This window comes from Centrocercus urophasianus, unplaced genomic scaffold (genome assembly GCF_019232065.1).
Source record: "Centrocercus urophasianus isolate 14NV4802_14NV808 unplaced genomic scaffold, USGS_Curo_1.0 seq_11, whole genome shotgun sequence".
NCBI lineage: Eukaryota > Metazoa > Chordata > Aves > Galliformes > Phasianidae > Centrocercus > Centrocercus urophasianus.
In genome coordinates this window covers 76,136,106-76,276,972 of record NW_024884253.1, presented here as the reverse complement: position 1 = coordinate 76,276,972, position 140,867 = coordinate 76,136,106, and the positions used below count along the sequence as shown (strand labels likewise).

The window sequence follows — 140,867 nt, the reverse complement described above, 5'->3', positions numbered from 1 at the left end:
TGCTTATGTTTTAAACATTTTGAACTGACCATTCCACACCTTCGCAGTGGCATAGATATGTGGAAGGTGTTCTTTTAAATCAATGTTGTAAAAGTCTGGGGAGGGGGGGAGGGTGGAGAAGAAAGCAGGGTAATCTTGAAACAAAAGAATACCAGGTTTGTTTGTTTGTTTGTTTTTGTAGAGAATATACATAATTTACATTTGCAAGGTTAGTTTTGTTCTCATCTTACTGCTTGGTCAATTTCATTTCTAAAAGTAGGGCAGAATTTGTTCCAGAAATGTAGTTTGTAGGTGGTTTTAAGACCAGAACAACCAAGTCTGCTGACTTGCCTTTATGTCATCCAGTTTCTCAGTTTTGAAGTCGGAGGCTTGTGTAAGATACTTTTTTTTTTTTTTTTTTTTTTTTTTTTTTTTTAAGGAAAGCTTTGCATGGTCCCAAATAATGAAACAGCTACTATGGCTACTGATGCTTTCCCAACCAAATATTGCCTTCATTGTGGATGTTTGTGTTTCTGTTTTTAACTTGCTTGCTTCACGCCATTCATTTCTGTTCTGCTGATTTGTGAGCTAGAAGTGTCATCTAGTACCTGCTGTGTAGTCAAGTCATCTCTGCATCTTCCTTTCAAGGGAGGAAAAAAAAAAAAAAAAAAAAAAAAAATTTTAAATTTTTTTTCGTTTTTTTTTACCTTTTCAAAATTTTTTTTTTTTTTTTTTTTTTTTTTTTTTGACAATTCACTTATTCACCTTACCTAGTGTGAATAACAAATGTATTGGATAAAGTAACCTGGCAGATTCTTGACTATGGATACGTGAATGTGGCCCAGAGGATTCATGCAGGGGTTCTGAAAAAAAACAAAAACCCTTTGCCCAAATTGCCATGTTACTCTGAGCAATGTTTTCTAGCACTGGTTTTCGGTGCTAATTCTTCATTTGTCTGAAGCACCTTTCTGTAGGTGTGTGACAGGGATCACTGGAAGCACTTTATTGAAGGGGACAAAGATCAGACTATTCAAATGTCTTCCAAAAGTTTCACTTCTGAGCTAATCAGTGTGGGTTTTTTTTTTTTGTGAGCATAATTTTTTGTACTCATGCAACGTGACGTGTGCTTAAGTGTTTTTAAAACTTGACCCCACAGCACTACCTCACTTCTTCCAGCTTGGATGATTGTATTTTCTTAATGGATAGGTGTTTTAAATCCGTTTCAGAGGACCAGAGAAAAAAACATTCAGTAATAAACCATTAAAACATAAAGGAAGGGATAATAACAATAGCAAGATAAAGGCGAGGAGCTGCTCCCTGCTGTATGCTGCTGTTCTTTGACTTTTTAGAAGTGATTGCAGCTCCTTATCGCTTCTATCTGTAAATTAAAAGCTGAAATGTCTCTGAACAGCTACAGACTTAGAAAGCAAGAAGCAACAACCCCTCTGCCCCCAAGTCTTGTATTTCAATTTCTTCTGTAGAATTGCCCCTCTGCTTCTAGCAATAAGTTGAAGTGGTGCATTGGTAGAAGGTTATGGGTAATCGTGTGCACTGTTACTTTCTTTTAACAGAGACCAGATTCAAGTGTTTGACAAATAGAAGGTGCACCTTTGTTTTTGTGTGGTTGCTTTGCTAATTTCATCATGCCTTTTATCACCAATGGAAGTGTCAGCTTGTACTTAAACATCACTTGTGTTCTTCCCATACATCGTTCCTTACATTTTTCCTATACACTTCATTCTTTCATCTGTAAGAAGACTGTTTCCTTTACATCAAAGCTGCAGTAATCTTTCTGAGTAAAAAGTGACTGTGAGCATGTTTGGCAATATGAGGAAATGCATAAAATACTTACAGTGAACGCAGTCCACGTAACAAAGAAATGAGGTGAAGTTTGACTTAAATTTTGGAAAAATAATAGCTGAGCTCAGGTGGATCAACAGAACTGTTGCCATATATGACTGGACCATTTTCCTTCCTTTTTGGAGATGTGAATATATCTCTGGCTTCTTGATGGAGGGAAGTTCCTTTTTGTTTGCTCCAGAGCCTGATCTGTTCTGACCTAGAGGTGCCGGTGCAAAATTCCTTGACTTGTTTTGGGTACAAGTAGATGTCTGAAGAACAAGACTGAGGTCCGTGTGGATCCAGCAGGTCCTGTGAAATATTGTTTTTTTTTTAATTTGTTTTAATATGCATAACGTACAGATGATTGAATAATAATACAAACAAAACAGATAATTTGATTAGGAGTATTAGTTGAAATTGCCTAAAATGTGCCATTCTTTGCAGAGCTGCAGTTCACTTTGTGATATTTCAGTTTCAGTAAGACACTAAAAGAACCTTCATTTCTAAGACTGTTGTAAACATTGCTGCTAATAAAATTTTCCAGAAGAGACTTCAGGCATGGTTGTTACTCACTAAAACAATTTGGAAAGATCAAAAGGCAAGTCCTGATCATCTGTCTTCCTACTTCAAAGACGATTCGATTATGCAGGCTGAGTATTTAAATGAAGTGATTCACTTGTGAAAAGTTTGTTTAGTGGAAGTTTATAAAGCCTGCTAGGTCTTAGGGAGCTGATCATCTACACAGTGTTTTATCTTTAGTGGAGATAGTATCACGATAAAAAGATGGTATTGTGATAAAAATTTCTGAGACTCATATGTCCCACCCTGCATTTTTCTCACCCTGCCCCTGACAGGTTTTCTGTTTGGCGTCCAGCATTTGAAACAGTTTTGCATGGTAAATAGTAAATCAGAAGGTGGTCCTGTTTTGTCTCGTTGATGCGTTGTCTAAGCTATAGTGAAAATGTTCAGTTGAAGATACCACTGCCCTCTGCAGACCTCAGTTTAACTCTTGGAATGGCCAAAATCTTACTGTGTGTAGACTCAGAAAAAGATGTTTCTGGTAATTATTCTGGTAATTATTACTGGTCATCAGTGTTTCTGGTAATTATTCTTCCCTGGTAAGCCTGGGTTAGTGTGCTGTCAGGCAGGTATTCTGGATTCTGTCTGTTTATGTGATTCTTTGTTGGGATATGCAGTGAATGACCTGGAAAGCAGCTATATAACAAACTGATGATGGCTGCGTAATGAACTTGTATTACTATGCTGAAAAAGAAAAAAGTCTGTAATCTCTATCTGTCATTCTCACATGTCAGTCTTTAAGCGTCATACAGAGCTGCCTGTTAGACCATCTACCACTAATCTCAAATGGATTTTGCTTAAAAAAAATTGGTTACCTCCTTATATTTTGAAGATATAATGTCTCCTTGATATATGAACACTAATTAAAATGGACTACCAGTCTAGGGGTGTGCTGGTCATCTCATGTTGCAGGGAAGATGGAGATTTTAGTTTAGTGAGGCTTTTAAAAAATATTTCACAGCTTTCTTCATTTGTATCCTGATGTATTCCCAGTTTGAATTACAGATGGTGTGTTTTGCAGCAAATTTTTCATCAACAGAATACAGCTGCCTAGCAGTGAAATGCTAGGTAGGACCATCCATCACAACAACTTGTTAGTTGTTAGCTGGATTCCTCCTTTAAAATACTTCTCTGTAAGATGAAGTAAGTGTAGATGAATTTGCACTTGTCTTATTTTCCTTACTTTATTTTCTTTGTGGTAGTCTACCACATTGCTGTTGGAGTGAGTTGCTCAGCCAGAGGAACTCTCTGAAGCTTGCAGAAAAAAAGACCTTAGTCTCTTTTGTCTGCATTTTCTGTTTGTAGGGACATTCTTGATCTGGAAGGTAATGAGCTAAGGGAAAGAAGCGTTGCTGCCTGGAGTGCATTGGCAGGTATCAGCATGCTGGAAGATCTGCCGGAAGTGCAGAGAGGCTGATCTTACAGCTGCAGCCAAGTGTACTGGCCAGAACAGGTAGGCTGAGCCTGGAAAGATTTCCCCTGTTGAGAAAAGAAAAAGAGCTGCTTGAAAACAAGGAAGAAAAGAGATTCGCTATCTTCTCCAGCTCACCTGGATATTTCATTCTCATGCCTGGTATTTCAGGTGCCCTCAAATTTCAGGTTTTTTCTGGGGTCCTAAAATGAAGTAGGTTATACACTCTAGCTGTTCTGATCTCCCACCCTTCAGAGAGAAAGTTCATCTCGGAGGCACTTTCCTTCACCTGTTTGCTGTCGATAACAGAGTCCCAAATAAATACACTCAAACTAAGTACGTTGTCCTTTGTCTAAATCATCTTTGCATTTCCTGAAAGGATTTTAAAATCTTTCAGGAATAGAGGTATAAATGATATACCCATGATTTCCATTACAGTCCTTTCTGAATGCCCCAAAAATGTATCTTTGTTGCTCTTCACAGTACCTGTGTTGAGAGAATAAAGAACTATTTATACGATTGCTAAGAAATGAAAATGAGGACATAATTGGCTTTTGGGCCCAGGCCTCAAAGGATCTGCAATTGAGCAATGATGCTTCATCCAGGGGTTAAGCATCTTTTCGAAAGCCTACATTACTCTTCATGTGCCTGAAAGCCTCTCTGAAGGAGAAAAAGAGAATATTACCATGCAGCCTCGATGATGTCACTCCTGCCTTTCCCAAGGGATGAGTCTTGGGGAAACAATGACCAAGAAAGTCTCTAAAGTTCGGGACCCTGCTATAAGAAGCCAGGGCTTCTTGTGTTGCTTCTCAGTGTGTTGCTTGTACTCTTTTAGGAAATAAGAAAATATTTTTTTCCCTTCTAGCAGATGTTTCAAAAGTAATCCATTAACAAGTGACAGACTCTTGACCTGACAAACTGTGGGCTTTTACCAGTGGCAGAAGCAGCTCCTGCGCTGGTGGTCCAGAAGTGATGCGACAGTGATGGGTGAGTGTTTGTCATTGGCGGTAGCTTCTTACTTTAAATGAAGATGGGCATGGTGGTCATAGGAACCCATGGGACCCTGCTGCAGCCAGCTGAGCCAACATTTCTAACAAAATTTACTTCCCCGCGGACTTCCTCCTGTCATTACTTCAACCATTTACTGTGTCAGAACAGTCCTGACATGCTGACCAGCCAAGAAATGTTTTTGCTGCCAACTAGAATTACAATTCAAATGTTGTGGCTCTGTTTCCAGGGGGATACTTGAACTGGCAAACAAAAAGCAACCATTTCCTAATCCAACAGTGCTTTAAAATGCTAGTGTTGTTCAATATCCCATTATAAATCAGTGGGTTTCTCTTGAAGAAAAAAAAAAAAATTCCATAAGAATTATTTGTAATGGCCATAGTAGACAAGTCATCCAAAATTACTGCTCTTCTTGCCTTCTTTTATTGGTTAATTAATATTATCAAACACACAAGAATCTGTTAGCTTTGTCAATACTTCTTTTCATAGGAAAAAAACCTAGTAAAAAACTGTTTTCATTTTTTGTGTTTAAGATTTTGAACGTTCAATACTATTGTGTCTTTCAAGAACCCAAGCCATGTGTTTTAAATATATTTTCCACTTGTCAGAATGTGTCAGGTTTTACAACCAACATAAGTCTATATACACTAAAAGACTAAAACAATCTATGTACTTTGTGTAGTTTTTTTGAATAAGCGCTTGACCAGAAATCAAAAATGATGGGAAACCAAGAAGTGCCAACTTTATAAGCCCTCGATCTTTTAAAAAACTCATGGTTTTACCCCACAATTCAGTTTTCAAGACTTCCCATTCCTTGTTTTGTTTTGTTTTATATGTTTGTTTATTTAACTCAGTCTGTATAGTATGCTCTTCTACTTCAAAGCTGCCTTTTGTCTAGGAGGTACATTAACAATTCCTTGCAGTGACCTTGACCTTGGAAGTGACACTTCAGCATTTATATTGGAAATAAAGTACTAACAGCAGGATCGAAAGCTTCTCTGCACCTACACAAATAAAATACTGAATCTTTCCAGTGTGGTTTTATGAGAGACTTTAGAGACTGTGAGATCTTTATGCGCACAGTGATATACTTTTTGCAATTAGATCGTTTGGCATTTATTTCAGCTGATAGCTTATAAATGGACATTTGTACATGTAAGCAAAAATGAAAAGGTAAGAAAAGACAGAACTGTTACCTAAAACAGTAGAAAAAAAAAATATTTCATCATTGGCTGCTGAGAAGCAGATTGGCTTGGACAGAAAAAAATGGTAACCACTTTGAAATATATGCCAAAAAGACCAGATTTCAATGTAACATAAATACAATTGGGCCCTCTGTTTAGGATAATGGTAGTTTAAAAAAATGCATGAGGAATTCAGTTTTATGCAAAGCTAGAGTATAAATTTAAAGGGTAAGATATAGCAATCAATACTTTTTATGAGAAATGGAAAAGAGGCAATGAAAGTTCAGTATCTTAAGTGATAGAAGTGGGAAATATTCTAGAAATTGTCTAATAGATTTCTGGAGTTTAGTTAGGAACATATTTGAGTATGTTTTTGGGGTTAAGATAAATATATCCTGTGCTTCATGAATAGTACGCATAAAGTTTTCACTCATTACAATGTGAAAGCTTTTTACCAAATAACAAAAATATTTTCTCTGTGTTCCTTGTTTAACAGGTATTAAAACGTTGTTTGTATTGTAATGGTATCCAGAGATCATTGCTACAGCTAGGGCTTTTCATGCCAGCTGCTGCATGAACACAAAATGACAGGCAGTCCCTGACCCAGAAAGAAATAGAAAGAAAGCAGTGACTTGCACAAAGTCATGGAGAAGGTCAAGGGTAGAAATGAGAACAAAACCTGAGTCTTCCAAGCACCAGCTGAGGTTCGTTCTCTCTCCATACTATGTAGCTCTTTATTTACAGCATTTAACTTTAGAGGTGGGAATTATTTTATTTCTACATTAATGCCAACATTTTAAATTTCTTGCACAGAGTAGAATGTGGTTTTCAATCACCTCTTTCAAACTGAAAGCTTGTGGAAGTAATTAGAAAAAGTTAGAAAACAGGTCAATGGAAAAGAAAATCCAAGCAGTTGGTGCATGTGTGCAGTCTCCCTCTGCAGCCAGTGTGTCGGCACTTCCCTGTCTTTGGTGTTCAGCTCCTGCTGGGCAGCTCTGGCTTGTGGCTCTGGGACCCACCTATCAGTCTTGGTGACAGGCTATGGGACAAGCAGCATGCGAGTAGAACGCAACCTATTTGAGGTTAGAGTGGCTCTAAGCATGTGCAATATATTTGCACGCTGGTCACAAGGGAAAATCAGTGTGCGAACAGCTGCATTCTCATTTCTGCATAGTACTTGATTGAGGAGTGCCGAAGCAATTTCCTTATTTCCTTGTTTCTGTGTTTTTTAGTGTCCCTGTGACATAGGCATACTGCGTGCTGGCTCCCAGAAGGGCCAGCAGCCATGCAACAAGCTCATCTTCGCCAGCAACAAGGTAGGGGGGAACACGTGAGGCTTTTAACCCAGCCTTTTACTGACAGACATCAGTGAGAAGCAGAACGTGGAAGCAGAACATCTTCCCTTGCAAATCATACGCTGAAACAGCATGTCTTGAGGGACGGTGAGGAGCAGTAACAGAGGTCCAGAAGGTAGGAGGCACATGGAAGAGGTAATTAACCTCCATGTAATTTAGTATATTATGTTACATCCACATAATTTAGTGATAGGTTACCTGGTAGTGTCCCATTTTGTTCCCTTGTTCATTTTGCCTAGCAAGAAGACAGTGACTGTGGCACACTTCACTGACACAGATTAGTGCACCAAAAGCAATGTATTAAATGTGTTCTGTGCAAACTGTTGAACATATGATCTATAATCACAGGTATTGTAAGCAATGTATTAGCCTATGATTGATCAGTATTTCAGTGTTATACAAATTTCAGGGAAGGTGAATTAGGGTAGGAGATTTTGTACGACCTGTCTGGTTGACTTGTCCATCATGCAGTGGAGTCTGGGGGGTAGAGGTGTGTGCTGGGGGGTCTCAGGCCAGCTGAGGGGAGCTCCAAAAGCTGTCCTCCAGCATCCTGACCTTATACCCCTATTACATGTGTTTTGCCATGTTAAGCAAGGAGAGGGCACACTGTTACAAGGTACACAGACTGAGATATAAGCAGGGCTATGAACTGACATGACTTTGCAGAAAAGCAGAGAAACTTCCAGTGGTTCCTTAAGTTTCCAAAAACATGAGGAATTTTTTATACATTGATCATCACACAGTTGTATGGTCTCTGTGCTTTTGAGTATTAGGCTGCACATGGTTAGGCTTAGATAAGGTGAGGGCAGTGACAGAGGCATAGCTACAGCCTTATCTGGCCTGCACTGCTAGGGATAGTTCTCATCATTGATCAGAGGATGGCTACCGTACCATGCCTCGTCCTGTTCTCTAGTCTTGCATGACCACTCTCCTTCTTCAGCAGGCAATGCTTGGGCCATACTCCAGAGGTGGCTTCCCACATGTGGGCCCATGTGCATGAACCATACAGGTGTATGAATCTACGTGTGTGTATGGAATGAAACAGATGAGTGTGTGAAGAGGTCTGGGACTGTGCAAGTGTAGGAGTGAAGGAGGTTCAGGGAGACAGCTGCGTGACTCCTTCTCCTTCTAGGCAGGTCTGTCATTTCTGGCTATAGGAATGGTCTGTTTATTCCATTTAACGATACTGACCTTTGTGTGGAATAGGTTGGCTTGTTGCAAAGCTAGGATTTGTGGCCTTTTGGGACTTCAGTTATTCAGAAGACTGTGGATATTTTTCACTGCATCAGACCCAAAGAGAGAGACTTCTGATGACCCGGTTGCCCTTATAACTCGTTTGCCCTTTAACTTTTGTCAGTCTAAGTGACTTTAAATTTAGTCATATGTTAGAGACTCTAAATTTGAAGAAAGTTCTGAGGATAAAAGACATTTTATGGCAAAAAGAAACTGAGCAGTTTTGAAAGTTTCTGCCTTTGTATTGCCTGTATTTAATGACAGTCTTGAAGAGATGCTAATTTTAAACTTCTAATGCAAGTTTTAGAAATAACTTCTCTTGAGAAGTTAAAAATATTAGTATTTTGGATCTATTGGAAGACACGTTGCCTCAAATTATATTTTCTTTCGCAAGAGAGAAGATTTTATATATATTACTTATTATAAGATGTTACTTAATCTGTTCCTGAAAGAGCAATGGGTTTCTTTGTTGCAGTGTAAGAAATTGTGCCCAAATCTTATTTGATTTTGTAACACTCAGTCTCGTTACACAATTTATTTTAACTAACTAGAGGGTTGGTACAGGAGATGATCTGAAGGATACTTACAGATAAATGCACTTGTTTTTTTTTGTCCCTAGGTTGTTCACTGGAATGGGTTGCCCAGAGAGGTGGTGGGTGCCCCATCCCTGGAGATATTCAGAGCAGGCTGGACAGGGCTCTGAACAACGTGGTGTAGCTGTAGGTGTCCCTTTTCACTGCAGGGCAGTTGGTCTAGATGGCCTTTAAGGTTCACTCCCAATTCAAATGATTCTATGAATGAAGTTGGCCTTTATGGATTCCTTTCAACTCAAATGTTTCTATGATTCTGTGACTTGTGGTGGCCCTGATTCTGCAGTGCTTATACCTGCAGGTAATTTTAAGCATGCAAATGGTTATGTTGAGTTGTGCACATCATCTGGATCTAGGCACTCAGGTTGTTTCAACTCGCACATCATCACTGGCATGAGCTCTGAAAGTTTCATTTGTACTTGCATATCTCCATTATCTGCAATGAGAATGTGACTAAAGCCATAATCTGGAGACACAGAGGCTGTGCAGGTGGCCCTGTAATTGAGTGAATAGTTCTGTAAATACACAAGCTCCAAATCCCGTTTGCTTCCCCTTGGTTCTATTGACTCTAAAAAAATAAATGAATAAAAAGAGAGAATTTAGTACTTTTATGGTAAGTTAAACAGTGCTCTTCCTGACTTCATGCAGGAAAGGGATTTGCTGAGTAAGAAAGTTCTAATTTCACATAGTTGTTTTTCACAGTAAAGCTACATGAAGTACCGAGCATGAGAACAATGAGAGCAATGAGAGCGTAGTCGCATTAATGAAAAATAGGTTGTGATAAATTATTCAAGTAGATGAAATTACTTTGGATTCAGATGAAGTTGAAACTTAAGGGCCAGATCCTTTTCTCATATAAAATGATTCAGTTTCATCATTTTCAGGAAAGGAGTGAGAATTTGTATTGTTCAGCTGAGAGAGTTGACTCCATAGTATTAACTATGATCGGCAGCATAAGCAGTCATTTAAAACTCTGTGGTACATATTTCATCTACTTTAGGTGACAGCCATAAGGTGAATCTTTTAAATTCTGACATGGCATAGCCTTTCTTTTGAGATCTGTGGTGTGATTTTAAAGCAGGTGAGATAAAAGCTGTGCGTCTCCAAAGGCACCTTTTCTCTGATATTACAGGAAACAATGTAAAAATATGCCCACTAAATAAATCATCAGGGACTTTCAGAATAGATCACATCCTTCTGTCTTAAAACTTGTATTACAGCTCAAGATGTTCACCTGAACTCAGCTTCTTTTGTTCCGCAGTTTTTCTGTACAAGGAGGCATATGTAAAGAAGGCAACTCTGGAGGAGACCCCCCATCGGATGCTCTGTGAAGGCAGAGAAAAAAGCTCCTCTTGACTTGTGGTGCAGCTCTTTGAGAAGTTGAACCTTCACTGATTCCTCTCTCATCTTCAAGGAGGAGAGGAAAGAGAAGGAATGACTGAGAGCTGTTCCTTTGCTGAAGGTAATTACCAGCAAACTGTAAATGTAGCTGGCTTTGCAGTAGCTTCTGCATTTAAATACCATGGCCAACATATTTCTGTGGAGGAAATGTACGAATCTGGCTCCTGCTTCTCTAGGATGAAAACTGAGTTACCTTTGTCTTTGGCTCAAGTGCAGGACAGCAGAGGGATGCATAGACTGCCGTAATGGGTTTTTAAGAACATTGCTGAAATGACATGGAACTATGAGAAGTTACATCTATAGAAAATGTGCCCCAAACTCCTGTCAAGTTTGTCTGCAGTACGGAACTCTAATTCCAAAACGTGTTCTACCAAGTAGCAGGTACTGAGGCCTACTGCTATAATGAATGGAGGGAGAAGGCAACCCCTCCAGAGGCTGGTTCATGGCTTAGGCAGGATGAGTCACCTAGTTGTGCTTCTCTCTTGTCTGAGAACCAAAGGGTGACAGCTCCTTTATCTTTGTGATTAGTCCTGTGCCCATTGTTAGTTAAGCTGAATCTGGACTTTAAAAGTGCGGCATATAGCTCTAATTAAGACACAAATGCTCAAATTGAGTCAGCCTGGCATAGCCATCTTAACACTGCATAGTCCTTGCTGTGGGGAAGATGCATCTTTATCCCCATATGATCCCCTCCACCATCCCCTTACGTTCAGATGTGAGGAGGAGTGACAGTTTGTCCTAAGTGAGAGTGTATTCAAATGTCAAGAAACTTTATTTTTAATGTGTTAAACTATATAAAATCCCCTGATAATATACCTCATAAATGGTATGAGACTAATTAGTAGAAAGTTAATGAGAGTGCATTCACAGAGGTTATGTCCCAGGGGCTCATCAGTGCTATGGAAAACATGGAAGAGGGGTAGAAGCTGCAGCCTGCATTGTTTCTCTAGCACTGGCCATTAATTAACTCAGGAAGGGCAAGTTTAGAATGACAAAATGAGGAGATAACTGTTAAGAGACTATGAACTTTGTCTCCCTTTTCAGCCCCTTCTGTCTCCCATTGATGTGCCTGGGCTGGCACATACTTTTTTACTGCTGCATCAGCCTGCCCTGGCATCAACAGCCATGCTATGGCTCCATCCAGCTTTCTCCACTTTATGTCTCCAGCATGCTGAGAAATTGAGTTCTGATGGTTTTTCCAGGAAAGATGAAGGTCAACTGGAACAATATAAAAGTCCTTTTGACATGGGTCCTCGAGGTTATGTGGGCCCCCAAGTCCTTTCTGCCGTAGGGTGTCAATTGCCCATCTGCAAAAGCAGCAAAGAGCACTTCTCTATTGATGGTGCAATATTAGGAATGTAAGTCTGTTTTAGGCTTCTGAGTGCTGGTGTACAAAGGTATCGAGTGCTGTGATGGGGACTGAAGGGAGAACATTGAATTACATTACTATGATAGCTGAAGTGGAAGCTATTGTACTGACTACCTGTGAAGGGATCCAAGTGGCAAATTTGTGTTCTGGGTTACTTAAACTTGAATAGGAGTGTTAGGCCTCATTCTTAAATCTGATTCACTAGGATCCTTCCCTTGACTTTAATAAGTGTCTATATTGTGCTAAAAGTTGAACCTTGAAATGAAACCTTGGCATTTGAGTAACAGAGATTTTAAAAGTATGAATTTACAGTTCATCAAAATATCAAGGAGATAGAGCTGATGAAACAACACCTATTCTGTGTACTAAATTATAATGTACTTAGTGAAAGACAGATTCCTCTTGAAAGAAAGGAGCTATTGAAAGCCACCCCCATGTTGAACAAGGGTCATCCATTTGCACAGCTTTTAACAGTGGCCACTTACATCTGAACAACTACAGGCTCTCTCGCAGCATGACAATTCGAAGTGTTTGGGGCAAATGCAACTGAAGGAACACAGAGTCAAATCAGAGTCAAATTAACGTTTGCTGCAAAAGAGGCATCTCTGTACTGATTGCAGGAGCTGGTTGGAAGAGAGTACAAAATGATCAGATGAGCCAAGGATTTGCGGTGACTGAAGTATAACTGATGAGAAGTCAAATAAGATAAAAAAAAAAAAAAAAAGAAAAAGAATAGCATTGATGTCAGCTGTCACAAAGGAAAAAAGATTATGAACAAGCAGATGTAATGAAACAATAGGGATGTTGCAAGTAACAGAATTTGAACTCCATGCCAATCTGAAGTTGATCAGACCATTGTGAAGAAAAGTCATGGATGGAGTGCCAAGGAGGAAGGTGTTCTTTTTTCCTCTCAAATTTTACAGATCTCCTTCCCTTTCTTATTTGTCTAGTGTTCCTAAATGTAGCCATTAATTGTATCTCAGCTACCTTTGTATTTATTTCACTAGCCATATTACCCTTTGATTTTTGCTTATGCTTAGCCCAAACTTTTCCTTCCTTTGCTTACGGCCATTAGTTCTTTTTCTGTTATCTTTACAGACTTGGTGTGATTTCCTGCCTTCATTTACATTGTTACCTTGAAGGTATTTACAGGCTATGTTCATTTTCCTCCTGAGGTTTCACTTTTCCACTGTGCTGCTCTCTTCAGTTTCTTCTCTTTTTTTTCTCCCATTGTTTCTCTAATTTGTTTCCTCCCCATCTTTTTTAATCACCACTACAGCTTAGAATCTTGACTAATTTTTTATGTGAACTTCTATCCTGTACATTTCAGGCTAATAGTAAGTAGCAGAACTTACCTTGAAAAGGTTTGAGGGGCATTTCCACAAAGTACAGCCTGATGTCAACACTTTGACATGCTGTCTTGTGCTTTTAGTGTCCATCAGAAGAAAATATCTTCTTTTGCTATGGCAACTGCTGCAGTGGTGAAAAAGATAAAATCTGTAGCCTTTTTTTTTTTTTTTTTAAATAGGACTTTATATTCTTATTGCTTTGATTCTTTACTGGCGTGTATCTACTTGCGATCAGCATGAGCTTGCATAGTCTGCAGAATTTACAGTCCCTGGCTGTGTCTGGTGTGTGCACTTAAACAAGCATGGAAAACCTGTGCTCTGCACTTAAAAATACAAGAGTGACATTCAGGTCACATTTTGTGCTTCAGATGCTTTTCCTTTCTGTTTTCCTATCAAGCGCTAGGCAAAGTTGCCAGCTGCATGTAAGCATGTAAAGGTTCTACCAAGATTCAAGTGACTTGGCTGGCTCAGCTTCTAATCCTTAAATTCTTGATTTGTAAGAGTTTATGCCTGAATTCCTTTGGCTACCTGCTACCTGGTTGAGTTAAACTTGCTGGGTGGAAGCTGCCCTTTTGTCCATGCAGCACTAGGAGTGGTGGGGCCCTGCTCTGCACCAGCCTGCAAACAGCCACAAAACGAGATTGAGGCAATACTAAGGAACCGTACAATGTGGATTGCATGCAAAAAAGGCCAAGCAAAACAGATATTTTGCAATCAGCTCATCTCATGAGGAAAGAGTGAATAACTGATAACCCACAACACCTATCTAGTTGATCCAAGGTGATGCAAACAGTCTGAAAAAATATCATAGAATCATAGACTGGCTTGGGCTGAAAGAGACCTCAAGGATCATTAATCCCCAACCCCCCTGCCACATGCAGGGCCACCAGTCTCCATATCTAATACTAGATCAGGCTGCCCAGGGCCTCATCCAACCTGGCCTTAAACATCTACAGGGACAGGCATTCGCAATCTCTCTGGGCCGTATCCCCCTACAAAGTAATAGGATGGAACTATAAAGAGTGTAAGAATGCAGTAGTGCAATCTCTGGCCACGTATTTGTTCCCCGGTTAAAAAGACCATCTGATAGAGGGATAGCCACACTCTGAAAATGTGCCTGTATAGCAATGCGGGGCCAGAGAGGAGGAAGCTCAAGTTGATCAGGGAAATAAATGTGTGTGGCAGCCCTGAAACTGAAGGCAGTGCAGCTCCCAAGCCCCCCCTGTTGCTGTCATCCGCAGGGTTTGGTTTCAGTGTTGTGAGAAACCCTAGGCAATCTTGCACAAAGCAAGTGAGAAAATGACAGCCCTGTGATGATGCAGCCAGTTTTCCGGATCAGCGTGATTGTAGGAGAGCGCTGTACTTAGTTATATCGATTTGTCTCTGAGAGCTCTTTCAGCCATATAAATCTCATCGAAAATCTTTAAAGATCTTGCCCCAGAAGGCCACTATGTTTTCTTTCTCAGTGAAAAGAAGCAGAGCCAGGAATTCATTTCTCAGAGTTTCAACTAGAATGGTCCATTTATGAGGCAGGTCTGAATGCATCTCTATTTTACATTTCGAAACGTTTAAAAACGGTGCTGTACTTCATGATCAACCTTTACTTCTGAGCAGTACCACAATGAGCTGCATCTATCTCCTCTCCCTTTCTTTCTTACTTCAAGGAACCTGAATAAAGAAAATCACCTTTCTTTTGCGTGTGGGAATTCGAAGGAGCATTGTGCTTTTTGTAGCTCAGCCATTGAATAGGCACTGTGTTATAGAGATACTGTTTGTGCCACTCTCGTTAAAAAGACTGGTAGTGTTTCCCCAGTTAAATTCTTCTTCTAGGGTAACTAAAATGGTTTTAAAAATAAGTGTTTGGAATCAAGCATCAAGTTTTTCAGTTCAGCCAGAGATAAGGAAATCCAAAATACAAATACATAGTAATTCTCCATACAACTGTCAACAAGTCTAACTCATAAACTGTCTTTATGCTTGGCAGACTCGTTTGTTCTAGCATATAGAAGTAAATAAGAGAAAACACAGGAAGCATAACCTTTTTTGAAAACAAAAATAGCCTTTTGAAAAAATAAATTATTGCATCAGGTTTATCTGTAGCACAGAAAGAACCTGCTTATGTAAACACCTCACGTGTGTGATTTTTAAACTGTTCAGGTACAGAACAGCTTGTATGCTCGGTCTTTAAATGTATCAGTAACACTAAATGTTTGGTAACCTTATTACTTTTCCCCATTTGATAGCCTGGTAAAATATTCCCTGCCTTATTCTGTGCTCTGCACAGATGCAGCCGTCTGTCCACATGTGGTAATAGAAGACTGGGGACTTTGTTTCCTTCCTTTTTTCTTCTAAACAAACTAACTCCAGGACCTTTTACTACCAATACATACTAAAGTGTTATTTATTCACCTAAACTATGCAGCTTGAGGCAAATTAAATGTAATTACAATGCAGCAAACAAAGTTAACTTCATAAAATCAGGACATGGCAAAGAACATCTGTTTAGACAGCCTTCCCCATACAGGTGCAGAACCACTGGCAACAGCAGGAGAGCATTGCAGTAATCCAGAATGCAATAGGAAATTAAGCAGGCCCTCATTTTGTCACTTATTCAGGGGAATTCCGGTACATTTGCACAGAGCCAATCTCAAAGAAGTGAGCACCGTCACAGTCCCTCCAAACGCAGCAAGTTTGTGGACAGGACATTAATTGTGTTAATGAACCCTGTCCTAGAGTATGCGCATATGTTGATGAGTTTACTCTCCAAAGGTTCTTTGCACAAGTATGCTTATACTGACTTCATTGTAAATGATGTGAAGCTGTTACACTAAATAGATGAGAAATCTAATACAGAAAAGGAGCAAGGCTATGAGGACTGTGGCTGACAATTCACAACACCACAGGTGGTAACTTCATCATGAGAGTGAGCTCTCATACCTGCAGCACATCAGCACTTACTCTGATATACCTGGTTCTAGTTATTTGCCCTGCACAACTTCATAACACTTTTCAGTGTGATATGAGTCATAAATGACTGGAAGAGACAATGGGAACAACAGATAACATTCTTTAGAAAGATTTTTCTGTTCTTCACAAGTGCAAATGTATTTTCTCAAACAACTCTATTTGAATCCTTGTTCTGGAGCTGAAGGAAAATAGGCACCAAAGTTGCCCAGACTTATGCATACTTTTCTTCTTATGCTTCAGGAATAGCCTTTAGCTTTGGTGAAGTGGCAAACTGAAATTAATTATAAAAGTAAAAATCAGACACCTTCTGAGCCCCCATTCTAGAAATAAATTCCATTTATTTTGGAACAGGCTTTGGGTTTCTGATTTTTCTTTGCTCAGTTCTTCTGTGCCTGAGCTATTAATGGTGCAGAGTTATAGGAGAAAAGTAAACACGTCCGCTGACAGTCCAACTTACATTTCTGTCAGGGACAGCATTTCTTCAACCTCCCTCAGCACTCCTTTATGTTTCCTGTATTTCTTTTTGGTGAGGCAAGCACAAGCTCTATTCTGTTTCTGTGGTTGGTGCTGTGGGGCTCAGGGCCTGGGAAGAGTACTAGTTGACCACTGTTTTCACCAGAGAAAAAGAGTTTCCAAAAGCTCCTTTCTGGACCATCCCTTTAGTGCTGTACTCAATGCCTGGTACCTGGTACATACATAGCACCAGTGGCAGAGTGAGATATGAGCAGTCTGATAACATTGACAGAGGTGTCAGTGAGACGCAGCTATGCCTCCGGCAGGGCTTCAAAACAAGAGGTGGAAAGGATGATGAGACTATGCCATCATTCACAAAACAGCTTGATATGTGTATGGCTAATATATAGTGCACATTGATAAATGTATGTAGGCTACACAGCAGATAGAAGAAAGGAGATGCCAAAGCAAGAGACAAATGAAATCAATCTACAGTTCAGCTTTGGTCCCGTTACTGTAGCTGTTGAGTATTGCAGGAGGAGCAGCCAGAGCCAGCTCAAAATGAGGACCATCTGCACTGGGGATGTGACCTGATGGCAGAGCAGGGCAACAGCTGACATACAGCGAGTGGTTCGGGTTTTTTTGGTTGGTTTTTTTTTTTTGGTATTGCAAGGTAACTGTGAGTAACAAAATGAAATCTTCTTACAATGGTTTATATATTATGGTCTTTCTGCCGGATATCTTTCTTCACACACAGTGCCTTCATTTCATAGCCCTCAGGAACAACATCTATAATGTGAATCCCTCTGCTGCAGTTCCTCCTGGCCATCACACAGTTAACACACATTGTCTTCCAGGCGTCCCATTTCACTCCTGCTAGAATCAATGATAAAATTCTGACTGTGCAAGCGATCGAGCCCATGGGCCAGATGGATATTTGGTATCAAAACATTTGAAAGGCTCTTACTGCAATAAAGAGTTATATGAAGTATTTGCTCTAAAGAAAAGTACCAATCTCTTTTCTCCAGGGCATCTGCAATCAATATTATATTACAGGTTGATTAAATACCAAGATATTAGAACGGTGAATCTCAAACTTTAGTTTTGACTTTCTTCTGTTACTCAAAAACAACTGTAAATGCTGTTTAGAGAAATGTTGACAATACCAGAGAACAACAGAATCAGAACATCACCATAGCTGCTACAGTAGAACATTTGAGCTTTGCTAGGGGAAACAGTTGTTATTGGTTCTGTGCCTGGCAAATGCTGCAGGTGGGTGGAATGTTAGAACTTTGTGGGCAAAATATTTTGCCCATTTACCCTCTGCTCTATGCATGTGGGTAGTGGAACAATTTCTGTGCAGAGCTTCTTAGTTTAGTATCCAGTGTGTGTATAAGAGGTGGGTGCCTCTGAAAAAGCTGGTGACAGCCATGGGGAGCCAAATAGAAAAGTAAAAATGCATTACAGTTCACAAATCTGAACTGAAAGGTTTGTCTAGTATTGGATTTTGTAGCTTTGATGCATTGGCACTGTGATAAATATGAATAAGCAAGAGACAGAAGGCCACATGAAGAGACATGGCTAATCCAGCCATCATATGGAGCAGTAACAGGTGGGTTTCCCCTCTTGCAACTTTTATTCTTTTTATTTCTTTAGGCTCTTTGTCTTTAATAACAGGTGTTAGGTTCGTGTACATCTTAACATGAGTGATGAAGGCTGGGACTGGAGTGAAGAGAAGGAGGCAGAAAGTACCTGGCTCTGTAGTTAAACTGTAAAGAAACTGGGCCATCAAAATGCCCAGCGGTGACAAAACAAAGATGCATCTGGCTCAGTGTTTTGTTTTGTACATGAGGGAGAAAATCAAATGCAGTGAGGGACAGAGTGAAGAGCACACCTTCTGTGAGCCACTAGTATGCAGACTTGCAGGAACGAATGCAGCACCAGAGATTAAGCTGGACAATTAGACCCCACTGTATCTTGCCACTCCACCAGCTTCCAAAGTGCCTCACTCTTTCCCTTGCCAGAGCTCTTTCATTCACTCCATTTTTCAGTGTCTCGTTAGCAAAGCTTATGTTTGTTCTTTGGGATGTTTTTGGTCGTATTATATTTTATTAAAGGAGGTTTGAGAGTTTGTTTGTTATAATAAGCTGGAGCTGTAATTGGGAAATGGGTTAAGCTTGCTTCCAATTAAGATAATTGACGTGAAAAACCCAGTTGTGTCCTGAGAGAGAGAAAGAAATAAGTTCCCCAGCTGAGTTATAGAATAGAACAGCTTTGTTTAACATCGTAGGTAGAAGCAGATGTTTAGAAAAACATGTAAAAGCAATCAGAAGGGGTTTTATTCATTTGTTTATTAATTAAGATGCATGCATGAGCAGCCAGCCAGCTAAGTTCTGAGTTAAGAAAAGCAAAGTTCTAGCAAGGGGTACAAAGAAAGCTACATTATGGAGATTCTTGCCTTTTTATGTTTGAGGAACCACCCCAAAAGTTTTGGGTTTTTTGTTTTTTGTTGAAGATTCAAGTCAGTGTGCCTCCTTGCATACAATCTTCCTGATTATGTTCTGATCATACTAAGTCTCTTCTCTTTTGCTTAAATGAAGTAAAATGCATCATAATGTCGTATTAGGCTGCACCTATCTCCATAGCTTATGAAAGCATGTATGGGATTGTGCACTCCATGGACTGACATAATTGAAATATATACTGAGGTCTTGGGCAGATCTTAAGTAGACAGTAACTGACTGAGAACTTCTGATGATGCTGAAGTTTGCTTTCTAATTTGTGGGGAATAAGGAAAGTAGAATAATCTTTTCTGACAACAGGGACAGAGCACCTTGAGGGTCAAACATAAGGAGGGCAGTGGCAGAGAACCTGTTGGTGGGTACATACTTGGTTTGGAAAAAAGACATTGTAGAGGGTTGGTGCTTGTTGACAGCCAGCTATGCTCAAATATGGAATGATGTAGTGCTGTTAAGAGGGAACATTTCAAAGGCTTTGGATAAAGATGTAATTTTATTAATTTTATTAATTTTCATTCTTTTATGTTTTTTTTTTCTTTTTCCTTTTTTTTTTAATTTTATTTTTTATATTTTTATAAGGTCTATACCTTATCGTATACAATGTCAAAAGTAACATCATGTCATATTTAAATTGGAAGGACAAACATTAAACTCACTTGGTTGCTCATATAAATGATCATTCCTGCAGCTCTGATGAGAAGATTAAAGACTTGTGAAACATATCACTATTTTCTTCGGTTTCCTTGTTTGAGCTATCTTTGAAATCCAGCAATTACTGGTAAAACTTTGGTTTTTAAAGACACTGTAGACATTAATGGCTCATCTAGTTAACTTGTCTCTGTGATAACTTCAATAGTATTAATGAAAGTTGAACTTTTGGAGTGTTAGTGATTTGTGTGTTGCTTGTTGTGGGGGGAGGTATTTTACAGAGATAAAACTGGTAGGTGACTGTCTGAGAATCAGATATGTTTTCTAGCTGAAATACTAGCCTCTAGCTGACTATTCGTTCTCATCGATGTGCTCTCTGAGAATTCAAAGAAGAAACCTGTCAAATTCTCCTTTCCAGTAGAGAAAGGTAGGAGGGCCCTTCTGTTCTGTTCCTGGCACTCAGAGCTCCATGTACACATGCACGGCCTGGACAGGTGTTCTCTTTGCTGGGTAAAAACAGGCTGGATGGACAGGCCCAGAGAGTGGTGGTGAATGGAGTTAAGCTCAGCTAGCAACTAGTTGCAAGTGGTGTTCCCCAGGGATCAATTCTTGGGATGGCCATCTTTGATGTCTTCACTGATGATTTAATGAGGTGATTGAATGAACCCTCAGTAAGTTTGGTAATGATTCCGAGTTGGAAGAAAGCGCTGATCTACCTGGGGCTAGGATGGACTTTCAGAGGGACCTGGATAGGCTGGATCAATGGGCTGAGGCCAATTCTATGAGCTTTAACAAGACCAAATACTGGGTCTTGCACTCTGGTCGCAACAACCCCATGAAATGCTACTGGCTTGGGGCGAAATGGCTGGAAAACTGCACAGAGGAAAAGGATCTGGGGGTGTGAATTGACAACCACCTGCGTGTGAGCCAGCAGGTGGCTAAGAAAGCCAGTCGCATCCTAGCTTGTATCAGAAATTGTGTAGCCAACAGGAGCAGGGAGGTGATATTCTCTTTGTACTCAGTTCTGGTGAGGCTGCAGCTGAAAGTACTGTGTTCACTTTGGGCCCCTGGATACTAGAAGGACATTGAGACCCTGGTATATGCCCAGAGAAAGGCAACGGAGCTGTCAAGGGTCTGGAGCTTATGTGTCTTATGAAGAGTGTCTGAGTGAATTAGGATTGTTTAGAGTGGAGGAGGCTCATGTGAGAGCTTATCACTCTCTACAACATTCTAAAGGGGGGGGGTGGTGAGGTGAAGGGTGTCAGCATCTTCTCCCACGTAACAGTGATAGGACTTAGAGGTAATGGCCTCAAGCTGCACCAGGGGAGATTCAAGTTGGATGTTAGGAAAAAAAGATTCTCCGAAGGAGTGGTAAGGCACTGGAACAGGCTGCCCAGGGAGGTGGTGAAGTCACCATCCCTGGAGGTATTAAGAGATGTGTAGATGTGGCACTGAGGGATGTGGTTTAGTGGGAATGGTAGGGATAGGTTGAAGGTTGGATTAGATGATCTTAGTGTTGTTTCTCAAATTAATTAATCAATGATTCCATGAACCAGAATTCCTTCTGTTGCTGCTAACGTCTTAGCTTAAAGGAACTCAAGCTTATGTTTTTTGAAATCCTGTAGGGCTGCTCTAAGCACAACAAGCAGCAGAACCAAGAAACAGAACATCTGAAGCCTCTCTGTGTTGGCTCCTGTGTGACCTTACCACAGGGTGTGAGGGAAGGAGGGGTGTCCTCCACCTGCAAGGCTTTCTCTCTGCGGTTTGGTGTTCAGACAGTGAAATAAAAAGAAGTGAATGCTTTTAGTTACTATGTAGACTTGCATATTTATAGCTTTATGAACTACTGTTGAATGTTCAAAAAAGATGTTTCAGGCTAATTGTATGTAAGTTTTCTTCCTGAAGTCCACCAAAGATTGCAGGTGAATGTTTAAGCTAATTACTTTAATTGGTTACAGGCATTTCTCAGTTCATTTACAAGCTACAGGTGGTTCTCACTGTTAAACTGGTTGTTCTTTTTGGCTAGTTTTAATACTTCTGGTGAAGTACTGCTTTGCTGTACTTCTCCCCTTCTTTTCTTTGTCCTTCTATTTAGAAAGAATTTTAAACATGATCAAATTTCCAGAGATGTAGGCAGATATTTCCTTTAGAAAATGTTAAATGAATAATTCTATCCGGAGGTTTTTCTACTTACGTAGAAAGACATTGCAAATGGCATTTGTCCTCTCCTTAAATGAACAAAGAGGTTTTTTTTGTTTTTCTTTTCTTGGACCTCATACAACGAAAGAAAAATAACAGTGCCATTCAAATTCTATGATCTTTACATTCTACAAGAAAGGTATTCTACATGGTTTATTCAGGTAAAGCTTCCTCTGGCTTCCAGGGAAGCCTGGGCTAGTTAAAATTTGGCTTGTGTTCATGGATTAATATCCTCCTGATAGTAAGCATCTCTAAATGATGTTTTCTGAAATTATATCGCTCTTTTGGGATGCCTCACTAACCATGGGCAGTGATCCTACTGCTTTTACAGCATGTTGCAAGCCAGACACTTACAAATTATGTTTGAAAGACTGAGCCAGTCTGTTGCTCTAATGCAATTGCAGAATCTTTCTGAAGGTATGGCATTATGATGGTTGTGTAGATACAAACCATAGATTGAGAGAATTAGGGAGAAAAAAAAAAAAAAAAAGCAAGTTAGAAAAAAAAAACAATTTATTAAGTAGCATCATATAAATAACTTGTTACAAAAATCAATTTGCAAAAAGGCAAATTCACTCTGTTTGTGAGAAATTGTTGTTCAAATTGGTTTCTCATTAAATCCTTAAACCCACTGCCCTCCTCCCCCCAAAAAGAAGCCAGTACAGTGAACAAGAAATATAAGGGAGAGAGTGCACACTTGCCATCTGACCATAACAAACTGCCCATTCACGCTGCAGAAGAGGTGATGGTTCCAGCATGGATCCCTCTGTATTACAGGGAAGCTTCTAGGTGTAAATCTCTTGGGTGCCAAAAATATTATTGCCCGCAAATGTTTCTCCTTGATGACCAGGTCCATCTGATGTGAAGCTTCCCCTACAAGAGGGGATACATTGCGAGAGGCCGTGTAGCTGGGGCATACCAGCAAGTAAATCTTCCCAAGGTCGTGGCACTGGTTTCAATATATTCTCGGATGTATTTTTAATTAAAAAAAATCAATACCGAAAAGCATTTATTTTAAGGGTTTAAAAATCACAAATCGCAATAAGAGTTTGCCAGATTGATTTAGCTCAGTAACACAGTTAAGATGCACATAGCATTTATTATAAGGCCTTTTTTCTTTTTCTTTTTTTTTTTTTTAAGTTTAATTTTCAAAGCAATGAAAGTAATCACAGAATTGAAACAGTACAGTGATTCTGAAGAGTTTTTATATGTCAAAATCCAGAACAATTTCATGTTTGCACTGTTGTTTCTTTGTTCTGTTCACCTGAATGCTTAATAATACTATACATTTGTTTCTTTAATAAACACTAAGGTAATAGATTGTAGAAAACTAAAAGCTTATAGAAAGTGTCTCCAGGTATATTTACATAAATAGTGCAGTCTCATAGGAAAGGTCAAAAGCCCATGGGAGTGGAAAGGATTAATCTATGTGTGAGACTTACGCCTTCTTGGTCAAATTAACTTTGTGAAAGGAGAAATGTGAAGTTTGCAGCTCCTTTTTTTTTTTTTTTTCCTCTTCCTTTTTAAAGAGAGAAGACATGCAGAAAAAAATAAGAGCAACTTCTATAAAAGCTCCTTTGAAATCTAGCAACTTTATGTATAATGTGACAGCTTTGTGGCTTTTAAGTGCCGTGGGCCTGCCTTGCATGTGAGTGATTGCCTCCCCCCTATTCCCACCCTGTGCAATTCATTTTCCGTTCTTCTGCCTCGGCTCTCTGACTCTTGAACTCCTTGTAACCCCAGAAAAGGCTTTTGGATACCTCCTGCTGAATTTATGAACTGTTCAGGGAAGTGTTTCATATATGATGAGGGCAGGTCTGGGCTGAAAAGTATAATATTGCAAAATGATGGGCAGGATCAAGATTGTCTCAGCTGTGCCTAAATAAAACTGCTGAGAGGAAAGACTGGCATTAAAGTGTGGAGTTTCTGCTGTGTTTTTCCCCTCCCGGAGCAATGCGCAAGGCTGTAGGCATTAAACATACTTTTGTTCTTCATCTCTCTTAAATAGAGAAACAACCTCTAAGGAAACAAGTCTGATGAAAAAAAAAAATCACGGAATTACTGAATGGTTGAGGTTGGCAGAGACCTCTGGGTACATATGGTCCAACCCTCCAGCAGAGCCACACAGAGCTGGGTGCTCAGGACCATGTCCAGCTGGCTTTTGAAGATCTCCAAGGAGGAGATTCTACGTAATCTCTGGGCAACTTGTGCCAGTGCTCTGCTGTCTGCACAGTGCTCAGTTCTTCAGTTGTATCTCTGACGTTTATTGTGGGAGGTTGCATTTTCACAGGTCTGGAGGGTTGGAAAAATACCCTGCCTTTCACAACTTACAAAACAGTTCATACTCATCAGAAATAGGATAACGATTGTGAATTTGTCAGCTCTTATTTGACAGAGGAGCTCAGACTGCAGTGTTAATTAAAACACAAATGGGCAGGGGATGGCAACACCCAGTTGGGATAGTGATTCTGTAAAACAGTTCAGTATTACTTATAGCCAAATGAAATGTGGAGAGGTTTAAAACAGATGGTGGCAGGAAGAGCTGATAGTGTCCACAGAAGTCACCTGCTCGGAATCACTGTCCATAACCCACTGAAAAGAGTGTGGAAGACCATCAAGTTAGATCTGGTGCAGAAATTTAGAATGTTTTAGTAATCATCACGAGAAAAGGTCTGTCTTCTCTAGAAATTTGCATGGAAATAGCCTTGATTTAATTTGCTTTGTCTGAGAAAGATGGTGTCTGTCTTGCTATCCACGCGAATCAGCCTCTGGCTTCTATAGGCAATCTGGAAGCGGCAGAGTTACTGTGTGCTGTTGTCTCTGATCAATGTGGATAAATCAGACTTTGAAACATGTCTAGCTTCAAAATTTCATTTGTCTCCTTTTTTATTCATACTGTGTACACACATTCCAAAAGCTATCTCTCTCTGCTTTACTTCTTTGTGACTGTTGAATTTTTGTAGGGTTAGAAATGTCCAGTTAATGTTTTTTTTTAGTTTATTTTTGTCGGAGAAATGGAAATATTATGCCTTGTAATGCAGCCTATTGCTTCCAAAACTGGATTGTTCGCAAGTTGCCTTTCCCATTCCCATTTAACAACTATGTAATACCTTTCCATAGGATGAACTAAGGCCTGGCAGCTAAAAAATATCAGAAAAAAAATACGTTGTTTAGGCCAAATATAGAAAATACTGGTGTTGGTACATGTGCAGTGTTTCTCTTCTGCTTGGGATTTTCTTAGACATCTTTTACGAGCAGTGTCTGGAATGCATAACTTTTTTTTTCTTTCCATGATTAGATAGTGTATCCATCCATGTCAAGTCTGGGAACACATTTCAGTCCTGTGGTACTGCCAGCTGAACTCTCAGGAAACCCCCAAATTCCCTTGTTCAGAGCTCACTGCAAGTTTCTGTCTTGTTCTCTTCCATAGGCTGGTCTACTAAGGGAGATGTCCTGGCACAACTGTGTTGGCAACATGTCTGGTAGCATCTGGTTTGCTGTATCTCCCTATACTGTTGCTGCAGTGGGATAGACTGATTCTTAACCTGAAACAATCATTATTCTGAGTGAAAATCCATTTTACAGAATACAGTAGCTGCTTTGGGAGTTGGGGTGGAATAGCTATACTAGAAACCTTATTCTATCTCAAGTGTAGAAATGTTATTGTTCTGCAACAGAAGGGCTGGAAACATCCCCCATGTAAGCAGATTTTTTTATGTTAACTCCACTGAGTTCCTTGGTACCTTTTAATAGCTCCCCTGTTGTTAGAACAGATACTTTTCCAAGTGCAAAGCCAACTTTATTATTTATCTCTGCCTGGCTTGGCTAAATTTGCTTATAATATTTATTCTCTTCAAATGGGTGTGGTTCTTAGAACAGCAGGCTTATAACAGCCTTGAAACTCACTTCATAGCCCCTAATCTAACACTTGCTGATCTATAAATGACAATTCTAGCATTGTGTGAAAGTACTGTTAAATACTCATTTCTATCATCTAGCACACCAACATGCAACAAGGTGCAAAGAAACACTACTGCAAAGTTTTGTATTCACTGCAATATGGCACTTTCAATATTTAATATGCTGTACTGACTTTATAAATTGCACTTTGTGGTACTGCCAAGCAAGAAGAAAAGACAGAATTGAGTTTTTCTTGTGAGAGATGCTAAGTCTGTCTAAGTTGCAGGAAAAAAAATAGACCTTAAGACCTAGATGCATAGTAAAGAATTTGGATGTGAGTTTGCCTTGAGTTTTCCTAGGAGAATCCATTTGCTATTGAGACAGCATATCTGTGGTGGCATAACATGATTTTATATATTATACATTTACACAACAGGCATGAGCAGCCTCTCTATTATATATTGGGACACTCCATGGACAAGATAGAGCCAGCTTTCAACAGGAAAAGGGAAAAGACAAGAAAAAAAAAAAAGAAAAAAATAAAGGAGGAGAGGGAAAAAAAACCAAATCACCAGGTCAGACCAAGTCACTGTACTGACCTGGTGGAGGTTGTGTTAGCTCCCTCAAGAGCTGACACAGCCAGTATTCATAGGGGATCACTCCTGTCCCAGCTGCAGACGTGTGACAGCATTCCCCTCTAAACAGTGAGTAGAGAGAGGGTGGTTAGTGAGGCTTTTGAACTGCAGGCCTGTAAGGCTTGGCAGCCATCTTTGCTGTCCCCAATGGTCTGAGGAGGGTTAGGATTCACTGACTGGCTCTCAGCATCCAGCTCTACTCTGAGCTTGTGATTTGCTGCAGGCAGCCCTATGCAGAGGTGGGCAAGGAGCAGGTCTGTGGCAAAAAGGTCCCCTGAAGGGTGCAGCATCTGCAGCAGCTGTACAAGGAGAGTGGCTCGTGCTGAGGAGCCTGTGGCAGGTGCTGCTGACCTCCTGCTTCTCCTCCCACATGTCTGAAAGCCATTGAGGAACCAGGCGGTTCTTCTCCTGTGCCAGAACCAGGTTTTGGGCAGATTGCCTACAGGATGCTCTGATTTCCAGGAGGCCACAAAGGGACAGGCTTTCAAAGGCTTTCATAATCTCAAATTGTGAAGGAGAACTGAGGAGAAAAGGAGAGTACGAGAAGGGCCTAGCTGTGTCACTGTCATCACGTGGGCAAACCAGGCTTAGCCCCACCATGCATTGGAGCACCTAACCCATGGGATGCAGGATGGGGGCTCAGCTCCCTCTTAAATCTTGCACTTCTGTGCTCTGAAAACCCATCTGAGCTACAATGTGGGCACTTACAAAGCACCAGCTGCCTTTCCCTACACCTGAAGACACGTAGTGCCTCCCACTGCAGAAGTGTCCTTCCCAACACTGCTGGACACTGCAAAGCAATTCACTCCTCCTCTGAGCTGCAAGTGGGCCCACAAAATCAGAATTTCTGTCATCGTGCTTGGATGTGTCTAAAACTCTGGAATCTTACCACTCTCTTTATTTATTTCCCTGAAAGTAATGAATTCCAGGGATTAATTTTTAATCCCTTTTAATTTTCTGTTTATTAACTTTTCTCCCTCATCTTTTATTTTTAGAGTAAATTGGAGCTGTTTAAGATTCACTAAAGATTTGAAGGGGGAGAAGAAAGGAAATAGATCCATGCCTGTAATTCTAGTATTAAATACTGTTTTAAAACTAAGTACACAGGATCAGTTATTTATGAGGTATATTAAAAAAAAGAAAAAAAAAAATCCATCTTCCCTCAGTGCTCTGCTTTAGGCCATGTCCCTGTTTTGGGACTCAGAAGGGCTTTCAGCTCCTGGAATTGGATATGTCCGATGGCTACCCGTTTGGGTTTTTTCCATCTAGCCTCTCCTAGATGACTTGGTATAAAGAACAGCCATAGGACAGGTTTGACAAACCAGCAGAAAGAGCAAATGGTACACAAGCTGTAGAGGAAATTGTTCTGGCTTGAGACTATGACATCTCCCCCCGCTCCCACCGCTGGACAAAAATTACTTAGCTTGGCAAAGCAGATAAGCACACCCACTGAGAGACTTCTGATTAAAATGTCACCTTCTGGTGAAGTCTTTAACAACGTTGGCTGAGTAGTTTATTAAAAGAAAAAAAAAAAAAAACCACCAAAGTTATATACCCTGCTTTTCAGTCCACTAGAATGACAATTGATTTTTGCTTATTTGTGCATTCAGGGTTTGAATCTGAAGGGGGAAGAAAAAAATGCAAAAAAAGCATAAGAAATTACTTCCTCTGGTAGAGTGCCAGCCTTTTCCATCTGTAATGCATTTTCTGAGTGACTTATCTAATTCTTGCAACATCCTGATGAGGTAGGCATTATTTCCCTACTTTACAGCAAAACTGGGGAGAGAGTCAGTGAGAAGGAACCCTGGGCTGCCACCAGGGGAGCTCAGGACATAGAAGTTCTCCTCCCTCCTTTGCAGTTTCTTCTTTTGACTCAACGGTCGGTGATGACCTTGGAGCTACAACAGCCCTCCTACACTTTGAAACAGGCAGAAGTAGAAAAGCCTGAGTCCTGCCTCCCCAGCACAGTGGCCTTTAACACTGGCGTGCATGTGGAAGCCATCGCAAATACAAAGAAAAGCACAGTTACTTTCTATTCCTTCCTCCAAGTCATGGTCTAATATGGAGTCTAGGTTCCTAGAAGCCATCTAAAAACAAGGTACTGGGGCTACTGACCGCACACACATGCATGCACTCACATCTCTCCAGCAATGCTAGGTCAGAAGAATATATACATAGCAGTCAATGAACTATATATATGTGTGTTAATACAATTCAGTGCATTGGGGGCAATGGCAAGTTCTGGAAAAACACTTAGATTTAAATGACCATTAGGCCTCTCTAACTTCCTCATGAGTAAAATGTGTTGGATGTTTTTTCTCAGCTGACTCTACTTTGTATAATAAACCTTCATTCCATCACCACTACTTTTGACTATAATACATAGGTTAAACTAGGGTACCTCATTACATTGGGATGTGCAATACACAATCAACAGAGCAATTGTCTGAGCTGAATAATCTGAATACAAGTAAAAAGAGCAAGTGAGCTTAAACAGTAATATACTCCAATTTACAATATAAGCAGAACAAGTAAAAATATTGCTCCCCATCTGATCTTTTTTTTTCCCCTCCACCACTGCTGTGCCTGTAAGGTTGGCTTGATAAACTTGGATGCCCTAAAAAATAAGAACTTTGCCTCTTGGAAGCTCATAAAATGATACTAGAAAAAGTTTTCTGACAGCTGATCCACACTGCAGTCATTAGACAACTGGAACCGTTCGAACAGAGAACCCTTTCACAGAGCTGTGGAGAAATAGAAAGAAATAGCCACTTCACGTATCTCAATGCTGTTTCTGAAAATGAAGGAGGGAAAAAAAAGGCAACATATTAAGAGTCTTTGTCACTGTCCATTGAGCCATACATATCTGCCAGCTTTTTAAACCGCGGCCCCCAGTCACTGAGGTAATCATAGTCCTGGTCTCCATCTGTGGTCACCGACTCCAAGGAGCTGAGGGACTCTGCCACAGAACCATTACCTTCGTATGCGTAGGTCGCTAACGAGTCATACGGGGGGGGCTGCTGGGTCTGTATCATTCTCCTTTAACCTTTGGTTAATGAAATCTCTGACATCCGTGTTATCTCGGGCTGTTGCAGTCCGCCGTGGCATAAAAAGCGTTTCTGGCACAATGTCTCTGCGTAATTTATTATCATCTATGGCTTCGGGGTTCCTCAGCGTGCCGATATCAAATGCCTGGGTGTCTTCCTCTCCACCACCTTCATCATTATAGCTGACAATGTTGTCTCTGATGTCTTCTTTGGAAATAATCAAAGGCTCTTTTTTCCTTTGCCGTCTCAGTGCTGCAAACAACACCACTGTAACTGGAAACATAAACAGGGGAGAGAGGAAGAGAAACGTTAATCCCCCAGCTCCATTAAAACCCAGATGAAGTGCTGAGCTAGGGCTTAAGTTCTAAGCTTGAAAAGATGTTTTGCAAAACTGCAAATGTGCATGTCAAGTTTTCAGACTGCTTCTTCTGCTTGTGAGCACTGTGAGAGATGTTGTGGCATGAGTTTGCAGCAGACAAAGGAGATGTCAAGCTAGTAAGAAGCTGAGCAGTGCCTTCTTGTCAGCAGGCCTATTTTTACCCAGAATTATATAGCAACTCTGTTGCTTGGAGAACAGAAGTAGTTCCATGAGAGCTGGGAAGGGAGAAAGACCTGCACCAAAACTCATTACATATGTGTTATATACCTTGAACATCTGGGATGAGATGAAACTTATGCTAAGGACAAAACTAGCGTCCACTGGGCTTAACAAAAGTTTACCAAAGGTGTACTTCAAATCCTTCCTTCTCTGGAATAATTTAAGATATGGCATGGATTCTCAACTCACTCCAAGTCCAAGTTTATTAACTTTCCTGGCATGCTTTTACATTGGATACCATGTTTTAAAGTGTATAGCTTTGCCTTATAAAGTGTATAACTTAAAGACTGTGAAATATGAGATATTGCCGTATGGCAATGGCTTTATTAATCTGCCAAAGGATTATGTTTCTCAAAAGATATTTTATACTTTTCATTCTAAGGTGGATGTATATATACATATAATCTATTCAGAAGTCAGGAATTCTTTCAAAGGCCCTGGTCCAAACCTAAATAATTTTACACAATAACAATCACTGGAGAAGTATGCACAGAGGGTAGGAGGTGATATGTTAAACATTTTATTTCTTTTAGAAGTTGATTTCATATTTCTTAGCCAGATTCTGCTTTGAGATGGTAAATCACCAAATATTTACAAATGAACAGCAGTAAGGAGCAGGGATGTATTATTGCTTGGTAGTTTGAAGTCCACAGTGCCCAATATTTCAGTTCTTCTGTGCAAACGTGGAGAAAAAAAGACAGATCTTGCGGTCTTTCAGAGTTCTTTCAGAGCAAAGCAAAACAAATCAGAAAATGCCTAAGCTCACTGATATGAGACTATAAGGTAGATCCACATTCATCATTCATGTCAGCTGTATTTCTAAAACTGTATTTGTAAAATGGTGTGTGAGTCAAAGCACAGTAACAGACTTCTCTTTTTTTCAGTCCCTTCCTTGATTGTAACCCTGTTAAGAGCAATACCAAGGACTCAGAACGTTCCCAAAACAAAATTTTAGTCCATTGAAATTTGGTATCTCTTGACAGACAATAATCTGCTTTTTGTTGTCCTTGTTTGTTTGTGGTTTTTAGTTGTAGTTTGTTTATTTGTTTTTAACAATTGGCTTCCATGGAGAATGGCTTAGAGCTAGATGCTATCTGTAGGTGTGCTGAAGCATTACTTTTTCTCTCTTTTTGACTGTAGAGAGATTCCAGTACGATAGTTTAAAGCAGGAAAATATGCTAATTCTCATTGTACTACCATAGGAGTAGTGTGAGTAAGAAAGAACATTTGTTAATAGAAGTCAAAAAGAAATAAGTAAGGTGGAAAAACTGAAAGAGGGAGAATGGTTCAGACGGCAAAAACTTCGGGTTCATATCCCAGTGATGATTTATTTCTGGTGTCACATAAAGACCCTAGTTTGAGTGATGCTTATTTGTGCAGCTGTATTATAACGGAGAACTCTTGTCCTTATGAGCATTAAGCTGTGATACTATAAAAGAGGGCTAGGAAAAGGTCTATCTTAGAGAACAGAGATAGCTGGAGTAAATTTTGGAGAACCTGAAAAATAGAGTCAATTCTGAATGTTCTTCTATTATAGGGCTGTCAGAATTATCTGAGAAAGCATAGGATTGATAGTTTTTATATGGAAGAGTTTCTAAAGTATTTCATTTACAACAAAAAATGTGTTATACAGAATATTCTTCTTATTTTGCACTGAACTTGTAGGCAAAAAAAACCCCCAAAAAACAACAACAACAAAGAGAAAACAACTCAACATTAGATGTTATACATTAAAGTACATCACCCTTATATGCATGTCAGTTTTTAGGAATATCTGTGGCCTTCTGATAAGCCACTAGACCTACTCAGTCTGAAAATAAACCTAGCACTTTACAGGCAGTTTTTGTTGCTGCTAAACTTTAAGCTGTGGCTCAGGTCTGCCCAGAGTATTGTTTTTCACTCAGTAGTGATTGCACATGCAAACCTTGCAACCAGCCTGAAAATAGAAAATTATATAGCTGAGTTAATTGAAAATCTGCTTATGGTGCATGGTGGCGTGAGCAGTAATTGACATAAAGTGCTGCTTAGCACACAGAATCAATTATTTTCGATTGACATAAAACAGGAAATCGTTTAATGTCAGATTGATATTAATGAGCACAGTTGTATTAACTAGTGCAAGACTATCTGCAGCATTAGATTGATTTCTTTTTCTGGAAAGGAACTTGATACAAAGTGAGCTCAACCCTTAAAGGCCATGATATCATGTTTTGAAAAATAAATTTAATGGCAAATTAAGGTTGAGATTGTTTTTCTAGGAATTCTTTTTCTGAAGAGATGATAGCGCTTATCTGGGCAAGCCATGATTACATTGTTGAAGTTTGAGTGTCACTATCTGGTCTTTGATTCACCATTGGAAGGAGAAATCATTTGTCAACTGTAATGCTCACAGTGATGAGCATATGGTGATGAGTATGTCTGAGGAAGATACAAGCATAGTAAAAACAAGTGGAATCCCTAGGGAATATCTTGTCCCCTTCTTGACTCTAGTGCTATGACATTGGTCTGATTCCCTTCTTTTCTGGTCAGATGCTAATCGTGACTAATAAAGTCGATTCTGTGTGTTGTACAATTCTCCACAGACTAATAGATTATATCTAATGGCCGATGGACACATCTCAATTTTACTGAACAAGAGGAGTGGAATCTGCATGAGAGGGTTGTGGAAGATGTTGCAAACTTGCCTTATTTTTCAACTAATAAACAAAAAGATGACCACCTGCGAATGCTGTAGCCAGAGATCTGCATGTCCTCAAGATGTTAGAATGCTTTAGTAGCCACCCCATTTCAGCATCCTTTTCCAGTGGAACAGAAGTCCCACGTGTGACTTTTTTGCCCCTAGGTTAGACATGGGAACATAACTGTTTAAAACTAAGTTATCTGAACCCCTTCTGAGATCAACAGGAAGAGATAGATTCACTCTGCAGAGTGCGGATAGTCTAGTCGACCTCAAATACTTGTAAGGGGATTGGATGGATGGCTTTCTGGAGGTGCCCGTTTCTTTCCATTGAGCAAAGGGTGTAGTCCTGCTGTCTCATCTTGCTTGGACGTCTCTAGCTTTTAGACAGCTGAGATTAGGTAGGATGTATTCCGTACACCATATCGCCAGCATCCCTCACAGGAGGAAATACAATAATATAAATGCCAGATAAGACATGGATGCTTCTGCTTTGTTCTTTTTCTAGCCTTGGTATAACCACTTGCAGCAGTAGAAAATAAGCCACTGACATCTATGATACCGACTGCTTTGATCTGAAAGTTTTAACCCCTTGCACCATTTGTTTTGAGGTAAGCCTTTTGGATTTCTTAACTGTTCTGAATGTATTAAGGAGAGAAACTTTCCATGTGGTTTGGTGGGGTTTTTGTTGTTGTTGTTGTTTGTGTGTGTGTTTGAAATGCTGAAAACCAATTCAAGCACGTAAAGAACAGAATACCTCTGAGGCACTTACCAAGTAATATAATGATACAGAGAAGAATGGCAATAAGAGCCCCAGTGCTAAGACCAGTAGGATGAATCAAGGCTTCGGCGTTACAGGACAGCATCTTTCCTCGATGGTCGCAAGCGCATACCCGGATAGTCACCGTTTCAGTGCTGCTCTGGATAGGGTAGTCATTGTCTGATATTACCACTGGCAAAAAGTAGGTACTCATTTCATGCCGGTTATATCTGGTTTTTCGGGTGAAAATCCCCGCTGTGTTGTCTGCAATCATAAAGCACACATTTTATCTTCACCTGAGGACTGAAAGCAAGAGTGAGATCAATAAGAAAAATCCTTCTAGAAATTCACCTCGGTTGTCCTGGAGTGTAAAGTTTGAGCTGCTGGCTGCCTCTGGAGCTATGGAGAATGAAAACTGGTGTCCACTGTAAGAGTCATCTTTATCAACAGCACTCAACGTTTGTATCAGCTGAAACAACGAAACAATAAGAACACAATTATCTTCAATGTCAGTGAACCTTATGCTTATGTATGATTTTACTGTGGTTTTTTTTTTCTTTCTTTCTTTTCCTGCTTTAACGTAGCTGATGCTGCTATCATATGCATAACAGAAGTGATGCATGTGCTACTGATGCTGCTTCGGATCACCATGCTATCGTTTCCCATACCATTAGCCAATAACAAAATGAATTTGAAAGTTGGCAGGAAAATCACATAGACTTTGAGAGCAGGTTTGGGTTGACGCCACTCCAGCTGGGTAGAAAGCTTTGCATGTGATAGGCAGCAGAAATGAAAGATGAGACAGTCCAGTCTGGCTACATATTCATCTAACCAAATCCCATGTAACTAGAATTGTTTGGCTGACTCTTCCAAATTATGTGCTACTTTGAACCATTTAGTAATAGCTCTGGTAGAGTGAGAGTTATCTGGCAGAAAATAATTATCTCACAGACAGGACTGTAATAGTTTTTGAAGGAGACAGTGAAGGTGCCTGAATATAGCAGAAAATCACAGAGGGAAAATGAATCAGAGATAACAAGGCGCAGTATAGAAAACAAGTGTAAAACATAGTATCATATTAGCTACAAGAATACTAAGGGTAATCAGATGCTGTGCAGCCACTGTTTAGTTCAATCTTGCCAAACTAACACTCTGATGCAGTGCAAAGTATATCTCTTGATGAGGTGGTGCAAGAGAAGTAGCAAACTCAATTTGTTTTGAATACTTTTTTAGTACAAGCCCACAACACACCTGTTCTGCCTTTGCATTTTCACAGACAAAGGTCTCATAAAACATGGCAAACTCTGGAGCGTTGTCATTTACATCCAAAACCTTAATGAACACTGGGACACGGCTGCTTTGTTTTGGGTTGTCTGAAATGATAAAACCAGAAAAAAACAGAGATTTTATTTAGCCCAGCTACTGACCCAGCATAGAAGAAAAGGACAGATTTAGGGGCTCAGTGCCTTCATTCCTTTCTCATTCATTATTTTCTGTTAATTCCTGGGAAATACATTAGGAGATAAATTCACAAAACTGTGCTGTATTATCATACTCTGATTCTGTGTAAACATTACAGTTAATATTGGGTAGGAGTTCAAGGTTTACCTTTGCCTTTGGACATTCTGAACATGATTGCGAATGTATGTACAATATCTATAAAAACACAATGCCAGAATTAAATGAAATCTATTTATTAGCCTGCCTGATTGTAGCAATGTTCTCAGAACATATTCACTTCCTTAACTCTGAAACAGGAAGACTGAATATTCATGCAGATGGGGTTGCGGGCTTTTTTCTCTCCCCCCTATAAGAGGCAATATTCCCTCCCCTGCAAATCTCGTGACAGAGTTCCTTAAGCTACCATGATTACCATTACTATACATAAATAATAACCACTGCTGTGATCACAGACATTTTCTAATCTTCTGTGGATTGATTTGATTTGGCTAATATTCTAGAGTTGATTTTAAAACATATCAGCTGAAGAACACCAGCACTGTATAAAATCTGCAGATTCCTGTATGTAAGCTTTTTCTTTTTTTTTTTTTTTTTTTTTTTTTCTTTAAGGACTTGGTAGGATCAAGAGATTGGATTTGACAATTTGAAAAGGATATTACTGAGCATAAAGTACTGATAAAAACGTTGCTATCCTCATAGACAAAAATTTAAAAAATTATTGGAGATGTAGCACACTGTGCAGACCATTTCTTTTCCTGTTGGATTACAAAAGAGACAGATCCTGATCAAGAAGATACTCAAAGCGGGAAAGAAAAGCAATGTGCAGCAACCTTGCCTGAGAGGCATGAAGGAAGAAACAGGCAAGACTCTGAGTCAAAAGGACGCATCATAATTACCATCAGCTCCTAAGTTGTATAAGACCCCTGAGCAAATTTGTCATCACTAATCAAGAGTAAACCAAGAGACATTTCCAGACTTGATCAGTGCCCCATGTCCTCCATATGATGCAAAAATGATCCAGGACAACTCACCTAGGCATATCCACTGGAGTACTTGGGAGTGTGTGGGAGTGTGAGAATGAAATCTATCAGGGAATGAGTGGGACTGAAATGACATTTATTTAAAATAAATCCCTGCCTCCTCCCATTCATGAGGACTTGCACTGTGTTTTTCTACATTAATTTCCAACCCATATAAATATAGTTTATTAATACATTTTAATCTATGATCCAAGTAAAAAAAAACAAAACCAAAACAAAACAGGGGAATAAAATACAGATCTATGAGTTTGCAAGCTTCTACAGGCATTCATTATAGTAGTTTGTTGAGTTAAGCTTTGATAAAAGCCCTATTACTGTATTTATCAAACTTTTATAAATTTGAAAATATGTTCTCCAAAATTGGCACCGTATATTCGTATTACAGAGCTCAGTCATTTGGACAAAATACTGCACTTTAAAGCTCCACAGTCCCATTGAAGTTAATATGATTCCATTAGGCATAAAACACTTCCTAATATAAACCACTGGGCTGAATTCATTCAACGTATAAAATATCTATGTACAATATAGACTAGGCTGAATTTTATGCTAAAATACATCAATACAAATGTTGAATTTTTATAATAGGCAGAAATCAAATTACTCATTTGAATTTGCGGGGCTACTTGCAAGACTATTTATAAGAGCATAGCTTTCTAAAAAATGCATTCAAATATATTGCCAATTTTTTTTTCCTCTCCAAAATTACAATTGTTTTCTTTCCTGCTTTTTTGAGCTATTAACTACATATTTTCATTTTAGTTCAAGGTGCTTAAGATCTTCACAATTTAAAATGAGAGTATAATAAATAGAAGCTATATAAAACACCAATATATTCCATGGATGGGGGCCTTTTTTCTGATTTTATGGAAATATGAGTTGAAATACGTTTATACATCCTAAAAACCTTTTTGTCTTCTTTCAAATTATTTTTGCAAATGAATTGGAATAGGTTTTGTTTGTTTGTTTGTTTGTTTGTTTCTTTTGTATTATCCTTTAATTACTACTGAGCTCCACCTCTAAAGAAAAAGTTCCACCATATAAAACAGACCTATCTGCTTAAAATCCGTCTCTGTAGTAGTATGTTTTATGTTTACCTATCAATTGCTAAACATTTTTTTTTTTCTGAATGCTGCTCCAATGTCCTGACAATGTTGATTTACCTTTAAGATTTAAGTAAAGGATATTTATTTTAAAACACCCTCAGAACTGTCTCTGGTGAGCTGTGATTCTGCAGGTGTGAGTCAGGAGCACTGTGTACTGAGCTTCATTATCAGTTTGCCTCTGACTGTGGCAGATGTAGCGATCCTGTGTTTCATGAAGTAATTGTTTGCAACATTCAGAGCAACATTCAGGACTGCTGAGTAACTGCAGCTTATACAAATACAAACAGGAGAACATTAGAAAATGCAGCTATCTACACTTACTGATAATTTTAGAAAATTCAAGGCAAAACAACTTCTGTATTTCCATTTGTTTTATACCATAAAACAAACCTGTGAACAGTCAAACAGTCATCACTGAAAGTTGTTTCTCTTTACGACTTTACCACTTTTTTTTTTTTTTGCATTCATCTCTTTGTGTGTGTCCTGCCTGTAACTGGCATGGATCCTTCCTTTGGTTTACTTCTTTAGTAATCTAAATTAGTGATCTTGTGTTACTGAGAGCAACTAATGTTAGTAGGATGGAATTCAGTAAGCCTTGCTAGAAATGTCAAGTTTTAGCCAGGAGCATTAAGCAGTGGTGTTTTCCAGTTTAGTCTCTTGAGACTAAAATTAGTGAGGTAGCCTGGATCAGACTAAGCCTTGTTTCAGTAGTAGCTGCTTTTCAGCCAAGAAAATTGCCTTTGGAAGGCATATACCCTAGTTATGCCAAATTTGGTCTAGGCTCAGAGATGCACAGCCTGGGAAGACAGTTGCAGCTTGCAATGTTTCAGAGTAAAGAAGAATTGTAATTAAGGAAGAAACTTGTTTCAGACTCAGAAGGTTTAGCTGAGAGCATTTGGCCCAGTAGAAGCTCTGCCCTGAGGGAAGGAGGTAAGGACTGAAATGAGTATTTCATATGGATGCTAACTTGGTTTTCAGATACTACACAGTTTGCTGCAGTGCATGTTATTTCAGTTCCACTGGGATCAAAGTAAGTGTGCTTCTTGGTATTCTTTCCTTTTTAGGTGTTTATTTTTTCCCTCCTCTCCTATCCAGGAGCACTGTCTCTAGTGTACAACTCTTGACCCTAGACCACTCCTTTAAAGACTTTACAGAAACACAAACATCTGGCTAACAGCTAGATGTCAGTGTTTGGTATGCAGAAACCACATACTTGGCATAAAAAGGTGCAAGCTTAAGAGAGAGAAAAAACTATTTTAAAAAAATGTAATTCCTGTAGGCCCTAGTGCACTGGTCTTCTGTGCACAAGGCCATCTGTTTGCCTCACTAGTACCACATGTATCACAACAGTTTTCAGCTTAAAAAAAAAATACAAAACCCACCAAAACAAACAAACAAAAAACTCTGCAGAGTAAAGAAAACTGGAGTCAAGTACCTCTTAGTTACATTCTTCTCAGCATTCAGCAGCTGAGTGAGCCATACACAAACATACACTCAAAATGAGAAAGTAGAACTTGTATTTCTCTCAGATCATATTTTTGAAAAAATGCCATTTAACCTCTGGGACAGTCCCAGAACTGATAATACCAGATCAATCTACCATTCTGTCATGCTTCATTGTCATAGGCACTGGGAGTCTGCAAAGGTGAATGGGATTGTATTCTGTAATATGCCATATGTTTATAGGTGGAACATTAAAATAAAGAGGCTCATTAAGGCTGCTTAGCATACATGGCTTTATCTAGATCCCTGGCACATCAGTTCATAAAATAAACATGACTACTGTAACCACAAGATTACTTTTTCTGACCAGTCCTAAACTAAGCAACAGACAAGTTTGCAACCAGGTATTCTGAATTAAAGAAAATAAATACAGAAGTTAGAAATTGAAAAAATAAAAAAGCTGATTAAGACTTGGGCACCTAGCTCAGCCCAGCCACCTCATCCTTAACTGAAAACATCCTGCCATTCAGTCTGGATCAGAACAAAGTCACTCAAGGAATGCCATTCAACCATAAGCTATTTCATTTGCTGCATACCACTGTTTGGAACTCATAGAGTCATTGTGGCAATTACTGATCAGAAAATATAGAATTCTTGCTTTCCTCCCTTCTCAGCTGTTACCTCTTCATGCACTGCATCCTGAGTAAACATAAAACCGTAGACCATTTTTTCAGAGTTACCACTTCTTCATTAGTATTGAGCGGCCTATCCATATAACCTGACATCTGTCCAGCCATGCTTTCCACACTCTCAGTTAGAAGGCTAAGTTCATTACATCAGGGACAGCAGTGGTATTTAGGTTTGACTTACTGATCTCTGCTGCTATTACTGTAATGTTGTGCCATAGCAATGTTTCCCGGTCAAGAGTTTTTGAAGTAAATATTGAACCATTTCCTGAGTTGATGTTGAATACTCTGTCCATATCAGTGTGTCGATCTACAGAATACCTGCAAATGCAGAGAGAGGAGTTAGAAGATTGTTTTCCATTTATTTTCTATGTACTTAAACCATTTTCTAAGACTAGACATCAAACACCCATTAAATGGGGTTGCCTTTTGTTTTCAGTGCAGGCTTCGGTGTCTTTATATATTCACACAAAGAGCTTTTTCTGAGCTTCTGGATAATGACACACTGGAGGTTTGATTTAGAAGGTGGGGCATTGTCATTGAATGAATGGATTACTGTGGAATTTACATACCTCTGAGAATCATCAAAGCTTTGTTTTTAGTGAGAAATGTGAAGTCTGTGTCCTGAAAGATATGAAATTTTTTTTGAGGCTGAGTTGGCTTTCCCATTATCAAATCCTATTTTAATGGCTTTATATCCTAACTGTTCCAAATAATTTTTGGTAGCAAATTTGAAGGCCAGGAGGCATTTCTGCCTTTCACTTTCCAGGGTTAAAAAAGATTGCCCCCAAAATAACAGGTTGGTGTGGGACAGAGATTCATTGTTCCACAATGTATATCCCATAAAGGTTTCCTGTAATTCATTAAAACTAACATGCACAGCCCTACTTCTTGGTATCCAAATGTGAAAACAAATGCTAACAAGCTCATAGTCTAAATACCAGAACAATTTTTCAATCTGATCTTACTCTTTCTTTTCCTGCTGATCTGAATCCAACTTTAAAAGCAAAACTCTCCAGTGACAGTGTTCAGTTGTCCTAATCCAAATGTTTTATCTCTCATGAAGAAAAAAAAAAATTGTGAATGATGAAGATTTTGACAGAAATGTGTTTCTGATGTTTCTAAAACAAGAATGCAATTGTATTATTCTGCTCTTGTTGCAGGTTGAGTGTGTACTGGGGTACAATCCAGAACAGAAACTTATGAAGCCCAGTGTCCTTTCTTGGTCTCTGTATCAGTGGAGGCAAGGAAGCTACTGCTATGTCTAGGCAAAGATAAAACTGAGATACAGCTGAGCTAGCATGCAATCAGGTGAAAACTGGGCCAGGAGAATGACTGGCTGAGTTCATTTTCAAGAATTGAAGGCAATGCAGAGGATGAAGAAAAAAATTCACTCTCTTCTCCGCTGTAGGCACATCTCTGTGAGATGTCCTCTATTCTGCACAGATTTCCCAGGGCCTGTGCAGTTTCTTAACTTCTGAGAATGATCTCGCACACAGATAGGAATAGATGGAAGAGCCTAGCTCAAAAATGATTTTAAGAAAGGTTTAAGTTGAAAACACTAACCTACTAATTATTTTGTAACTTCATGGTTTCTCTTTTCAACTGAAAAAAAATGGGATATGATATCCACAGCAAGTTAAACTAGTCTTATTTTAAATGAGAATTTAGTGGAAAGTACCTTCCTAAAATTGTAGTATGCATTAATTATTTTGAATAATTACTTTTCGTTTTACACATTCAATTTCTACGGAAACACCAAATTACATTCAAAGATACTCAAAGAGCAAGCTAATTTGGTAGTATTTGCATAGGCATACCCTCCTAGTTTTTCAAGATCTGATTTAGTCCTTGTTCTTCACTGTCAGTTGACTAAGAATACAAAAATTTTATCTGTGTGAAGACAACTTTGGTGTCACTAGCCTAGTTCCTCAATGCATCATTATAGCATTACTGACAGCTTGAACAAAGTATGCACGAAGGTATGGAACAGGCAGCACTGAGTGACAGGACAGCTTCAGCAAACCGTGTAGTTTTGTCCAAATGTAAATATTACACATGAATTTGTTGACTTAGCTGAAATGTTTGATGGAAACAAGTTTATACCAAGCAGTCTGACTCTCGTATATTTTGACAAAGTAAGTATTTGATATGGTAAACATTTCATTTTAACTTTCATTCATTCAGGCTTTTATATGATATTATGTTGGTATTTTGTGAATTCAGTCATTTTTCAGACATTCTGCAGCTCATTTCCATATCTTTCAGCTGAAATACTTCAGTATTTCCATTTCACAGTACATCTAGATTTTTCATTCTTGTTTGAAATGAAAATACCAGGATTTTCCATAGATTAGCTATTCTGGCCAGCTCTAATAGTATGTTTCAGTCTCTTATTCAGCAAGATATTTAAGAAAGCATCTAGCTGTAGGCTAGTAGTAGGCATGAGTTGTCTGTTGTTCTTTTTTTCTTCAGTTATGCCTTCACACGTGCTTCATATTATGAATGGACTTAACATATCTTACAGCCTTAGCATATTTTAATGCCTTGACATATTGTAATCACTATCATTACTTTCTAAGATTGCCCAGATTCAATCACATCTGTGATACAGTATCTGAGTGAAATGAAAGAAAATGTTCTGGAGCTTTATATATTGAAGACTTCTTCTCAAAACATTAAGAATTTAAAAATGTAAATCCTAGTAAAACCAAATGTATGTTCAGTTGTTTGTGCAGAGGAAAGTTAAACTGAGAAAAAAGAAAAAAAATAACCAGAGAACAGCTTCTTAATGAAATGTTAATTTTATTTCTTCATATTCAAGGGAAAATACAAACAAGGTCAATGCAGTTAAAGCATATTCTAATTATATCATTAACCCTAGACTAGAAAGATGATTTTAATAAGCCAGAGTGTCACTTCTGTTTCTCAGTTTGTATAATTCAGTCTCTTTTGGTCAAGGACTGTTAATTATTCAGAACTGGTGGTGATTCTGACTTATGGATCATAATACAGTAAGAATTAAGCAGACAACATCCAACTCAGTTTTACATTTATTTAATAAAATTACTGGTGTGTATTTGTCAGATTTCAGGACCTCATCACTTTCAAACCTCGAGGAATTGACAAGCTAGACAGTTAAAAGGTATCTATATATATTCCATTCTCTCCTGGTACATAACAGGAAGAAGGGGCAAATGAAAGAGAGAATCTAACACATGCAAATATGTTGTCATTAAAATACACAAACAAAATTAAGCCTTACATTTGTTTGCGGATCATTTTAATCTAAGAAACTTTTGTAAATCAAATCACAGCAGGGAGACAGCTCCAGTGACTGATGAACTTCATAATGACTCTAAGGAGGTATTATAGCAAAAAAACCCCTCAACTAGCAATTTACAGAGATCTGATGTACAATACAGCAATGCCAATTGCAGCTTTTTTTTTTTTTTCCTTCAGTATGCAGAGGTTCATAACATCATTTCTGTTTAGATCAAGGAGAAGCAGAATGCAAAACTTTTTTTCATAGCACAGCTGGACAGTGGAATATTAATCAGGAGTGTATGAACATTGCTATGCATGGATGGTTATTTAAACATATAGCCAAACATTTATTGGTGTATTTTTATAATTCCTTAATGTTACATAGCAGAAAAGCTAATTTATAAGAGCTGGACTGATGTTCTACTGATACATAGGTCACAGACAACGATGCACTCTTCAACCAGGGCAGATATTCACTTCATATTTGTCTATTGCTTCATTGTCTCCTGACGCCCAGCAGCTTGCTGTCTAATGCAACCGCAAGTCAGGAAGATTTGTGGGTCAGGAAGGGATATGCGTGTGAATTTTTCATAATGCATTTTCATAATGATATTGTGAAGGTTTCCTTTAATGGAAGATCAAAGGGGCTTTCATCTAACAGAGTTAGGACTCGGTTTGTTTAAAAAGAGAAATCTTCACTCAAGTAGAGGAGAAAATGAAGGGTTTTCATTGTAATATCAAGTATCTAAAGATTTTATTTTTAACTGTCAAGGAAAATTGACAAGCAAGTGACAAGCCATATATATACAGTCTAATTGCATCTTCCCTGAAGCTCAGAGTGAAAATCAGATTTAACACCTCCATTGCATGATGGAAAAAAATCACCCTGTCAAAAAAATGCAGACTCAACCTCTGACCCTAAATTCTAGGAGATATCCAATGCATTAGCACCATAAAATTATGAAGGCTGCTCCAAAAGTAATGCCACCTATTTTATTATGTTGGCCCACTGTATCAGAGGTATGGCAGTAAAGGCTGAACCTTCCCATCGAGATTCTTTTACATTTTGTTGCCATGTGACAGATGGCAGCAGAGGGGCTATCTGATATGGAAGTGCATATGAAACAAAGGTGTGTTATTGAATTCCTCCATGAAGAAAAGATTGCAGTCATTGACATTCATCAATACTTGCTAAATATTTATGGAGACTGAACAGTAAGCAGAGTGAGGCAGTGGGTGGTGTGTTTTGGCAATGGAGACAACAACAGCGATGAGTCATCTTCACTGGTGCAGATTTTTATGAATACAGAATGCAGGCTTTTGTTCATTGCTGGTGAAAATGCATAGCTGATAGTGGTGACTGTGTTGAAAAACAGTGTTTTGTAGCTGAGAATGTGCTCTATTAAATAGCATTATTATGCTCTTTATATCTGCTCTAGTTTCCATGGAAATAAATAAGAAGCATTACTTTTGGAACAACCTACGTGCATTTATTGTCTCACAGGCTGCTGCTCTCTGCTGAGTTCCTTTCCCTCTTACTGGTTTTCCTATTTATTGTTTCTATGTTTGCTTCTGTTACTCTAACTTCTTCCTCATTTTTATTTTTCTTCTCTTTTCTTTCTTATTGTTTCATGTTACTAGTGTGTAAAGAAGACAGGTTTTCTGCTGTTCTGCATCAATTTTGACATTTCAACTCAAATTTGTTCAGTAATTATATTTTAATATGTAGAGTACCTGTACAGTGCTTAATAACTGCCCTTTGAATGATAGATAAATTTTATCACACACATTCAATTAATAGAAAAGAGCCAATAGGTGACACTCAGTGTACAGTATAGTCCCTATCCACTGTAAAATGCTTAACAATTAAGAGGTGGTGCTGGTGTGAAATTCAAGTGGTTATAGTTATCACAACAGGAGAGCAGAGGGAATCAGAGAAGCATTCCCCTCATTCTCTAGTGCCATTAGATATGAAAAAGTATGTTTATATGAGGACTGGAAGGGTTCTGCCTGGGTTTCACCTCAAGCAATTTTTCATCATCATGCTAGCATACCCATGAAGACACGCTATAGATGGTATTTATTCTTTCCCTGAAACTCACCACAGTCAGCAAAACCCTATGTTGCCCTTCAAGTCACTATACTCTCTCTTCTAATCCAGAACTTCCTACAATTGTTGCATGCCAACGACATAAATGAAAGCAAACCTTAATTAAAATTTAAAGGCTTAGTCTTAAACAAGAATTCACGTGCAGGGCAAGGCGTTCAAACAGAGAGTGTTTCTGCCAGATAGTTTCTTCTTCTAGGAAATTAAGATAGCAGTATTTACCCATCTCACAAGATGAGCTGAGAGCTTAAAACTTACACATGCTTCATAAGCACTGAAAGACATCTTGATGAAAGATAGCTGTTTGCAGATGTACAAAGTATTGACAGATTGGATTTTTATTAAACCTGTATTGTTCTATCTTTGATCTAAACACACTATTGCATTTCCTAACATGCCTAAACCAGAGACATGCTAAAAATTGACCTGGATTTAATATTGCTGTATTTTTTCATTTCCTCCTCTTCCTGCCTTGTCAGCAGCAATGAACTCTAATTAAAACACACAGAATATGAAAGAATTTCTAAATATCCATCTAATATAATTTAAGTACTTCACTACTCCAGTTTTCAGATGTACTCAGAGCTTTTAATTTACAAAAAATAAGAATAAAAATGAAGGCTTAGGTTTTGCTACACCAACCTTAGCATTTACTCCATTTCCTCTAAGACTAATTTGCTGAGTCATAGCAACTGTAATTTATGAAGTACATGAGCCTGATTTGTATCTTACTAACCTTACGCTGATACAAGTGAGAACAGAGTCTGTGTGTGAAACAAGTGCTTTTAAGGCATTTATGTTAGTGGTGTGTAGAAGATAAATGTGACCTCTGATAAACAGACATGAATGGATGGGAGAAGCTGCTGAATCACTTCCCTGTCATATAGCCAAAAGGATGCTCCACAGTGCACTGGAAAATGTTGGAGGTGAAAGGAGAACACTAGCATCATCATAGTGTTCCTTCCCAGTAAACTCTTCCATAGTAAAAATAACCACAAACATTATTTGCTGAAGAGGCTAGGATATATTTCGAGATGCAAGTGCCATGCAAACACAATCACACATGCACAGATATGCTCAAGTAAGAGAGATCATTTGCCAGCTATGCTACTCCATATATAAGCATACCCGAACAGTTTCATTCTCAAAACGGATTTCTCTGTGTGTACTCACATGAAAAAAAAAAGAGCAAAATCAAAGCAGTAAAAGAATTTCAGACTGAGCTGAAAGGCTGTGCTTACTTGACAGGGTTCTTGGCAGCATCTGGATCCTGTGCTGTTACTGTTCCTATTACACTGTTTATTGGAACATCTTCTTTCACTTCAATTATATATGCTGGTCTGCTGAACACAGGGGGTTCATCTACATCTTCCACTTGAATTCTGATTGTGGCTGAATCCTTGAATGGCCCCAAGTAGAGGAATCGAGGGTCCACGTGAGTATTGGTGGCTTCCACCTTCAGAATATACAAGTTTTTATTTTCAAAATCCAGTGCCTGGGAAGAGAAACAAACAAACAAAAAAACTTGAGAAGTCTGTGGGGATAGCTGTGCCGAGCAGACAAGGGTATCTAAATAAACTGGGTGATGGAAGCCTGTGCTTGCTTACAAGAGCCTGAACTGGAATTAACATGCCAGAATTGAGAAGAAAGTTGGGGCTCTTTGTGCTGATGGTAAGTTATAGAAAAACAAAACAAAACAAAACCAAAAAAACTTTGGCAGGGAATTCTGTGCCAAGAACTTCCAAATTCATGTTAACTGTACCTTCTTAAATAGCCTCAACTCTTCACGCTTTTTATCCTGTTGGTTTTGAAATTTTGTTGCTTTCTGGACTCTTGACCTTAAGCACCATACACTAAAGGGGGATTCTCTAGGAGCTCCTTTCTAACATGTTGACATTCCGTCACTGAAATGAATCACTGTGTTATTTGGTGTCAGAAGACATTCAGGGCCACCCACATAATTTTATGATAGGCTATGACCGTATCACACTGATAAAATATGATGAAGAAGAATTTAGGAACTATTTCTTACATTCCTTAGAGTAATGTGGGGAGAGACTAGTTATCACACTTTTCTTTTAGGCTGTAGAAGATTCACAGCTTCAGTCACCAGGAGACAGAAATGCAAACAGAGCTAGACTGATATCATAATCAGCCCCTTAAAGGCATCTCTTAAAAAACAAGTAATGACAGGTGTTGTACTGATATCAAATGCAAGTTATGTTTAGAAAATCTACACCATGTCTATTTAGCAATGACTGAACTTGAACTGATGGAGGATGATATCTGTAACCTTATCAAGCTTGCCTGATAGCCCACTGTAAACAATATTTCTCAAACGTTTTCTGACAGCCAACATGCAGCCTAGTAGATGGTGTCCACTGTGATCCAACACAGCACTGTTTTTTGTTTTTTTTGTTTGTTTGTTTTCTTTTCTGAAGGAAAAGCATGCTAATGGGTTTATTAATTGTATCTTTATAGCATGAGACAAATAAATTTGTTTTTGTACTTTGATATGTTATAGCTATACAATTCAATATCTTTTGATGGTGCAAAGCAGGCTGTGTGACACTGAATATTACTGTGGTTTTAACACAACACATTTCTAAGAAGTGAACAAATCCTGGATGCATGATAGAAACAATGTCACAGTTAGGTGACTCCTTGAGTTGTCCTGTAGACACGTTCAGACAGAATTTTCTCAGTTCTATCCCACTTAATAGATTATGTACTCTCAAATTATGTGTGTTATTTTTGTAAAGGAGAAAGCATCCTAATTGTATAAAAGAAAATTTATATAGGTAATATTGCAGAGATAGATAGCAATTTAATAAGCTACATGTTGCACTAAAAATGGAAAGCAATGGAAAATGTGGTAGATACATTTTTTCATGGTATTTTTGAGGTTGGTATGAAGTGTGTTACTATGTGTACCTTTTTGACAGTTATAATTCCTTCCTGTGTGTCCTTGTCTGTGGTAATTCCAAACATGTCATACCCATCACCCTCAGTGATGCTGTATTCAATCTCTGCGTTTTCATCCACATCTGCATCGTTAGCTTTAATCCTGCCAATTGGTGAGTCAGGTGGCGTAGACTCAGGAGCTCTGAATTGGTAGGTGCCTACAGTAAATGGAGGAGGAAACTTTTGTCAGTCAGACTCATGGTATTTTGGACGCTATTTCTGAACACACTGTCCTGTTGGGCATGAACAGATGAGTTGCTGAGTGGCTTTGTCTTTGTACTTTCCTGGTGCAAAAGCATTCAGCCTCTGCCTAACTTTCATAGGGATAAAAGTAACTTATTCTTCTACCTTTTTTTTTTCTAGTATGAAGGGATTTTTTTTTCCTACGTATATGCAACTTCAGCAACGTATGTCCTTTCCTAGATACTATCAGTCAGTGTGAACAGTAACAAAACACTATATGAAAAATGTTTTGAGGTCAAAAGACAAATAAAATATTAAGACCTGCCAGAGGCCAATGCAGTTTAGTATCACTAAAAGCCCACTAAAAGCAAATCTGGCTCAAATGCCTATTACTAATATGCTGCACTGAATTTGTCCCCTGAGAAAAAACTGCTTGGGGAATGTTGGCATTATGAGGCTATATCTTTGGCTTATATACTGAAGACACTCATGTCCAGAGATGTATAATTAACTCATTGGAGGCAGAGTGCTATATTTCCTCTTAACTTGTTTAAATTTAAATGGAAACATTTTGCCCACAGCTAAGAACAGACTTTGAACTTAAATGACAAGTTGCTTCCAATAACATTCCCAGTGACTTAACTGCCAAAGCTTGGTGATTTGTCTGATAGTATCTGCAATTATTTTCTTGAACAGCTGCTCTTGACTTTGACACACACTGACACTCTGATACACACATATACACACAGAGCAGTGTAAGATGAAGCAAAGATGAAGGAAGGAAAAAGAGAGAGGAAGAAAAGTGAATGAACACTGAATCACATTGAATCACTTATGGCAATGAACAATCATTAACAAAAATGGCTTTCTAAAAGATCTGACTCAACTGTTTCCCTTAAATATTACACAGCTGTCTAAATGATCTGAGGCAAGAGGAGGACAATAGGCAGAAATATCTGGTATATTTATATATGTACCTTTGTTTCTGCTTGCAATGAATATAGGAGAACCCACTGATGCAAGTGTTTCCTAGGTAAAAACACTCATTTTGATAGAGTTACTCCGGGGATCATTTTACATTCTTAATTAAATACTTCAAAAGTTAAATATGTTAGACTAGAACAGACTCCTTAAAATGCAGTTGACCACAGAGTCTTTTATAAAAACAATATTGATCAGAAAATATAGATTGTATCAGTCAAAGCTTATAGTTTAATAGATAAGTTTATAGGTAGCAAAGAATAGAAGTTGTTTCTGTTTGTTAATTCACTTCTCGGACTATTTATTGCAGATGTAGTAAAAATATTAAAGGTAAGTTTCCTAATGATTGTAATTAACCTTAGCAAGATCCTACTTCTTGCTTGTGTACTCCCTTTTTCTTTCTCAAGTGAAGTCGTACTCTCTAAATTCATGACAGCAGAAACTTGACTTAAAAAAAAAAAAAAAAAAAAAAAAAAAAAACTAAATTCTTGTTTATTTTACTGTAAAGACTTAGAATATAAATATTCCATACTCTGAGGGAACCGAGGAGGATTGTCATTTACGTCGGTCAGCGTGATGTTCACAGTGGTGGTTCCTGATAATCCGCCCATCTGGCCTCCCATGTCCTTAGCCTGGATGACCACTTGATATTGCTCCCTGTTTTCACGATCCATGTTTAGCAAAGCAGTTTTAATAATACCTAAAATGTGAAAATTAAAAAGTAAACTTCACAAGTAATGTATTGACATCGATGAAGCCTGTTATTAAAAAAAACCCCACATCCTAAGGAACAAAGCAATCTCTGTTGTAATGAGTAAACTTTGCCCAATACAAATATTTACTGTTATGAGATGGCACATTAAATTACAGACCTCTCATATCACCTCTCATGCTGCTGTCTATGTGACAGACACAACAGTAATGACATTCTCAGAAAGATGTTCTACCTATCTGTGAGCAGTGTTATTTTACATAACATCTACACCCTTTCAGTTCCATGCTAAAGTCTCTCACTGAACTGGAAGAAGGCTCATTGTTTGTTATAATGCACTCCATCTTTTTTCTCCTGTTCTGTCAGTATTTTCATTTTGACAGAAAAAAAAAGGAAAGAAAGAAAGAAAGGAAATAAGGGAAAAAGCTAACTTCAGCAATACATCATTAAAGAGGCAATACGACAACATTAAAATGGGAGAAGTTAATTAAAAAGGCTGTAAGCCCAAGTATATATATTTCTATTTATACATTAATTTAAATGATTTTGCCAGTCTGTTCCTTCTTCGAAGGTGCAAAGTCATTTTTAAGCCCAACTTCTATTGAAATTCAGTCATTTAGATTTACCACGAAGCAAAATGCTTGTGTTCTGGCTGGGTATCTTAAGGCTAAGAACTGACTCCTTTGTAGACAAAAGGGATGAAATCCAAGCACTGAAATCCATGGGAAAATTCATAACAGCTTCAAGAATGACTTATTTGACTCTAGGAGTTTTGCAATTGATTTCCATGTGAGCACGACCAAGTCTGTGGTTTACCTTGCTTCCCTTCCATTCCTCATACAACCTTCTTGCTAAAAGGTTATTACTGCTAAACTCCTGGGTGCATTATCCATGTTATAACTCTAAGAACAGATATTATACTTTCCAAGTGAGAATGCATGCATCAGTGCAGAAATCCTCTTTCTTGTACTATCTAATACCTCATGCTCCCTTTGATATTGGCTTCCCTTTTTTTCATATGTATTTTTTTTCATCTCACGTTTTTCTCTGACATCTCATCTTTACCTTGCCCAAGTCTCTAAGATTTAGATAAGAAACAATTTTAAAACCTGATTAATTGTCTGGAATGCCATTCTTTTCCTGTAAGGATGTTGAGGACAACCATTATCTCTAGCTTCAAGCAAACTATCAGAATGGATATTCCTATTTAAGGAGTCTCTTGAAATCTTTTATTACTTGTAGAAGTTTGACATAAGTCCTGAGATTATCTGTGTAGTGGGATAGTGTAGTAGTACAGCAGATTTGATCAATCAGAATTCACATGTTTTACACACACAGGCTGCAAAGCAGTCTGTTCTTCAGCCCATAAAAAATTCTAGTCACTGTGTATAATTTAAATATATTCCAAAAACAGAACTCAGAAGTTTGCAATTCGTGATCTGCTAGTGTAGCTCAACAGCCAATTTTACCTCTTCTATCATTATTCTTAATTAAGATTTCTTTCATAAAATTAGCATTAAAGTGATATGTTGCAGATGTACAGAAATTATTATTACTTTAAACAAGTTTTGAAGAAGCAGGAGGGAAAAAAAAAAAAAACAAAACAACCAAGCAAACCCTCAGTCTTAATTTAGCCATTATGAAGATATTTAAGGATAAAGCACTTTTTTTTGCACACCCACCTGTTTTCTCATTTTCTTCTAAAAGCCAACCTATTTGGTTTAATTTAAGCATCTACAGCAGTCTCTGTACCACTGCTTGTTAAAAATGATTGAAAACTGTTTCACATTCAGTACTAATCGTATTTATTAGATTTTGCTTTTAGATTAAAATATTGTAGGTGTCATGTTTACAGATGTATCGCTCAATTAAGTTTGTCAGATTTTGCACTGAATAAGATAAAATCTCTTTGAAGTTTTTGACTAATATGTCCTAGCTTGGCTTAGCACGTCATTTTAAATTGCAGACATTGTCACAGAATGACAGACAAAGTCTTCTGACCTGTCTCGGATTCTACGGAGAAATATGGTTGTCCCTGGAGAATGCTGTAGACAACTTTAGCGCTGTTCCCATATGTAGGATCATCGGCATCAGTTGCAGTGACTTGTACAACAAAGGTACCTGCAATGATAAAAGAAAATAAAAATCTTTTTTTTTTTTCTTTTTTTCTTTCTCATGGCTGAGACAGTTTATGATAAAGAAAAGCATAGCTGAGGTTCAAGCCAAACATGTGGCAAAAAGTAGAGATGTCCTTATTTAGTAGGAGTTATTCTGCTCTCCAGTTTCTAAACTAAAATAATAGCTGGATTTTTCTCAGTTCATTAAACTGCAGTTATCAATTGGATACATAAATCCTTTATCATAAGTTTTAGGAACAAATCGGAAACCCAGCTTTCATTAGATATGGAAGATGTTTAGAGTTTGAATCTGGCTCAAGAGCATACTTTCACAAATTTACTCAAGCTTGTAACAGGTTAAATTAAAATTTACTATTAGACTTTAAGGTGTTCAACATCAGAATGTAAATCTGTTTTTTTTACATATCTTTTAGAGAAATAAATGTTTTTGAATCCTGGTCAAAGTGTTAACAAATGTGATAAATGAGCTTAAGTTTAAAGATTTTAAGCAGATTTGTGAATAAAGCATTCAACTTCACATACTAAAATGTGAATATTAGTTTCTCTCTTCACCAGGTGAGGTTACATCTGTGTGACAAGTCCCATGAATGAGAGAATATGCCCTAAAGTCTTTATTTTCATATTGCTTGAGCTTTATTTTAATCTCATTCTTGATTGTGATTAATTAATATTTCTGTCTCTGGGTATTTTTTCAGATTAGAACTATGCCTCTTGCCATTCAATCATCCATTTTTCTCTGACAAAAAATCAAAATGACCTTCCTAAGAATCTGAGAGAAAAATTCAAAACCTGCGAACTTCCCTGAAAGAGATCCAACCATAAGTCATATTTCAAGGAATTATCTCTCCCTCTTTTTTATTTTAATTCATTCTGATGGCTTGATATCTTTGAACAAACAAATGGAAAGATTTAAATGGACATCAGTTGACTTTGTAGCTCAGTTTTTTTGCCTAATAAAAGCAACAAACTTAATAGGAAAGTAATGACATATCTTAGAATTAATGATGAGTTGACTTGGCTCACAGTTTTCTTTCCTGAAGTGTGTACGGTCACTTCTGCATCTCTCCTTTTGCACTTCTTTTTTATGTTCTTGAACTAAACAACGTTAGCTGAATAGTTCTAGGGATGGTGTTGACCCATGTAGGTGATCGTATCTTAACTACTCTTACACTGCAACTAAATCATGTTATCAGTGTATGCTAAACTCTTTGAAGGTGTCCTGTAACAGAGGTCAGCTCAGCTTACTTGCACTGTGAACTAAACAAGAATGCGTTAACTTACTTATCCTGTGGCACAACAGAAGAAGCGTATTTTACTCATCTGATACTTTTGTTTTCAGCAAACTATTGTCACTAATTCCACTGGACACAGATTTTTTTTATTGGCTCAATTACTTCTACTCATCGCAAACAGCAGATGTCTGCATTCATTACCTTTCAGTTTGGGGCCCTTAATAAAATCTACAGAAAGAATTCAGATCAGATACAGAAATTAACTGTTAGCACCTACCAACATCTGACATTTCTGGAATGCTGGCATTGTAAACATCCTTTGTAAACATTGGCTCATTGTCATTGATATCATGGATCTTGATGATGAACTCAGATTCTGGTTCCACTGGTCTTCCAGTTCTTCGATTTATAGCCTGGGCACGAAGTATGTATACAGGCTTCTCTTCTCTGTCCAGTCTCTTTGTGGCTTGGATGTCACCAGTGTTTTCATTGATAATGAAAAGGTCTCCTGCTCCATCTCCAGAAAGGATATACTTAAGTGATCCATCTCCTTTATCCTGGTCTGAATGCAGCTGGTGGTGAAATGAGAATAATCAAGAAGGGGGGAAAATAAATAATTGAGACACAATTCTACATATTTCATCTCATTATCATGATGCAGGTTTGTCAATACCTAGCCAAAAGGCTGTACACTTCTTTCAGGAAATAAGATGATACCTCAGTAGGAGGACTGAATGGATGGAATGGTATCTTGATGTTGGATTTGAAGTTGTTTTCAGTATTATAAAAAAAATCTCTGGGGAAACCTAGGAACTGGAGTTGCAGATGACTTTCCAAAGCTGAGCATATATCAATCAAATCTAAATAATAGGGGTTTAAGTGTTATTCTGTGAATATATAGGATAGTAATCTCCAACAGTTGGAAAATCTGCAGAATCACGAATTGTAGTCAAAGAAAGAAAAACTAGCCAGGGCAGTCACTTCTTGAGTTCAAATTCTGTGTGCTGTGCTTTGATGACTCTGGACTACATACAAATAAGAGTGAAAATACACAAATTCACAAATGCAGCAAATAAGAAGCAGAGGCAGCACATGTACAAGGCCATTCCAGCACTGGCAATGAAGATACCAGTCACCTTATCCAAAGGGACACTGACCAAACTAAAACAAGGTGAGTGCAAGGGAAAGTAGAGAATAATGGTAGTTAACAAACAGCACCTGAGCTTTCCCAGGAGATTTCCCTTGCTACTGAAAGTCTGCTTAATGCACATACAAGGTACAACAGATTAAATACTACTCTGAAGGTTGTTCCTTTGGTAAAGGTATATTTATTCCTTTGGCCTTAAAATAAATGTTAATCAAGTGTATTTTATTTTCTTGTTACATGAAATAAAAAAATATATTAAAGTGACTTCTAAGTTTGGGGAATCAGTGACAAAATTCATAGGAGAAAAGCAGCAGATTCCTTCAAATTGTTGTTTTCATAGCAAAGATGTTTATGAGTAAGAAGAGTTGAACTTTCTCAATGAACTCTTTGCTTCTCTTTCTGCATGCAAATATGAAATATATATATATATGTAGCTGAATGTGTGGTGAAGTACTTAGCATTGCTGGATAGAATTCTTTGTAGAAGAGAAAGGTGTGTACGCTGAAAGAATATAGAGTATTATGATCTTTACAGGTTTTACCACTGCTTGGCTATTCCCCAGGCACACTGGAAGGGCAGCCTCCAGTGTGACTGTATAGCCAATGTTTTGGGTTTCCTCCAACCTTCTATCCAGACCAGTGCTATGCTGGAAGCCTATTGACAGCCACCTGGTGGCATGGTGCTCCCTCATGGGTAGTTACGCCTGTGGTCCCTACAGAAAGCATGATGAATGCAACAAGTCCATTTTATAAGGGTAAAACTCTTTGTTTTTATACAAAAATGTTTTTATATAACATTTTTTCACAAAGGTTTTTATATAAATGTTTTTATACAAAACATAATTTTAAAAAAAGTGTTAAATAGAACAAAATACATGAACTGTAGAACAGCAAATCATTACCAGACGTGCCAAGGCACATCTCCTTCAGGGAGAAAATGGGCATTCAGTGTAATTTTGCACGGAGCCTTCCTCTTGAAAATAAGAATATTGATAGCAAGCTTGGATGCAATATTTCATCAGGAGATTTCAAAACACTTCACAAAAGCAGTCAATCACATTTGCTTTGTTTTTTTGAATAGCAAAGTGTAGAAACTTGGAATTTCCAAAAAGACTGTCTTGGAACTCGGAATACAGTTCAGATCTCCTGAGTCCTAGTCAATTGGCCATCAAACCTACAGAAATGATATGATTTACCAGATACATCTTAAGCCTCTGAAGAATATCTGTTAGATCTGCCTGTTAAGAAGTCAGTCTATAAGTCTACTGTGGAAAGTAATTGTAATTGGATATTTGAGTATAATTTTCTCAAAGGCAATTTGCAAAAAAGAAGGCATAAAAATAACTCTTATTTAAAAATATGTATTTTTTTTATGACTGTCTCACATCCAGATACTCAATTTTTGTTTGCCTTGAAAGCCGCTTTAATTTTTTCTGTATCATAGTGGGAGAAAAACAGCCCTTGGTAACAGACTATCATTAATTCACACAAATCATGGAATAGTGCTGTTGTGAGACTTGTTATAGGATGAACTCCCAAACTCATTTTTATCGCCATTTTAATTAAAACCGGTTTCAAGGAACAAAGTAGCAAAAAAGGTCAAGCTAGAAGGGGTGTTGGAACCATTGGGAATTGTCTTCCCTAGTATTCTTTAAGGAGTCCAGATACCTGCAGAGCTAAAAATGAAAACTTGTGTGATTTTTCAGTCAATTGTTTATGAAATTTCCACTCTTCTCCCATAACTAACCTATCAGTGTAAGATGAACTGTGGCTCTTGAATATCAAGACAATGTACATCTCAATGTACCTACTCACTAACGTTAAGAATGAAGCGATTTTCATGGAAGGTTCAATCTCTAGCTTTTCTGCAAAAGCAGTAACTTCTGAAAATAAATATTTCCTATCACAATGTTCTTTCCAAATCTAATATTCTAATACCTTCAACTTTCCTACTTTCCTAAGACATTACAGAACAGAGTAAGTGCTCAGCTGGCCAGAAAGTAAGTGGCTTATCTGCTTAAGAGTCAGATCTAGGGAAGGTCATGTCCCATGTATGTTATGTAGAGTTAAGGCTGTCTGAGCATCTACTCATCAGTCCCAACAGTGACCTTCCAGTGTGCCATCATGTGTGGCCTGAAGAACATATTTCATAAAAATTCTTCATAAAGGTATGATTATAATACTTAAGTAAATTATGATAGTTATTTAACCGCTGAACATCAGGGTTGTTTTGTTTTGTTTTCTGTTTTGTTATGTTTGTTTTTGTGTAATAGGACAAAATCACAACACCAGCATGAACTGCTTAATAGCTAGGCCAAAGTAGTTTGAATTTTGTTCCTTTCTTTTTCAGAAAACAAAATGTTGTTTTTATATGTTAGAATAAACAAACAGATCTCCAGGAAAGTTTCTCATGGATGATAAATTTGCAACATTTACCTCAGAGGAAAATATCTAGAAAAACAATTTATTATTACAGATTATATTATCTGTGCTTGACTGTTTGCTTGTATAAAATTTTACTCAGGCAAAACCATTCAGCTTTATTTTTTTAAGTGTCAATTTATCTTGAAAGCAATATTTTGCTTGTGTGAGCTATATGAAGTGAGAGATTACTACTCCAACCATGTTAAAAAAAATAATTAGGAATAAAATTTAAAGGAGGAACAAATGGTGCGAGATTAGACCAAAAGAAGGGCCTGGAGGAGAGATGCACTTAAAAATGCAGCTGATGGTTTTGTATATAAAGTCTAATGCAACTGTTATGAGGATAAAATGAGTAGTGGAAACATCCCCGCTTTCCTTTGCAGTTGATGGTATTTTTGCTACCCAGACCCTTCATTTCACAGGAAGTTTGCTGTAATGAAATAAGCATAGAAAGTATATTCCAAGTACTTTCAGCAGGACAGATACGAGACATCATAGTTTCACTCTTTCTATTAACTCATGTTGCAAAAGAGTGTCCATTATCCTCTGCATAAAGTTATTCATGGGCCAGATAAATGGACCATGGCAGGTAATCATGAGATAGAATAAAATACTGTGGGATGCAATATTCATGTCAGCTGGGTTGTACTACATTACTGCTCCTCGATACGAATTTACTATGGCCAAAAGTTTTAAGGCTCTACTTAAAGTTAGATTTTTTTATTTCTAGAGGAACTCGATGTTACTCAACAGCATTCATCTAATTTGGTGACAGAACTGAGCAATACCCCAAAGGTAAGCAAAATTGAGAAGTAGTAAGTTGCAATAAAAAGCAAATGCTTCTGCAATTGAACTATATTCATATTATAGTAAATTGATTCACTCAGAATGTTCTCTGGACACTTTTGTGAAATCACCTATCAATCACTGGCTAAGGCTGAGGATGAACGACAAATTAAAGATTTTATTATGCCCTAGGCATACTTTCACTCATTTTACTTTAATGCCACTGTTACATGAACCATCTTCTTTGTTTTTAATGATTTACAGTAAGATAAAAACTATCCAGTCTTTTTCTCTCTTCTCCCCTTGGGAATATTCTGACCCAAGACATTCAAATATGGCTGCCAGAAAGAAAGTAGGGCCTCATTGCTCTGGTAACAAATATACAGTTGTTTAAAAAGACTGCAGGACTACAGCATTAGCTACCTGTATTTGACTTTGTACTCATTGTTACCTACATAATTAATTTAAAAGGAAAACTTCTTATTTATTACAAGGAGTCCCAATCTGAAGCAGCCTTGCTCTCCCCACTGTCACTGACAGAAGCCCCCAGAAGCATCAAGGGTGATGACAGAGGTGTCTTCTCAGCATGGAGAGGTATGTGAAAGCTGTGCTCAAAGTATTTGTGCTATGAACACCTTTTTTTTTTATTATTATTATTTTTTTTAGAGTGAGTTTGTTTACAGCATTTGCGTTCATCTCTAACACACGGTATTGCTCAACTTCAAAGGAACTCCAGAAAAATTTTACCAGGGTTTCAAAAATTGAATCAGGCCTATGCTACATAAATAAGAATTATTTGAGCAAAGTGCGGGAAAAAATTAAGGGTGACTTTCATGTAATTTTGTAAAAAGATTATAAATTGAAATGGCATGAAAGCAGCAGATCAAATTGGCATTAAGTAGTGCAATTCATTAGTGTTTGTCCTTGGTATTCTATGCTACAAGAGCTGTGCTCTAAAATGTCAGAGCATGCACAACAGAAGTAGTGTCACTGTGTTTCAATGCTGGCGAGGGCCAGGGGCTCCCCGGGTGGGCCAGGAGGCACCAGGTAGGCAGGGCCTCACCAAGAGTAGGGAACCAGGGGTACCAAGCATCTCTCTCAGGGCAAGGCTGTGCTGTAGACCTGCAGGTTGTCTCTCTGGGCAGGGCTGTGAGGAACTGGAGCCCAGCTGTTCAGCAGTCTTGCCGGCCCAATTACAAATCGTGCTAAATTCACCTTGGTATGAAGCTATATGAAACTGCAGTACTAAAACTTGATAATGAAGGTGAGACCTCCTGTATTATAATAGGTTAAAATTAAGCTCTGATTTTTATTTTGTGTGTGTGTGTGTGTGCGTTATAATGGAATGCATTAGACAGAGGCAGCTTTCCAGCACACATATTTGTAATGAGGTTTTACTGAGAATGTACTTTTATAGCTTTGGTAATTAAATTCCAAAAAAAATTGAAATTACAGGCCATGGATATTCTCCAGAATGAAATAACATCCCTACTCTACCTCGCTCTGTAACACTGATTTAAACAGCATAGTTAATCTCATTCATGAAATGGCTTTAGGTTGTATAAGACAGCTGTAAATTGCAGTTTAGCTCCCACTAATGTCGTATTGCTGGTTATGATAACTGGAAATTCGGTGGGTAAGGTGGTTTCCATCCATCCTACAAATCAAGTTCCAATTCCTGTTGTGAATACAGCCCCCTGCTCCCTCAGTTTGAATGCAGTGCCTGAACCTCTACAATCACACAAGCCAATTGACCTTGGGATGTACATACTAAATCATCAACCTACAATTATCCAGAAATAAGCTGCCTCATGTCTTATTGTTTGTTTGTATTTATAAAAGGAACTTGCTATTCTGGGACTGCTGTGGCCACGTTTTTGTTTCCTAGCACCACAATGAAATAGAGAGCAATTATTAAAGTGGCAAGTGGGCAGTTGGTATGCAGTTAACATAAAGAATCAGTGGCTTACACTTGGCAGTATTCATAGCAATGATTTCACTCCAAATTGAATAGAGCAGCAAAGCTCTGTCAAGTAATGAACAAATTCAACCACATGTGTTGCTTGAGGTCACACAGTGTGATGCTACAGTAAAACACTAAAAATACTACGATGTTATAATATTGCACAGTTTCTCTTTCAGAGTAATAACTTTCTTGAAATCTTCCCTACCTATCCCTATAAAATCAACAAACACTGTCAATTAGTATAATAATTAACACCAGTAGTATCATCAAATAATCTTGCCTAAAGCTTTTGCTGAGCTTAGTAACTCAGTGTTTAAAGGAAAAAGATATTTTTTGTTCATTAGATAATAAGTACTTAAGTATATATTGCTGAAACTTAAGTAGATCTTTATTTGCTTCTTAAAATACTCCCAAATCATTATTTGTACTTCACATACCTACATAGGCATTCACTGTGTCATGTGTTACTGGGACAAATACTTACAGAAATAAGTTATTTCAAGCCATGAAAGAGCCTTTCTTTTAAGAAGATAACCCACAAGATCCACTGGAAGATTCAGAGTCACAGAAATAGCAAATTTACTATGGATGTATGTGCCATGTTCTTATGGCATCAATTATGGAAAGCACCACCTCCTTTCCTGGTCCACATAACCTTTCTATCTGACTCATACTAGTGCAAAATTACCATTACATGCTATTTCATACTTCTTGCTCTATCCGCTTCCTCAGAACCTCTTAGCAAAATGCTAAGCTTCTTCTCATGTCCCATAAATCCTGACTGGAAAAAAAGACAGAATATGCTGAGGTCAGTGGTGGCTTGGTTTATACGCATATTTGCAGCACGGCCAGCTGAGCAGTCATGACAAAATGTAGGTTTCTTTACCTTATGCAGCTACTGTTCTTCCAAACTGTAATGAAATGAGTGTTTTCAACACCTTTATTCCTCTATAAAATTTAATTAGAAGTGGTTAATGGACTTAAAAATCGATTTGAGAGGCCAATGGACAGAGTACAGAGCATTGAGCTTAGTTATCTGCTCAGGTCACATACTTGGAAGGTTAATTTAAGATACAGGTACCTACCCTTTCATTGTTTTGTTACTTCAAAAATTTAGCTCAATTTTCTGGTAAATGGGAGAACTCTAAAAAAGGATTCAGAAGAAATGGGAGAAATGTGCTACAGTACTTGCAAATTTTCTTAGAGTTTAGAGAAACTAAGGGTTGATTCCTTTCTATTCTTATGTAAAGCAATTTGAAATTTATATGAAGATTTGTACTCTACAGCCTCAAAATAGGATTTTGTCGTTTCCATAGAAAGTAAATAAACAACAGGAAAAAAAGTACTGACAAGATGAAAAGAAAAATGCTAAGAGACTCTACCAGGGCACAGCACCATAATTCCAAACGTACAGCTGCCAGAAAGAGCACTTCCATACAGGGGCTTTATTCAAACTATTATGACAGGTGCTTAAAATTAGATACCCTCTTTTTCACATCTCCCCACTAACCAAAGATTAGTTTACTTCAAGGATTAGTTTACTTCAGTGATTAGTTTACTATAGTTAGAATAGTTACTTTACTGCAGTTAATAGTGTAAGCCTGGATACGGTTCAGTATGACCAATTCCTAAGTACTTGAATTTAAGACAATTTTAATTTCTTGCACCAAGATTGTTTTTCTGTTTCAAGAACCTCCTCCCACTTGCTTATATTCTTTCTCTTCCAACATCTATGAATAATGATATATACTCTCAGTATTTTTCTTTGCAAGGCTGCCAGCCTACATGCATTCCACCTGTGTAAAATGGTCACTTTTCAGTCCTCAAATAGAATCCTGTTTAAAATGCTAGTCTTTCATTTTTTTCAGTTTAGTAGATTCCAAAAGAATTCCATGAAGAGAAGGCCAGATATGGTGTTTCTAGTAGTTCCATGTAGTTTTCCTTGATTGGTCCATTTCAGTTGGCCTTTATTTCTGTATGAATACAAACAGGTCTTGAATAGCAATGTTAGTATTTTTCTATATCTTTTAGAAATAAGTAGATACATTTGTCATTTTTGTTGCTAAGTTTAAGTAGCTTCTTCTTGATATCCCAGGACTGACATCAAGGCTTTTCTAATATACGACCATTCATAGTGTACAAGAATATATATTTTTTTTGTTGGTAACTCCTATTTTATCCTGTTTCCTTTCCTTCTTTCTTCCTGCAAGGTATTCTGGAAACAGTTATAGCAGAAATGCTATAAATCAGGGCTTGACCCAGTGATTGAGCACCTGGTGGGAAAAGCAAGGCCAATCCAGGGGAGCTCAGGTGCAAGCACTGTGCCTTAGTGACCAGAAGGGGTAGAGCCAGGATGCATCCTTTCCTGGACCTCACTGAAGGGTTGGCAATGGAAGCAAGGGTATTTCAGTGTAGATCCCTACCTGCTTGGTGGCTTCTAAAAGTAAGTATGTTTTGTTTTTTTCTTTCTTTTGTTTCTATGCCTGTGGCTGCTATCATTGAGCAAATCCTTACTTGTTGTAGCCTAGGACTTAGCTATCCCACTGTCGTTGCTGTGTATTCCATTGCATAACAACAATAAGAGGTATGATAAGAGTACTGAAATCAAGCATGAAATACTGAAGTAATATCTTAATGATACAGAGAACTGAAGAGTTACTAAGGATAAATAAAATCTATGTGAATGGTTAGAGTTATTGGAATTTTTCTTTAATCTGTAAGGGGTTCCAGGATGTTGGAATAAAAACGAAGTAGAATAAGAAATAGAGCAGAAAGGACACCTGAAATAAGAATTTAACATTTGACCAGGGTCAGGAGACAAAGTGCTTTTTTTTTTTGACCCCTCCAGGCTTGTGTTCTCCAGGTAGGCTGGAAGGCTCTTCTTATTCTTTTGTGAGGGTTATAGGTGAGACTGTAAGGTCTGAGGTAGATCTTCACAATTAGTTGTCTGATACTGTGATTCTGGGGATGTGGGACAGGCTGCCCAAAGAGTAGCCAGGAACTTGCTGTCCTATTTAAAATGTCGAAAACTAAGAATAAACACCCATACTCTGCTGACTCACACCTTTGTTACACACCCTTCAAGATCACAAATGGTTTTCTACCCTGAAGTGCAAATATGCAGCCACAGCTAATCAGCTTTGCAAAAAATCAATTGAGAAGTGTCAATCCTTTCAACATTGCCGAGGGCCTATCAACTCTTATCCCTCTTGGGTTCCACAACTGCTGCTGCTCTTCAATTTGATTAAATAGGGACAATGGCACAAGAGCTTTTTGTCCTGAACTGCAGTATATCAAGCTGGAAAGATCTGTTATTTTGTTGCTCCCTCACTCTAGGGGGTAACTTTCCATCAGATCTTAAGGATTATTGAACAAAGCTGCAAACTAAGTAAAGGTGTCTCCATGTACTCCTGGGCTGAAAGATGCTCAGCCCTTCTTTGGTAATGCAGTCTTATTTGTCCCTTTTGCTATTATCTCTAAACGCAATTATAACAGGAATTCACTAAGTTACAACAGACAAATAGGTCTTTAATTTATAAAGCACAATACACTTCTGTGTCATGTCTGATCATCTCTATTCATAAGGGTCCTTGACTTTCACTTTCTTTTATCAAAATTCTTGCTTTCTTTGAACTACTACATAACCACAAGAAAGAGACCCAATCTCACTTTGCAGCTATTAAAGAACTGCAAGCCATTATGCTTCTGAGTACTGATTTCTCTCACTTAAAAAAGAATATACATATGTTGTAAAATGATTTCTACAGCTTTGCTTACTGTTTGGTTCATCAAGCTATTGCCTGAAAGATTACAGAGCCCTGTTCACCTAAACTGTGGTGGTCATAACAAAATAGCATTGTACAGACTTCTAGAATTACCTTCACAAAAGCTTGGAGATCTGTTTTTTATTCGGTTTTCAATTCCTTATGAACAGACGAAGCTGTTTAAACAATCTGCTTTTCAGTTCATCTATTTCAGCATCTGGCATTTCTCTGTTGTAGTGACCACCACTTTTTTTTTTTTTTTTTTTTTTAACTGTTTGTTAGAAACAGTACCTGGGAGACAGGAGGCTTAGTTTATCTGAGTCATCAGTACCCAGTGACTGAAAGGCATAAAGGGCTTAGCCACCCTAGACTTGTCATAGCTTAGCTATGGTAGCTGAGGTACTAAGAATACTTTCTTGCATGTAAATCTGAGCAGAAGATTAGGAGAGATTAAAAATTGTTTTATTAACTGATGTGTACACTTCAGTGGTCAGCAATGAAAATTCAACCCATTGAAGCTTTGAAAGCCATAAAGAGGTGTATAAGTCATTTTATTTCAGGAGACGGATTATCATTACTCCATGTTTCCTACCATAACTGGATTGTCAGTCATTGGTTTCAAATATGAGTCTTAAGGACTAAATGAGTTTAACACATAACGAATGACTTCCTTGGCATTAAAAAAAAAAAAAAAAAAAAAAAACCACAAAAACAAATGAGTGAAACTTGTTTAAGTGCACCTCTGTGCACTTAAGTGTCACTTAAGTGACAGAGGACAAGGTATACAGTGGAAAAGTAGGCTTGTATTTGGAAATGCAGAACTTACTGATTTTAACATTGTCTCTTTCAAAGTCTTACTGGCTGACCTTATATCACTATTTGATGCATTCTATTCTAATGTGATTTGAATCTTAGGTGTAATTTGTTCTATGCTAGCTTGTGGAAAAAATTGTTTAAGTGAAAGCAAAGAAGATTCTGTAATGCTAGAAAATATAATTGCTCTTGTGTTTATTATCTACCTGCTGAAGGTCACTGTCACTATATTAACTAAAAGAAGAGATAGATGGGGGAATTTCTGCACTCTGGACCGGTTGTATTAGCTCAATAGCATCTGGAGGTATTTTAAACTTATGACTTTGTACTAAAATAAATATGTGTTTTCTGTCAGGTGAGCTGTGGAGTTATGGAAAGTTAAATGCCTAATTTGTAACAACTTTCAGTGGGAGTGCAATGAGCCTCTAAAGAAAAGCATGCTTCCCTGGAAATCTCTTCCCTAAATCCCCATTTTTCAATGGGAGTTGAGAAAACAATTCAAGAGCACCTGCTTCCCTCGCAGCTTTTTTTTTAAAGTCAGAACAAAATTGTTCCTTTATCCTGACATTCTTTTATATCTCAAAGAAAGGTATGTGCACGGGAGCAGATGTCTACAGCAGAGTTAATGTGCCTTTACTCTTTCAGTTTATTTAACATACTAACTGTGTCCATTTTCAAGAAAAGATGCTCACTGAGCCCAGAGGCTAACACAGACATGTTGTGTTTTAAAAATTACATGAGAGTAAGGTATCATATGAGTTTGTACATGCACATAGCCATTTAATGGCAGAATACTTTCATGGGTCGATCTACATATCTTTGAGGGTTTCCAATGACTTTAATGGAACTTCTATCATGTACTGCATTACTCAGTCAAAAAAAAAGGAAAACTCAAATAATAGTAGCTGGCAGCAGACATTTACTGAGATTAGGAGTTTTTTGGTTGTTCTTGTTTTGTTGCTTTACTTCTTTTTCCCCCCAAAAAAGACTACATGCACTTTTGTAACTAATAGGCTGTCTTAGCATACATTCCTTAATCTTTAATTTACCTGATTAGTATAGTTAATAAAATCAATCTGTGTTACATATTCAGCTTTAATTGCCTTTATCATCTTAGGAAATTTACCCAGGGTCAATTGCTTACTCTTTAGGAGAGATCTGAATTATCCATTTCACTGAAAATTTCTTAGACTCATAAACTTAAAAATTTTTTTTTTTTTTTTAAATCTCTCAAATCATCCCACAGCAGCTTGAATTTAATATTACATCAGCGTTGCTCTTTCTTTGTAGATATAATGCAGATTCATAAAGCTAGATGAAGAAATGCATTTTTAATTTAGTAAAAACCTCTATTCCTTGAGTGGGAAGAAGGGTAGGGGAGATATTCCTTAATGGTGAACTAGGAGGAAAAAAAAAATTGCTTGGCCTAATATCCAGAAATGTTTTTTATTGGGATACGGTTGAATAAAACATCAGGCTTCTTCAGTAACAGCTTTTTTTCTGTTCCCTGATGGATGTGCTTGAAAGCAAATGCTCATCCTTTGCTTACTGACAAAGGTGATCCCTTGATATTCTGAGCTGCACTTGATGCTGACAATCAAATCCAGAGGTATGTGTACGAATTTTATATGCTGTATAAAATTGTGTGGAAGGGTGGAAAGTAGGGATTGGAGAAGTGAGGCTATAGAGAAACATTCAAACAAATGGGGAACTATATTCTGATTTAAATCAACATTTAACAAAAATGAAATAAATTTATAACCACAAGTTGAGTCTTCAATCTGTTTGCCTACCTGGCTTGTCTAGTTCTGTGATTCAGAAAGTGAGGAAGGCAAAAATATCTCTGCACTGTCACACTTCCCAAATTTATTTCTAAAAGTTTCTGTTGCGTAAAGAGATAACTAGAAAACTGTGTGAGGCAATAGTTACAATTGAAAAGGCCACATATATAAGTCTTAACCGTGTTCTCTCTGGAAAGCTGTTCAGCTAAAAAATTCTTTGTGGGAAAACTTGGCCAAGGCTGCCATTGAGTAAGTTTTTCTTTCAAAAGAGCATTCTTCAAAATATCAGCCTGGATGAAGGAATGGGTCGCATGGCTCAAATGTTGAGATAAACAGGTGTTAGAACTTCAGGAGGGCAGGGGAGTGGATTAGCAAAAGATCAGCTCAGGTAGATGTAGCTTTGCTTTGGAACAGGTGACAAATCAGTCAAGAGCTTGCAGATAAAGGACAGATCAACATGAGTGATATCGTGGTACACATCCACTACAGACTGCCTGCTCAAAGAAATGAAGTACTTGAAGCCTTTGTTAGACAGACGGAGGAAGGAAGCTGTGCAACTGAAGGCTATGGTACTCGTGAAGGACTTCAATCATTCTGATGTCTGCTGGAAGAGCAATATGGCTGTATGCAAGCAACCCAGGTTTCTACAAAGTGCCATAAGAAAATTTCACACAAGTGATTGATGAGTTGACCAAAGGATGTATTATATTAGATGGATGTGAATGTAAAATTTCCCCTCAGATCTCAAAGGTCCTTGAGCCTACCAGCAAATTCTAGCATTATTCACAGCAGACAAAGCAAGCAAGCAAAAAAAAGCACTACAGAAATGTAGGGACTTGTTTTTTTAACAATTTGGGTGAACTCAGGTCCATACTCAGAGTGGGATGCATTAAAAAAAAAAAATAGGTGACAAAATGTTTTCTTGCTATGGTATTTGACAAGCTATTGAGAAAGGTTCCTAGCCTCTGAGAACAGGAACAGCCACAGGCAAGATGGATCTGGGAACTAAAGACTGGCTAGGTATACCTCAATCCCAAGCTGGGGAGCAAATCTACCTGGAAGGTAAATCTAGGTGCAAGCAAAGAAAACCAAGGTGATGGAAACAGCATGGGTTTAACAATGGCAAATTGCTTAACCAACCTGACTGTCTTTTATGGCACTGTGAAAAAGCAGAGAGGACTACTGAATAACCTTGGGAAGGCTTTTGATATAAAATCTGGATAGACAAATTGGTGAGATATGGACCGCAAAAATGGTTGGTGAAATGTGTGGAAAATTTCATGGATGGAAAAAACAATGGGTTATGATCTGTGGTTAGATATCCCACTGGTGGTTGATTACTTGTCATGTTCCTCAGGCGTTGATATTGGGGGTTAATACTGCTTAGTATCTTTATTAATTATTCAAATGATGGAATGCACTCTCAACAATGTTTTTAAGTCATTAATAAAAAAAGAATGGAGGTGGTTTGCATAGCGAGCTTTCAATATTGAGAAGGTAGAGTTATCTGGTAGTCATCAGCAGCTTGGAGAAATGGACTGATGAAATTCAGCACTGGCAAATCTAAGTTTCTGTATCTGTGCTGGAATACAGTCTGGATGGAGGAATAGTTTTGTGCTGCAAGATTGGGATGTTTCACTTCAATAAGCTAAAAATGTCCTTGCTGAGAAGAAAGTCAACTGAACACTGGTTTCTTTTAGCAATAGTGTAGCCTACTCTCAGAGGCTCAGATCATTCTCCTCTATTCATAGCTTGTGAGAATGGAAGTGGAGCACTGTATTTAGTTTTATCCCTCTTCTGTACAAGAAAGACATTGACATACAGCATTAAGTCTACTGAGGGGTTACCAAAAGGGTTATGGGGCTGGAGCATATGGTGTATGTGGAGAAGAGAAAGACGTTTTATTTAGATTTCAGAAAAGAAGGTTTATTGTTGTTTACAACTACCTAATAGCAAAGAGTAGATAAAGACAGAGAAGACAGTGAAAACATGAAAGACAGTAGTTAGGAATTGCTTTAGGGGAAATTCTGATTAGATATTTGAAGGAAAAAAAAAAATCAAAGAGAGGTGGTTAAGCACTGAGACAACTGCCCAAGAAGGCGTGGATTTCTGAACTTGGAGGTAGAACTTGATTGAGTCCTGAGCAATGTGCTCTTAAATGGATCTGCTTTGAGCAGAGGAGACAACAAGATGCCTCTAAGAATTTCTTCCAGCCTAAATTATTCTGTGCTTCTATTTGTAGGGAGTAATATTCAGCGCTGGACAGTTCAAGATTCAACACTGCTTGTCTAGGAATGAGGGTTAATTTTGACTGGAGAGACTGGAATTCTTTTGGTGAGAATATTTTTCTCCAAATTATTATCTAGTATTTGTGGAATAAAAAAAAAATGTATTTCTGGAGAACATGTTATGGATATATCAAATATATCAAATCAGTATAAATAATCTGAAAGGAGTTTTCCAGAAAACACTTTCTGCAGGTAAAATCATAAATATTTTCATTAAGTGGGTTAATGGGGTGAGTTGTTTAGATCCTGGCAGGCTGCGTTACCTGGAAGTAGCTAGCACAAGGCTCACACTCTTGTATTAATTCTCTGGCTCAAACCCCCTTGGAGGTTGTTATTCCCTATGTCTACTAGAAATTCTCTGAGGAATTTTAGCAGTTATGAGTTGCATTAACTCTCCTTTAAGCAACTGACCTGAAATGTGTAAAACCACAGAAAGAGCATCAGCTGGAAAGAATCTATGAATGCTCTGACACCTCTGTTTGCATGGCCTTTAAATCTAGTGCCTGAGTCAGCTTGATTGCAGGGCCTGCTATGTAGAAGCATGTCATGGAGCCATAGATGCTGTTATACTCTTCAGTTCTGTCTTTCAGGGAGAATTTGACCTCTTGATAACATAATGCAAACACAAAATTTACATGTTCCGTGACTTGAGTAGATGTAGCCTGCCAACATTAAGATACAAGTATGCATAAAGCTGCCAAACACACTAAATAGGATGATAGTAAGGAAGCAGCGCAGGGAAGTAAAACCTTCTTTATTACAGTAGATGATTAACAGTGAAACAGCATTTCACCAAGAAGTAAGAAATAGTGCTGGGTAAACAGTATCTGTATGCAAAAGGACCACTCCAGCTAGGCCTTTGTATAGTTCTTCTCCATTCAACATGGCAGACTTCAGCTGGGGATAGAAGGGCTGCAGTCTGAGTGATATGCCTCCCAAGGAAACAACTCCGAAAAGAAAACACTAGGAATTATAGTTTCAGAATAAACTTTTGCTGGTATGTTTTTCCCCTTCTGTAATGTACAGTTTAGCTCCCAACTCACCTAGCATTTTATTTCTCTACAAATTTTATTGTTCTTGATGTCTTTGTGTGTGTGTGTGTGTGTGTGTGTGTGTGTGTGTGTGTGTGTGAAATTAGAAAAAGAAAGAAATAAATGATATTTTTCCTTTCTCTCTTTCTTCCAGAGGGCAATTCTTACCTTTCCTTCATCTGCCACCTCAGGCTTTCATGGTGAGTGCAAGCTTCACTGAACCCTGAAGTATTTGCAAGTGCATGCTAAGGTTTGCTTCACCCTATTAATGGTGAAAGCAAGCCACAGTCTGCATTAGCACATACAGATCAGTGGTAGCTATTCACATCACAACACATTTTCAGTTTGTTTTTGAAATGCTATGCTGACTGGCCACAGCTCTCAATCTGCTGCTGCCCCACTGTGAACCTATGTTCACTAGTGAGAGAAACAACAGCAAAAGCAAGGGGAGTCACAGAGGATAAGTTTCATTTAAAATAAAGATTTCTGTAAGCTTTACAGTTTAATATTTTTGATGAGCCAACTGTAAATAGCAAATGGCGGAATAACAATGGTTCTTTATCATAAGCCTGATAGAGGGATTTTTTTTTTAGCTGTAAGCCTGCAAATTCTGTATTCACAACACTGCTTTATAGAGAAGACTTTACTTTGTTGTACAAATAGGAAAATGGTAATCACAGCTCCAAAGATCAGTAATTTAAGTAACCCAAAATAAACCATGATTTTCACCTGTCATTTCTCCCAAGGGAGAAAAAATAAATGCGTTAAGCTATTTTTGCATAGCTAGAAGTCTAAGGGCACGCAGTCCAAGAAGACAGGCAGATTGCTGACGAAGGGAGGACAGGATGATCTGTGGAAAGATGTGGTCCAAAATGTAAGCACTGGTACGAGTGGGTTGTTAGTATATAGAAATAAAAATTATGTAGTTCAGGGCACACACACACACACACACACACACACACACACACACACAAAAAAAAAAAAGCAAGAATTTTTCATTTCTCAAGCCAGAGAGAAATACTGTCTTGGGAGTTTTAGAATATGCTTGCCTTGACTTCTCTAGGTAGAATGAGAAGAAGTGGAGGAGGTTATGTTCCATTGCATTTTAAGTACCGTCATGTACCATAATGGAGATGTGGAATGTGAGAGACAGATGGTTGTAAGGTTCTATTACTGTGTAATATATTTGGGTGTAAGAACGATGCCAAGTAGATTCACAATTATGAGAATCGTAAATGTTAAACATGCTTTGTTTCCAGCCTTTCATTTTCTGAATGTCATTCTTGCCCATCCCACCCATTTCTCATTATCTCCTTTCTTAGCCTCCATATGATGATTTAAAATCTGCAGCCTGTTTTTGGATTCGTGTCCTGGGCCTTTAACCTCTCAGTTGTCCCTTGTTTCAGTTATCTCTATTCCACAGAGACCAACAGTACAGAGGGTTTCTATCAGCATCAGTAAATCTTTCAAAGAGGAATATAAGACAAGTGTGTGTATGTGTGTGCAATTCAGTATAAGAATGAAGGGCAGTTGGGAAAGTCAAGTGGTAGAACATAAAATATGAATGATGGATGAGGAATAAAGGCAGTGCACACATGCCATGGCATTTGTTCTACTTTTTACAAGAATGACATGTATTCAGCCTGTTGAAGCAATAGGCAGGTGGAAGCTAAGAACTCTTTTTTTTTTTTTTTTTTTTTTTTCAGTATTATTTTACTCATTTGTGGTTTAGAAATTTCTGATTTTTAGCTCTGATTATGTCATTTAACCTCCCTGTACATCAGACTTCTCTCCTATAAAAGGCTTGTGATAATGCTTCTTTCACCTCAGTGTTAAACATATCATTGCAATTAACTAATACTGGTACTCATAAAGGACCCTGTGACTTTCTTGTCAATAGCAAGGGCAGGAGTGTCAAAAACACGAAGCTCTATGCTCTTCTAAGAGAAAAGAGACACTATAGCATACTGCTGGTAGCTTTCCAAGGACTCTGGCACCCTCACACAGGTGGAGGAAGAGGGCATCTGGAAAGGTACAAGGCTTTACTTCTCCTCCATCCGTGTGGTGATGGGTGTGGTATCATCTGAGAGGTACATCAGGGAGTCACGTTTTCTGTGCACATTTGGCTGTGAAAGAAGAATGCTGAAGAATTGCCAAGGATGGGGGTCCAGCCCTGAGGCCTGTGTACACTGTGGGTAGTGCTACAGTTAGCATGACTAAAGCAACCAATGAATAACTGGTGGCTCTCTTCAGTTTTGCTGCGAGCCACTCAAGGACCAGAAATTGCTCAGGACAAAGTCATTGCAGGACATAAAGTCTGGGTCTTGGGTTGCATTTCTCTTGGAAAATCAGAAAGTAGAATCTATTCATAAAGAAATGATATTCTGAATGCCAAAAGAAATTGAACGCTCTTTTGAGTAGACTCATTGAAGAAGTCACAAATGTGACTTTTAATTTTAGGCTTCAAGAAGAAAGTAAATGGTCACTTTTTTTGGAATAGGAAACTGAAGGCATCATGAGGCTATCAGAGCATTAGTTATAAGGTAAAGAAAAACAATATTTGCCAGTAGAATTGTATAAGGAATGCTAAAAGCCCAGATGCTAATAATCATTTTAGTTTGACTTTACACATCTTGACTTTTTTGGAAAACAAGTTTTGGTGATAAGTACAGAGTACTAGCATATTAAAGATCTGAGAGAAAGGGGAAGTTTTTCTTGCTAAATGCACTGTTGTCCAATTAAGATGTCCTAAATTTTTTGCATTGGAGTATGCAACCCATTGCTGATCAAAATGTTGAAAACGTGTAGACTGTATTACAGAACAGTAATTTTCATTCTTTAAATAGCCCCTCATGTCAGAGCTATACATTTCTCTCTCAGAATGTGACTTACTCCTACTACTTGCAATGCTTTGGAGGTGTTCTCTTTGATTTGGTGATACTTGCCTTTAAAACAGTTGTAGCTGTAAGTAAAGTCAAGGAAAAGGAATCAAAATATTACTGGAAACATATTGCAAAACTGTTCATTTTATCACATCCTCCCTAAAAGCAGGATTAATGGTACCTGAGCCATTCCTTACAGAGGGTAAGGAATCTTTCGATTTTTATTTTATTTTTTTTTTGAATACCAAGCAGAAGGATTCTACTTTTGCCTAGGTGCAGTATCCTTTCTGCTTTGCCGACACATAGCAGCAGAACTTTGACTTTTATCTTCCTTGAAAAATTGAGTTGTCAGCAGAGGATGATTGTTTATGATGGGTGGTACAGGTAGAAACATCAGATAGCTTCCAGGCAAGCATAAAGCTTGAATTATTTGAGCATCAATAAGACACAGAAAAAATGAAAAGTACGTCTGGAAGTTTCCTTTCACTATCAGACAGACAGTGAGACAAAACCATTCTGCCTGTTGTTATCAGGAAAGCAAGTTGCTTCTTTCTACTGCAAGCTGCCAGAAGCTGTTTCCAGGTTAATGAGTAAGATTTAAGTCTTGTTCAGAACTTTCTTTAGTCTAAAAGAAAGAGGCATCCTATCCCTTTATATAACAATGACTTGTAGGTTTGTGCTGACAGGACCACTCAGTGATGGATGCCGGTACATGGATTTCATGCAGCCAATGGGATAGCTGTGTAAAGACATCAGATGCATACAAATGATTACTGTACCTTTGAGTCTACTATTGTAACGACAGCTTTTTTTCCCTCTGTTGCTCAGAAATATCTGATAGACCTCTGAGGAATACAGCATATATTTCTATATACAGCTACAGTACCACTTTATCTTTTACCTGTGACTTAGGGCTCATGTGAACACCTCTCTTTAAAATTTTACTAAACTGCCATTGGTACAAGTAGGTGATTTTTAAAAACCTAATTCAGATGATGCAGATTTTTCTGGGTTGTAGTATTGGGAACTTCTCCACTTTGATACTCATGTAATCCTTTTATTTTATTTTTGGATTGAGTCTCTGGCAAGTGTTGTAATTTCTGAACCAGAAGAAAAGATATCTTCAGGTTAAAATGTCACTGTGCCCATCAATCACACTTCAATGAATAGCTGTAGCTCACAAGTTATTCAACAGTGCAATGAATAATTCCAGTCTAGAACTTTTATACCAGTTCCTTATATTACTGAGCCTAACCAGGACTAGAGGGCATGTATTTCTATTCTTTTTCAAAGGATTTATTTTGTGAATATATAAGAATGAAAGTTAGGAATAGAAGTGGATGATAAAATGGTGGATCTGATGTCAGTGCCACAGCATACAATCAACTTGTGTTGATAATGCCGAGAGATTCGTGGCAGATGCATATTCTTGTCTAAGATACAGCAGCATATTTGACTTGATAGTAAAATCTGTAGTAAACAAAACTGGAGGACCTGTTTTCTAATAGTTCATGGTACCAGTGCCTACCAGAAAAAGACTACTTTGTTTTATACGTGCTCAGGAGTGCTTAGACAATTATCTTCTAAAGGATGGAAGCATTTGGGTTTGCTGGAGATAAAGTACACAGAGCATATAGCATTGTAGTGCTCTGGCCCGTGACTCATGATACTTCAGCGTTGCCTTCAGTACTGCCCTGAGTTCTACTGCTGTTTGATATCTTCAGAGAGATTACCTTTTTTATTGTCTCAAACCTGAATATGTTCCTCTTCACTTTACCTCCTCTTCTCTCTGAAACTGTTATGAAATAAACGTGGTTTCTGTAGCACAAACAGTTACAGGTTTTTATGACTGTAATATGGGTGGTTATAAAAACAGTGCTGTTAGAATATATTACAGCCAACTTGTGATGTCTGATCTTTTCATACAGGTGTTTGAACTAAACATGTTAACAATGAACAGGAAAAAAAAAAACATAAAGAAAAGCAGATTAAAAGATATTTTTTTTTTTTTTAGAAGATTTTTTTTTTAATAATTCTGATGTCAATGCCCACTAGCTTCAACTATAGAACACAAAAAGCTAAAAAGCTAGATATGACTGCCTATGCAGTAAAAAGAAAGCACAATTCCCCTTTACATGCGTATATCACTATTGTTTTCAAAGAATTTCCTATGCATGTTTCCTTATGATATAAGGGAATAAAAAGATAACCAAAAACTCTTATCATTTTCAGTTCATATTTAAGGTGAACATTCTGTCCTCTGAGACAAAATATGCTTCATAAACATGTTCATTATCCTCATTTGCCCACTCCAATCAAGTTTAATTGCTCAGCTAAATTGCCTGGTTACCTCAATTTGGAGACATTCAGCTGTTTCTATCACTTATCCTCACACCAATATTCAACTTTCTCTAATAATAAATGGCTGCTGTTCCATGCCTTTTGGCTAATTGTTAAATTACAAGGGTGTGAGCAGTTCTGGCATTTGAAAGACATGTGAAAGGCCACTTGTGAACAAGCCCAGGGACACAGAATCAATGACATTTATACATTATGTGTTACATCTATGCTTTGTAATAGTAAACATATTAAGGTACAAATAAACTGGAGAATAACTTAAAAATACCAACCACATGTTTTTTTTTTTTCTTTCTGTGATTCCATTTCAAACTTTCTTGGCTTTTTTTGGTCCAACTAGATCATTTTTAGTTGTCTCACTGCAAAAACATCCTGAAGGAATATTTGCTCCCCTAACAATCCCTCTGTAGTCAATAGCTTCTACTTGAATTCTGCAGTGTGAAGAATGGGAGACTTGGGACTGAGAAGGTTTAATGTCAGAATTTGCAGTGAAAATGACAGGCTGCTGAAAGAGCTCCCTACCTTGACCCCCACAAGTATTCTGTAAAACAAGAGTGTGTGTGGAGAACTGCTATCTTCCAATTTGTGTTCTTTCTTTTTCCTTGGCTCTGTACTTCTTCTCTGTTTGCTTTGTTCAGATATTTTTTTTGTTTGGTTGGTTTTCCTTTATTCTCTCATCTTCTGTTTTTATTGTGTTCTCTTTAGGTAACCTTATTTTCCTGAATTCTATTCTCTACTCCTATTTGATTTGTTTCCCTCCCTCGATCTTGATTCCTCTTTGTAAAGTTTCCTCTCCACCCACCTCTGTCTTTCTAGTTCTCCTCTCTTACTCTTCTCTGGCTTTTTTTTCTTACCCTCTTATCTTTCCCCCTGCTTCTCTCTGAGGACTCTCTGCCTTTGGCATTTTCCTGTAGATTGGGTTCAGTGGTACTCTTCATGAATGCTGATTATCTTGGTTGGAGCTCTATGAGTATTACACCAGCTGAGTAGCTCTTCATTTGAATCATGCCTTGCAGCCATTTAGTAGGAAAGGAGTGTCACATCCAACTTTGAGTGACAGCTGATTGGCAGGCAAGAAAAGCAGTCACCATCTCTCATGGGAATGCTCAGAAGCTTGAAGAGGGAGATAAAATGTCAAACCACTGTGATCTGCAGCCTCTGCTGCGAGGCCTGAAAGATCAAGCTAGATCAGACACAATCCTATTTGAGTTTAGAGAACTAAGCTATATTGTTTTTACTTTGAATGTCATCATCAGTAGCAAAATTTCTGCATTCTGCAAGAGAGACTCCTATAGATTATGACACCTTGGGCAGTGTAGGTTCCTTCTAAATAAACAACAAATGCATTAGCTCTATAGTTTACCTGAGGAATTGTTACCTACGTAGGGGCCTGCCACTCTAGGAGGTGGATATTCTCAGAATTGAGAAGTAATTTTTATTTTCTAAAACCCTTTTCTAACTTTTGGCATTCTTTGAGCTTTGTACTTTTTACCTGATTGTTACTTAGCACATAAGCACAGTGTTCTTCAACTCTTTGTAATAGCATGGCTTGTGTATCATGGTCATGTCACAAAGTCTTCCGCGGCGCCACAAAACCTCATCATAAAATGGCTGCAACACTGGTATGTGCAGTGGAGAATAAGCAATGAAATGGCTGTCTTCTGTGGGATAGGGGGAATCCTCACAAAAGTATAGGCGTTGTGAATCCTAAGTACCTTGGAATAAACCCTCTTCAAGTGTATATACAGTTTGACTCTATGTAGTTAAAGAATGTGGAGGAAAACACATTTTAAGTATAAAAAGTGAGCTAGACTATCCTATAATTGAACTGCATCGTATCAATTAAATAATTTTAAAAACCAGAATCTTTTAAAGATTTGGGCATGATTGACCCTGGGCTTGCAAGTTAAACTAGGAACTCTTCATAGTTGATTACAATTTGAAGCTTAATTATACTAACCTTTCTAGTGAATTACTCCTCAGCTGAAGCAGGGCAGCCAGGAATGAGAACTGAGAACTGTAGCAGGCATCATTCTTACCTACTTGTTTTTGCTGGCTATCTAACTCTTCTAAAATCAAAACAGATCTAAAGGAATCTTACCTTGCCAACATATTGATAGTCAGTTCCTGTATATTCCTCCAATAAAAAGAACTGATTCCACATCCAACTCCTTTTGGAACGACTGAGGTCTCTCCTGCTGTTTCCAGACAATACCAAAACCTTTTCCTTTTCTGGAAAGCCACTAGTCCTTTTGGACAGCAAAGTTAAGAAACTTTGTTGGGGCTGGCCAGCCCAAAACAGCAACCAGAAGCAATGGTAAGTTCTCATCACGGCAACAAGAGAAGATCTAAATAGCAACTGTTTTTCTTATCCTCAAGCTAACCTATTTTAGTGCATCAAATCCAATCTCATGCCGTCTTCGTTCTTTAAGTAGTCTTTGCAGTCTCAGAGAATCTCTGAAAAGAAAAGTAGTAATGTTGTAAGTATTTTCAAAAGTATTAACAGTCATCATTACAGCAAGTAAATAAAAAAACTAAAAGAGCAATCAAAAATTAGAAGAGATTGTTGAAAAGCTGCTCCTGGTTCAAAACATTGCAAGCAGTCCTTTAAATAATTGGAGTGAATGTATATTGATTGAAGGAGGTAGTCCTGATGTGTTTTGATGTTGGTGGTGTCTTTTTTCCTTCACCTTCATTTACATTCATTCATGAACTAAAGCAAAAAAAAAGTATTTACATTTTTATAGCCTGGACTTTGCTATATAGTTGATTAATTTCTGACTGGGGATCTTGATGTGGTTACTTTTTGCACTCAAGAAAGATTAGCAAGAGTGCATACTGTCATCTCAAGGACATTCAATTGCTACAGTTATGGGCTGAAGAGCCTGAAATTTTCAGGATTTTACCTTCAAATTTTAGGAATTTCTATTTAACTTCATTTAGGAAGGGTCAAGTAAACAGGTTAGTGAAGTAGATGTATATATTTTCCAATATCTCCCATACTCTGGACCTCCTTGACACTTGAAGTTCAATGGAAGTCATTGGTTTTTTTTGTTAACTGTTGCTTGAGTTACGTGCTGAGTTTTGAAACTTTAAATGAATAGTTATATATGTAAGTATTTTTATTATTAATTAAAAGGTATAACAGTTATCTAGTTAATCTCTGCCTCTGGGCTCCTACTAGATACTAGTTCCTATTTTTAATATTAAATATCTGTAGACCTTCAAAACAATTATGAAAATGATTCCTATATCACTGAAGATTGCACAACTTTCATTGTGGAGAATATCATGTGTTCAGTACTATAGCTTGGTGTTGACAGTTCATCTGTTTTAAAGAAGTTGAAAGCTTTTATTAAGTAAGAAGAAATGATATAAGGAGCCAAATGCCTAATGAACAGCTTTGGAACAATTTGTTATCTGAAGAAATTAGTTGACAGAAAAACTTCCACACATATATTCCTATATATAGGAATATTTTTCATAAACATTTTTTTGTTTGTGTGGTTTTGTTTGTTTGTTTGTTTGTTTTGTTCAAACAGATCCACTCTTAAAGTTTATTTGCTTGATTTTCATTTTGTTTTGCACAGATGCTCTTTGGATAAGTTATTTTTTTCAACATTCTTATCAGAAGCTATAAATCGTTCTGAACCAGCTCAAAATTCAACAAGACAGCTCTCAGTGTTTGTAAATAAAATTGTTGAATGGTAATCTGACTTTATACTAAATCCAAAAGAGATTTTATTTTATTTTCTAGACATTTCATGTATCACTATTTGGATCATACTGTACATCAAAGATCATTTTTTCCTCTTTAATTTATGTTGGGTTTGTCAAGGTGCAAATCAGGCAGAATTTAACCTTTGAGGTACATTCATGCAGTTAGAACATTTCCAATGCCTCCTTTTAGCCACTCTGCTGGTTGTCACTGTTCTTAGTAATACGCTGTATAAAATAACCTCAAGTCTCTTGTAGTTCCTCTTAGTAAATCATTTTCCATTAAAAAAAAAAACTCCACTTAACTTTTAGATGGATGGTAATGGAAAAGGGTTGTTCAAACTATATCGTTTTACAACTTCACTAGGTAAAATACCATAAGAAGGTACCTTCTGGGTGAGAAGTCCGTTTTTTTAACATTAAGAGGAAGGGTGGAAAAGATGCAATTAATTCTGAAATGATGTTGTTTCCTCTGGAGAAAAGGAAAGGTTCCCAGTTAGATCTCATTAAGACCAGTAAACCTTCTGTGGGCAAAAACTCCTCCATCCTGCAGGGCTTGGGAGATGTGCCTACATAAACATTTGAACATTGTGAGGCAGGTTCAGACCTACGGGTTTACACTCATCTGAACATACACATGTTCAGGAGCCACAGTAAGAACAGATGCACTGCCCACAGCAAGGTGGCCTTCACAGGAAAGTGGGGAAGTGTGAGAGAAACAGAAAAAGCTAAATGTGAGTAGACTTGAAGTGTTTGGTAGATTCAGGCACCAGGCAAGAGAGAGCTGAGGTAGCTTCAGCTTTCTGCCTGCTTTTATGGCATGTTATCTTCATCCTATGCCCTTCTGACTTGCTCAGGCTCTCATTTAAGGCTCTGCCAATATCCCGCTTTGTTATCCCTCAGCTCTGAGTCTCTGCACTCTGATAAGACACAAAAGGGGAAATGATGTCGCACACCGTGCTTCTGACTCCCACACTGTTGCCCATCTGCTCTGCAGGGAGGTTGCTGGCTGCCTGGGTGAGTTAATGAGTGCCGTGGGCAGCTGCAGCCCTGGCAAGCTGCCCTTTAACTGCATACCTGTCGTGAAGCTAGCTTGGAGTGAAGATAGGAAAAGGCAGGAGAATTAATTTCTGGCTGTGTGCATGTGGCTCACCTTGCTGGGGAGGAAGGGTCTGAGATAGGGAGTACAGCATATAAGCAAACATATTATTTTGCTATTAGTGAAGTCTGCATGGCATAAGGGAGTGAAAATCATCACTCCACAGGCTCCACCAGCACTCATCTCATTGCCCCCACAGCTAAATCCCACAGTGAGCTTGTGTACCTCTGCTCCTATACTTAATGTTTCCTGAGCAGTGCTGCCTGGAGCAGAACTGCCTGACAGGATTTGTGCCAGCCTCTTAAAGGATCAGTCCTTCAAATGCCAATTGCCAGGAAACAATTATTCCTACAGGGGAATTTTCTGCACTTGAAGTCAGCTATATTTCACAGCTCTGATGTCATGGGAGAGGTTTTATAGTGGCTCAAGCTGAAATATAGCTCATGAGAATGATATCATAGCTGTGAAATATAGCCTTTTATTCTTCTTCGCAGAGATGTGTCCAAAAAGCTGAAATAGGGGCATGATCCCATAATGTCCCTCTTGACTAGGTGGTCTTCATGCAGAAGCTGAGTAGCTAAGCCACAGCAAATTCTGTGTGTACGGCAAGAGAGCAGACATGTTTTTACAGACCTTGGTTTGAGTGTGCAATCGAGATGAGTACCAACCGAAGCCCAGGGTGTCTTTACAGTTATCTACAGTTACCTAACTGTATTATGGGTCATAATGATAAATTTAGTTTGATGTGAATAAAAAGAATATACTCTGAGCTGGGTCCTTAGTAAAGAGTCTCTTAAATGGCTTTTGTGCTTTTGTTTCAATGTCTCATGCTGCAGAGAGATCTCTGCAATGTAGTAGCTCTTCTCTAGCAATTTCTGTGCTTACTCCTTTCTTTAATTTGAAAACAAGTCAATCACCAGGAATGCTTTTTTCTGTAATTGGAAGAGTGCAAATATAATTGACAGGATGTTTCCCTTGGTCTCCACCAAGAGATGGGGGCTAAAATTTGTGTTTTCTTCACATCATACGAAGACAGACAGTAAGACAGAAAGAATACTTTAAACATTTCACTTTTCTCAACCCTCAGCTGGTCAGCTGGTTGGGGAACGCGCTGTGTTAATCAACTGAAATGTCAAGAGTGAAAAACGATTTCACTGTACAACATTCTCAGACAACTGGCTTAGCTCTGTCAGCTCAAATACTTATCAAATCTGGAATTTTTATTGGGGAAGAAGGAATCTGCACACCCAAGCTTAAAAAAAATAAATCCCAGTCTAACTTTAGGTATGATGACTGTTAACATAAAAGCAGTGTCACTTGCAGTGAAATAAGTGACTTTGGTGTGACAAGCTGCAGATAAAAAGTTTATGTTCATGCCTCTTTGAAAGATCAAAACCTTAGACAATTGCTTAATCACTATAAATATCAACTTACTTGAAAATTATTTCCCTTAGGTGATGATGTTCATAGTCAACCTTTCTGTTCACCCTTCCCCACAGTATCTCATTAATGTAGATGTCTTCATGTCACTGATGTGAGAATTCAGTGCAATTGTATAATCTTTCTGAGAAATACTTCATTATTTCAACTAGAAATCAATGAGAAAATGTATCCGCTGGGGTTTATCTGATGCATCAGGGAGCACTGTCCTGGAGATGGCTTTCCAGCACAGTGACAACCCCCAGGTGCAGGCTCTTGACATGAAGAACACCAGAGGCCTCCACCTCCACTCCCACTCGGTGTAGTAGGTTGTGCTGCTCTTTGTAGGTGGTTGTTAGTAAACCAGACCAGAAAAGAGCCTTCCCCCCAGAGGCATTAGTAAGGAGAGAGAAAACATTTTTTCATTCTTTTCCATCCATTCCCATAGTATCTCCCCCTCAATAAACTCTCAAAGGAATCTGATTTGTAAATTGTTATTGAACTAGGACTTAAAAATTACTTCTTTACAGATTCCATGCATTCAGTGATGTTTCTGTCTATATATATGTATAAATATATATATGTGTCAGGCACTGTGGGCTGCTGATAATTAGATGTTAAGTATCCTTTTAATGTGTCAATAATCATGAGTCTCTAAAATCTCTGACATAACCGTTACTCAAGTGCAATAGATCTTTTATTTCTTATTCACCTAAATATAGTTTCACTGTTTGAGAGCTAGGTACAAAGCTTCAGACATTAGGAATAAGGTCCATTAGTCCGTATGATATAACATTGATTGCATTCAAGAACTGATAATTTACTGCTGTTCTCACATGAAGAGTGAGTGAGGAGTTGTAAGTTAACAGATGATGTGACATAGTAACTGAGGGAACTGAGTACGGAGAATGATACAGATATGCCCTGCAAGATTTGATTGCAGATGTGAATATTCAGACAAGATTTATTTATTTATTCAGTTCTTTATGGTGCATGGTTGGGGATGGGGGGGGGAGAAGCTGTATCTGTCCTCATCAATGTTCAGCTACTTGGGGAAAATAAACACGAAGGCAAAAAATAGACCTGCTGTTTAATTCAAGTAGTATTACACAATGAACACTCTGGCATATGTGCCTCTACTGGCACAAAATCAAACTTGTTTTATGGTTGGGGTGAAAAAGTATAGACTAGTTCATCAACACCTGTGTCGTGTCTACCAGTACTCTTATGCTGACATCAGGTACAAGTGTTTAATTTGTCAGACTTTTCAGAGAGAGAGGAAAGAATCAACATTTCATTGTCAAAGCCTGAGGAATGAAGGGTGGGGAAAGCATTAATGGGGGGAAGAAGAATGGACAGATATTGATTCCTAGTTTTGCTGTGTAAGCTGCTCTTTGGAAGGAGGCATGCTAGGTGAGGATCTGGTGATTATTTATTTAGATTTTACCTTGTTGCAAATCCATGTCAAAGAAGCAAGATCACAGTCCATAAAATAATCTGAACAACCCAGAAGAGCCAGGACCTCAAGATGTCCTTGGGGCTGTCCTCACAATGACAAAGTGTACAGTTCTGCCCCGCAGGAAATATTGCAAGAAGAGGATTAAGGCTGTAAGTAAAATCTGAAAAAATTACTTTCTCATCATGGAGGGGGAAAGGTTAAAGTAGCAATCACTACACAAAGAAAAGACAGTATTCCATCTAACCTAAGAAAATAGAGGCTTCCAAATTTAACATATTCATTTATTTTCAATGTCATATTCATATATTCAAATATATCATATTGATACATTTTCATATATAGTAAAGAATTCCTTGCTGGATATTTTCAGTAATAGCTAAATTTCATGTACTCAAAAGCTGTAATGCTGCAGACTTGTCCATAATTGACTTGGACTTAAAAAGAAGTTGAGTTTGAGCTTACTTTACAATTATGTTTCTCTTATGACCAGTAAGATCTGAAAGTCTCAAGTGTAAATTAGCTTTTACTGCTCTGAAATCCAAATGCCCTTTTCCCTCCATTCTCCATGAGGCATTCCTTTGCAAGTATCACTCATAAACAGAAAAAAAGGCTTCTTCTTTTTTTTTTTTTTTTTTCAGACTAAAGATTGCTGATGAAATTTTAATCTTCTGGTGTTCACTTTTTCTTTTTAATATCTTTGTTATATAAACATATGCCCTAGTGATCATTTCTGAATACACCTCTGAAATTCTAAACAGAATAGAGCCAAGAGGGAATTCAAACTGAAAGATACGTGGTTTTAAACCGTAGGTTCTTTCTGAAGACATGGAGTACACAATGTAATTGCAGCCAGCAGTGGTTGATTATAGTGTCTTTGAAAGCCGTTTTTTATTCAGTTCTCTCAGCAGGATAAAAAGGTCCAGAACTATAAAAATAACTGAAAGCAGCAGAAATGTTAAGATAACTACTACCTGAATCCTGCATTGGGATCTATTAACATGGCACTTTGGCATAATGTGATTGCTTTAATCCCAGTGAACCAGAATGCACGCAAACATCAGCCTTCACAAGAGCACAAGCATTCAAAACAAAGTGAGAGGTAAATCTCTCTTGTTAGTGCCTCAGTGGTGGTGGCTACGGGTGACTGTATGACTATAAGATTATTCAGTAGCTGGTGAGTGGACTGATGACGTGGTTTGTTCTCTTTCAGATAGTTTGACTTTTTTTACCTGCCACTTGAAAAGGGCCTCAGTTTCATCTCGTTTCAGAAATGCCAAATCTAAGTCTCTGTACTTAGAAATGCTGGAAGCATACCTTTCATCCACTGCGCATAAACAGTCTCAAAAAACAAGACAAGAATGTCACAGGAAAGGATATCTTATTTTTTCCATTGCATGGATGCAGTAAGAAACTAATCTGTGATCACTCAAGAATATAAAAGTCCTGCAGCTGGGTAGGGGTAATTACCAATATCAGTACAGACTAGAGATCAATTCACTGAGAAGCCCTACAGAGATAGACCAAGGGGTTACTGGTGGATGAAAAATCAGACCCGAGCTGGCAATGTGCACTTTCAGCTCTGAAAGTCAATTGTAGCATGGGTTGAATAAAAAGGAAATTCATCCATCAGGGTGAAGGAGATGATTGTCTCCCTCTGCTCTACCCTTGTGAGGCACCACCTGGAGTACTGTGTCCAGGCTGTTGGGGTGGGTTCAGAGAGGAACAAAAAAATGATCAGAGGGCTGGAGCATCTCTCCTGAGAAGAGAGTGATGGAGCTGGGATTGTTCATCATAAAGAAGAGAAAGCTCTGGGGTCACCTCATTGCGGCCTTTCAATATGTAATTGTATGTATTATAAGGGAAATTGAGAACAAATTTTTTCCAGGGTATGTAGTATTTAGTGGCAGTTTTACTGCAGAATGTATCTGGCACGTAGATCTTTTATTCCTAATCAGTACCATGATAGCAGAGCAGTAGATGTGATTTGCCAAGTGGTAGCCAAAATGCTTTCAGAAGTACAAAACAAAAATCCTTAAAGCTATGAAAATGCTGTAGGAAAACCATATTGCAGTACTTGCTGGAAGTCTGCAGTTTTGCTACCATCTTGTGAAATTTGCTATGGTTTTCAGAGATGCAATAAAATATTATCAAACCTATGTAATGTTTTTAATGTCTGATTTTCCCTAACCTGTCTTTTTTTTTGTTTTTAGATGAGATGTCCTATTTTAATTTTTCCATTCCTACTCAAACTACCATTAAGCACCTACCCCCATGCTGTCAGAGGCATCTGATGTCACGTATATGCATAAACAATGCAGAACCAGAGAACAGATTCTTTCTCTGCTGACCAGCAATTACTCAAAGCAGCACATCTGAGGTACTCTCCAAACACAAGAAAAAAGCCTGGCTTGCAGCTCCTTTCATAGCATTGCAGTTCTCCCTGAAGTATGACAATGAAGACAGAGGCTGTACTGCCACATGCATAGCCAGGAGTAGAGGAAACCAGGAGATAGCACATTTTCAGCAGGTACCAGCATATCGTTCTATCAAAGACTCACTATTTTGGCAGTAATAATTAGACAGTTCAAAGACAGACATAAATGGAAGAAAATTCCTTGAAAGGAATATTTTGGTTGTACTTTGGGCAGTGTAAATCATTGTAAAACGCAATCTTAATCCCTAAAGTCGTATTTGTTTCCCACAGAGGAGGATGATAAACATATCAAAATTATTATAGCAAATAATATAATTAAGGGCAAACAGGTAAACAGAGTTCACGTGATTCTAATATAGGCATATTAGAGTTTGCATATGTGAAAAAGGATTATTATTGTCTATTTTAAACTTGCAGCCATCTGTAAATTAATATTTCTAGGAAAGCCGCAGTCCCACATTTTACTGCTGCTGTTTTATTTTTTTTTCAGTGACCCTAATCTCTTCTGCTTGCCTTTTGCAGTTCTCCCTTACAAAGACTTTTCTCACCACCCCCACTGCCAGCAAGCCCCATTACATCTGTGGTAGAACAAAGCACTTGTCTTTTCTTAGGAGTTTTCCATTCACCAGCTGCTATTTGCTTCTCTCTCTCTGCTAGAGGCTTGATGTTCTCTATGTTTTTTTGTGCATTTTGCCAGTAACATATGGTAACTTCCCACTCTGAACTTAGGTGAAAACAATTAGTAGATGGAGCATAATGTACTGGACCTGGGAAGGGTAGAAATAGCTAAACTTTACTTTAGTATTTGATAATCTAGGGCTTTCTTATTTCTCATGGAGTTTCATGGCTATTTACCACTAAAAAGTGGATGCAGACAACTACCAATCAGAAATCCCTGTAATGCTCAGCGTGTTGTGGGCAAGTGAACTCCATTTATGCAAATATACTCCAACGGGAGCAATTAAGAGGGAAACAGAGGAATGCCCATTAAGACTCATTTCATTACAAATGTGCTATTAAAAGAACTGTAGATTAGTAGGTCATGTCTCTTTTTTGATGAAAGAGTCTTTTATTTCTTTGATCATGATAGTAACAGGCTGTACTAAAAGGCAATGCTTCTTTAAAAGCCTCTTAATGTTGCCCCTATTAACTGCACAGCTTAAAAAGCTATAGCAAAAGGCAGGAGAACTAATGCAGGTCTGCAGGCTTTCCTTCTCTCAGATCTCTTGATCCTACTTGGGATCTTATTAAGGAGCCAGGAGATCTTCTCAAGCAAAGCTAGATCAGATGGCACAAAGTAGAAATACCCATCATAAGTCCTCCTGAGTTCTCCTCACAGTCAACAAAAAAAAAGCTGCAGCACTTAGGAACACTAAGCTGTTTCTGAGTGACTTCAGAGATATTAGGACTGGGTAATCGCTGTTAAATGGGAATGAGGCACACCTGCTGTTCATACAGTGTTGCCACTAGAACTCAGTTATCCAAACGTGCTGCTCTTTACTTCCAGTACAGCTTCAAGCCAGAACCATCTACGCTCTACAGCTAACCTGTATGGAAAGCTGCCAGTGACTTTAGGTGAGGCAAACTTCCCAGCTTCAGTATGTAGTGACTCATTAAGTAACCGAGGTTTTGTGAATACTGAGTGATGTTTCCAAAACTCTTGAAGTTTCTTGAATAGGAAATATATATATATACTTGCTTTTCAAATCACTAATCTGAGAGGTGGCTTTCTTCTCTGAAAGGAGCCTTTTAATAAGTTTTTGCTAGTAATGTTATGTTTTTTAGAACATGATAATGTACGTAAGAATAGCATTACTTGTGACTAAATAGCTTCTGAAGTATTTAACAATGCCACTTATGTCACTAGTTCTTTGAAAAATCTTAATGAGTTGTTTAATTGGGAATATGCAAGAAATTTGAATTGTTTATATTTTTTTTTTCCTCTTGGTGCATGCAGCTGTGTATATGTACACCGTTAACAAATACTGTGCAGGCGATGAACTACTTGCTTGTTTTATTGAGATATTCTCTGGGTGTAGAACCCGTTGAGAAAGTTCCTTTCAGAGATATGATAAGATCCCTGTAAAGTGTTGCTTCTTAAAAGAAATCTAGGAAAGGTTCTGGTCTGCTTTGAAACAATTAGTGTTTGTAGTGTTGTTGAATTCCTTCCAGTTGTACATGGAATCTCTTTGGAGAAAAGCAGAGTGTATATTTTTGGAAGCAAGGTTTCTAATGCAATTACTGAAGACATCCCCTTGTGTAATGGAGGCTTCAATATGGTGCTTTATTTCTAATTTCGTTCCAGCCAGACTCCTCGTTGCTGTTTTCTAGAGAAGGGAGTTGGGAGTCATGCTGCAGCTCTTAAGTACGTTGTTAATACTGAACAACTATGTGATCACATGCGCAGTGAACTGTGGATTAGAAACTTCTAGAACAGCTCTGCTCTTATATGTTAAACAACTGAAGGAGCTAATTCCAAATATACAGAACGAGTGATACAAGTGTTGTTTTTGGTCTGAGATTTGGAGGAATATTAATCTGCGTAAGCTACTAAAGAGTTTGAATTTGGCTGCTGTTGTGCAGGAAAGCTTTGGTTTAGATTCTGAAGTAATCTCGTAGAATAGCCAGGATTGATGATAGCCAAGATAAAAAATAATAATATTCAGCAGTTTGGGAGGAGCAGAATTAAATGAATCATTTGCTGCATAACTTATATTTTCATGCTTGTAAACATGTATCTTTGCTTAAAAAATGAGACGCTTACCTGGACAAGAGGGACTACCTTCTTATTCTGAAATTTCTTTCCATCTAAAAGGTATTCCCCTGGGCAGAGAGTGCTGAGGATAAGCATTTCTAGTAAAAAATGAAAGCTGAACAACTAAGGTGTCAGTACAGCCTCTCTGACACTGCTCTTTTTTATCAGAGAGGGGCAAGTCTGCTGTTTATCCATTAATGTAAAGACCGCTCTTACATGTTTTAAATATTTTCTTAAAATATTAGCCAAAACTAAACTTCTCTGAAACGCTTAAAGAAAGTAGCATACAGAAACAACCATCTTTAGTCTTGTTGAAACAGATGAGAAGCTTGTGTCATTGGAGCTAGTGTGCCTTCTTTCTTTTTTTTTCTTTTCCTTAAATGTTTCTTAGTTCTACAGTTACTCCTTTCAGCAGCTTTTATTCTCATTTTTATTAGAATTAAATAATACCCCAAAATCTTAAACATTGCATGTACTTCTAGAGCAACATGACGTTGTCAACTGTGGCTGCTTCCTTCTGGAGAGATGAAAGCCTCCTTCCTGTCAAGGTTGCTTAGCTTTGATCCTAAAGTCCTCCCACTTTCTGCTTTCCTGTTTCCTTCTCACCTTTAATTATGGGCAAACTGATGTAGACTTAAAATTGTCAAACTGCCCTGGAGGCTAACATCAGTGTTTATTCACCTCTCTGAGATACTCACATAGTCTCAATTACCAAGGAGTTCGATCACTTAGGAATTTTTACTTGTGTTTATCCTGAGAATCATTTTGTGAGAACTGCAAAGCTATCATTTCTGAATATGGAAACAGAATAAATGTGAAGTCCAGACCTTCAAAGGCATTTAGAAGCCTAACTCTTACTGCAACCAGGTCAATGGAATGTAAGCCTCTTATCGTATGATTATAGCATTTCTTCAAAAGCAGGAGACATTTTGGCCACCATAAAATCTGGGTGATCATCGACAACTGAACATGAATAAACTCAAGAATGCACACATTATTTTTCTCATTTCTCTGTAAGATTTCACGTATTTCTGCTCAAGTCTTGGCAAAGTAGTTTTTAGTATCTTTTTCACATATATAAGCCACAAGACATTTACTACTTATTATATTTCTTATTTGCTAGATGAATACAGTTTCAAAACAAAATCAAAATTACACGAGCAGTTTATTACCTCTATCTACATATTATCTGTTGAATTGATTGTCTTGTGATGAAATGATGTCTCTTCAGTTACATAAGCAATCCACAGAGTATCAGTTTTAAAGCAGAAATTAGATTCTCTCTCCCACTTCAAGCCCTTGCAACTTAGCAACAATGCAGGTGTGAGGCACACACAGGTAGTATAGGGGAAGATTACCCTGGAGTTATCTGCCTCTGCTCCCTCTCCATAATCAGTACTCCTTTCTTTTGATTTACTGCAGGTTATTTTGCACTGCGGGTTCTAAGAGGACTTATTTTGAGCGTGGGTGCTTGCAAAGCAGTGGGGATTATCCAAGATTCAATCCTATGAAAAAATATGGTATTTCATTAAGTGGGCAATCTGAGATTTATGATTTTAGATTTCCATTCCTTTCTGTTTATAAGTGCCCAAAGTTTGTTGAAAGTGTGATATATTGTCATTTAGTACCGTCTTCCAAGTGTTGAACTTGTATGTATATATACACATATATATCTGCATCTGTGTGCTGTATACTATCTAAACTGGTAAAGGCTTTAGTAGCACTTTAGTTACCTATGGGAATTAACTTTGATTTCAGTGCTGAATGGCTAAAGCACTTCTGTGGTGTTAGGATCCAGAATAGGATGGAGACTTAAAACCATAAGCTTCTGTTCCTTAAAATCAAGTATGGCTCTGTCAGATGTGAATGGAGCTGAGCAATGACAGCTTGAAGGAAAAGCTATGGTGCTTTGAGAAATAAAATCCGACACTTTGATGGCAGTTAATTTGACTGTAACGGGGGAAAAGATCAGCTAGGTAGAGTTTTACTGACAAAAGCATTAACGGGACAGGTAATTGCTACGTATGGTTGTTTAGAGGAGAGTGCATATACACCAGCTCTGCCAGTGTGAATACAGCCTCTGCAGCCCTGTGTCTCAGGAAACACAATAGCCATTGCCACCTGCAAACTGCAGATTTTAGTTTAACGTAACAGAGGCAGCTTCAGGTACAGGTACCAGGAAGTTGGTGATGAACCAACTTCTATTACTAATGAGAATTAGTAATTAAGTAATACGGACAAAAAATATCCGTATTAATGTAACAGGACTATGAATAGGTGTTTTTTTCATTTTGATTTTTTCTGTTGAAACATTAATCAGGCTAACAATGAATTCTAATTGTTGGCTCTGCAGATAAGGTGTGTTCCCTTGTGCCCATAATGAGACTTTGAATGCAACACTTTGTCAAATGGGCAATTTTTGTGCAGCAGAAGTGTGGAGAAAGGGAAAATAATGAGAAGTAACAGCAAGGAGAAAGAAAAAGAGCAGCAGCAGAGAGGTTCCTTGTTTGGCAGTGCTTCAGAGCTAGGATACAGCTGCTTATCCATCTGTGAGCCTGGGCTACAGCCAGGCAAAGGGGGCTCGGGACCCTCTCGTGCTCATTTTCTCCCCATTTGTATTGAGCCCATGCTGGTTGCACTTGAACATACGGACCAGCATGTTCAGAAGTCAGGTGTTATCTTAGGCTCCAGGCCACCAAGGGATTTGAATGGGTGTCCTTCTCCCTGCTGTCCCGGGGACACTGCTGTAACGTCCTTGTTCATAGCATTGATTTTCTTCTTGAAGCAGCCCCTTGTTCTGAGCAGTTTCACACCACCAGAATGAGCTCCATGCCAGAACTGACAGTGTCAATTCATTAGTCAAGGCTGACCAAAGTTTGGTGTCACATCTCTAAGATGCAACCTGGCGTTTAAAGGCCTGAGGGAAATGTAGACGAGGGTGACTTTAAGCAGCCTTCTTTTCTGATATTCTGCAGCCCTGAAGTGGCTCCTCATGTAGCTTAGGCAGTCCTGAGGATCTAAGTCCCTACATTGCCTTCTCTTTGCTGCTCTTTGCTGCTTAGCCTCCACCTCCCAAAATGTCTGCAAAATGGCACTCCCTGTGCTCATGGATACGTGAGCAGTTGTTGGGGCTCTCTCTTTGTGCAGTGGCGAAGTCTAGGGAGAACACCTTTCCTGTCTGTGCCTGGAGCTTTTAAGGCTCCTTTAATGACTCCTTAAATGTTTTAGTAAATATAGGGGGTCTGGAAAAGTGGTGAATGACTCCCTTTTTTGTATCTAATTTCAGCATACGATATGACACACAAGTTGGTTTTCTCAGTTGTGAAGGGGGTGGGGAAAAAAAAAAACAAAACACAACAAGAAAGCCCTCCAAACCACATGTACTTGTCTGCTGCTTGAAACTAAAGAGGGGCAGAGAGTCTTGAGTACTTCACTGTAGTGATATTGCACACCCATTAAACTGGGGCCACGATGTGGTTCCCATTAAAATTCCCTGTAGAAAGTGCCTGGGCTGCACATCCTGAATCAGCACATAAGGAAAACAAGTTGTCTCTAAGGAAAAATAGTCATGTCTGACCTGCCTTGCCTTTTCTTCCCACCTCGTCTTTAATGGAGGAGTGAAATATATCACCCTGCCTCGACTCTGCATATTGAGTTAAACCTAACATTTGGATTTATTAATAACACCTTCCCTCCTTCATTCCCCCAGGATAAGAATTCAATCTTTTTCCCAGGATCTGCACTTTTATGCATACGTTATGGGCAGACAAGGTTCACAGAAGGTGACTCCCTACAAAAAGTGTGCGTCTCCTCAGTGCCAATTTGTTTCTCCTGGAAGGACCTGTAGTAATCTGCATGAGTAGCTGCAGGAAACTGAGAACAAGATATGATGTCCTAGAAAGAACAGGCTAGCACGAAACATGGGGGGGTGGGGAGAGGGAAGAATCCCCATTCCAGTTAAAATTAACAAAGTCATTATGAAATTTAAGATTTTCCTTTGAGTGCCAAAGTAATTTATTGGGTTTTTTTTTTTTTCTTTTACTGCAGCTTGGTGAATGAGATGCAAAAGAAACTGATAAGTGATGAATGTATTATTTTTCTGGTGTGAGGGGATGCATGTAGGGGAGAAAGAAGAAAATCAGAAGTGGAACGGGTTGCTGTGTTGCTCAGCACTCCACAGCCTGGGAGTGACAAAAAACTCAGGGTTGGTCAAATACAGTCTCCTCTGGGGCTTATAAGAGAGCTTGCGCTTCTTCCACTTTATCTCTTTTAGCCATAGTGAAGGGACACTACCCTGAGCACCCTTTGAGTATACAATCCTATTTCTCATACTTTTGTCTGGATAACATCAACCTTGTGGCTGTGGGTCCTCTTCCTCCTTTTGCCTACAGCTGCACTTGTTTTGGTCATTATTAATTTGTTGGTTTTTTTCCCCGCAAATTGCTTTTAATTGCACGTCAGAACTTTTGTATCTTACTTTCTTTTCATTCTCATAGTGAAGAATATTATGAGGTGGCAGCAGGGCAAAATCCATAAATTCTACTTCAGACAAGGAAAAAAGCTCTGAACAATTTTTTAAGCCATTTTTTTTCTTGCTTGCTGTTATTTACAGACTTGATCTCCAACCCTACACCCCAGCTCACCTCTGTACCAAACCACATTAAGTCTTAATGAGAAAATCTTTAGGATGAGATATTAACAAATAAATAGCTGTTTACTCGCGAGTCCTTTCTATTGTTTCTCTTTTCTGCGTGTGCACTGTAGCATTCCTGGGGCTGATAGGATCAAAATAGTCTGGCTTTTGTATTCCCATAGCTAGTTGCAAACTGTATGAACGTTTTTAAAATTCACCCTTCCACCCAGGACATGTACTAGCTCTCAAGGAGGCATAAAGGAAACATCCCAATCCAATGACTGCTGCAGATGTGTTCAATAAAAGAGGAGCTGTAACTACACAAATTACTTTTGCTAAGCTGCAGGGTGCTGCAGAACTCCTGGAATGAGTTTCTCCCTGCCACACTTTTCATTCTCTCTGCTGGTTGTGAATGAATACAAATTAAGAAGAAATCGCTGAAAGAGGTTATAGGCCTATACAAATATCTTACAAGAGAATTGGTCTGCTCGTACAGCTTATTTCTTTACGTTGCTGATAGTTTTAGGAAGAAAGGGATGTTACCTCTTTTAGAAACCTGTATCTGTAGGGGAGGAAACAGAGACATTTAGCACAGCTTACTGGCAATTTCATTACAAGTCTTGCAATAATTGATATTTTAATTAAAGCCCCAGCTCCTGGAGACAGGTAATTGTGTGCAGATCTCTATTTTCATTTAGGAAAACATGTTTCTATTCAGATGCTTGCCAAATAACACTGGAAAATATAACCTGTGTCCCAGCCACCTCAAAGCTAGAATGCAATGAAAGCCAGTCTGCACTTAGGATGTTTTTTCATTGTTTGAGATGCAGTGCCTCCTGAGCTGAAAGCCTGACTTGTTCATGTTGGGGCCAGGCCCCAGGCTTTCAAGTTTGGAGTGGTTAATTCTGGGCATTTAAATTGAAGATCTGAAATGTATTGGGAGCAGTGGTAGGAAGAAGTTGTGGGAGGAGTGTGGAGGAACAGGCTTGTAGCATGCTGCATCTGCAGGGGGGAGCAAAGGGATGCCCTCTCTCAGAGAATGAAAAGCTAGCTGAGAAAAATTGCAGCATTACCTTCTTTTGAGGAGAACAGCTTCTTAGAGATTGATTTACTTCATCTTTTGGTTCAAAACTCCATTTAGCAGTGTATGCAAAACTGCTGGCAAATATGAGTCCACAATTCTGCCTGTATACAACCAGACTCTCTGCCATGGCTCAGTCCTGTTCTTTCACAAGCAGCACCCTCAGCTCTGCAGTGTTTTAAGGAACCTGCTTGCTTCTCCTTCCCTGGAGGAGGTACAGAGGAGCTGGTTGTAGTTTGGCTTTGTAGGTGTGGAGGCAGGATTTTAACTGGCCTTCTGCATGTACTCTACTTCTAGCAACTACTTTGTTGGGTCCCATTAGCAGCTGCAGAACCCTGGGACATGAGGCCAGGAGTTTTCCCACACCACAGCTTTTTGCTGTTTGTGAATTTTCTATGCACAGCTAATTTTAGATTTCTATAAAAAGAGCCAACATGAAAGAAATCCAAAACCTGTACAGAGTGTTGCCTTTTAAAATAACAGATTTTTGGCTCCAGGCCAACCAAGCTGAGAACAAATGGAAGAAAAATTCTCTTAAATATTTAACATTACACATGGGATTATACTGGATTACAAATAATCAAACATGTCTGTTTATTTTTTTTAAAGACTCATTCCAAGTGCATTGTTAGCTTTAATGTTTATTTGTTGCTACCCAATTATGGTAGAGATGTTAAGAGCCTCTTTTGGGCTAGAAAATGATATTTTATTACTGTTCTATGATTTTTTTTCCCCCCTTATGTTCAAAGAATTCCTACATGGTCTTCTGTAAGAGTAGGGTGGGATCCATTCCCAATTAGCAAGTGCTGCTCTCTTTTTCCTTCCCTACTTCATTAAGAATACCTTGCTGCACATACAGCTATGGACTTGCTCATTTTGTTGTACTAAATCATTGGTGTGAATGTACACAGTTTAATAGATAGCCTGCTCAGGCATTAGCTGGCAGAATGGGTAATTTGAAATTTTCTCCCAGATGTGGCAAATAAGTCTTTACTTACATAAATGGCAGAGTCTGAAGAACGAGCTTTATTTAAAAAGCTGTTTTAAAAACATGAGTACATCAGAAGTGGAGGTGGGCAAAAGGAATGCAATATGAGTAGTTGTTATTTGGGATCTTTAATAGATTAATGACATTTGAGAGACAAAGAGGATTGAGAACCTCAAAACTTTCAAATTATGGAAGTCATTTGTCCAACCACTGAAATGAGATGGTGACTAGTATAAGTTCTCCTGTATGGGAGAACCTGGGCTTTGATACTCAGGATTTAGAGCCTCTGAATCTTTTCTCAGCTGCCAGCTCACCCTTGTGGTGCCAGAATTCCCCAGGCACTCATGATTTAGCCATCAGAGCCCTCCAGGTGCATGCAATTCTGCTACTGAGAAATGGTAAAATTATGCAAATCTGATGCAGGCAGGCAGTGTGGCAGCTAATGCTTGGCACAATTCACAGGCTAGACCCTCCTTCTCCCATTTCCCCTCAGGAACCTCAGCTGGGATATCAAAATGTGTCTACCAAATTGGCAGAGCTTTCTATCCTGTTTCCTACCTCCAGTCCCTATGCTCTGATGGGGCTCTCCAAGCTTGATCCTGTTCAATCTGTTGTACCGAGGTTGTGTATCATTCCATAATACTCACAACGCAGATTAGCACCCAGACCACTCTATGCACTACAAAAAAGCCTCTTTTCCAGTATTTCTTTGGCTCAGTAACAAAGGGAAAGTTTTGGCTCAAGTTCTTTCTCCTGTCTGCTTCTTTCCTATATGGGTACAGTATGAACTGCATCACAGCTCTACCTTACATATCATAATGGGATCAGCTGAGGGAGTGAGGTGTTGTCCACATGTTTTCTCTCAACTGCAGCTGCATTGGCTTAAGAGCTTTTTTGTCACCAGATGCTCATCTGTACACCCTGACAGGAGAGCAGGTTGTTAGCTGAACAGTTCCTTAACTCATTTCAGTCAGAATAAGCTCACTGTGGATCTTGAATGAACCCATATAATGTTGACCCAAAGGAGCTGGGCAGGGCTCTCAGCAGGGGTGTAGCTGAAGTGCTCTGGGAAGGTGGCTATAGCCAGAGGAGGATCCAGGAACAAGACCTTGGCCACACTGTAAATTGGAGGCTGATGCAGCTTTTGTGTAGGAGAGACAGAGAGACTGAATTGTGACTGAACCTCTGTGTTTGCTTTTATTTCCTAGCCTGGTCTGCAAGATGCCAATTTAGCTATTAAGGTCTAATAGCAAAATGGAAAGCTCAATTATAAAACATGGAATGTTACATTAGAGGTTAATAGAATGGTCTGATAAACAAATCAGTTGTTGCATTTCATCACCCTGTTACCAAATTACTGGTTTGTCAGTTGTTTGCTTCCACCCTTTTTCCTTGTAATGCAGTTGATTTGTATATTATCTGTCTTCTCTTTGAAGATAAAATATAGCTCAGACTTAGCTATGTTGCTTTAGCTAAAATATTTCTTGTTCTCTTATCCCTCAAACCACATCTCCTGCTTCAGTCATGCAGAAATGGATGAAATGGGAATCAGCTTGGGGGATTTAATCATGGTGCCAAAAGGCACAGAGAGCCCTGGGGATTCGGCACCCTCTTCTAGCTGTACAGCGTTGACACCAGGGAAATTTGAGATGAATGCATTTGATAGAATAGAGGCTGCATATCATCTCCATTAAAATCTGCACTTTTTTCTTGTTTCACTGCATTCTCCACACTTACACACTCCTGCCAGAGGAGTTGAAAAGCACTTTATAGGCACCGAGCAGAGTCTCATAACACTTCTTTATGCTAAGTGCTAACTTTATCTAAAAGATTGAAGGAGAAGGAGAAGAGGAAAATGGAACCAAGAGGGATTAGTGCCAAAAGGGACTTACAAAAATATTTGCATGAGTTAAGTTAATGGGAATTAGGCACCCTTCTGACTTCTGCATCCCATGAAGGCATCTAGCTTCCATGGATGATCTCTCTCAGGGGATTTTGCAGGTCTCTTGAACTAACATTATATCTTTAGAAGTCACATACAGAAAATTCTGTCAAGCCTGGGCCAACTGTGATTATTACCAAACATTTCTACTTCTCATTGAAGTAAAAGGGATTTAGGGCTATACAAGGGTCAGCCTGTACATCTCTGAGGGTATGACATTGAGCCTGAATAGCCCAGAGACTTGACAGCCCCATGTACCAGCTGGCTAAGTGTGCTCTGAATCGAGAGGCAGTGTGTGTACATTCAGGGTTGTTATTGACCTGGTTCTGAGAGTGGCCCTGGATAGCCCCCAAAAGATGAACATCTCTGTAGGGACTTGCATGTGCCAACACACAGTGGAGCAGGGATAAAATCTAGCTCATTTCACACCTGCTGTGGAGACTGCATCTTCTTAGCACTGTTAGTGGCAGGGAAGTAGCTGGGGCAGTAAAAGCTATGGGGAAGCAGCCTGCTTCCCTTGAAGTATTGAGGTATCTGATGTTCTGTTGTGGCAGAGGTTTCAGAAATGCCTAGTATTTCCAATGCAATGTTCTGTCTTTTCCCTATCCCTTGATCTTTACAATTACATAAACCTTTTGAATTAGATGGTGTGTTTTAAAATCTCATTGTCTTTTCAAAAGCAAAACAACATCTCCCTTGCTGTTACATCTCAGCAAGACCATTGAAAAGTATGTGGACAACACAAAATAACATAGAAATCCAATGATGCCTGCTGCATCCCCTGAGCACAACTGTAATGTTAGTTTGCTGTAGATGAGACACTGTCAGAGGTTTTGAAACCTCTTCATACATTTTGCAGTGTGCTGCAGAAACAGCAGGCTTGGCCCTGGTGCTTCTCTGATCATGAAGCAAAGAGAAAAGCAACAGCAGAAACAAGAGCAATGTCTGCTAATACAGTGAGTGCTACATAACCTGCTGGAGCTCTGCTGATACGGGGCTACGTGCAGAAGTGTGTGTGTTTGTTCAGGTGTGAATATATGCATTACCTCCCTTTGTTTACATGGATGCTTTTGTTTCCTGTGTTTATACAAGCTTGTTTTAAAGGTTGGCACATCTCATCTTTGAAGCTGTGAATCCCTCAAATTCCATCCAAACTCATTGCCAGCAATCCACAGCTGTACACAGCAAGAGCAAGTGAATAAAACAAGTGTAACTGGAAGGAGGGCAATGCTGCTTTGCTCTTGTGTGAGCTTTCACTTTAGTCCTATGAAGGACCCAATTTAGCAGAGCACTTTACTTTCAAGCTGTATATACTTTTACTGAAAACTGCTAGCAGACCTAAAGATAAAGATGTACTTGAACGCTTGCTGAATCAAGGCCTAAGCAGCAGAGCATAACAGAGAAAATGTTGATCATTATCTAAGAAATGATGGGCTGGCATCACGCTGATAGAAGTACTTTTTCAATGCACATAAAAACAGTAGGGACTACAGGTGAGGAATGGATTTCTGCATCTTATCTCTCACTCATTGAAATAAATGATTTTATGTTTCTAGCAAGTTTACTTAACTTGTTCTTCCAAACAAATTTTTTGTACTTGAACTGAGTAGAGAAGAAGGTGAAGAAACTCTTAAAATTGTTCCACAAGTTCAGGACAGCCTCCATTTTTATTTTTTTTCTTTGTCAACACATCTGTCAGTGTGGTAGAAGGCTCCATGTTGGAAGAGCTTCGCACTGAGACTCCCCCTTTGACAAATGGGAAGCAATATTTTGCTCTACAGTGGTCTGACAGTCCAGGCATGAAGTGGCTCTGCTTATCAGCTGTGTAGGAGATCCCTGCACCTTGCCATTCCTAAAACACCGCAGCACTTCTGAAACTGGGAAAAGCAAACAATGCCTGGTAGCATAAATGTCTTCCCTGAGTTAACAATTTCCCTTGCAGGGAGAGAGAAGGGAGAATTTGAATTTGAATGTGCCCCCTGCTCATGTGCATGCACACACATACACCTCCTGCCAAAAGATGCATCTGGTTCTATAAAAATCCCGGATCCTCTCGCATGAATGCAATCTAAAGTCATAGGTTTGCATAAGAACCAAATCCTCAGCCAGAGGGCTGTGAAGTATCTGTCAACTTGTCAGCTGGATGCATACAGAGCGAGTTATTTAGAGCTGATGTTGCTACTTGGAAGACAGGGACTTGGTTATCTTTTTACTTCTGTGCACCTGTGGCCTTTCTCACCTATGTTATAATAATACTTATTATTTTTACCTCACCTTTTTTTACCTCTTTTGACACCCTTGTGTCAGGGGATATATGCTCTGCTTTAATTTCTGGTTCAATCAACTATGCTTTTTGAACAAAACTTCAGCCCCCCCCCCCCTCCCCAAAAAACAAGGAAGAAAATGAACCACTCTTTTGGTGCCACTATCTCTGGATCAGCTATTGGTGTCTGCAGATTTTCGGGATGTTACTTAGCAATCCTGTAATGCTGGCCAGTGATGTCAGAATCTCTTCCTTGATGCAGGTGTTGGCCAGCAAACCTGAAATTAAATCCCACTGTGATATTCTTTATCTTATTCCACTGAAACAAATGGGATAGTGGTTCACTGCTGACTCCTTCTCATAGTGTGGTCTGTGACAGTGATCTTGGAAGGGACTCTGCAAGGCGAGTTCTCCCATTCCCATGTGCTGAAGTGCTCTAGCAGATTAAAAACAGTGGGATGGAGAAGGAGAGGTTGCTGAGCAGTTAATGGCACTAGAATGGGGAGACTGCATGTTGTGATGTGCATTGCCATAGCTTGTGACCTTGCCTGGTGCATGTGGTGCTGATTATACAAAAGGATCCAACAGATGTGAAGGAAAATCGCGTTTTATCTCCTCCCAGCTATCACAGGCCCTCTTTGGTAAGTGGAGGATTATGATACTTTAGGAAAATAATGTATATATCTGCATGTGGCTGCAATAATGATGGATTTTCCTCCCAACCAAAGTAACTGTGATTGATGCAGCTGGTGCAACCTATAACAAATGCTAAGGTTAATTGGAGCCAAGGGCACAGCAGTCCTTAAGTAACGTTATTGTGTGGTGTACTCATGTGCTGTCATTAATTTTCCTATTTGTTTGACTTTTACAAAAATACATAGAACAAATCTGAAAAGAAAGGAAAAAAGATCTCAATTATACCTCTTAGTACTGAGGATGAGGAGGAGCTGAATCACCAAAGTGCTTGATGACATTCTGCTTTTGTAGCTCATAACGCCTCCAGGTAACTGGAGAGCATACTGTGCAGTGGCATTTGCTACATCTGTGCTTTTCTGTCTCTTCAAGCTGGTGCATTAAAAGATTGGGCATCATAACACTTGCAGGCCACAGGTATTTTATTACAACACAGTTCAACCTGAGTCAGAATATGAACACCTGAAACAAGCACTGAAAAAAATATATGGAACACAGGTTTAAAGCCATGTTGCTGCATGAGAGCAAACGTGAGAGATGTAGTCTGGAATCACTTTGAAGGTGGCTGGCTTTGGGTACTGTGGAGGGGTGGTCAAAGATCCAAATGGGCTGAAGTGGGGCTAATCTGCCTTCCACATGATTCACTACAGCTAGCAACTGCTTTGAGCTCTGAGAATTTATGATCTTTACCTCTTGGAGCAATCTATTTCACAACTGTTTCTGTCTGTACACATCTCCAGTTCCCTTTTGGATGTTACTGAAGCTGGGCTTAGCGGGATTATGCACTGCAGTGTCTCCTGCAGTACAACAGCTTCATGTTGCATGAAAAAACATTTCCTCTCCTTTGTGTTTATTCATGCTGGGGCTGGACCACAAAGCCTTGTGTTGTGGGATGTACTATAAAGCAGCCATAGCAGGGAGCAGGAGGTAGCAGGAATTACAACAGTGACGTGAATGAGAACTGATAAATCACTTGACAAATGATGTTTGTCTCTGCTGATTCCACACTGTAGCACAAATACCCGAGACAAGTCCATAAAACATGTGAAACATTGTATACTTGTCAGAATAATCCAAACAAAAGCCCACCATCCTACTCCTTCCCCTCCCAAAAAACAATGCTGTATAGGATCTTTCGCTCCATCACAGAAGCCAACAAATCAGAAATGATTCATATTCTCACGCAAAATAGATTTTTATAAGATTTTGTTTGAATGAATGATGACTGTCAGAATACGGTTATATTAGGGTGTGAACAAAGAGAGATTTCGGTGTAATATAATACCAAGCATGTAAACTGAGTTCTATCACAGATAAAATTAGATCCCTGTTACCTATCTATAGTGATATCTTCCGACACCTTTGCAAGATTTCAGGGTGAACAATAATATGCCAGGTGCAAAACCTTCTCCCCAGTTCATTCCATGATAACAGACTAATAATGATGTTTGGCCACCAAAAAGAAAATACGCATCAGGAATAGTGGCAGGTGTGTCTGTGCTGCCTACATGTAACTCTCTGTGTGTGCTTGTTCGCACTTGCACCCTTGCAGCATATTGCATGAGGGAAAAGAGGAGGTGGGAGCAGGGGTAAGATTTTTGCATGTTACAAAAACCAATACAAGGATTTGGGTGATTTTTTTATTTTTTAATTTTATTTTTTTGTCTTTGCCAAAGACCTTCCGGCTGCTCTATTTCCTACATGAGAAGACTTGAAGATCCTTCCTTTGCTACCACTTATCTTAACAGCTATGTGCAGCCCGATGAGACTGTTTTCTTGGATGTATTGATGCACTTAAACATGTATTGTGATATGCCTTTTTTTGTTTTTGGCTCAGCTGCAGCACAGAACTGTGGATAAACTGGGAAATGAGGACATAGAGTTTTCCAGACTGCTGAAAACAACTCAGCTTCTGAAGAAAAGCAATTATTATTGCTTTTGGATTACTCTTTTCTTGGGAAACGTAGTGCCCTGCCACTGTATCCAGCATTGCACTAAAATCTATTGGGTGAGCAGTAACCTGTAATTGTCAATCTAAAATCTAACTAATAAGCAATTGAAAAACTGGGGGGTGTGGGGGCAGCAAGTAAAACTCAAGCTCCTGAAAATAGTTCATGAATATATTTCACATTCAGGTTAATTATTCATTGAAAAAATCCAGATTGACTGACAGGATCACAGTCCTTTTTAGCGGTTCCTAAAATGCAGTCAGGATATTAACTCTGCCCATGGTGGTTTTTCTTTTTTAAATGGAAATGTAATTAGAAAGTAGGAAAAAACATTGGTCCAATTTGAGACAATGTTCTTCAGTTGTTATTTTAATGCAATAGAAAGCTGGTACTGCAGTGCCTTAAAAGCTTGTATTTTATAGGGGAATGTACTGATGGGACATGTGATTTCGAGCACTATGTTACTACCGTGAACAAGACCATGTTTTTGGCCACTCTTTTATGATGCATCTCTCAGATCCTCAATGTGATGTTACACAATCCTACAGAAACCATATGGTATGAACTCCTACACACTGGCAAAGCATTTGGGCTTTAACATGAATGCCTAGCATATTTTTTTTTTTTGCCAGCGCTTTGTGCTTCTGGAAAGGACTGCAAAGTTGATGTTGCATAAAGGGAGCAGTGGCTTAAGAGCAGCTGGGGTGCAAAGGTGAGGTTAAACATGACTTTAACATGCTTACACCACTATTCCTCATGTAGTTTCTGCCAGATCGTGCCCTTAATCTCTTCCTTTCCCTTATTCCCATGTTTTGCCATTGTTAAGCTGCTTCCGTGTGTTGTACTCCAGGTCTCAGGTGGGCTGTAGGACACAGGGAAGGGTGAAGTGCACAGTGCACTCCTGCAAAGTAGGTGTCTGTCCTGTGGAGACTTGTGATTGTGGGAGAAATGGACTCAATGCCCCAAATGATTCCTCCTAGTGCTGTGTTCCCAGGAAGTTCAGCAATATCTAGAGTAGCCTGAAGGCTATTTTAAGGTATGCCAGCTGCTAAACACAGCAGGGATTCATCAGGGTAATAAAGGACATTTTAGACCAAGTCCTGACTTATACTCTCTGCAGAGAGTGTGATAAAAAGAAATTGCTAGGAAAGCTCTGCTCAATCTGAGAATGCACCTGTTCTGGGATAAGCCTTCCAGGGCTGAGTTTAGGCTGAGGACAGGTTTACACTGGAGGAATGGTGACAATCAGCACTAATGCAAATAGACTGTGTAAGGGAAATAACAATAGTGGAAATATTTAAGGTTAAAGATTGATATTTGCAACCTGACTGTCTGGAGGCTGGGCCTTATGGCGTTTGATTTTTTTTTTCTTGTTTTTTTTTTTTTTTTTCCTTGCATTCATTAAACCGATAACTCATTTGTAGTCCCCATTAATGCTACTCAGCTGTGTGTGTTCTTTATCAAGAAGTGAAAGGAACCTCCTTAAAGAGGCTGGTGGGTGAAATGGTGTCTGTATGACTGCGCCGTCAGTCTGATCACAGCATAATGTACTGTCATACCCTGCTTCTTCACCTCTCCCACCGGGGTGAGTAAAAAGTAAAGAGAGGATTGAATGTTAGAGGGAAAATCACTCAGCTCTGCGCTTTCACGTGTGATTCTGAACCTGGGGGTTTTGAAACAGCATTAACTGGGTATAAATTGAAGCTGCAGGAAGCAGCAGATAAAAGCACACTGCCTTGTTATATGTACTGAAAGAAAGATGCAGAGCAACTTAGAGAAAGGTGATGCTATCGGCCCCTGCGACTTATGCTGGCTGGCTCGGTGCAGGGTGCTGTCAGAAAACTATTCACCTTGCGTGGTCTGCACGTTGCCGGTACATGCACCCCTCCTTCACGGGGCTGCCCCTTGTGCTCTCTGGAGACGCGACACGGCCGTACGACTGCCGGGAGGGGCAGCCGCGTCCCCTCAGGGCCGCGACGCAACCCTCGCTCCCGCTGGTAACGGAGGGCTGCCGCTTGGGGGCGCTGCAGGCTCGGAGGAGCGGGCGGCACCGGGGCCGGGGTGGGTCGGGGGTGAATGGGGGGCTCTGCTACTGCTGGGCTTCGCTTCCGGAGTGCATGTTTAAACGTGCCAGCTCACCCACCACTCCCCTATCTCCCCCTCCCCCCCCCCCCCAAAAAAAAAGAAAAAAAAAAAGTTTTTTTTGTTTTGTTTTTTAATTCTCGAGCACTTTTGTGCTTCCAGCTGAGCTGTTACAGAAATTAGCAAGAAGTGAAATATTGATGTGGGCTTAATGCAGTTTGAGGTAGTTATTTTCGCTGCGGTAAGGCAGCAAGTCCAATTAACTGTTTCCTATTAAGTGGCCTAAAACAAAATAATGCGGTTATGACCTGACTGTGGGATGAAGAGACACTGACCCTGGCATGCGGATGTAAATAATTTAATAATTTTCTGATGGCAAAACATAAAGCTGCTGCAGCACAGAGAGGCAACAACTGGATGAAGGGATAAGAAGGGAAAATCATGCTGAGGATCGGCATTATTAAATGTTGCTCTCTTCAAATGCTGTTTGTTAATCGTGAGGGCTTTGGTGGCCTGAATGTGGATTGTACCACCTCATGTCCTCTCTTTACACAGCCCAGTGGGGCAAATTCCCTTTTGCCCATCTGCAAACTGCGAAGAGCAGTCATTTTCAAGGAAATTTGTATACAGAACCGAACTAAACATTGACATGGAGAGAACTGTAGTGAGTTTTGTCTTTGATTCAAAAGCAACTAATCAGCCGTCTCACAGGGCTGCAGTTTTGTTTCATTAGTCTAGATTTTTTTAAATTACATTTTATAACGTCTAATCTCTTTGGCATCTAAGGAGTTGAAGTTTGCATCCCGCTCAACGGATGGAGAAGGGGTGTTGCATTTCTCTGAGACGGATGAGGTGGTATTTGCAGTCACTCTCAGAGCAATGCTTGTGCTGTGGTTTGCACTGCAGGGATGGGTTAGCACACTCGACTGCCATGGAGACCTGCTGGAAGCCCAGCAATAGGAACAATGCTCCAGCAACCAGGAAAGACAGAAGTGTGTTGCGAGATTACAGCGTACTTCCTAACAAGGTGAAATTTTTGGATGAAATCCTGCAATCCCAAAGGTTGCATTTATTTTTCACATGGATGATTTATGACCACAATTTTCTCCCACTCTGTAATGACACTGCAGGTAAACTGTCTGGCTCGCCAAGCAGAGCGTGGCTGTAATGGGGAGGACAAGTACACTGCAGTCTCACAGGCAGAGCCTGACAAAAATTTTAAGATGTTCTGATGCTTTTGGGTGCTGAAAAAACATGCTCAGAGTGGCTTTCCGAATGACAAATGTTTTCCTGGGAGCCCAGGATGAATCTATACACCAGTGGTTATTTTTCAACTGCCACTTTTCGCAGGCCAGCCAGCTTTGAGTTATTTGTTTTGGAACAGTATCTTAAAGAGACCTAAAAAGGTGTTGTTTTCAAAGTACGTTGTAACGATCTTCCTCATAATCCTGTAATGATTCCATCTTCCTTAAACCTTTCTCAGTGATGAGCAACGTTTTAAGAGTGGCTACATGTGTAAGTGCTTGAGGTTCCTTGTGTCCTTAAAAATACACCCATGTGTAAGTATTTATGAGACAGGGCTCATCTCTGCTAACTGGAGTTCATCGGAGCAATTTTTAATTTAGCTTTTCTTCTCTTTTTGCACTCATAACTGTTCTTTGTCATACCCTGAATCTTCCTCTTGCTATTATTAAAAAAACAAAATAAGCAGGAAGTTTAGTTGTAATTCAGTGTGAACGTTCTTCCAAACTCCAGAGGAGACTTGCCTTGACTAGAACTTGCATCTGATTGTGCAAGAGGCAGCTCTCAAGCACTCCTCCAGCTGTGGTCTGAGCCTGGTGAAAAGCACTGCTCAGTGCTTGCTGCCTGCCTCGCATGGAACCAAGCTTTGTCTGCAGCACCCATCTGGGCATGGCTGCAGGGCTGAGCAACAAGCTGTGATGCAGAGAGCCTCTAGCCCTCCCTGCTGCGGCCCTGACACTACGCTGCACCAGCAGCTTGCCTAATTCATCCTGCTGACAGGCAGCATTCACCAGCCTGCAGGTGGAATGGGGCTGGTACAGCTCTGGTGGGACGCAGTGCTACACAGGTACCAGAAAGTTCTGGGGTCTGCTGAGTGGTGTCAGCCCACCTTGTAAGGATGTTCTCATCACCTCAAAAGGGAAATCAGCAGCACCGTTATCAAACACTGCCTGGGAGAGACATCTGCTCTTTAAACGGGTTGTGTCAGATGAAAGGAATTGAAGCACAAAAATCCAGCACTTCCCTTTTTCCTAACATAATCAGTATTTTTAGGCAATCTATCTGTTTATTAACAGGAAGGTTTTAAAACATTTTGCTTGAGCTGACATTCTTTAATTATTATATTCACACTGCTGAATACGCAGTCACACCAGCAAAAGCTTTATTGTGAAGGAATATACAGATTCAATCCACTTCTTTTTGTATATTTTTTCTAACTTGGTCATGTTTTTTTCCCCATTCATAATTATTTTTTTGTTTGCTTCTCATATTTCTTCTTAAATGTGTTTATTTTTTTCTTCTTGCACTGTTGTTCCACTTGAAAACACCAGGATTAGCATGCAGATGTTTTTTTGATCAGTTTTTTTTAATCATTCCCATTTTCCACAGCTGATTTTGATAGCTAGGGATTTTTGTTTGTTTGCTTGTTTCCAACCTTGTATTGTTGGTTTTTTTATTTGGCTTTTTTTTCTGATAAATACTTTGCTCGTGTCTTCTGAGTGTAAACACCTTCTGTTTGCTATTGTTTCCTTATGACAGCATTTCAGAAAATATTTCTCCTAGTTAAATAGATTAGGGGCTATGCTAACTATGCCAATAATCTTGTATCTTCTATATTTTTAGTGCTTTACTAAACATGAAAGCTTAGGTCAGATATATGGTTTCAGGAAGGTTTTGCCAAAACAGAAACAAGGTTTTAAGCATGAGTATCTGTTGTAAAATTGTATTGCAATACTTTTAAAAATGGCTTCCAGAATTCTTTGAACTTACAAGGTTTACTACCCATAGAGCAGATACCGGAAAAAAAGAAATGAACAATTCATTTTTTGTGATTTCTTTGGAAAGAATAATCCCCTCTCCCTTTAAATAGGCACCAATTGGGATTTTGGCTGTCTTGTAATCTGCAGAATAAATTTGATGATGGTTGAATTACAGTTAAGCTCAGAGGGGAATAGATGCTCACAGTTTAGCCTGGGAAAACTGCCACCAAATGCCATGTATGTGATGACCAGCAGGGTGAACAGAGCAGCCATGGAAGTGGCAACATCTGCCATCACTAACTTTGTATTATAAACACGGAAGAGGTTCAGCAGTGTCCTCTTCTCTTGCATTAGAACAAATGATCAATGGCTGTCACAGGGCTGCTATTTCACTATACTTTTTTAATGTCAGGAAGCTAAAGTTGGGATGGGTGTTGCTCTATAACCCTGAACGTTGCCAGAAAGTAGGATTCCCACCACTGCTGTTTAACAGCTACATATTTTTTCACAAACTTCTGTGCCTGAAGGTGGAGAGCGAAGCTGGTCTGTACCCCACTACTTACAAGGAAATGCAGCCTAAGATCACTTCAGCCAAAATTACCTTCAACGATGTGTGCTGGGCAAGCTCAGAAATGCCATGAACTTTAGTTGTATGGGAGTCTGGCCAAATCAACAGAATGTGCTGCTCATTTCCAAAGTTCATTTAATGTCTAAAACTTTGTTCGTTAATAGCTTCCTCTGTCATCCTGAATGACCCAGTCTTTGCCTGGTGGGCAGTGCTGTTTTACAGAGAGCAGCAACTGTGTCCTGGCAGCCCTGGGAGCAGCTCTGTGGCAGTACCTCATGGAGTGCAGGGAGACCTCAGTTCAGAGGGCACAAGTACAGCCTACACAATTAATTTGCCTGTTAAGGAGCTTTTGCCACCATCATGCATTGGACTTGATTTCTGGAAAAGAGGTATTGGCTGAAGTTGATAAGCAATGAGATGCTGAAATGAATTATCCCTACAAGTTTGTCTACAAATAAGTAAATGGAAAAGTCCAGAGATTACGCTTTTGCCCTTTCTTTACCGCTAGAGGTCTCATAAAAAATGGATTTTCTTTGAGTAATTTTTTTGAGACAAAGTATCTTTTCCCCTACAAGAGAAAGCAGGAGATTATCTCTTACCTGTAGCTATAATCAGGATAATATTACAAATCTGTTTTTCCTCTACAATCCTATTTCTTTTTGCTAAAGTAATTAATTTCTTGTGGCATCACATACTTCAAGAACAAAACACAAAATGATGGTGCTACAGCAGAGCAGCAAAGAGGGGATTTTTTTTTTTCTTGTTCTGCAATATTCATCTAAAAATGCTTTAGGGTTTAGTCATCTTTCTTTAAACCTGTGGCAGTTAATAAGTGCTTTGCCAGCGCTCTGTGTCTGGTCATGAATAGACAAAGGCAAAAGGTTCTGTAGCCCTGCAGCCCCTTTGAGCCGTTATAACTGAAGCAAAGGCAATATGGTCAAGGTGTAAACCTCTTCCAAAAAAAAAAAAAACCAGCTGATGTTCATGCATCTAGATGCATGCTGTTTCCAGTGCGGGACTCAGATGTGTGAGGATACAGAGGAATAATCAAAAGCTGCTTCCTCCTAGTGGGAAATGTAGCAATTTCCTACCCCACCACAGCCATTTATTACAGTAAGAATACAATTTAGAATCCCTCTGAACCATTATTACCATGCATATTTTAATTAGTTCCTTCTTGTAAAGCGCTCGGGAAGAAAGGAACAATGCAAATGCTAAATGTTACAGTCATTATCATTCACCAATTAGCCAATACATTTCTGTTTTATTTAGCTGTTTGTGACCAAGAAGTCAATGTGTCTTTGGCCAGATCGTACTCAGATGAGCCAGTGGAGACTTCAGGAACAGAGACATGGGGTCCTGCTGAAGCCTTCTTTGCTCTATAAAGCTGAGAGGTAAGTTTGCTTGTAATGTAATAAGTTACAAGTTGATAACAAAGTAGTAAATTACTGCAGTTAAACTTATTGCCAATTCTGTATCTAAATAAATCATGAGTTGGACTTGAAAATAACTAAGATACTGTTCTTTTATCTTTTCCTCCTTGTTAGAGGTAATGTTTTCAAGGCTTGCTTTATATCCAAAAGCTAGAAATTTTACTTTTTTTTTTTTTTTTTTAAAGTGAAAATTAAAATCCCTGTGTAATAACATATTTCTCTTAAGTCAGAGATTTAAAGAAAATGAAAGCTAAGAGTGGACTGCAGGAATAGTGTATACAAGGCTTTCAGAAACGAAACAAACACCATCAAAAATTATAGGGGTCTGATTCATTGCTACCATTCATATATCAGATGAGAAAAAATTCAAAAACCTAAAATCTACAGGTAAGATATCAACCTTCCAAACTCATGTAGTCCATTGAAAATTCTGCCAGGATCCTCAGTGGAAAGGGAAGAGCAATAATCCCATGCAAATAAGAGTAAACGTAAGCCCTGTCATTTGACCAGACTGAAAAACTAGATCATATCCCCATCTGCTATAAATGTCACGGTTTTGCTTTGATTTTTTTTCCTTGAAGAAATACTGATTCAGCTGTCTGATGAAATGAAACTTCAGTGCTGAATTTCAGGTATGGCTTAGACTTCATTGGAAAAAAAATTATGTCTGCACGATCTGAGCAGTTATATTCATTTTAGATGCATAAACATCTATTTATAAGAGGATAAAATACATTTACTTTATTCTATCTATGGATTTGTGTCACATGGTCTGTTTGCAAGCTTATGCTTCTATTGAGGTGCCTAAATATTGAATTGTAGATCCCAACGTGTAGCTCTGCAAGTTCCTAAATAAGTTATGATTGTCTTCATGAAGTAACTTCTCCACTGTAACTGAGCAAATGATCTGCTCCACCATGAAAAGACCATAAAAACTAGTGATACAATACCCTTTTTTAAAAAAAAAAAAAAAAAAAAAAATTTGAACTCAGCACAAGTAAGAATTATTTATGAAACACATGATACTGCTACTCAAAGCTTAAATTAACCAATTCTTTTTTAGAAATTATTCTTCGATGGGTGGTTGTAGAACTGAGGGTACCTTTGGTTCCCTCTTTCTATTCCCCCTTCATGGTAGGTGATATCACAAATCAATGGTTTAATTTTCAACACATGGCTTGAATACATTAGGCATATTGCTGTAGATCTTTCACTGCACAACTAGACTGTGAGAAAAGTTTATTCCACCCTCAGACAAGAGACTGCCCTGTCTGTACCTCACTGCAGATATGAGAAAACAAAGGCTATGACCTCTTTGAGTAACTCAGTATATTGTTCAAAGATTCAGAGGTTCACATATCCTTACCTTGCTTACTTCCATGGCAAGTCAGCTACTCTGGGATGAACATTTTGTTTTTATCAGTTCCTTTACTGATGCAGTCCTTCTGCAGTAGACATTTGACAGCTGTGGAAGCCAAAGACCTTTATGTATCCACAGAACAGAAAAACAGCAGCAATGAAAGTTTCTCCACCCTGAGTTTTGCAGGGGCTGTGCCGGTGTGCAGGCTAGCAGCACTATGCTCCATACCACTTGTGCTACAGGTTCGTGGGTGCCACAGAGCCACTGAAAGTCTCAAGAGACAATGCTATTAGTACAACCCCTACTATTTATTTCTTATATATGAAAGGGAATGAAAATACTTGTTTTGCTTACACAGTCCTCTAAAGAGCCATTAGGTGGTACTGACACTGCTTTTGACTGCTGGCATCTGTTCTAGCTGAGGTTTGAGTAAGGGGCCTTGAAGGTAGAAGACTTTCAAAACCTGTCTGCTTGCCAGTCCCCTGAGGTATCCTATCTGTGCTGATATCAACATACTGAAAGATGTGTGATGCCAGCCAGCCAGGTGCAGATGATAGTTTACCAAATGAGACAGACACGTGAGCATGAAATAAAGATGCAGAATTTCTATTGCAAGGTCTTATAAACACTCTTACTGAATTATGTTTTTGAAGTAATGTTTGTGAAAAGCTTTTGGAGACTGTTCTGTGCTGTTCCCTCATAGCCCTCCTCCAGAGGCATTTAGCAATCCACAGCATTGCAGAGAAAAGAAAATGCTGTATGTCTTTCTTTTTGAAAAAAAGACAGAACTTTAAAGGCTGTTAAAAAGAGATATAATCATATCATATATAATTCTACTTAATGTAGTTTCCCCCACAAGTGTTATTCTACATTTCTTCCTTTGACAGTATTTCTTTTAAGTGCCAGTGGCCTACATGGCACCACAAGTAAGGCTGCCAAATGTAACATATCCTGAGCAGAAGTCAGGTCAAAATGCCAACTCTAGTGTTTTGTTGTTTTGTTGTTTTGTTGTTATTGTTGCTTGCATGTCTGATAAAGGAAAAATTCCACAACCAATCGAAGTGTCCCTTCTGGTGTGAGCTGCTCCTATGTCCTTTTCCTTCTTTGCTCAGAGCTTTTAAAGAGTTCATTTTTATGAGACTTAGGATTCAGCCTCCTATTTTTGGCACATCAACCAGACTTCTGACTTTGCAAGGAAAGGGTTTGAGCTTATAAAGAGTACTGATATTAGAGGTATGTGAGTTGTGCCCAGATCCAAATACTCAGGAGTGCTGAAGGCTTGTAGTTTCTAGGTATCTACCCTGTTCTCTGCAGCAACCAGAAGGCTGTCTCTGTGAAAATGCTCTCCCTACCCTTGGCATCCTTTTAGTTGGGCAGAAGCCATGCATAGTCCAAGTGCTTCAAAGCATCCACTGCTTTGCTGTCACAGAGGCTAGTTCATCAGATGGTAAAGGTGATGACAGCTCTTTTAAAGTTACTCAAGGTACACATGGATTTACTCCAATTAAGGACCTGGCCCACATTCTTATTTTGTTTTGTTTTTTGTTTTAATGCATTAGCAGATGGCAAATATGCACTGAACATGGCCAAACTACTGCTTTTTGAGGGCAATGACTGCATGCTGTGCTAATTTGAGGCTTTATGTTTATTCAAGCTAACATGGAGGGACACATTTCAGAGTTGGGTAGAACAGCAGAAAGACTCAAGCTGCAAAGTGCAGAGCTGGATATCAGTAACCTATTTAAAGCTGGGGTGTGGATGCAGGGGTGGATATGTGCTCATTCTGAAGAAATTCAGAAAACAAGGTAGGAGGAGATGTTAGGAAATCTGCTTCAATTTCTCTCATTCATTCATGTCAAGAAGACACTAGCACAACGTAATCTCAGTTCAGTATCCAAACACATTCAGTATGAGAAGGTATTTGACTTTGTGGATTGGATTCAGGCCAGCTGACATTCCACCACAGTCTGATATTCACATATTTTCCTGGAAATTATGTCCCCATGATAAAATTTAAGTACACTGGTGTATGGTGGAAGTTGATTGGTAATCAGCACCTAACGGTAGAGGTTTAGAGATGTGTATGTATGTTTGTGTCAGCTGTTTTGACACAAACACTGTGTGTATCTGTAAACTGTGCCGTGCTATTGCTGTGATGTAGAACAAAGTCAACATTTCCCACAAAACTTAGTTACTGCAGAAAGTAAACCCAGAATAACCATAAACTTCCTTATTGACTAAAGTTGGGCAGTTTACTGTCTAGTTCAGACTGTGCAGCAATAGAATAGAAATAAAATACAGTTTTGAGCACTTTGAAGAATTACAGTTAACAAATATATCAGCACAGGGCTTTTTTCTTTTTTAATGGTAACAGTTCTATCTATGAATACAGTGGAAAGATATGGGAAAAGTGAGGGCAAAACTTATCTTAAAGACCACTAAGACACACACAACAGCTTCCCCTGACCTCTACTAGTGTCTTGTGAATGCTCTGTACAGCTCTGTTTATTTTTTAGTTCTTTCTCTTTCTTTCAACCAGGAATTGTGATATCCTCATCTTGTACCTGATTACATGTTGTTAATATAATTATTATACATGTTGTTAATATAATTACATGTTGATAATATATTCTTGTGCATTAATTATCTTGCTTTTTTCATTTGATTCATTTAAGCGAACCAAGAAGTCATCTTTGTGAGTGAAAAATCTCACTGACATCACCTGAAAATTCTGTACACAGAAGACTTTAAAAATCATTCTAGTTATTACAGACTGAATCATAATATACCAGACATTCATCTATTTTTTAATAAGTATGCTTTAATTGAAGGAATGCATATTTGATGTGTTTAATTTATATATCTATTACAGGGTAGAGCTTAGCCACTCTGTTCTAGTATGATTTGCTACAGAGTTAGCCATATTTTGGTCAAGTAGTCTTACACTCGAGACTGATTTCTCTGAACATATTTTTTCCAGCTGAGACTCTATTAGGTTAGAGCATTGCTTTATGCAATTAGGACCTGTGGGTGCTAATGTAAAACCAATAAATAATAGTGTGTTGTTGTAAAATAGTTTGGATAAATAATTAATCCCACAGATTAAGTATGAACTATTTGCTCATGCTGTTGTGTCATTGGCCACAGAAGTCCCACGACATTGCTTCTGTTCTTTGGCTGTATGGCTGAGATTTTTTAGTGGGAGAGAGGAGGCGAGCTGACTGCTTTCAGTTCCTGGGCATGTCTGCTGTTGATAATGTATTTAAGCATTTTCTTCTGATTTCTTGGACCAGTTTTTCAGCTCATGCTTATCATAACAGCTCACTGGAAGTCAAAGGAATAAGATTAGTTTTCCTCTTTTGACTGAGAATTTGACTAGCTAAAATCTTAACCAGTACTGAAGAATAAGATAGAAACCTTGAGTGTTGCTAATCCTGAATCTAAGGGACTTATTCCTCACAGATACTGCTTAGTCCCTGATTCAGCACAATCTTTTGAGCTTTTGCTTTAATCCCACTGACAGTAATGGCCCACAAGCACACACCAAATGTTGAGTGCCATGAAAAAACATTATGATTGAAGTACTCAGAGTTCTTCTAACAGCAGTTGCTTGAAATATGAATACAGCCCTACAACTGAAATTTAGTATGTAATGTCCTGAAAAGTCATGCATCTGAGAAATCTTCCTCTGTGTTGCTCATTTTTTACTTTGAAGAACCAGCAGTTTTCAGATGATGACTCTAGTATTAAAACTTAAATCCCTTGAGTCCAAGACAAAAAGTAAGCTACTGATTAGAAGAAAAGCCAAGGAGATGTTGGGAGTTCAGATAAAGAAATGAAAATGCTTAAATATCAGTATTTCTTTTCAGGCTTGTAATGTCTTACTGATGAGGGAAGCTCAAGAGGACAAAAATCCCATCTTCCTTGCTGTGAACCAGTGGAGCTCACAGCCCCTAGATGACAGTCTTTTCCCTTAGCTCCCCAGGCTATAACCACCCCATCCAAGCCTTGATGAAATGAGTGTTAAGTCCACTGAAAAGTACTGGAAATGGAAATAAACAGAGAGGGGAAAAAAAAAACCAACAAAAGATATGCCATACAATTTCCTGAAGCAGCTGAACTTGGAGAAGAGAAAGTCAAAGGGAACATTAGGTCAATTTGAAAATAGAAAGATAACAGAACGTATCATTGTTGTTATTTTCTATTTGAAAGTAGCCTTGTCTGCAGCGGAATAAGTTCTACTCTTCTCCGCTAAGGTGTATGTGTTTGTCTTGCTTTTGTACTAATGCAAGTGAGCGAAGTTTGGCCAGCAATGTTAACAGTATCTACTCACCTCTCCTTCTACCTGCTAGCATACTAGCAAAAAGCAGCATAGAGCTTCCCAGCATATAGCATCAGGATCACCTTCTGTCATCCCTCCTAGCAGGGGGTGCCCAGCAATAACCTAATAAGCAGGACAGGGAGGCTCATTGAAAAATATCACTGAGACAGATGTGATTAGTTGCACGGAGTAAATGTCAAGAAAGAAATTCCTCTCTGGGAAAGCAAGCCTCCGGCATGTATATCTGGATTTCACCCTCTAAAATAACATTAGCTGGACAACATTTAGCTCCTACGTTTGCAGATCTTGGCCTGACTCTGCCAAGTGCTGATTCCAATCCATCCCAATGGACTTCAGGGGCACTGAAAAGCAACTGAGCACAGCGAGAGACAATATCCATCATTTTGCAGGATCAGATCCATCACAGGATACAAGGGGCCAGCTTTTCCTCTGACACATACAAAGGGACAAAGTACTCAGAGATCATTACAACAAACTGGTGCCAGCAATGTTCGCATAAGCAATTTTTCTGAAGCAGCAATAGTAATAATAAAAATAATCAACAATGAAAATGTAAACCTGAGTATGGTGTCTTTTAGATGTAAATTAAGATTTAAATATAAAAATGATAGGCTTGTGCTAATCCTTCTTTGGATGTCATAAATTGTTAATCAGACCCTAGGCAGTGTTGTTTAATACCAACTTTAATAAAATAGCTGCCTGAAGCAGAAAGACAGTTGGGATCCTGACTCCAAAACTTTGGTAGCCTCATCCACATTTTTGTAGCCTGAGGCTCTTGCACTACCATTGATACCAACTCCTTTGAAATATGCTCATTTTTTAGGCTGCTAAATTATTAAACACCTTATTAGTAGAAAGATTAGATGGAAGAAAAGTCATCTCTGTATGACGGAAAATGGATTGGAAGAGGAAGAAGAAGTTGAGAGAATATTTACATAAAAAATACAGCTCTGTTGTTGATATTCAGAGGTAATCCATAATCCATAATTCATTTAAGAAATGAACCCATCAAATGACATCACAATGCATGACAAATTGCTACTGTTGAGCTATCCTATGATAAATTACATAAAATCATTCTTGTCAGAGTAAAACTTGTTTGTGAAAGCAATGTCACTAAAAGGTTATTTTCCCCGTTGTTCCATTGGATCTGTCTATCACACACAATGTTTTGCATTTCCATCACACACCTTCACAGGGAGGGGTCGTGAAAGTTTCTTGTACAGGGTAACTACAAAGCTTACCAAATTAAAACTATTCTGAAAATTGCAAGAAAGAGGAAAGACAGAAGAAGAAGAAACATTCCTTCTTTATCCCTTATCGATACATGTCAGTAAGATGAGCAGATATTTTAACAAAAATAAAAGCAAAAATCAGTCATTTCCTTAAGTGAAATGCCTTTTCCTTATATGTCCAGAGCAGCTGTTTAGCATGCTAATTGTTTAGTTTAATATGCAATACAGAGCACACTTGCTACTTTGAAGTGCTTATTCATGATGTCATGGATATTAGTGTATATTTCTTAATTACACAACAGGACAATCTTTCCCCCCTCCAATCTACCCTTTCTGTTGTTCTGATTGGTTTCTTTAACTAGCCAGAATAATCATTTTGCCACACAGAAGGAGATAAGGAAAAAAATTGTAAACAATTTTAAAAGCCATTTTAATTTAATAACAAATTGGGAGCTGTACTTTGTGTTAAATTAGCACTGCAAGCCTCATATCAATTCAAGGCAAGGTTCCTTGTTCGTTACTGCTTAATTAATCAGTCCTGTTTCTGTCTAAATGAAAAGTTTTCTCTTTCACTATCATCTCTAATATCTCATTGCAGGCAGCACATCAAGCTAATCTTGCTTACATTAGCAATTTATTTCTAATGGCTCAGCTCAGTTATTTACAATAATTCATCCTATCCCAACTTATAGATGAATTCTGCTTGATATCTGCTCCATTCAGTCAATCCAAGTCCATGGTACACCAGCAGGTGCAGAGCAAGCTCATCCACCCCAGTGACACAGCATGTGAGGACAGAAACCTATTTCTAACACAGTGACGTCTACTGAACTTTTGGCTTCCTGATGTGTCTTGTCTTCCCAGAGGCAATGTGCAGAGAGCTGGGCAAAGGATCATTTTGTTATAAAACAACAGATGAGCATAAAACAGTCCAATAGGAAAAGAAATATGTAAGGGACAGAGAAAATACGAAGTTGGGTGGTGCCTGAAAACATGTCCCCATCACTCTTACACAGCATCCTATAAATAAAGCTAGAATCAACGTGATTCCTGCTCTATCATCAGTGATGTATATAAAACAGCAAACTTTCCACCATGCCACCTTCAAAGGAAATGAAGAACTTTAAGCACTGGCTGGCCAAGTATCTCCTCTATGTGCTCACCTCCCTATTCACAGAGCTGAAAACCGCTTGCCACAGCCATGATCTTCCACCTTCTGTCACTGCCATAGCCAAGTAGATGAAGTCTGAGACTTAACAAAACGCCCCCATTATTTGGGATTGTGTTGACCTGGCCCAAGACAAGCACTTACTGAAGCTGAGATCTCTGGGAGCCATCCAGCCTATGTGCCCACTGTTCCAGGTTTGGCCTCCAGAAGGAAGATTTCCATGTGCCTGCCCAGGTCAGGGGGGCTGCTAGAATCTCCCTCCCTCATCAGGCAGCATCACTGCCGCAGCAGCTCCATTCCCTGTGACCTGGAGCCGTGGAGAAGTAACAGATACTGGCCGGGGAAAGGACTCGAAACTGAATCTGCATCTGAAGGCCAGCACCACGTGAAGGCAGGTTTTGATGCCAGTTTGGCCAAAGATAAATACCTCTGTAATAAACACAAAATATGCTTAATTAAACAAGCCATTTCAAGAGGACAAAAGCTGTCCTCAAGTAACCCCAGTATTTACTTTCACTCTTCCAAGATTCGGGATGGTATTTCAACAGGAAGGAAGAACGTGCAGTATATCTTAACCTAGATTTGTGACAACCAGCTTCTGACCTCACATTTACCAGCCTGGTTGAAATTACAACCTGTTGCTAAGGAAAACTCTATCATACCTTGAAGTAACTGTGCTATCAAATAGCTTTGAGATATCTGACAAATGGATTGCAGGAGATTAATAAGGAGCAGTTTTAGAAATCCTGTAAAAGACAGCTTAAAATGCTAAAATATGATAACGCATTTCATTTAATAACAATATAAACTCTATGTTGAGAAAAGAAGGAGCCGCTTTTTTAATTTATTTATTTATTTTTTTAAGGGAAGACAAATCCTTTCTACAGATCAGAATGCACTGTTCTGTTTCTGATGGGAAGCACTGCTCTAAAAAGCACTGAATTTCAAAAACTGCTTGAGATTAGATTGTCTGTGGAATTGTGCTGATGGCTGTAAATATTAATAAATAAGATACAGTGGACCAGCACTTTCCCCTCAGATTAGCATGCACTGCTTTTATCTTGAGAACAGACCTGAAGACATAAGCACCCGAGGGAATGGTTTGAGCTAAGAGTTGCCCTTAGAGGTGCAGCACTCCTGCGATGTTTTGGCTTCCCTGCACTGCATCCCCCTGCAACTGCTCCCAGCCACTGGTGGAAGCAGAGGCACAGCGGGGGATGCAGCTCCATGCTGTGCAAACAAGCCAGGACTCCATTATACTAAAGGGGATTCAAAGGGAAATCATGACCATTCCTTTCTTGGTTGTTTCCATCCCTACTTTTCTTAGTCTACTGCTTAGAAACACCAAATATACAAATTTTTGGAGGTCACTGTTTGGTCAGCTCGGAATTAGCTGTAAACACTGCATTATAAGATCCTGACATCCTGATCCAGGAAAGCACTTAAGTATCAAAACAGTCTTGTGGACTTTGGTGCAGTGTATTTCTCTGTTTAAAAGTAAACATCTTTAACAACTTTCTGCTTTGGGACCAGGTATGATTAAGCAGAGAGAGAGGAGAACACTGCTTTGTTTATAGCAGAAATAACTTGGCAATTATCAGCAGTGAGAAGGGAAATGCAGTAGCAAGACATTCATATTGTTTAGACTTAAATGGAGTTTAGATGAAATACAGAGTTTTATAAAACTGGTTGGCACAGCATGGATCGCTTAAAGGGATGTGGCTGGTGGACTTAAAAGTTGCTTCTGCATCTTTTTCCCTTTCAGCAGTGACAGCTAAATTGAGCACCAATTTCACAAAAGGAATTTGCTCCCTGAAAGGGATTCTAGCTCTCTATATTCCTGCTCTGTGATCTCCCAGAGCACTTTTCGTACTGTGAAAATGAGGAAATAGGCTCTCTTGCATCCTTACCACAGTCACTCAGTTTGTGAGTCCAACTCTAAAAACATTAGAGCACAGTGGTTTGGATTTGGACCTAGCCCCACCATATAATTTGCAAATTCAATGCAATGTTGGGTTTTTTTTTCTTAATGTTTTCCTAATTCTCTTTCTTTCTTTACACCAGAATTGATATCCATGACAGGGATATGGTGTATGCCATATCCTTACTCAAGAAACTTTTCTTTGGTTCACTTTTGTAGCTATGCACTAGGAATACTGCTTCTTAGATGTTCACAAAGCAGGAGTGCTTTGAAATGAATTCCTGTAGGGATGGAGGTGAACAAGAGTGTGAACAGTGACCTCTGGCTGCCCCAAGCTATGGCCAGCAGCATGCAGAAGTAGCAACCTTTTTTGAGACTTCTTTATCCCCTTTTCTCCTGCAGGCATAAGTATGTGGAAATGGACAAGGTAGGGAACTGTGAAGAATCTCCATGGCTGCTTCAACCAGGCCAACACTGAGAGGAAGGTCATCTCCACCTTGCTTAGGGACAGCTCAGATTACTGTCCCCTGAGAATGAAATATTCAGTTTTAGCCTGGACTGCTCTGGATCTATCCAGCCTCTCTCCTCCCCTTCACACAGAACATAACTGAACAAACAGGCAAAAGACATCCAGAAAGTCCTTTGGGAAGGGACTGTCAAAGCAGCTGCAAGGAGTCCTTGAGAAGAATAATTGTCTTTCTTCTGGATGAAAAAAAGAAGACCAAAATCTGATTTTTTCCCATCCATTCTTTGATCAGCTACAACAACTGGAGCAGGCAGCAGAGATGCAGAAGGCTTGGCTGCAAGCAGTCCAGGCTGTAGGTCCTAGTTCAGCATCCCCGCTGTGCTGCCAACTCCCTCTGTGACCTTGGGCAAGTCACACATCTCCACTGTGATCTGCTTCCCCCCCTCTGCAAAATGAGGCAAAACACAGAGGCCAGCTTCACTGGGGTCTGCATGGTGAAGAAATATTTTAGAAATGATGGAATACTTAACAGACTTTGAATAAACACCCCACGCAGATCAATGATATCTTGTCTCTTATGTAAAGCAAGACCATCAAATGTCCATGCAGCATCTCATAGTGATTGATATTTTTGTGACATGATACTAGGAGCTATTTCACTTTCTTTTTGTCTGTGAAGATGCTTTTGTCAAATAATGATTGCCAGACTAATGACACCCTGAAGTTACAAACCACAAGGCACTCAAAGATAATTAATTCAGCGAGGAAACTGTTTTCACCTGAATGCTTAGGGCAAAACGTAAAGCAACTGTAGTTTTAATTGTTATTTTTTTTAATGCAGTAGAACTAGGAGAAAGAGAGAGGAGGACATGTGGATTTTCTTTCAAGTAAAAAAGCTTTCCCTTGGCAGGAGTGTCGATGCCAAGACCAGTCCTCATGCTCCTTGTTGCCAGCACCCAACAGGGACACACGGGCACATGTGGTTCTCCCACCACCAGACCAACCCATGTGCAGAACAGACTTGGTGTCCTGCCACCTTTAAGAACCCAACATAGGGTTACCACTAGAGTCTAAGTCCCACTAAAGCAGAGCTACATGCTAACAATTGTGTTGATAAAGCAGTCTTTGCGCTTACTGGAATGACTGGCTGACAATGGAGATGCAGCAGCTAGGGAGAAAGTGGATCTGCCTCACACCCAGGTGAGCACGCACCTGCAATACCTGGAGAAATTTGACTCATGTTTAATTTCAGTGCTAATTTCCAATTCCTGCTGACCCTTCTCCTGGGTGCTCCTGCTCTAGTTCTGCCATTAGACACAGAAGCGGGAATGCTGGAAAGAAACACTACCTATTATCTCTCAGGCAACTGTAAACATTACAGCAAGATAATAGAATTAGTTTTAGCTGAGAGGAATTAAGGTACCCAGATAGCACAGGACCGATGCCATTCATAAAGTGATCTCTGAGTACTGCGGTATGTCATTAGAGAAGAGCTGTGGGGATACGATGGATATTTATGTTGCAAATCAAATCCAATGGCAATATTCTGACTATAACAAAGCACTTTTTGAATATATAGATATATGCATATCCTGGAAAGGCAGGCGAATCAATCCATAAAATATATGCCCACAATGCCAGAATGAAGCCATGACTGAGCAGGTTACTTAAAATGCAGCAAGGCTGGCACTGTTCCTGAATGCGACCAGATGGAAATGTATATGCTCTTTGTGTTGTGTGCTTGGCATAAGGGACAGCATGAGGAGAGTGTCCTGAGGCTAGGTGTGAAGAAAGATGGAGCAGTACAGGGTGAAGGTGGATGTCTCAGCACAGTTTCAGGTGCTTTGGCACTATCACAGTGAAGCAATCACTTCATTGCTCCCAGCTTCTTTTTAGAGCTCCAGCCCTGTAAACCAGGGAGGACACCACTCAAAAGAGTCCTGAACTACATTTATCCTATTTTCTTCAGGGAATGTTCCTGTTAACAAACAAAAGCATAAATACAAATCTCCAGGATATTTGTTTGGGCCTTTCAGTGCAAAACAAACAGTCAGGAAAATAAATAAAGCCAAAGAAGATGTTGGCAGCCAGCCACACCTGGATTAAATGCAGGGGATGGTCATGGGTGCAAGGTGAGACAACATTGCCTGTTCTTGGGAGGGGAAGCTACTGGCGAATGATCAGTATCAGGACACACAGCAGTGCCCATAGAAGCTCAGGAACTCAATTCTAGATGGACCCTTGGCAAGTATTAGACAGTCCTTTGGGGAGGATGAGAGAAGCTCTTGAGATGAGATGTGCCACAAGAAGTACCCAAATGGATGTGAAGAGGAGCACTCAAAAAAACCCAAAAAAAAACCCCCAAAAAACCCAACCAAACTTAGAAAATGCTTTTATGCAGCATTTCCTCCAGGTAGCTCTCCTGCAGCATCACTCACAATACAAACAAAGAAGATGACTTTTTCAGTCACTTCCCTGCTTAGTGTAAGACTGCTGGTGTTTTGCATTTATTATGTATTCTTCAAGGGTGTCTTTAAACCTCAAACAGGGACTAATAATCTGCCCTGTACCTTTTGTTAAGCAAATAAAGGCAGATAGCAGCTGAGTTTAATTACACAAAACATCCCTTCTATGTCTCCTCTTTCTCCATCCCGAATGAAGCAAGCTGAGATGCCATAAGATCTTTCTCCTCAGAGTGCCTAATTTCTCCAGACCCCTTGGAAGAGCTGCGGTGACTAAGCAAGCAGCAGAGCAAACCAGCTGCTGCCGTTTTTTTTTTGTTTTGTTTTTTGTTTTGTTTTTTATCTCCACTAGTGCACATTTAGGCATTTATACTGCAACTTGAACCCTGCACTGAGTCTGCAGATGTGATTGGGTTCGGCAGCATATGGAACTTCATGCACAAGATTGGGGGCCTCGCTTTAGAGGTTTCTGTTGGAGAGGACATGAATTTGGCCCCGGTGGCATTGAGAATAATGACACTTGTCTGCCTTGTTTCTGAATGTTGGGAACCAAAGTAATTAGAAAAAAAAAAAAGAAAAGAAAAGAAAAAAGAAGCAACCCCCTCCCGCTGCAATGACTCAAAGCCTTCAAAGAAAGCAACACAGTGCGTGAAGCTTACAGTATCTTGAAAGGGTTAATTAAGAAGTCTCTCTGACACTCAGCTCCCAGCACAGGGCCCCTCCGCGGCACTTCCCGCATGGGCATGATAATCAAAAGATACTAAAAACCAATTCTGCTTTATTCTGGTGTAATTGCAACAGAGCTACCAGAGGAATTGCAACCATTACACGGGATGAGGCACCATCGCGGTGGGCCCTGCTGCTTCCAGCAGATTCTACCCACTCATTTTTATAGATTTCAGCTACCTTTCATTTTAGTAATTAGCTAGCATTTCCAAGGAGATCCATAAGCAATTTCCTCCTCATCTTGAGCCATAATGCTGCAGGATCACACTAGCAACTAAGCATATCTTAAAAGTAGTCAACAAAGGGCAGAAGGCACAGTAAAAAGTTAAACAGGAGACTGATCCCTCCATATAACCATGGATAAATGTCAATGCCCTCTACATCTGCATGACTACTGCAGAGAGCACAGGCATCCACTGGAGAACCCGACAGTGATCCTTCCAAACTCCCAAATATTGCAGGGAAACTGCTAACATCAAGCAGATTGGTACGCTGCAATCTTCAGTCAAAGCAAAATTTCTGGAGCAGATGTGAGGAGAGAGTGCGCTCGGGGAGGGTCCTGCCCAGGAACCCAGCATGCCTTGGGCAGTGCACTGAGCACAGCGGCGCAGGCAGGACTGCAGATGGGGAGCACAGCCAGAACTTCTATCAAGTTTACAGCAGTTTCAAGATCTTCAGCAGAAAGGAGGATAAAAACACAACGTTTTTTTAATGCGTGTGTTTTGCTTTCAAGGAAGTCTCTCAACTAAATATTTTTGAAACAGCAGATGGCAAAATGCAAACTTTCTGAAAGGAGAAGCTGCCTTGAGCGGCAGGTCACCGCCTGCATGGGAATGCTATGCAAGGGAGGGAGAGAGCAAAGAGCCAGAAGTTATAATACATATTTCTGTCCGAACAACTTGGCTGGAAAATGATGACCATAGCTACATATAGCTGGCATGGCGAAATGTAGGAGCTTTGAATTGGTGTGAAAGCTAAAATACCTAGAGAGACTAATAAGTCCCCATGGGGACCCCAGTTTGCTAGGTCCTTGGATGGCTGCAAAGGATAATTGCAGACAACTACAACAGGACTGAATCAATGCCACTTTCCCTGGGAAAAATAAATAAATAAATAAATGAGCATTGCTGCCTCTGATTATGCTGCTCTGAAAAGACCGGCTGCCTGCCTTCTCCACCTCCCCCACCTCAAAAGTTAACTGCAAGCCACTAGAAATATGTCCAGAAAGATTATAGTGCAGCTGAAAGCCAGAAGCACATGAGATTATATATTTACTGGTGCTGTGTCAGATAACATCTGAAAAGAGAAAAGAGCAGAGGAAAAAGGGATTCAGCCCTGCAGTCTTTATTAGCGTGTTTGGGCTGTTTAAAGGAGATATCCAATTGTGCTGTTGCTGCCAGGCCTCTAAAACTGTATATATCCATGGTAAAGGAATCTACAGAAGCCTCCAAGCTCAACCCGACTCTATTGTGACATGCAAACTTATTGCCTTCAAATAAGAATTAGAAAGAAAGAAACAAATAGGGATGCACCATTACCCATAGCATTATATTGCTCAAGAACAGATGTTAATCAATTTTATGGAATGCTTTAAGTAATATGCAAGCACTTTTGCACAGAACTGACTGCATAATAGAGATTTCAGCCCAGCAAATACATGAGATAAGCCTTTATCTTGACGGGGAGAGTTATGTCTATTTTGATTAAAACCAAAGAGGTCTGTGCACTCAGGTTTTATTCCCTTGGAATTACGTTATTTCCAGGGCGCTATTGCACATGGGTACAATGACAAAAGGAAATGAAAATAACCTTGCTCTCATTGTACTGCCCTCCTTGTGCATGTATGGGTGCACACAGCCCATGAAGTACACGTGTGGATGCATGTACTACCCTTGCCAAGTCCTGGACTAACAGCAACAGCCACCCAATTCTCTCATATTCCAGCTATGCTTGAAGAGCTGTCACTTTGGAGAAAGGACTGACCTTATACTAGGTGAGTAAATTCTACTACACAATCTCCCCATGCAGTGCTATCAGAACTTTCAGATCTCACTTCATACAGAAGTGCAAGGAAAAAGATGCCCCATCCTCTTGATTTGTACAAAAGTAACCTCTGTGCCAGGAGTAATTTTGATCATTAAACTTCTTGGTCCTTGAATGTCATCAGGAGTTATTTAGGTGACCATCCATTTGCACTTACAAAGTACTGCATTTAACTCTCCATAAAATATGGATTTTATTGCAGCAGTGACAAGACTTTTCTCCCTGGCCACTGACCTCTACCACTATTGCTTATCTCTTGACTCAATCTTCTGCATAAGAATACATATATAGTCTATGTCCCATGTATGGGTTTGCATGCATGTGCATGTAGGTGTTCTATACATGTGCACATATAAATAGTTCAATCTATCTGACATACAAAGTATGCTACCAGCTCCTTAGAAACATTGACAACAACCAAATTCAACACTTTTTTTTTTTTTTCCTGCAATTATCCAACTTTTCTTCTGCAAAATGCCTGCACGCCTACCCCCTTTTTTCCCCCACCTCCACCACTCCCCAACCTCCTCCTTCCCCAGATGAAGCCTTTCACATTTGCCAATCCCTGCAGCAACCCCAGGTCCCCCCCCCTTTGCCCCTTCTTTGTGCCGGGAGAGCGCTTGTCTCAGCACTGCTCCACATCCAGCTCTGCACTTTGCCTTTTGCTTGTGATCTGAAGGGCTTTGCCCTGTATCCATTTCACTGAGACTAGGTAGCGCCAAGAAGCCAACACAGTTTTTTTTTTTTTACAAATGAAAAAGAAAAAAAGAAAAGAAAAAGAAAACAACCCTGGCTCTTATCATGCTTCTCCTTTTCCATCATCATCATCATCATTCTTGTTATTGTTATTAATACTTTTCTAACCATACGCGACCCGTCCACCCGCCTTCACTCGTCCCTCGCCCTCAGCGCTTTGCTGCCCATCACAGCCCTCAGCATAGCGCCGCATCCTTTCCCCGACTCAGCGCACGCGAGCGCGGCTCCCGCAGCCCCCGGGGGACGAAACCCGGCGCAGCCTCGGAGCCCCCGCCAGACAGCCGCCAACTTTGCGAAAGAAGTGATGGACACCCCTCCCCCCCTACCCAGTAGCATTCCCAATGAGCGCAGTAAAAATAATAACACATTAATCACAAGAAAAAAAAAAAAAAAAAAAGAAGAAAGGGAAGGCGACCGCCTGGTGACGGCCGAAGCTCGGTGCGCGGGGTGCGCAGCTCGGCTCTTACCGGCTCGTAGGGCCGAGCTGGGATGGGTGGCGGCGGCTCCCGGCCCCTGCTGCCCGCTCTCAGCCTCCCCGCCGCTCACTGGGGCTGCCGCTCGACCGGCAGCACTTTTTAACTCCCGCATGCAGGCAGCCCGAGCCGAGGGGGCTCTCTATCTGATTGGTTTCCATTCAGCGCTCCTGATTAATAAAAAAAAAAAAAAAAAAAGCAAACTCCTCCCTCGCTGCCTGCCTCCCCGGTAGGCGCACACTCGCACACACTCACACCCAGCCGCGCACACGCACTCCGGGCGATGCGGCTGCGGAGCCGCCGGATCTGCCGCACCGGAGCCGGGAGGTGCGCAGCGGGCTGGCAGCGGTGTGCGAGCGATGAGGCGGTCGGGGCTGTGCCGCCGACTCCCCCGTCCACCCGAGGGCTGCTCCGTGCGTGAGGTGGTGGCTTCGTAGTGAGAGTGAAAAGCAGAATGGAATGGGGGAGGAGGGGGGGGGGGGGGCACCGGGTAAGAAGGAGAGAGAGGCGCACCGCTCTCCGCTTGTTCGCGTGGTGCGGTTTCTCATCCCGGGAGCCGCTCGTAAGTCCTTCTGCTGGCAGCGGAGATGCTCGCCTGCTCTTTTCCCACTCTTGCTGGGAACTTCCCGGACTTGATGAATCAAGGATGGCAGTGAATTATTAATGGAGACGCACCTCGCGGAGGTGATCGCACGTGGCGGTCTCTGTGTGAATGGGAAGCACTGGAGGAGGGCTGTCCGGTGCCTCCTTCGCTCGGGGTTCCCATCCCGCGCTGCGCGCGTTCTTGCAGAAAGCGGAGATCACGGCTCCTCCGAGGGACTGTGCAGCCCCTCTGCGCACACGCACGCTGCGCCCTCAGCCCTCGGCAAGGCTTTAGGTGTTTTAATCTGAAGATAAAATGGCAAAGAGGAAATCGCCTACCAGTTTAGTATTTACCTGAGAAGAGTCCGCTGCAGCTGAGCTGCACAGCGTCCCCTTAAGATTCGTGGCCAATCTTGCAGGAAGCGCAGCTTTCTGCTATTTTCCCCTCACCATTTCTCCACAGCTTTAGGTTTGACCTTTATGATGTGCCTTTTTCCCTCGCTAGTTAATCGTAAGCCTTCATTTCCCCCTCTTCTTTTTCCCACCCCCTTACCCAGCTCTCAGAATTGCTGCTTGCTGAATGTCTTAAGGATGGCTCAGTGCTGGCTCTCAGCCACCTTTGTGTCCTCCCCTTCCTGGACCATCTCAAGGCTTTCAGTGTAATTTAAATGCTCCAAGCACCAGAAGTTCAGGTAACTGTCTTGCTGCTTGCACTGTAATTCCTGCGGTGCTGCAGCACCATCTCCACAGCACAGCTGTTATCCCTTACACTGAGTCTGGGCTCCTTAAGGCAGCCTCCAAGCTATTCCCTACAGTTGCTCTGTTGACAGAGTCCTTCCTCAGCACAAAATCAGACTAGTTGGGGCTCTGCATGAAGCCTACAAAAACCAGAGCTGTGTTAAGAAACCGGATTCTGCCTTCTGTATTCTTAGGAACTCAACTTAAGCCACTTAGGTAGCCCTGCACTTCTCCAGATGTTTTGGTCTTTCCACACAGCTGGTTTATTTCAGCACACAGATCATTCTGATTGCTCTTCTTTGAACTTCCTCTAGTTCCCTCATTATGATTTTTTTGGCATTGATGGCTCAGGAGCTCGGTGAGCATTTGCAGGGTACTCCCAGGAGTCCCTTCTGGACACAGTCCGTCTCTCCCTCATGACAGACCACATTTGCAGGCTCACTTTTTCCCTGCCATATTGCATTGTCAACATTTGATTCACTGTCCACTCTGACTCTGAGGTCTCCTTGGGCATTATTCATTCCTGGATGTGTCTCATTATAGTTAGCCTTAATAAGGCTGCTTTAGGCTTTTATTTTCTTTTTGTTCTTTCTCTCAGAATAGGGCTATTTATATCCTATTTGGACTTCTGTATTTTTTTCAAGAAGGAAAGATTAATACAGGGTCTGTTGTATTCTCCAAAGTGTGTGTTGGTTTTGTTATTGTTATTGTTGTTTTTTTAAATACATCTTCTCATTAATTATATGAATTTGTGGGTGACCGTTTTAAATCTATAGCTGCATGAAGAAGACTTGTTTTCATTTTTAGGAGACATTGTCAAGGTGATGCCCTCCCTCTTCGACCCTCCTCTGTTGACAGCTGTAATGATATTAGAATCCCCAGACCAGATCAGGCCATTAGCCCATGAAGTGTCCAGTAGCTGACACATTAGCTGAGAGCAATGCTCAACTTAGCTTATGAAAATTAATCAAAATCAGCAGTGGCTGAAATGTACTGTCCTGTCATGAGGTAGAGAATTTAAGAAGATTGAAAGGAGGACTGGATGTTTATGAGTGTAACAAAGAGCACTTACAGTTGTTACACTTAATACATATGAATAAAACTGGAAACTAGATAAAACCTTTTTTTTTTTCCAGCTCCTGAACCAATCTAATAATTGAAAATCAGAGTCCATACTCAATGTAAAACATGCAATTTCAAACCTTTCTTGTTTATGGCTGTTTGTAAAGCAACTATTCTTGCCCATGGATAGACACAACTTTGAGTTAGCCTGAATGAAGATCCAAAGTGGCAACTTCTGCCTTTACAATCTCTGTGGAATGACCAAACACTACAGTCTGAGGCCAAAATGTCCATGAATCTCAGCCATCAACACAAAAAAATCAAAATGCAGCATGATCTAGGAGAGTGTGATGTTTTTGTCTAGCTATTCCACAGAAATCATGTTTCCAGAAAGAGGAAGATTTCTTTTTAGGCTTTAAGGACTAAGAAGAAACTTCCTGAAGCTGATGAAAAGCCACCTACAGTTCATGAGCAACTGCAGTATCTATGAAACAATCTGAATGTCTCACTTTGTCAATTCTCGCATGAATCAGACACTTCAGAATTTTCACAGGCCTTTTTATTTTCAAAAAATGTGTAGGGATCTTTTTTGACTTTGCAAAGGAGAAACCTCAGTATAGCAGAACTTCTCACTCTTTTCAGGTGTTTGATTGTTGTTTCTAGGAGAAAAAAAATAATCCCCTCCAAAGTAGAGGTACAATATCATTTCACTGCAAGAGAAGGGGAGGAAATTGTGTTAATTTGGTAAGCAATCAGATTAGAAATTTTGAGGTAGGATAAACTATTAAGTTGGTAAGTATCACGTCATTACTGGTGCTATACATGGTCATCATGAAAATCTTTAAAAATCTACATTTTAACACTTCTGACCTTCTGTGGTGATGAGTTCCACAGGTCCATATGGTGCATAGCTGTGTTCTTTTCTGTTTGTTCATTTTACATTTACAACTTTCTAATTTTAGAGTCTTATATTAAGGATCAAGAAGATAATGAGCTCCTGTATAGCCTAAACCATATATATTTTTTCATTTATTCATAGTACTAGACTTTTTCCTACCCAAGGTTGAATGCTGCATATTCTCTAAGTATCTAAATCCAGTTCTGTAGATCCGTGTGCAACAATCAAAGATTAGACACTTGTAAGAAGCCAAGATAAGATGTTGTCATTTACTATTCCTCAACCTAAACATGCTTCTCACAGCACTGAACCTGACCATGTCTGTGTTTCTATTCCTAATCCACTGCAAATACAAAGGAAAGAGATGAAATTCAACCTCTTTCAGATCCTCTCCTGTTCATACCTGTGGTCTGCTGGACCACTGGCAAAGTGATGATGGTTTGCAGGCTGTATCCCAGTGATGGCTCACAACTCCCTGTTGTGTATTTGCTTTCCTTGTCTGAATAGTTTTATTCTTAGTTGACATCCTTCTTGCAATCAAGCTCACAAAACAGAAGAAAGAGGCTATTCCAGCAACTTTAAATTCTTCAGTCTAATTTGAGTTTGTAATATTTTTTACCTCCTTCAAGAACTATTGAAGTAGATGATTACTTGATTTGTGGCTTGTGAGGAAGTAATCCTTTCCATGCCATTGATATTTTATGGTGAAAGGGCTTCAAATTGGAAGGCATAAAAGAACAAAGAAGCCACATTTTCATCAACTCTTGCTATTTTCATGTAAGTATTATGAAATCTGCCTGCTTCCTCATAGCTGGCTGTCTGAACCCCTCAGCTGCTTACCAAATAATGCACTCAAAACTCCAAGTTCTTTTGGTTCCCAAAGTGTCATGGCCTCTCGAGCACCTTTTCTCATTTCACTAGTGAAAGTCAGGAAATAACAGTAATTAGGAAATTATAACATTTTTGTTTTTTCCTTGAAAAGAGTTAGTTCTTTGGTTTCTTCTCTTAATAATTTCTTGTTGAAGATGGATGATTTCTTCTCTTAATGAAATGTCTTGTTGAAATTTTAATTTTAGATGAAAACCATGTTCTGGAAATTCAATTTTCTACCATGCTAGCTATTTCTTTGCTACCCTATGCACCTCTGAACTGTTCAAACTAGCACCTTATATTCTTGAAGAGATGGCAATTTCTTCCAAACGGAATAATCCTGGCCACCATGGACCTCCCTTAGTGTTTTCTCTGACATCTAGTCTATTACTCTTTTGTCTGTGGATGGTAAAAACAAATTCTATTTCTGTGAAACTCATACTGAAATAGATATTTTCAAAGCTGTCACACACCTCTGATTTTCTTACCTCTCCTAATTCCAGTGGTACTGAAATATCACAAGAACAGCTGTTGTTATGTTTCTTACAGAGTTGGTAGTTACAGAATTGTGTTGTGAATAATCTAAAGAATGGAAGATATATTTCATATATATATAATTTATGTATGTTCAGCTGCACCAGACCTTTGATCTTCGGGTCTCAGCCTTCACTCATTGCAAAAACTACAAGGGGACTGTCCCCTGTTAAGCATGACAGTAAGAAGTCATTCACCTCTGCTTTACCAAGCTGACTGATCATTCCTGACAGAAGCATAAAAACGTGAGCACAGACAAACAAGATGTGTAAATAGCAGCTAATGCCTTGGGTGTTTCATTGCCTCAACAGGTTATAACTTCTGTAATCATCACTCCCACAAGCAGTTAGTATTCCTGCTTGCCACAGAAAGGACAGAAACATCTTCTATTTGAAACATGATGGCAATAAACACATCACAACCACTATGGTCATTGAAACCAAAATCTCTCATGATTAGGGTAAGTGAGGAACCCACACAGTTCTGCGTGCGTGGGCTAGAGGTGAATGGAAAATCAAGAGTACATTTCTTCAGCTGAGCAGTTTACACAGTGGGATCAGTTCGCGAACAAATTTCACTGTAGGTCATTTGGGCAGACTCTGGATGTTGATGTCTTCCCTGTAACTGATGAAAAATGTTGTCAGTGGTCCTCTGATGTTGCTGCTGTAGGAGGTGTTAATCATAGGCACTAGTCAGAATTTGTTGTTACTTCGTTCCACATGTGATGACACTGCAGTAAAATTAGAAGCCAGTGTTGTTTTGCCAGCTCTGTCAAAATTTTGGGTGCTTTGGGAGTATTTTACGAAATGCACATAAGTATTTATAAATAAATGCTTTGTTTTCTGAAGGAAAAAAAAACAACAGAACTCAACCTTCCCTTTAATCTGTCTCACAGATCTTTTCTGCAGGGCAGCATTTGCTATCAATGCGCTCTACTTGGGCTATGAATACTATTATTTGTGTGAAGCTCACATTCTTGGCAGTTCCTTGTCTGTTTATATCCATCAATTCACTCCTCTTGTAGGGGTCAAACCTTCTGTGTAAGTTACCATGATTTAACCAGTTTCTTGTTGCTTCCAGAGCTGCAGTAATGTTGTGTGAACTCTCAGATGGCAGAGAACACCAAGTAACGTAATTTTGTCATTCCTGTTTGCTCTGGACTAAGCTAAAAAGAATTATCTTCCATTTGCTCCTGACTAAGTGTGCCTGTATGACCAGAAACTATGCTTCAGCTGATGCAGGCTAGTTGCTGAGCAATAATAACTTGCATGTGAGACTGACACGAACATACTTTATATTTTAATAACCTCTGGAGAATTCACTGTCTTTGCAATCTGTTCTTGCACAGCACCTAGCACAATGGGATAAAAAGCGCTAAAAATGTGATGCAAATAATTAATACATCAAAATCCTAGTGCATTCACTCACAGACTTTCTGGCCCAAAGGAATTGTCACCTAAATAGAGCTGAAAGGCAAATGCTGAAAAGGAAAATGAAGAGGTGAAGTGAGTTAAGCTTCACGCAGCAGGTCAATTTAGATCTGGGGATGAAATCCAAACTTCATTCTTGTTCCACTCCAGCACACACCAGTGTCTTATCCTCTTATTCACAGTGCCCTGCCACATCTGGTTCCAACCAAAGGTTTCAGTGCAGGCATATCTTTCTCACTTTTCAGAAAAATAATGCTGAGAACCACAGGTCACTCCTTCTCCCTAGCACATCAATTCCTCTTTCTCAGGGGTATGAATAATTCCAAATCTTCATCTCTTCTGATAATACTGTTGATTCATATATGTTTGTATGAACTTAATTAATCCACACAAGCAATACCAGATCAGTTTGGAGTAGTTTTCTAAAAAGTGGTGCTTTTCATTCCCCCATCGCCTCTAATTTTTGATTTATATAGCCTTATGTGATTGCAGTGATTTTAGAGGTTACACCAAGGCTGAATTCTGCTCTACACACCGTAGGCTAAAGTTTTACATCTGCATTACATTTTTTCTTCACAAAATAGTTTATGTCATTTTTCTCTCTTCTATCTGGGGTCTAATTATTCCTACCTCTGCTCCCCCAATTCATGTATCTCCAGACTTCAGTCACCAGAACCACCCATGAGAAGTACTGTATTATCAGTCACTGAGACTGAAGTCACTGGAAACCTAACTTTGGCTATGGTCATTTTTTATTTAGATCGTTTGAGCACTGTGAGTTCCACTGAGTACAGTGGAAAATCTGAGGAAATCATGAATAATTGCATGTATATACCTGCACATATGCATGCTTATATACATTTATATATATGTATATATATACGTGTGTATGTGTGGGTGAGAAGAGGTTGGGGAACCTCTTAAATGATTATGTCACTGTAAAAAACGTAACATCAAATAACACATTAAATGATACATTCACTTTTTTTTTTTTTGAAAAATTGTGTAGCAGCATAATAATGAAAATGATGAAAAGACTCCGGGACATTTGTGAAAGATATTTCTCTAGAATAGCTAGCAATATACGGAAGTTACAAAATAAGCCAGAGTTCTGTAGTAGCATTTACTTAAGCTAATCAGCAGATATACTGCTCCCTTTCCTACTTGCCAAGTGATACTGCCATCCCAGAGAAAACCAACATCTTTACACTGCAGTTTCCTGGGTCTTGTGCATGACACTTTATATAAGTGATGTAACTTGGTGTTCCCAATCTTTGGCTGAAGGCAAGGAGCTAACAGAACTCTTAACGATTAAATGTATGTGGGCTATCTTATTATTCTCCACAAAACATATTTCTTCTGCTTCCTTCTTTTTTGAAATTCTTCTTATCTTCATCCTCACAAGAGTGTTCATCTGAAGAGTGGAAATTGCAGCTCCTTGTGCCTGGCTCATAGCTAAGTGGACTAGACATTGGAGACCTCTTTGTGATCCCAATTTTTGGAGTCCAGTGACCAGAGTACTGTACTAAATTTCTTGTCTCTACCTCCTTAAAGTGTAAAAGTTGCTTCTGTAAAAGGAAGATGCTAATCTGAGTCTCAATCTTAAGAAGACAGGAGTATTTTGAATTTAAGTGGATGTCTACATTTCAGATGAAGGTGAGATTGCAGCAGAAAGGCTAGGAATGCCTGTGCAGTGTTTTTAAATAAATATGCTTTTCCTTGGAAGTAGCAGCCTTTTGAAAATTTCCAGCTTACTTGGTCCTTTGCTTGTTGCCTGCACCCCATCCTCTTAACCCTTCAGTGCTGCACACACAGTTGCCCACTTATCCTGGGTCTTCTTTCCCCCAAGCCCCGTTCCTTTTAGGGAACTTGTAAGAACCAGGAGCCAAACTCTTGGCAGGATATTTTATGATTCCTTTCATTCAGATTCGCACAACTACACCTATGGGCAACATTTGGAGTACAGCTCCTAAGGACATAGGCAGCTCACTGCCAGTTGCCATGAAGTCAGACAAAAATTTTGAGACTGCATAATACAGCTGGCTTTCTAGCTTGGTATTAGTATAATTTGGGATCTTTTCTCCTTAGAAGGAGAGAAACATTTGCTCTGCAGTAAAGGATTTGCAGTTGGAAGGGGAAGTGGCAACCTTTGATTCTGCATTTAATGAGAATAGCCCCCACTAGAAAAGAGCATATTGTCAGGACCTTTTTTATTTGCTTTCTCAATTAGTAGCAAACTGTGATAGTAATTCACAGGAGAGTTAACACTCTGCTCTCTGCATTTCACTGTCTCTTCTCCCTGTAGCTATTTTAGGAATTCCAATGCTGCATGATATACCTAGTTACTGTTAATAGGTACTGTACCGGAAGGGGAGAGCTAAAGATCCTCAAGCTGATCTTCTTCCTAATCTCTTATTCAGTGGACCTTCTAGCAGCGCGGGAAACATTTTAGCAGGAATTAGAGCAATGCAAGTGGGTTTTTGTAAGAACAGGACACATACAGTTGAGTGAAAATAAGTAGACTAACAAGCACCCATGGTAAAGCAGAGTAAGGCAGTAGCTGCTATTGGATTCCTGGCAAGGATGAGTTGTTCACACTCAGGGGATGATAAGTTTATCTGTGACTAAAATGTTGGTTTATTGACTGGGGTTGTAGCTCTGCAAGTTAATTAGAAACAGGCTGAACTTTGGGCACTTGAGTAGTCCCCCAAGGCAGGGATGACTGTTTGCATCTTTGAATTGGATGTTGAGTTGCTTTGCAGTAAGCCCCCTGTGAACTGTGGAGGGTTAAAAAATCCTGTTTACATGTTCTCCTTGAATCGGGTGAAGAAATATTTCCTGAACCCACAGGCTTTTTTTCACACTTGAAATACTGTATAGCCCATTTGAATATTTTTGTAGTGCTTAACATTAGCATCTCTCACACAGTTTACATTACTTTGACTTATGGAGGTCCCACTGTGGAGGATTTGGAAAAACTGAAGTTCTGTATTAGTAAGCCCGTGACAGAAAAAGAGGCAATTATCTTTTACTTTAAAAGCTCCAAAGTGTAATTCTTGCAATTAATTCCTACAAGGTTCAGAGAGTCTAGGCTGGATTTGGTTTGCTGTAGGTATTTATATTCTCCTTGGAGCAGCTATATATTTATATATAAGAATACTGATTTCAATAACAGTCTTCTACTTAAACTTGCAGGTCGCTAAACTAGATAGAGCCTATGGGGCCTCTGATGTACATTAATGAACTGTTGCTAAAGGTCTAGCGGAATATGTGATGCTATGGTTTAAAATATGTTTCTTGGCATGTCTTTGACTCATAAGAATAAAAAAATAAAAAGGAAGAAAAAGCTTATGAAGCTTTTTGCTTTCTAGAATTAATTCCCTTTTTCTGTTTTCTCCCAAATGACTAGTATGTATTAGCTGAACTACACGATAAGGAAAATATCCAACAACTATTCGGAGATATTAAAATAACCTAGTACAGCACACTCTCGATAGAAACTTCATCCACAGGAACTTCTGGGATGGGGCATTAAGAGAGAGCTATAATTTATAATTGGCTACTGTTCATACGAGAAAAAAAAAAAAAAAGAAATTCTGAGTTTAGAAGGAACTTCAAAATGTAAACCTGTCAGAGCCTCTGCATTGTGTTTGCTTTGGTTAGTACATTAACATCTCTAGCAAAGCTTATGCTATTTTGAGTGATGGAGGTCCTACTGTGTAGGACTGAGAAAAAAAAATAAAGTTCTGTATTAGAGAGCATGTGACTGGAGAAAAAGGCAATTATCTCTTTCTTTAAGAGCTACAAAGTACAGTGGTGTTGGCTTCTGACAAGAGTAAACTAGATGTGCACAGCTTAAAGGCAAACTGGGGATGTGCAGATGAAAAGTTCAGCCCTCTCTTCCTTCCCCCCTCCTTTCCTTACTCACCCTTATGATCTCTTTGCTACAGTTTGAGAGAAAATCTGGGACACTTGTTTCTTTTATTTCTTCCAGATTGTTATTTTATCTTCATTTTTGGTAGAGCAGTAATGATATCCAGTGGCTGCTTAGATGAATCACTGATATATATTCCTTAGGGATATTCCAGAAAAATGCATCCCGGCCAGGACTTATTTCCAAAGTCACAGCATGAATCTGAAACCTATACAGTCTGCCAACTGTAATCAGCTCCTGTCACTGGTCAGGTTTCCATTATTTCTTTCTTGATGCACTTCTTCAACCTTTCTATTTTCTCCACCTCTAGCAGCAATTAAAGACTGCAATGACATTCTTATGTGTATTAGGAAGAGAGAACACACGCAGGAGCCTTCTCCTAACTTTGCATTTTATCTCCGGAATGTTACTGCTTTTTTCTGCCTTTGCACTCACTAGTTTATGCTTCTTTGCTTCAGGATTTAGGAAATTCTTCTTTTCTCTGGAGCTTCACAAGAGGAAAACTGATGATGCATTTCTCTTCTTTGAAACCTGTGAGAAATAGAGGAATAATCAATAGAAAAAGAGAAGTTCAGGAATATTATAGTGAGGAGACAGGTGAGCTCTCTTCAGAGATCCAAAACCTTGAAATGAAAAAATGACATGTACAAAGACTTTACATCAATTAAAGAGGTGAATGCTGCTGCTGTGTTCAGTAGTTGCTTCTCAAAGTGCAAAGGAATCTCTCTAAAGTGCAGGCTGTGTCATGAACTGAGCTAAGAGCTAAAAGGGGCTGCCCTGATGCTTCTGAGACACCCGGCTGAATTTGGCCTCTGCTGGTAGCCACCAGCACTGTCATGCAACTGGGAATGAGCCCTAGCAGATGCCATGCCAGGCACGTCACAAAATCTTCCTGCAAAATCTCTGAGCTGCAGCGTTCCCTTTTATGGGAAAGTTGCTCTCCTGGCACAGCTTTTAGGGTGGCAGTGAACATCAGCTCTCCCTCCCCAAGAAACCTTTTCCTGTTGACATCTACCAGTTGCAACAGCTGCCTATTAGAAGCAGCCAGTTGCCACTTTCACTCTGTGGGCAAATTGCTAAAGAAAAGCAGTATTAGAGCCAGCCAAAAATCCTTTCCCCAACTTGCATGACAATTTACCCATTACTGTAGAAATACCAAGAGCTCCTACAGATGAGCTTATGTGATATGAAGCGCGTGCTGCCAGCTTTCTCCATGCATCCTGCGGGCAGAACAGGGCACTCTACTGACCCAAACCGTGTCTCCAGCTCTCTGACAACTCCTCCCTGTCGGAGTTGATAAATATGGTGTATATTTGCAGCATCACTCCCAGAGGTATAAGCATCTTCCGAACAGCGCTCTGTCACACTGGCATTTCTTACTGCACAGTCTCCGTCTTAAAATAGGCTGAGCAGGATAAGAGATGTTTGTTTACGTTAAAACAAAAGCTCTAGATGGAGCAAATTAATCTTGTGGTATTTAATTTGTGATTCATGCTCGTCTGTGACTCTTCCCACTTTTTTGCAATTAAAACAGCCTGTGACTGCACATAAACATTTAGCCTAGTTAGATTTGGGTGCCAAACTTCGCTTGCTTTTCAGTGTTATTTGGGCATTAAACTGTTATTTCATCCTTTTAAAAGGAACTCCAGGATTCCATATTTTTTTCTTTGTGCCTGATTTTTGTGTTATGGGAATCCAGTAAATATTGTACAATTCTCCCACTGGTACTGCAATTACAACTCTGTGTGATCTTGGCACTCCATAGCAAGAAAGCCACACTCACAAATGTAGAATTTTTAACAGATCCTAGCTAACTAGCATATTTGCAGGGTACCTTGTCATGATCAAAAGCTGGTGTTATCATCTCTGTAGGAAAGCCCCAGTGAGGTCACATTGCATTTCCCCTGCTGAGGATTTTCTCTCTCATATCTTCTGCTTGGGGCTACAAAGACTGGAAGCTGGGTGTTCAGTGTCCCAAAGAATTAGCCATAGCAGGCTAAAAAGTAGTTATTTCTGCTTATTCTAATAAATTTTTTTACCAGTTTTGTTCATCATCCTTTCAGCAAAGGAATTGTTTCTCCTATTTTTTGTATTAGATCTCAAATTAGTATCTTCCAGCAGTGACAGAAACTAGCTGGAATAATAAAGGCACTCATTTTCTGATGTACGTAGATTGTTTCAAAAGTAGTGCCTTCTATTTATTCCCGTGGAAACTACAAGAGATACAAAGAACACAATAACACTATTTGATAGAGCAAATTCTCAGCTACAAAAGAGTATTTTTTCAACACAGCCACCACCACTAGCTATACTCTTTTGCCAGCAAAGAAGAAGATCCTCATGCCACGCTCATAAAAATCTGCACCAGTGGAAATGACCCACTGTTTCACAGATGCTATTATGGTGTCAATGCTAGGAAAATGTTGCCCATGCAGTCCATCTTTCATCAGCGCAAACAGCTGGAAGTCAGAAGGTGCCAAATCTGGACTATAGGGAGAATGTGGTAGGACAGTCCAGCCAAGATTGACAACATGCTCTATGGTCTTCAAACTGGCATGGGGCCTGGAGTTATACAAAGGACATAAGAAAGGTTGTATGAGAAAGATTGTCTTCTCTGGCCTTACTCTGGTAGTTGGATCCTTCAGCTTAGTCAGCATTATGATGTTAGCAGTCAGAGTTGCTGGTTTATCCAGGTTCCAGGAAATCCAGAAGGATCACAACTTTCCTATCCCAAAAGACAGTGCACATCACTTTATGCACAGAGAGCTATGTCTTGACCTTTTTCTTCCATGGGGAAATTCACATGTTGCCACTCTATGAACTGCCATTTTGACTCTGGCTCGTAGTGATGACACCACTTCTCATCTCTGGTAATGTTGTGATCCAGGAAATTGTCACCTTCAGCCTCATATTGTTCAATAGTTCCTAACAAACTTCATATAATGTTCTCTCTGTTCCTGTGTGAGCATTCATGGGATCCACCTGATGAAAACTTAGTGATATTTCAAGGTTGCCACAATTGTTTACAATACACTGAAGTTGATATTTAGCTCCATACAGGGTACTCTGGTTGTAATCTGCCAATTCATGTGTGAGCTGATCAAGATACTCTTCATTTCATAGTGTGACAGCTCTGCATTTTATCACAGATTTTGTCGCAACACACTTCATATAATACACCTATGAATAACATTTAATAATTTTTTCTTAGTGGAGCATGTAATACTATGATGCTTTTCTTTCTTTTGGATCTGATGGTAGTGAAGTGGTATCTCATGTTATATCTTCCTCAGTCTTTCTAGGCCTTTATACTGTTGATGAGCAGTAGGCAGAGGAGGTAAGGTTTCTCTTTTCCTCTCTCACTGTCATTTGCAGTAACTGATGCAGTTGCGGCAGAAATAATACTATTTTTGTTTGTTCTCTCTTCTGAGACCACACAGAAGCTCTTCTGAAAGTTAACAGAAAGCTCGAAGTGAGTGTCTCACTTTGACAGAAGTGGCCTCAGTCATCCTGTTTCCTCCTAAATACTGAAAATCACTGCTTTGAATCATAAGCTCAGCATGGTGGCAGTCATCTTGAGCAGAGACACTCTTTATTTTGTTTATGTAAAGCTTTGAAGTCAGATCCTTATTGTCTTTTAATCAGAACAAACTCATCAACTTTCTACACTTCACCTTCAAACACTGAGTTATCCACAGTGTTGGATCAAAGACGTGGTATGGAGAGGGCAAAAGCTGAAACAAAATGTGACGCTTCCTAATGGGGTGTTTGGTTGACTAGAAAGCTGAGAAATAGAGAAAGACTTTTTTTTTCCTGAGTAATTTGTCCCCTGGTACTGTGCAGGTTGTAGAAACACTGCTAGCCACCCATGCTCCTGATACATTGTTGTGATCAACTAGAAAGTGTTCTTGGGCTGCAAGACACACTTGTCTTATTGTCTTGTTAATCACAGTTTAAAAAATAATATTAATGACCACATTGTAGCAGATAAAAAATCATTTTCTCTCTATCCTTTTATATTACCTTACAGTGATCTTTTTTCAGAAATGTATGCTTTCTCTGGAGCAGACTCACTGGTAAGAAGCAAATCCATCTCACTATTTTATATCTGCAAGTTCCTACTAATATTGTTTAGATACTCTCAAATCTGAAAAAACACACAAACCCAGCCCTCCATTCCCCTCATATTTCTGACTTTATTCACAGTTACCATTATGGTTTGAATGACTGCAACTTACACCAGCCGTCACCAATTCTGTTTTCAAAGAAAGCCAGGGCTCAGCCTTCTTATATACTAAGAGGGAACTGCCTTAGTATTTGCTTTTATTCATCTCCTCCTATAAACTGAAGACAAGTTAAACTGTACCATCTTATTTTTCTAATATAGTATGCATGAGTGGAATTGTTTATCTCCTAAAAGGCCAACATGTTTACTAGGTATTGCTCTGAAAGTAATGCCTCCTATTTATTTATGTGGAAATTGCAATAGTTACAAAGAGCACAATAACACTATTTGATTGAGAAAATTCTCAACTATAAAGCACTATTTTTCAACATAGTCACCACCACTAGCTATGCGTTTTTGCCAGCGATGAACAAGAGTCTGCATACTGTGTTCAAAAAAATCTGCATGGCTGTACAAAATATAACTTGTCTTTTATGTCGCTGTCACCACTGCTTGAAACTCACCATCCGGTCCCTCACATCCAGTGGATGTGTTCACATCCACTGTTTGGTTTCCATAAACATGCAGAAAGCATAGAAAGCATCAGTGAATGAATGACTGTCAATGGGTGCCTTTTTCTTTTTTTTTTTTTTTTTTTTTTTGCATGGAGGAGTTCAATTACACCCCTTTTACTTCATACACACTTATATGTCAGATGCCATTCTGTCAGACTGCCCCTCTGCTGCCATCTGTCACATGGCATGACATGTAACCAAGAATATTGGCAGGAAGGTTCAATCTCTTCTTCCATTCCACCAATGTCTGCCTCTGACAATGTGGGCCAACATAGTAAAATAAGAAACATTATTTTTGGAGCAGCTCTTGTATATAACGAGACATAAACTGTAGTTTTGCAAATTAGCCTTTCTCCAAAACACTGAGACCAAAAGACCTTCACCTAAGGAACACTTCTGTCATGTGCTCAGAACAACTCTGTCTTCACTTCTGTTCCACAGCTGTGAGTGTGATGCATACCAAGGGCAATTCAATGCTGTGACAAACTTTTAATTACTGTCAAGGCTTTTCCACATCCATGGAGTAGGGACCAGTTCAGTCCATCAATAGTAGTAGCAGTGTAGGAAAGGAGGATGAAGTTGCCATTAAAATAGCAGACCTTGTTCTTGAGAATACATAACTCGACATACTTCTTCAGGGCAGTGGTGGTTGTACGGTTCCTTCCCTGCACTCGCTGCAGTAGGGAGGTCTGCTCCATGGCGAAGAGAGGAACAAGAAACGCTTCTTCCATGGCAGGAGCAGCACCTACTTAAAGCATGCTATTTTGCAACTACCATTCTCTTTAAGCTGTCATCTATTCATGGGAAGAATAGAAATGCTCCCCCTGCTCCCTTGTTCTGGGGACTCTGAGGAGTCAGGCCCTAACCTGCCAGTTGGATTGCAGCATGGAGTAAGTTGAACAAAGCAATATCTATTTATACAGCTCTGTCATTTCCAACCATAAATTTAAGTGGAGAGGTTAAGGATAGGAGACTGCTAAAAGAGGTGATTTGAACGTTATCAACTGAAATAAAAGGAAGTGTGTGCTAAGCAGGAATTTCAATTGCGAAAAAGAAAATTAATCTATCTGTTGAATTATTCACACAGGTAATATCACCATGATATCCCAGCACTTTACAGGTACCATGAATTTTCTCAGTTCACTGTAGCTTCATCACAAAAAGTTCACGCTCCGTTTTATGGTGGGAGAAGCATCAAGCTCACTAGAGGCGCACAACCATTCTGCCCCTGAACTATGTGAATTTTTCTATTTGTGGGAGCTGGCTGTTGCCCCAGTGTTATTAGATGACAGCCCCATCTGTGTAGAGAATAGGGGAATTAAAAAAAAAAAAAAGAAAATAATCTGCC

The 140,867-nt window shown here is 39.2% G+C and overlaps 1 protein-coding gene and 1 long non-coding RNA gene across 2 annotated transcripts; both read right to left on the bottom strand.

Annotated features, from left to right (window-relative positions):
* Positions 1–22,581: 22,581 nt before the first annotated feature.
* On the bottom strand, positions 22,582–124,796 carry LOC122172028 (cadherin-6-like). The gene is given in 13 exon segments (XM_042840016.1): positions 22,582–29,635; positions 29,637–29,941; positions 33,716–33,967; positions 34,055–34,172; positions 34,955–35,076; positions 39,624–39,760; positions 46,055–46,308; positions 47,748–47,935; positions 49,474–49,641; positions 51,655–51,774; positions 53,301–53,595; positions 76,364–76,719; positions 124,726–124,796. Coding segments are annotated over 12 exon segments (2,373 nt in total). The 5' UTR covers positions 76,592–76,719; positions 124,726–124,796; the 3' UTR covers positions 22,582–29,449.
* A 2,858-nt stretch (positions 124,797–127,654) lies between these two features.
* LOC122155295 lies at positions 127,655–135,566 on the bottom strand. Its single transcript, XR_006167225.1, has 3 exons — positions 135,439–135,566; positions 134,774–135,310; positions 127,655–127,823 (listed from the first exon to the last, which is right to left on the bottom strand). It is a non-coding gene; the product is annotated as an uncharacterized LOC122155295 (long non-coding RNA).
* Positions 135,567–140,867: the final 5,301 nt, after the last annotated feature.